The 142,989-nt window shown below is 40.0% G+C and overlaps 12 protein-coding genes across 18 annotated transcripts; 4 read left to right on the top strand and 8 right to left on the bottom strand.

Annotated features, from left to right (window-relative positions):
* Positions 1-9,001: 9,001 nt before the first annotated feature.
* LOC104431010 (disease resistance protein SUMM2-like) lies at positions 9,002-14,509 on the bottom strand. The gene is made up of 8 exons (XM_039310005.1): positions 11,914-14,509; positions 11,715-11,803; positions 11,606-11,656; positions 10,984-11,111; positions 10,198-10,273; positions 9,421-9,480; positions 9,219-9,344; positions 9,002-9,049 (listed from the first exon to the last, which is right to left on the bottom strand). The coding sequence occupies exons 1-8, from the start codon at positions 14,507-14,509 to the stop codon at positions 9,002-9,004; spliced, it is 3,174 nt and encodes a 1,057-aa protein (XP_039165939.1).
* On the bottom strand, positions 14,370-18,371 carry LOC104451421. The gene is made up of 6 exons (XM_039310460.1): positions 18,235-18,371; positions 17,456-17,683; positions 16,750-17,338; positions 16,121-16,375; positions 15,224-15,727; positions 14,370-15,122 (listed from the first exon to the last, which is right to left on the bottom strand). Exons 2-6 carry the CDS (start codon positions 17,660-17,662, stop codon positions 14,635-14,637), a joined length of 2,043 nt encoding a protein of 680 aa, XP_039166394.1. The 5' UTR covers positions 17,663-17,683; positions 18,235-18,371; the 3' UTR covers positions 14,370-14,634.
* Positions 18,372-33,172: 14,801 nt separating this feature from the next.
* LOC120292108 (F-box protein AFR-like) lies at positions 33,173-34,494 on the top strand (the record flags this gene model as incomplete). Its single annotated transcript, XM_039310004.1, is given in 2 exon segments — positions 33,173-34,031; positions 34,034-34,494. Coding segments are annotated over 2 exon segments (1,206 nt in total), but the record flags the coding sequence as incomplete, so codon positions are not given.
* A 541-nt stretch (positions 34,495-35,035) lies between these two features.
* Positions 35,036-36,608, bottom strand: LOC104438383 (putative peptidyl-tRNA hydrolase PTRHD1). The gene is made up of 2 exons (XM_010051524.3): positions 36,237-36,608; positions 35,036-35,655 (listed from the first exon to the last, which is right to left on the bottom strand). The coding sequence occupies exons 1-2, from the start codon at positions 36,564-36,566 to the stop codon at positions 35,473-35,475; spliced, it is 513 nt and encodes a 170-aa protein (XP_010049826.2). The 5' UTR covers positions 36,567-36,608; the 3' UTR covers positions 35,036-35,472.
* Positions 36,609-45,139: 8,531 nt separating this feature from the next.
* On the bottom strand, positions 45,140-47,195 carry LOC104438384 (probable WRKY transcription factor 17). Its single transcript, XM_010051525.3, has 3 exons — positions 46,310-47,195; positions 45,615-45,740; positions 45,140-45,500 (listed from the first exon to the last, which is right to left on the bottom strand). Exons 1-3 carry the CDS (start codon positions 47,035-47,037, stop codon positions 45,323-45,325), a joined length of 1,032 nt encoding a protein of 343 aa, XP_010049827.2. The 5' UTR covers positions 47,038-47,195; the 3' UTR covers positions 45,140-45,322.
* Positions 47,196-59,887: 12,692 nt separating this feature from the next.
* On the bottom strand, positions 59,888-61,658 carry LOC104438385 (probable sarcosine oxidase). Its single transcript, XM_010051526.3, has one exon. The coding sequence runs from the start codon at positions 61,354-61,356 to the stop codon at positions 60,121-60,123; it is 1,236 nt and encodes a 411-aa protein (XP_010049828.2). The 5' UTR covers positions 61,357-61,658; the 3' UTR covers positions 59,888-60,120.
* Positions 61,659-69,189: 7,531 nt separating this feature from the next.
* On the bottom strand, positions 69,190-70,782 carry LOC104438387 (probable sarcosine oxidase). The gene is given in 2 exon segments (XM_010051529.3): positions 69,190-69,710; positions 69,713-70,782. Coding segments are annotated over 2 exon segments (1,185 nt in total). The 5' UTR covers positions 70,629-70,782; the 3' UTR covers positions 69,190-69,441.
* Positions 70,783-76,465: 5,683 nt separating this feature from the next.
* Positions 76,466-77,905, bottom strand: LOC104438386 (probable sarcosine oxidase). The gene has a single exon (XM_010051528.3). It carries the CDS (start codon positions 77,856-77,858, stop codon positions 76,671-76,673), a length of 1,188 nt encoding a protein of 395 aa, XP_010049830.2. The 5' UTR covers positions 77,859-77,905; the 3' UTR covers positions 76,466-76,670.
* Positions 77,906-81,368: 3,463 nt separating this feature from the next.
* On the top strand, positions 81,369-85,185 carry LOC104438388 (UDP-galactose/UDP-glucose transporter 7). The gene is made up of 7 exons (XM_010051530.3): positions 81,369-81,929; positions 82,471-82,576; positions 82,677-82,922; positions 83,026-83,136; positions 83,283-83,441; positions 84,075-84,218; positions 84,367-85,185. The coding sequence occupies exons 1-7, from the start codon at positions 81,889-81,891 to the stop codon at positions 84,529-84,531; spliced, it is 972 nt and encodes a 323-aa protein (XP_010049832.1). The 5' UTR covers positions 81,369-81,888; the 3' UTR covers positions 84,532-85,185.
* Positions 85,186-86,880: 1,695 nt separating this feature from the next.
* LOC104438389 (ubiquitin carboxyl-terminal hydrolase 18) lies at positions 86,881-94,969 on the bottom strand. The gene is made up of 11 exons (XM_010051531.3): positions 94,317-94,969; positions 93,249-93,393; positions 93,067-93,155; positions 92,845-92,930; positions 92,589-92,751; positions 92,330-92,453; positions 91,599-91,756; positions 91,413-91,497; positions 88,994-89,206; positions 88,529-88,590; positions 86,881-87,964 (listed from the first exon to the last, which is right to left on the bottom strand). Exons 1-11 carry the CDS (start codon positions 94,667-94,669, stop codon positions 87,358-87,360), a joined length of 2,085 nt encoding a protein of 694 aa, XP_010049833.2. The 5' UTR covers positions 94,670-94,969; the 3' UTR covers positions 86,881-87,357.
* Positions 94,970-109,514: 14,545 nt separating this feature from the next.
* Positions 109,515-118,021, top strand: LOC104438390 (histidine kinase 5). 7 transcript variants are annotated; one of them, XM_039307938.1, is made up of 14 exons: positions 109,515-109,655; positions 110,320-110,413; positions 111,534-112,417; positions 112,978-113,034; positions 113,232-113,459; positions 113,549-113,642; positions 113,740-113,946; positions 114,066-114,196; positions 114,567-114,616; positions 115,214-115,575; positions 115,702-115,805; positions 116,111-116,914; positions 117,188-117,361; positions 117,718-118,021. In XM_039307938.1, exons 3-14 carry the CDS (start codon positions 111,695-111,697, stop codon positions 117,838-117,840), a joined length of 3,057 nt encoding a protein of 1,018 aa, XP_039163872.1. In that variant the 5' UTR covers positions 109,515-109,655; positions 110,320-110,413; positions 111,534-111,694; the 3' UTR covers positions 117,841-118,021. The 7 variants fall into 7 exon arrangements, with proteins under 7 accessions (XP_039163872.1, XP_010049837.1, XP_018727192.1 ...); XM_010051535.2 differs by having other exon boundaries at positions 110,320-110,517; XM_018871647.2 differs by having other exon boundaries at positions 109,968-110,413.
* A 14,088-nt stretch (positions 118,022-132,109) lies between these two features.
* Positions 132,110-132,968, top strand: LOC104438391 (protein GLUTAMINE DUMPER 5-like). The gene has a single exon (XM_010051539.3). It carries the CDS (start codon positions 132,227-132,229, stop codon positions 132,800-132,802), a length of 576 nt encoding a protein of 191 aa, XP_010049841.2. The 5' UTR covers positions 132,110-132,226; the 3' UTR covers positions 132,803-132,968.
* Positions 132,969-142,989: the final 10,021 nt, after the last annotated feature.

Genomic DNA, 142,989 nt, shown 5'->3' with positions numbered 1-142,989 from the left:
TGAAATTCTCTGCCCTCCCATCGATATCATCCTCTTCGCAATCACATTCATATGGGTTGCTGTGACCGCTGCCATCGCAATGGAAAGATACCATCTTTGCACGTTCTAGTGCTCCATCTGATTCTGAACTACTCTCTTTCCAATCTGCCTCTTCAATGTGGTGTCGCCTGCCTGGTGAAGTTCGACTACGCCGCAACCAACGCCTTCTATGAGCACCACTAGCAACTGAATTGGTTATTCTTCGCCATCTGCGAATCAGCATGTCCTTTATCTTCTTGACTGCCCTCTTCAAGTTCCTTCGTAGAACCCACCACTTGTATGATGATGTGCCCATTGTTATACGTTTCTTCCTCCTTCAAGTAAAGCTTTTCCTTTTAATAGGCCCTGGGAGTGAGTCGAAGTTTATGCAGCGAAAGAAGAGAACGAATTGTATGGGATAGCAGGCGTCACAATAAGGGTATTTATAGGGCTCGAAGAAAACTTTCACACGAAACGAGAATTGCCCGACAAGACACTCGCCGCTTTTACTTGGTTGCGTGTCAGAAAGCAACAACCGACTGTAGTGGCAATTGCCTCGAAAGTCGCAGTGAAGTTCTAGAAAAAACCACGAATGCTACTAGTTCAGGACAATGACGTACAATCTCACGAATGACATTGACGTCACGCTTCTGGTTATGTTTGAAACGCATGTGACTTGAGGCCTCTTGCTTGGGAGCTAAGTCTCGACTCCTGATGTATTGGTTAAGCCACACAGTGTGAACTGAGCTGCATGTCCAAGTTCGTTCGAATCTCATTTACTTGGCCTTGAACGCGGCTGGCGAATCTCATCATTGTATATTCGCATACCACTTCTTTTTAGGACAGACTTACATGAAGTTGAAACTTATAGACGTTAATCAGAAAAAAAAAAAAAAAAAAAAAAAAACCCTTCTATTTGACCTGGTTGATAGATCAACCAAATACTCTTTTTGCATTCTCAATTGAAAAGCCATAAATGAAAAAAAAAAAAAAAAAAACTAAATTATTCGGGGCAGTACAACATATTTTGGGTAGATCTCTTTAGGAGAAGAAATGTGCCTGAGATGAAATATCCGTCCTTTGTGTGAATTACACAACTACTACACAAATACAACCAGTGCAGAAAGGCCCCAACATGCTAATGCCTCCAGTCCCCGTACTGCCATCCTCTAAGTTGAACCTTCTCATCCATACAAAAAGAAGTCAAAATAGGGAACTGACTGGCAAGAACTTGACAGTGTTATGAGATCAGAATTAAGAACGAGCGAGCACATGCTCATGAGGTTGCTGGTGATCATCTGCATGCGAATGTCCAGCACCAATCATGGCCGATTATATTCATGATCTGCGAAGTTAACATCAGAGAGAGTTATCCTTCAGTAACTTGTTTACTATGTCCACTACTTTTCATTTCTGTTGATACAGTTATGTTGAAGCTCCAGATGACTCCTGCATGGTTCTGTTGATCTTGGTTTTGTCGTGGATATATGCCATAGTTGAGCTCAATTGGGATATTCCAACAATTCTTACATATATCATATAAGTGACATTGAGTGTAGCCTAGTAATAGTTCATTGTAATAGAGATTTGAGAAGTCTTTGACTATCTATCCAAAGAAAAGGGGACGGCTTGAAAGTAAGACGAAGTCCTTGCTCTACGGAAATTGTAGAAAGTCTCGCGTAGCGTGTCCTCATGCCTACTGAAATAAAATCCTGCATATCAAAATAAGGGTGGGAAGAAAGCAGCTGAGTGCACCGCAACACCATACCATCCAGGGACTCTCGAAGACAATTTAAGTGTAAAATAGAAGGGCTAATGCCTGGGAAGTGCAAGTGTGAAGAGTTGAGATGGAATTTCATTCTCATTTCATGATATGATATTGCTTCTTTGAATGGGTGAAGAACAGGATCTATAAGAACAATGGAGCGAGGGAAATGCAACATTCTATAATCAATTTAATTAAGCTGATTATGTAAATGATGCCCATTGTGTCACCACCTTCGTGCATTGGAAAAGAATTCTTCTTCTGCTGCTGCTTCATTTTCTTCTTCTTCTTCTTCTTCTTCTTCTTCTTCTTCTTCTGCTCCTCCTCCTCCTTCTTCTCCTTCTCCTTCTTCTTTGCCTTTAGATCTTGGATCCGATGGTGCAGTGGAGTACAACTGTTCTTGGTAGACCAAGACCACCGACCCCATACACCGGTGCGAGCACCAGTAAAGGTGACCCTCCTCAAGTGCATCGTTAGTTCCAACCATTTTGATCTGCCCATAAAACTTTTCATCATTGAGTGAAGTGTTTTCTCGTAGGTTTAGAGCATCGAATCTGCATAAAGTCAATTTTATAGGGCCAGAAATCAACTGATCCCTTGACTTGCAATTAGAAATCCCTCAATGAAGTCAAGTGGGAATGCGTTAGGAAATAGGAACAGCACCAGCTAATAGATGTTCATCTCTGATGTCTCAGTTGGAACCGGACAACGAAGCAGCTGATGAATCCACGTTTGGTGGATACATTAATAATGCTGTGGACCATGGGATGAACCTTCTTTTGGCACTTTTCATCCTTCAATGTACATTAATAGTGCCATAGAGCACCACTTGAGATGATTAAACCAAAGCACCATCCGGCACCTCAAAAAGCGTGGTAATAGTTTTGAATCATGACAAAGCCACTCTTTTTGGGGCCATGCTCAAGGGTCTCGTTCCCTGACAATTACTTGACTGCAGTGTACGAGGGGAGATTATGACTTCTGAAGCATATCTCTATCACTCATGTGGACACCCATTTAGAGAAGTTTCGAGGAATGCACTTGACTGCATTGCTCTTGATGACTAGAGTTTTGACATTGGTCAAGCTTTCGTTGTTTTCTTTTCCTTTTCTGTGTTAGAATATAGGTGTTTAAGCTGCTAACAGACAAATAGTATGCACTATTTTTTATTGTGAACGATAGTTTTTGATAGGAGATGCCCTGAATATCCCTTGGAGAGAATTTCTCTATGATACGTTATCAATCAAACATGACGCATTTCCGCCGTATCAACTCATGAGCCCCTTTTACTATTATTCCACGGTATCCTCGCATTTGATTGACAATGACAACCTTCCTTAAACTTCTCATCTAAAATGAAGACACACACACTCAGAAACACCCCCAAGTAGTCTGCTTATTGATTAGCACTTCGGGCAGATCATGGTTAAAACATCGCAAGGGTTGAATTTATAAAGAGACCACGCTAAATACAATTCTGGACGTGAAATAGCCCCAAAGAAGCATATATTTCCATGCTAAGTCGACCCCAGAATTTTAGTCTCAGCCCTCCCATGGAAATCACATAACCACCATCATCATCATCTTCATATTCATCGCTGGGGCAATCAGTATAATAGAAAGCTAACATGGTTGTAAGTCGTTCATTCAAGTGCTTGATGTGATTCTGAACTTCTCAGGTTCCAGTCAGCAGTCTTCAGTACAGCCTTGCAAGCCCGGTGAAGTGAAGCACGCTCTCCTTTTAAAACCAGTAAGACATGAATTTGGATATGCCTGTGACAAACATTCGCTCGTTCTTCGTTCTTTTTGCTTTGCTTTTGATGGGCCAAAGAATGAACCGAAATTTATGGAAAAGAATGAGTGGCAGCTGAGAGCATCTTAATCGTGTGTTTATTCATAGGGCGGGTACAGCACCTGAGATTACTAAAGAATTAGGGGAAAATTACTAAAAAAGTCCTAAACCAATTTTAATTGTGTCAATTTAGTCCTAAATTTATTTTTTTAGTTAATTGACCCATAAACCTTTTGAAATTGTGCTAGTTCAGTCCCTCTGGCCAAAATTGGCCGACTGGCATTGACTGGCCACCAATGACAATTTTTTTAATAACTTTTATTTTGATTTTTTATTATTTTTTTTATCTTTTTTATCTTTCTTTTTTCCTCCTCCCTCCTCCTTCTTTTGGCACCAACAACCGACCAAAGGGGAGGGCTAGCTAATCGCCAAATTGGCTAAACAAACTTGCCTTCGCCATCGTTGGGTCTGGCGAGGCAAGTCCTCACTAGATCTAGCGAGGGCTAGCAGGGGCTAGTGAGGGCTTACCTTGCCAATGGCTCTAGCTAGCTACTAGCCAGCCCTCCCCTCTGGTCAATCATCGGAGCCAAAGGAAGAAGGGGGACGAGGAAGGAGGAAGGAAGAGAAAAAAAGGAAGAGAAAGATAAAAATTAATAAAATAATTGAAAAAATAAACTATTATTAAAAATTGTCGCCAACACCGGTTGGTCAATTTTGATCGGAGGAACTAATCTGGCACAATTTCAAAAAGTTTAGAACTCAATTGGACAAGAAATTAAATTTAAAATTAAATTTGTATAATTACAATAAGTTTAAAAAAAATTTGGTAATTTTCTCGAAGAATAAAATTAAAAACAAATAAGCAGGCGACAAAGTCAAATCATCAGCAATATTGAGTGTTTTTCTTCGTCTCTAGTTATCTTGCTTCCTCGTAATGATTCATTCGAAAGAAAGAAGTTTCGGAAATGGTAGTGGAGTTGGCAAAAGGAAAAGAAATAAACATGTGTCGAAGTTTCGTGTTTTGATCAATCTTTTGGTTTCTCTTGATTACCTATAAAGCCTTGGCCCTTTGGCAAGTAACTCAATTGGGCTTTGGATGCAGACTTCAATAAATTTGATTGAACCTTATCAACAATTTGACACTGTTGCTGAGCGCAGTGTGATGTCGTTTTTCTTATAGTAGCATTTTTAATGCAATGACGATCTTCATAATTCTTGAAGAAAATGGAAGCGTATCCAACGCTGTAAAAATCTAGGAGATCTGCATTTAACGTGTCACTACCAATACCTTCTTTGATACGAATAGGCCTCTTTATCTTCATTCACTACATTCATCGACATGACTTATAGTAGTTTAACTATGGGCTCTCTATCAGGATGCTTCAGACTCAAAACTCAAAAGAAGGAAAAAATGTAAATTAGTCTCAATGTTGATTGTCAAAAACATCAACTTTACCAAAAAAAAAAAAAAAAAACATCAAGATTCGAATATGCAGAAGCCATAAAATTAAAGAGGAGCACAACCAATCCTGTCTTTTCAACTTAAGAGAAACTTTTCCGTCGTGAGTAGTGTAGCTCCAAAGAAACCTGCCTTTCCATCTGAAGTTGACGCCGGAAATTTGCAGTGAAATTCTCCGCCTTCCCATCGACATCGTCCCCTTCGCAATCATTTCCATATGCATCATTTGTGACCGATACCATCACAAGGGAAAGATACCATTGTCACACGTTCTCGTGCTCCATCTGATTCTGAACTACTCTCATTTCGATTTGCCCCTTTAATGGGGTGTCGCAAGCCCAATGAAGTACGACTACGCCACAACCATCGCCTTTTATGGGTTCCGCTAACAACTGGAGCGGTTACTCTTCGTCATCTGCGAATTAGCATGTCCTTTATCGTCTTCACCGCACTCGTCAAGTTCCTTCGTAGCATCCACCACTTGGATGATGATGATTTGCCCATCATATGTTCCTTCCTCTTTCAAGTAAAGGTTTTGCAATTTGATAGGCCCCCTGAAATGAATCAAAGTTCATGCAGCGAAAGAAGAGAATGAATAGTAGGGGAGAGCAGGTGTCGTGTGGGCCTTTACATGGCTTGGAGATCACTTCACAGGAAACGAAAATTGCCCAACAAGACACTCGCTTCTTTACTTGGTTGCGTATCAGCAACAGTAACAGCGTTTAGACTTTCCAGCGATACCCGTGTGGTGGCAATTGCCTTGCAGTCTCAGTGAAATTCTGGACAAACCATGAATGCTACAAGTTCGGGCCCATTAGTTAATTCATTAAAAAGAAACTGCCAAAGGACCTTACCATTTGGTATACCCATGACATCATGCATTCAAACTTGACCAGATTATTATTATTATTATTATTATTATTATTATTATCCAGCTGCTTTATATGCTCAAATTGAGCTGTCAATCTCACGAATGACATTGACGTCCCGCTCCTGGTTTTGTTATACATGCACTTGCCTTGAGGCCTCTTCCTCGGGAGCTAAGTCTTGATGTCTTGGATAAGCCAAACAATCAGGGTAAGCTGAGCTGCATACCCGACTTAATGTGCAACATTTTAGTGAAAGTTAAAAATCAGTATATTTTGACGAGGAAAAACTACATGAATGTACACTAATAGAGTTTCAAAAGTGCACACAATCACTTCCTATTCTCTCTCAATTTTTTGCATTGTCAATGCACTAAATCCTAGTTGCATGAACTTATACATGTACTTGTTATTTGGCATCCACATAAAAATATTTAGGAGCAATGCATAATATGCTAAATTCGTGTTTTCCCAATCATGAGACTCGTTTCATATGTAGTTTGGATCTTTAGATCAAAAGAAAAGAAATTGTCACAAGAATGATTTAAGCACTATAATAACTCAGTAATTTTTAAGTTAAATTACTGTTATGAGTTTAAAGATTTCAGTTGCATCTTCATAAAAATTAACAATAAAAAACACCGATAATTTAACCCATAATAAAATCCATTTGTAATCTAACATTCTAGTGATTGCACTACTCCTAATAAGGGCGTAATTCTTGTGAACTAATCTATTACACAACCCGACTCTGAATTTCCCTAGGTGAATTTAAATGGGAATTCTTATGAGAGTTTTGGATGTGCCCGCTTTTCGAAGTAAAGTCCTTTCCGTTCCCTCCTCCTGGTTGGCTGAAAGGAGGCCACTTTCAACACGACGTTCCTTTGTGTGTGAATGAAGGAAATTAGCAGTGTGAAAACACACAAAAGGAACAGTAAGGGGGAGCTGGAAATGGTCGAATTCTAGGTCAAAAGTGGGTCAAAAAGGACACGGCAGCGGAGAAAAATCCAGCACATACTCATAGTTTCTTTTCCTCAATTTTTATGACCGAGTCTTGAAAACCAATGAGTTCTTGCCTGAGTTTTTATTTAGGGTTAATACCTTGAAAAATTTCAAATCAATACACATATGACAATTTCCCTGAATTAATTTTTTAACCACTAAAACCCCAAACTGATATATTTTTGACAAATTTATCCTCTATTAATTTCCGTTAAATTTTATTATCAAATTGCTAAGTTTGATGACACGCCAGTTTAGGATTTGCTCTTTGTATGTCACAATTGTATAATTTTTGTGATTTTTTGTGGTATTAATCTAATTTAATAAAAGATATATTTGTTTGGGGTTTTTGACGATCCAACAAATTAGTTTAAGGTAAATTTATGATAAATGTACCAGTTTGAGGTTTTTGTGATCATTTGGGAACATTTGTCATATATGTACTATTTTAAGATTTTCATGATAAAAAAAATTAGTTTATGGTAAATTTGTTATATATGTATCAGTTTGAGGTTTTTCTGAGTATTAACCCAAATGATTTTTTTCTTGCCACGTTGGTGCAGCTCCTATTAAACAAGAATAGTTAGTTAATTGATGACTGAGCTTAGGGAACTTGATGGGTCGATGATGGTGCTCAATAATGCTACACTTTGGAAAACCAAACACTAATAGTCTTCATTAAGGGTTTGGGCAGAGAACACAAAAAGAAGAAGAAAACAAGCAGGAAAAGAAGAGCGAGTTGTACGAAAGAAAATGGGGAGGGATAAAGGACAAAAGAGAAAAGGCGCCTTAAGGTTAGGACGTTGGTTGAAAATTGAGGAAAAAAACAAAAGAAAATGAAAACGAAGAGAGAATCCAATGCAGCAAAGAGACATCGCCCGGTCTGAGTTGCGGCCCCGACTTTGCAAAATTTCTAGGAGTTTCTTTTTCTGCTACACTTTATATCATTCACGTCATATATTTTCGATAAGCATTAGGGTGGAGGAATCACTTTAATAAAAAAAAAAAAAAAAAAGTATGTTTACTCTGCATTTCACGTAGAAATTACTATTTGCACATAAGAGAAAGTCCGACCTAAAAATTTTGAACAAGTGAAGGTAAATTATATACATATAAGGCCCATTAAGATCTCGTGAACGAATGGTAAGAGATAATTTTTAACAAATTTCATCAGCTATTTGCATTGTATAGACACAATATGCAAAATCATTCTAAAGATGTTCCAGGAAATGACAACCCTAAGGGGAAAATCCGGCAAACTTGCAACATCACTTGGGAGCATCAGGGAAAAGACTTTTCCCTACTGCCCTAACAAGAGCACAATCGCAACAATCAACGTCGATTCTCCTTTCGGAAGTCGCAAATCTTGGATCATCATCATTTACATTAGCAGGAAGACACGCAATGGCTCTTCTTGATTCACCGGAACTTGGTGATGGTGATGAGAAATCTCATGTATTTGTTGAGATTAATGACATTCTTGAAGGATGAATCAAGAGCCCCCAATGCCCATAACTTTTATACTTCTCCAATCACTTCCCCACTCCTAAAGATATTGCAAGTTTGCCGAACCTGCCAATGTTCCTTCCACCAAGCCGACGGAGTATTTGCTTCCAAAATTATTTCAGGAATTTTGATGCACTATCACTTCGATTTTCTTTTTCTTTTTTCCTTGGGTTTTCTTGCTTTTGTTTTGTTGATCTGTTACTTATTTGGAGCCATCAATACCATTCAATTTTGATGAATAAATGTACTTCGCAAAATGTTTATGATAAGAATGCACTCCGTAGTAAAACGTTAAGATTAAGCAACACTGTCAAATTGCCTAGATCGTAGGACGGTCAAACCATGCGAGAGGAACATGCATCTGATTTCATTGATGTACATGTACTTCATCACATCTACGGACCTTGTGATCCTTCTGGTTTAGTAAATATGGAACTTTACAGAACAACATCCATTTGCAACAAGGTATGGCAATTGAATAACTTCAAATTTGCAGGAAAGCATGCTCAAGTAGCATAGCTGCTAAAGGCCTCTCGGTAGGCTGTCTTCGAAAGCAGCACTGCAGTAAATCCTTTCCCTCAGCAGATAATGTCTTAGGTATTGCTAAAGAACTTCGCTATCACCTTAAATATAGCTTGAGCCTGCATTAATGATTCAACCTTAAACAGAAACTCATGACACTGATCATTACCAAATGGTAATACGCATAGTCCCAAACTTCCAAAAGAAAATGGTGACAATGATTTGGTTGGAAGCGTATTCCTTGGAAGGACCAACAGAGAAAATGATAACGCGATGCAGTGGACTTACCTGCTCACACTCACTCCAAGGAGGTTTCCCAGTTATCATTTTGGTAATAGTATGTCCCAAACTCCACATGTCAGCAGTACGATCGAGATCCGTGCTGTAATTATTCGCCACCAAGGACTGTATGAGCTGCAGGATATATTATTCCATCATTCCGCCATGACAAAAAAAGAATGTAGCATTAACGTTCACAAAAGTAGAGTACCTCTGGAGCCATCCAATTTAGACTTCCCTTCAAAGAGCAGTAAGCTGCTTGTCCAGTTAGCTAAGAAATGGTACAGCATTAGTAAAGCGGAAGACTATTTGGTATGTTCATGGAACACTGGATAAAATAGCAACATTTTTTTATAGACAAAGATACATCAGATCGATAACTGAATCAACCACTTTCAACTTATGTTAGCTCATTACTGAGAAAAAAAGACCATGAAGCAATCAACAACATGATTTCAGCAAATGCTTGAGAACTCAAAAAGAGAGCAACGATACCTTGGCTACAGTCCAGAATTCCATTCTGTGGACCAATATACTTTTATTTATAGCCCATGTTAGGAAGGAGGCCCTTCTTTACTCTAACTAAATTCGATCAATCTTTTGGAATGCAGAGGAGCAGCAAAAACAACACCGCAAATTTTCGCCAAAGGTATTGCATTCTATTTGACTACCACTCTGAGTAACTTTTTAGAAACCAGTAAAAAAGGAAAGAACTCTCATTAAGTTCTGGCATCTATTTACAGCAAGAAATCTTTTCCTGTTTGCAACATAGTAACTTTAACCGAAACAATGGGAAAAAAAGTGAAGAAAATTACTCAATAACATTTTATCCTCTGTAATAGTTTTTGCACAGATAAAATGCCACAAACCAATAATGAGAAGTGCACAGTCACCCAGGGTCCCTGACTTCACATTCGAATGCACCACAGATCAGCAAGGAATTTCTACATGCACTCAGTAGTCTTGCAGTGAAGAGGTGGAAACTCACATGTTTAGCAATCCCAAAGTCAGCAAGTTTGAATATCCCAGATGCATCCACAAATAAATTAGCTCCCTTTAGTTCCCTACGCAAACCAAAGAGTTTTGACAGGTCTATAGGCACAAAAAAGAAGGTCCAGTCGTCCTAATCCAATATGCAAGTCATCTCATGATGCTTGATCAATGGTTTAGAATTACCCTATATGGAGTTGTTAACATGCAGTGAAGCCAATCCAGTCACAATATGGCAGGTAAAAGTGTGGACAACCGATTCTGTCAGGATCCCAAGATGCTCCTGGGTATACTTGTCCATCGAACCGTGATGTGCATATTCTGGATATATGTTAATCCAATCCTCAACCCGAGTATGTATGAATATGTTGAAATTTTGGTGAGTCAAATTACGGATGCCCGTTGAGCTAGGATGTGTAGATGCCGTGGAAAGTTGACTCACAATTTCACTGCCACAATATTGCAGAATGTTCGGATGTCTAAGCTGGCTAAGTACCTGAATTTCCTGTAGTAGCAAAGCAATCGATCACCTGGAACTGATCAAAGAAAATTTCCCCAGCATATTTGGATCAAATGGAGGATAGATTGGATCCCAAAGCATAACAAAAATACTACCTGCTATAACTGCCTCATGCACTCAGCTGAAGTTGGATCATTAGGCAATGGCTCAAACTCCTTTAATGCACATAGACATCTGGTTTCTTTGTCACTTAAAATGTCAAAGTTTAGCTGACTGGATATCTAAAAAAATGGAACATGTCGAAGTTTCCCAGAGCTAACTTACTGGTTGCTTGTAATGTAAACACTTCCGAAAGTGCCACGTCCAATAAGCTGGCCTTTTTGCCATTGACTTGCCAGTGGTAACTGCTCTGATCTTTCAGCAACTTGAGCTGAAGCTGTAGAGTTCTCCATCTATCCATGACTATGAGGCGTCAAAAGAGGGGCAATAGCTGTGCAATTCTTTCTTCTTCATCTTTTTACACATTTAACTCAAACTAGGGCTGAGGTGAATTTTGACAACAAAGGGCGAAAAGAAAACTTCCCAGCCTACATTTCCAGATATGATACAACTACTAAGCAGATCAATATTCTATTCCTGAAAGTTTAATGTCAAAACAGTTTAATCTGGGTCATGTTGCTCTGATCCAAAAGAGCAAAGCCGCGTATGTGGCACAACATTTTCGATCAACAAGTTAGAGCAAATATCATATATGAAATTCTTTCTAAACGCAAAAAGATTAAAGTTAGTGCTGCCCAAAATTCTCTCTTTTCTTAGAAGGCTAATATTCCAGGAAGATCAATCCATAATAATAAATTGTCCTTTCAGTTATAAGACAAGATAGGAAACAGACTCTGCTAGTCCCTTGGCTTCCCAAATATTCAGATCCATTGTTTTTTGGACTAACCTGAAATGTCGACCAGATCGACTCATTTCCAGTAGTCAATAAAACATGCGACTGCATTCAAAATACACAAAGCATGGCCACACGAAAAAAGTCAAATTCATATGGAAACTTGAGTCAACTTTGCAGGAAAGCATGGCCGAGCAGCAGGGCTTTCTTCAAGAGCAGAGTCATGGGATAACCTTTCTCTGGCGTCCAATTCTGCAAAAAGGCCATGTTAGAGCTGCATGACTATAGAGACAGAAAAGCTACACCTTTATGAGGACTTTTAAGAAGTGAAGCAATTGTATATCAATTTTAAACTCATTAACCTATAGCATTTGGAGGACTCGTCCCCTCCCACCAAAAAGGATATTTAGCATGTTTCCCATTTCGGAGATAAGGTTGAAGAATAGCCTGAGCATTCGGATGATCCCACATTAGCGTCTTCCACTTTTCCTCATGTTCCACATAAACATGCGGAAGCTCCTCAATTCCACACAATTGCAGTCGCAAAGGAATCTCCTTCAGTTCTGGACAATCGTCAACTACCAATTCTTTCATGGAATCGCAGCTTATTGGGACTTTGCATATGCTCTTCAGCTGGGGTAGAATGTATAGCTCCAACCGCTCCAGCTTCGGGAGAGAAATTGAAGGCTGGAAGGATGAAGGGATGTTGTTTACAGGAGTCATTGTGCTTCCTTCTTGGCCTTGTCCCGCTCCGCTTATCATCTCCACCATTCCTACACACCATGTAACCTCAATACTTTGAAGATTTCGAAGATGGAGCAGCCACTCATGTGAAAACAGCTTTCTCATGTTATCACATTCATCTACGTCAAGAAATTTGAGAGAAATCTCTTCAACTGGCAAGCATGGGGGAGGATCTCCGATTATCTCCTCCATCTTGCCACAACCAAGTACTTTAATTATTCTCAGATTAGGGAAGTGGGGCATCCACTCGGATTCCACCACTCTCTTCATTTTATCACAGCAGTCAACAGAAATCTCTTCCAGACTTGGGAAAAATGGGAGCAGATGTGGTGGTGGGGATGTAACTGCTGCTATTATCCCCACCATTTCCTCACAATCAGATATTTCAATCTTTTGTAGATGCGGAAGGTTGGATTTAGAATCGTGCACAAAGAGATACTTCAGTTTCGGACATTCTTCTATTTTCAAAACCCTAAGGCTTGAGAAGAAGAGAGGGGTAGGGGCTGTGGCAGGGGAGTCATGGATGTCGATTACTTCATCAGGTCCTCCACGGAGCACCACTAAGTTCATCCGTTCTCCTATTTCTGGCCCCTCAAGGTATTCAAGCCGACCCATGCCGGGCAAATTTGTTATACCGTTGCATTTTGTCATTGTCATTGTCTGCACATCTCGGGGAATCAAAATAAAAATGCCGGTGTATTCCCCTCCCACGCTCACAATAGCATGACCCCACTCCTCAATTTTGACACTCCTCTCCAGATTCCCAAATCGAGCATCATCACTTACTTCCGCAACAAACTCTGAGATTCCTAGATTCACGATGAGGTTGTAATAGCGAGGGTTATCACTCTGCTCAATAACCCTCACACACTTGTTGAAATCATCCGCATTTTGAGGGTAGCATCCGACTGTCTCCAATGCCCCCAATTTTGTAATGTCTTCTTCATTTACCGCTGAAACTTCAAGACATTGCAAGTTTAGCAAATGGTCCAGTGTTCCTTTGGGCAATCTCTCAATACTTGTTTCGGTAAGGTCAAGGTATCTCAAGTTCACCAACATTTCCAAGCCCTCGAGCACTTCCAGACTCTCACAGCCACTAGCGTCCAACTTTCTTAAAGACGTGAGCTTCCCTAGATAAGGAATACGGCGCAATTCCCTACAATCTCTTAGCAATAGTGCTCTCAAGTTTACCAAGTCTGACATGGAATTTGGAAGTTCCGACATATTATATCCACTCAAATTTAGAACCTTCAGCCCCCATAATTTTTCAAAGAAACAATCAGGGATGACCGAATCACGTGACAAGCCATAATCCAATAGAAGTGTTGATAGCTTAGGGCAACTTGGTGAGAAGTTCAATGGAAATTCTCTAATGTTATTTTCCATTAGAGAAACTTTCTCCAAAACATCCGTCCAATATTCCTCAGGCGGAATTCTCCTCAACCACTTTCCTGCTTTTACAATGGAAGTCGCACTCATGATGAGTAATGCCATGTCTCTAATTAAATCGTGCATCTTCACCTGCCCCCAATGATTTTCCAATAAGCAAACATTTTCTAGTTCGTTCAAGATGGAGAGGCCTCTATCATATTGTTCCTTCCTCGTACTCAATCCACCAATCAATCCTTGGTCAATAAATAATTCTACTAACTTGAACTTGTTGATCAACTTATCTTCAGGATAAAGCGCACAAGATAAGAAACACTGTTGGACATCAGGCTTACCAAGCCGATCATAACTGAATTTCAGCTTCATTAACACCCTGTTCTGCATATCGGTTTGCCCTATACTTGAATCTCTCAATTTCACCAAGGAATCACTCCATTCAGACACTTCGGTCACTTCTCGCATGCTTCTTGCCATCGTGATTACTCCAATCGGCAAGCCTGCACATTCTTTAACAATGGACTTTACAATTGCTTCAATTTCCAAATTAAGTGTCACTTCGGATCCAAGCTCCTTCAAAAATAAACCCTCGGCTTCTTTTTCAGATAGAGGTTCGATTTTTATCTTCTGTTGACATAGCATCTGGCGGCACACATTAAAGGATCGAGTGGTTAAGACCAACTTAAATCCATCTGCTCTCACAGGGATTCCCACCTCTTCAAGATCAAGACGCTCCCACACATCATCAAGAATCAATACACAATTCTTCTTTCTTTTTAAACGCTCGGACAACTTCGCTGCTCGTTTCTTCTCATGCTCATCCTTCATAAAGCCAAAATTTAGTGCTTTCCAAATATCACTCTGCAATTTATAAATGCTGAAATCTTGGGACACAGTGATAAAAGCCACACCATCAAAGGTTGCATCTTTGAGAAGTCTATTATGTATGTGCATCATAATAGTTGTCTTCCAACACCACCCATTCCACAAATACCTAATTTGCATGCATGATTCTTCTTCAGATGGCCCCAAATCAACTCAATGTTCCTATGAATCGCTTCACCTGTTAACTCTCGTTCCAAAAATGTGTCTACTTTGGCATCTCTCTCCTCTATGAGTAGTGTTTGTGGAAGCGTTTTCCCTATGAGTTCTTCCACTTCTCTCGTCACTGTCTCCACCTGTTCCTTTGGTGGCAATTCCGCATTGGCTTGGCCAATTATTTGGAAATTATTTCTTGCTCTTTCTGTCTCTTTCAGCCATCTCTCAACCAATATCCTCGGCTTCTTCCAAACTGAGGAAGCAGCAGACTCTATCTCCATCTGCTCCTTTATGACAGCTTCTTTGTTGTCGAGTTCTTCCACTTTTCTTTTCAGGTTTCTTATCTCTTCATCGTTGGCACGGATGCTCCCTACGTTCATGATTGGAGAACCCCTGTTCATATCTAATTTATAAAAAACATATGTTAGATTTCGATAAAATAATTTAGGGATTGCTAAAGATCTAGTGGAACCATAGTAACAATGAAGATTAATCCAGATACACCTTGTGATGACAATGGGCCTCTTGTATTTGTTGCTGCCTCTAGAACTCGCGGATCAACCGTTGAGGGATCTATGTCCATTGGAGTTGGTGAGGGAACATGGGTATCATTCCCATCTTCCTTATCACACCTTGAGTGAAGGTGATCATAATGCTGGACAGCATCGGTCGGATTTGTATTGCCAAGTAAAGGAACCTCTTCCACTACACACGGTTGACTACAATCCTGCAAACAATTCGTACTGTCCACATCAAAGGATAAATCATTTTGCAATGACGATCCCACTGTTGGATTATGTTCATTCGTTTGTATTTCCTCAGGAGCATTTACAATTACCCTAAGAGATTCAACAAGATTCTCTAGCAGAGAGTCATGAAGATCGGGTTGCCGGGTGGTATCTTGATTATCCAGAGGCATGGTTGCATTCTGCTGCATATCTCTTGTCTCATGATTAATTGATTGATGTAGAACACATTGATGTTGAGGGGACAACAAAGCTGGTTGCACTAAAATATTCAAGCATAAGGTCAATCAACAATGGGAAATCAAGCCATGGGTACAGGTAAAATGAACATCTAGAACTCATATCCCCAGGAAAAAAAATCTACAACAAAAATCACCTTGCTCATAAGTTAAATATTTTGATGAAATAAACCATGCAGTAAAAAGATAGTGATATCAGACATATATAATGTGCAATGATACCACTGTAATTTGGAATAGATGAAATATGAATATAGATGAATTTGAGTAATTCTAGAGAGAGTTAATAATACGAAAAATATAATGATGTTTTTTTCTCCATGCCTAGATGAATGTATAGAAACTTCACATGAACATACCATGGCTATTTTGCACTAGTGAGAGCATTGTTAAGCTCTGATGAAATTGACGCTTACCTTGTTGATCAGAGGTGTAGTTTTCCATGAGCGGTGCCAAAAGTTCCTCAGTAACGTGAGAGTCGATTGTATGCTGTGATGCAATTGAGGGATCTGAGTGCATCAGAATTTGCAATTGAGAGTGCTGATTACCATCCTGCAAGCAATTTAAATTACCTACAGCAGGTAATTGATCATACTGGGATGCTGATTCCCCTGCTGGAGTCTGCTGGTCATTCATTGGCATTTGAGATCGAATGGAACATTGTGGTTGACCTAGCAAATAAAGAATATATGATTGTACTTCTGCTTCCCCTAAAGCCATCATTGAACATGATGAGCTTTCACCTGTGTGTTGTTCATCAAAATTAGGATGTGGTTGATTGGAACACGAGAGAATGCCTACTATAGTTAGTTTACTGGATCCAGTGGGTCCAGTGGACACATGCAACACATTCGATGCACTATTATTGAGGAATAGGTTATCAACTCTCTTCACATTTGAAAAGAAGTGTGGGAAAAGCATGTTTATCGGAGATATTTAAAAGTCCCCACTTTATTAAAAAACTCGACGTGTTTGTGTTGAAAAATATAATGAATGTTTTTTCTCCCCGTCTAGACAAATGTATAGAAACTTCACATGAACATACCATGGCTACTTTGCACCGATAACGGCTCTGTTGAAATCGGATGAAGCTGACGCTCTACTTGTGATTGTTGGTCAGAGTTTACTCCAATGTCGGTCACTGTCATAAACTGTGGTACCATTTGTTCGAGGGGATCTTGTGAGAAGAGATCTGGTGATGATAGAGGCGTCTGTAGTGGTTCAATGAAAGATTGACTGTTGGCATCTCTGCTCTCTTCTTCAGCCACCTCAACTTGAGTCGACATCTCACATGATTGTGGTACCATGGAGGATTCACCATTGGCCTCTCCGCTCTCATCTTCAGCCACCTCAGCTTGAGCAGGCATGCCACGTGATTGTGGCTCCAGGGAGGATTGACTGTTGGCTCCTCTGCTCCCTTCTTCAGCCACCTCATCAAGTAAGGACCGCATTAGCGTTCCTGCGTGGTCCGGCACTTCTGTGCAAATGGAAATTCCTTCATTTGGTACTTTAAGCAAGTGACCTTTCACTCCTCTAAGGTCTCCAGAGAATTCTACACTACAGTAATGACATCGCCATTTGTTGTCCTCCACTCTATCAACAAATTTCCAGGCTATATCCTCTTTATTATGAACCTGCAAGCAAATAGAGCACACCCCATCATACATTATCCCTATTTTCCATACATCTTCTTAGCAGGCATAGCATCATTCTCAAGCAGATAATGTAGCCACCACAAGTACTAAAGTTACCTCATGATTGAGTAACAATTCCATTAGCGTGCATATGTGCTCTGGCACTTTTGTGCAAGAGGCAATCCCTTCTTTTGGTTGTTTAAGAAAGTGACCTTTCACTCTTGTGACTGATCCAGAGGACACTTTATGGCAGTAAGGACAACACCATCTCTTGCCGTCCAGTCTAACCACGAATTTCCAGGCTATATCTTCAGGTCGCGGCATCTTGTTGTCTTGATTATCAACCTGCAGGCAAAGAGAGCGCACCCAACTATATAACCTACCGATCTTGTGTATATTTTCCTAGCGCGCAAAGCATTATTCTCAAGAAAACACAAGCATCCGCAAGTACTAAAGCGGGAAAGCCAAACTGCGCATTAATATCCAACAGACCCAAGAATAATTTGCTGTTTTTGAGACGAGAAACACCCGATCTAACTCAAAGACACCTTGGGAATTGCGGACTCCCTTCTCATGAAAATAATTAATTCTACAATTACGAGATTGGACAGGTCGCCGCCCCGAAAAGAGGCTTAGCCAAGAAGTCAGGCGGCACACACTGTTCACCTGCGGCGCAGAGAGGAGGACTTGGAGAGTTCGTTGCTCTGGAATCTAACTCCAACTAGAACTCTGTGAAATCCCTATAGACTCAAGGAGATGTGGGTAATCAAAATATGATTGGATTTTGGCGGCCGACGCGTTGCCGGTGAAGCAAAAACCCTACGTAGATCCGGATATTAAACTTTTAAAAAAACGAAAATCCCTAACTCGTGAGAAATAGAGGTAAAATCTCTTGCCTGGTGCTCGGAAATGGAGATTTCAGGCGTCGCGCTCGACCCTTTCTTTCGACGGGCTGCAATCCACCGTCGTCGCTCTTCCCGTCTCTCTCTCTCTCTCTTCTCGCCCCCTTCTCTCTCTATTCCTCCGTCTCTCTCCGTGCTGTGAGTTCGAGTGTGGCATCCTTCGGGGCCATTTTATAAGAAAGAAGCCGCGTCACTTCTGACAAAACTTTCGTGACTTCGTATAAAACATTTAAACGTTTTATACAAGTCAGGAATTTAAACGTTTCATACCAAGTAAGGACAAAAAACGTTTTATAAGAAGCCACATCACTATTTATAAAGCTCTCCTAACCAGCACTTTTTCTTGCGAAAATGCCTTTTCAAAGGAGACGATTAGACCCCTTAATAACGTGCCGGGTCCGTTCGTTTTGTGGAAAATGACTTCTGAGAAAAAAATTTCCGGATTTTCAGGACGTTCGTTTAACCGAAAAATCCAAGCTGTCGAAAAATATTCTTCATCATTGGAAAACAACCTTAAAGTGAGGAAACGTTTTCCATGACCCCTCTTACTTCTTTTATCAATACATTTTCGTTTTATTTTTATGCTTTCTTTTTCTCTTTTTTTTTTAAATTGAGTTTTTAATTTCTTTCTTTCCTTGTCATCTTTTTCTTTGGCGGTGGGGCGACCGGCCACGGTGGTGTCCGCAACCGGCCGCAAGCCAGTGGCCGCGAGGCGAAGCTCTAGCCGGCACGGGCTAGCTCGCGGCTCGCCGATCCGACGAGCCAGGCGGGGCTCGGGCCTCGCCCAGCTTGCCGCTGAAGCCGGGCTCTAGCGAGCCACGAGCTCGCCGGATTTAGCGCGAAGCTCGGGCTCGCCGGATCGAGCCCGAGCTCCACCGCAGATCCGGCGAGCTCGCGGCTCGCCGAGCCAGGCGAAAGCTCGAGGTGAGCTCGGGCGAGATCAGTGAGCCTCGAGCTCGGGCGAGATCGGTCGAGCCTCTAGCCCGTCGGATTGGCCTGTGACAGGCCATGGTCAAGTAGGAAAGAGGCGGCGGGGAAGGAGGAGGAGGAAGGAGGCGGCGGAGGAAGGAGGAGGAAGAAGGAAGAGAAAGGAGGAAGGAAAAGAAAACGAAAAAAGAAAAAGAAAGAAATAATAAAAATTTCGATTTTTTAAAAATATAAATAATTAAAAATTCATTTTTTTAAAATATAAAAAAATTTAATTTTTGGTCAATTAAAAATATTAAAATTCAATTTTTGATAATTTTCTCAAACAATTATATGAGTTAACGAATAGTGGAAAATATTTTCCACTCAAATTTTAGGTTTTAGTAGAACACCGGAAAATAGAGTCATTTTCCTAGAAAATGACTTGGAAAATGTTTTCCGGAAGCTTGTGATATTTTCCACAAAACGAACAGGCCTTAGTTCGAATCTCATTTACATGGCCTTTTATATTCATATACCACTTCTTTTAGGACAGACTTTTTTTTGGGGTGGGGGTCGGAAGGATAGATTTATTTGAAGTTGAAACTTATCGAAAAAGAATCCTTCTATATGACCCGATTGATAGATCAACCAAACACAGGAATAATACACTAGAAGTGTAAAAATTGTGTACGTCGTTCACTGTACAAAAAAGTTTCCGTTAAATCACTTAAGTGCCAAATCTAAGGAAAAATGATCACTTTAGTATCACTAGCAGAGATTCGACCAAATTGATTACGTGACTTCTATATATTTAAAAAAAAAAAGGGTTGATGTGGCTTTTAAACAACATTGTTTTCCATCCTTCTTAAAAGACAATGTCATTATGCCATCATACGTGGATGGGATTATAAAAACGATGTTGCATAATTCACATAGGAATTGAAATTAGGGTTCTTTGTCCACATACGAAGTACGATCCTCACGACGCTAACGTAGCTCGCTCGCCCATTGTTGCTCACCTACCATCACTTGGCCATTGTTGTAGTTGCTCAACCAGGTGAGTGACAACGAGGTCGTTCATGGTGTGCATGCCCTACCTATATAGGGCCCATCCTCTGCAGCACGAACTGGTCCTTGGAGTCACTATTTCTGGGCTTGGCCCACCACGAGAAGGTGGGGAATGACCATAATGATGGAGGTGCGCGGTCATTCTGGAGCTTAGGAGCGAGGAGAGGCTGAGGTCAGATTTATTTGAAGTTGAAACTTATCGGAAAAGAATCCTTCTATATGACCTGATTGATAGATCAACCAAATACAGGAATAATACACTAGAAGTGTAAAAATTGTGTACGTCGCTCACTTTGGTACAAAAAGTTTCCGTTGAATCACTTAAGTGCCAAATCTAAGGAAAAATGATCACTTTAGTATCACTAGCAAGAGATTAGGCCAAATTGATTACGTGATTTTTATATATTTAAAAAAAGGGTTGATGTGGCTTTTAAACAACATTGTATTCCATCCTTCTTAAAAGACAATGTCATTATGCCATCATATGTGGATGGGCTTATAAAAACGATGTTGCATAATTCACATAGGAATTGAAATTAGGGTTCTTTGTCCACATACGAAGTACGATCCTCACTCGACGCTAACTGTAGCTCGCTCGCCCATTGTTGCTCACCTGCCATCGCTTGGCCATTGTTGTAGTTGCTCAACCAGGTGAGTGACAACGAGGTCGTTCATGGTGTGCATGCCCTACCTATATAGGGCCCATCCTCTGCAGCACGAACTGGTCCTTGGAGTCACTATTTCGGGCTTGGCCCACCGGGGAGAAGGTGGGGAATGACCATAATGATGGAGGTGCGCGGTCATTCTGGAGCTTAGGAGCGAGGAGAGGCTGAGGTCAGATTTATTTGAAGTTGAAACTTATCGGAAAAGAATCCTTCTATATCACATGATTGATAGATCAACCAAATACTGGAAAAATACACTAGAAGTGCTAAAAATTGTGTACGTCGCTCACTTTGGTACAAAAAGTTTCCGTTGAATCACTTAAGTGCCAAATCTAAGGAAAAATGATCACTTTAGTATCACTAGCAAGAGATTCCGGCCAAATTGATTACGTGACTTTTATATATTTAAAAAAAAAGGGTTTGTCACGCCCCGAACCTCGAGCGTGCACACATCCCACAGCGGTCGATCAAATATGCGACATCCCAGGATATGTCGCCGACCCATTCATTTATTTACGCATGCGGAAGCGAAACAAATCCATTGACAACATTTAACTTGGGATAGAAAAGCAGGAAATCAATCACAATACCAAACACTCATTTACAACACATAGGTTTAAATACAACTCTAGACTGTCTACAAGATAGACCAGCTCGACAAAAGGGGAACTATCCTAAAACCAATTAGCAGGACACGTTCACCGATACTTCAATCTCCACCTTTCCAGACTTAGGGCTTTAGGCCCTCCACGACCGCCGTCTAGGGACCTGAAATTTTAATCCCACAACCGGGATGAGACGATGTCTCAGCAAGTTCAACCCCCTAAACCCCTATTAGAAAGAAAATACGACCCAGGTGACCTAGCCACATCACACAGAAGACTTACCTCGCATTAGTCTTCATCTGCATTGTTAGCACAGTTTATATAATTCAACCACGTGCAATTATAATAACCAAACAACTGCAGCACAATCAAATCATCAAAACAATTCAACCACTTGGATCGTCTCAGCGATCAATCGACTTGGTCGATTACATGTCATTCTAGCAAATCAATCATTGCTCTTAATTACGGTCCTATAGGAAGATTTAACAACCAGTGGCAATCACGGCCACACTCGGCACGACCTTAGTTAGGTGGTCCATCACGGCCTGTTGGGCACGACCTCTCATAGGTGGTCCATCACGGCCACTTTGCACGACCTCTCATAGGTGGTCCATCACGGCTTCACCGGGGGCACGACCTCTCATAGGTGGTCCATCACGGCCTCAGGCGACCACCTCTAATAGGTGGTCAATCACGGCCCCATTAGGCACGACCTCTCTTAGGTGGTTCATCGCGGCCCTATTAGGCACGACCTCTCATAGGTGGTTCATCACGGCCTCACTAGGCACGACCTCCAATCGGTGGTTAATCACGGCCTCACTAGGCACGACCTCTAATAGGTGGTTAATCACGGCCAATCTCCCATCAATTCCCACACTTAGGTTTTCTAAAGAATCCTCATAAATCGCAATCACACTCAATTCGCCACAACCAATCATCAAATTCAACTTCTAAATACGCAGCCGATCGGTACGAAATTCGAGAGTTTACGGTCCAAATGAAATTTTCCAATTTTAATAAATAATTAAATTTATTCCAAAAATTAATTAAACAATAATATTCATATTTTTTTTGGTAAAGAATAATATTCATATTTTTTGCAATCCACATTCAATTTATAATATCCGACCATCAATTTCAAAATCCGAATACTGGCGGCGATCGGCACGAAATTATGAGAATTTAGGATCCCGACAAAATTTTCGGAATTTAATAAATATTTAAATTTATTCCGAAAATAATTAAATAATAATATTTTAATAATTTCGAATAATGATATATTATTAAATTATTAAATAATTTCGAAAATTTTAAATAAATCAAAAGTAAATTCATTTATGTCACATCAAGGCTTATATTAATATAAACCTTCATTTAGCCTTAAATTAAACTTACTTTAAGTTAATCAAGCACATTAATCTAATCTACACTTAAATAAATTAAACTAACCACCTAATAGCACTTAACATAAACTAAACACACCTAAAGCATCATTAACCCTCTAAGCGAGGTTTAGTGAGTTAAACTCACCGAATTAGCGAGCCAAGCGGACCGAAACGACGGGGACGCCAAGGAAAACAACTTTCCTCAAAGCGGGCCGAGCATCCGGGCTCGGGAAGATGGCCAAAACGGGCCAAACGTCCGCTGCATACCCATTTTTCGCACCGCTGGTCACGGGCGGAAGAGGGCCAAACGGCGGTTCGGGTCGGAATGGGCGGAGGAACGGCGAGGAGTTGAACCGGACTTAGGCGGGGCTTCATGGTAGCCGGAGGTGAGCCGGGACGGCTCCGGTGGAGCTCCACCGGATCTGAAATCGCTCGCGCTGGACTCGCGGAACAAAGCGGGACGACGGTGAGAGGAAGACGGAGGCAGGCGGAGCCGTGGCGGTGCACGAGACGGCGAGCTGGCTAGGCAGCTCGGCCCGAGTCCTGTCTGGCTCCAACGGTGGCCGGCCCATCTTGCACGACGGCTTGACGCAGCGAGATCCAGCGGAGTAGCGACCGGACGAGCCGGGAGGCGCACGGCAGCCAGGCTCGGTTCCCGCCGGCTTCCACGAGCGAGCGACGGCGAGGATGGCGACGGGCGGCGCCGCTGTTCCAAGCGACGAGCAGCTTCTCCTCTGCGATTTCTGGGGCTTGAAGAAGAAGATGAAGACCATGGAGGAATCGCACGGAGGAGAGAGGAAGAAGAGAGGGAGGAGAGAGAAGAAGAGAGAGAGAGATGGGACCATTTTTCTTTTCTCTTTTCTATTTCTTTAATCCCACACAATGGCCCACCATGACATCATCAAATGATGTCATATCCCACTATCTCCAAACCTCCCACAACATTTTCCAATGGTTGCAATTTCATTTTCCGCCAAGATTAATTCTTGTACACTAATTTCTCCAATTCCATTCAATTCTCTTCCAATTGAGTCCAATTGAAGTTCATAAAATTAATCCAATGTCATCACACTTCAATTCACATCTTCACTTGTCCATAAAACCCACTTAAGTCCCAAAGCGCGATTAAAAGCGGCCTACTAATTTCTCAAGCTAAAATAGCCATTCTCGGATTTAATTTGCCAAAGAACTCGATTGCATGAAAAATCTTCCAATGATGAGTTAATATTCCTAAAATGATTTGTGACACACCAGACTTCCAATTTCTGAATTCGATCTCAATTCCACGGTTAGTTTCACTTTGGCACGATACTAGTGCGGCCCAACCTACCGGGTAGCCTTTAGAAATTTTCATGCATTTGACATGTGGTTGATCATCTCAAGCCACAATGTACATTTTTGAAACATTGGCGACTTTCGGTTGTCGGATAATCTCAAGGTTTCAAATACGAACACAAGTACCCAATCGATAGAAAAGTCGGTCCAAGATCGGTCGACAAGGATTATGCGATCCGATGGAATCACCCACACTCTATCACATGCCATTGTCAAGTCGACCTATATCCGGTCTCTAATCGATTTTTATTTGTGCCATAATGACTTGACAAGATTAGCTTGGCCGAAAAGGTCGCTTCGGCCAAATTCTCGAGTCTACGATGCATTAGAATTTCTTAACGACTTTACCCGATAGACTAGGTTTCTCATGAGTGGCCGACTCAAGGAAAAGAACTATATGCGTGCCAACGAAATGCCCGTCTCAATTTATTGAAAATAGAATCGGAAAATCGGGATGTCACAAGGTTGATGTGGCTTTTAAACAACATTGTATTCCATCCTTCTTAAAAGACAATGTCATTATGCCATCATACGTGGATGGGCTTATAAAAACGATGTTGCATAATTCACATAGGAATTGAAATTAGGGTTCTTTGTCCACATACGAAGTACGATCCTCACTCGACGCTAATCGTAGCTTGCTCGCCCATTGTTGCTCACCTGCCATCGCTTGGCCATTGTTGTAGTTGCTCAACCAGGTGAGTGACAACGAGGTCGTTCATGGTGTGCATGCCCTACCTATATAGGGCCCATCCTCTGCAGCACGAACTGGTGCTTGGAGTCACTATTTCTAGGCTTGGCCCACCAAGAGAAGGTGGGGAATGACCATAATGATGGAGGTGCGCGGTCATTCTGGAGCTTAGGAGCGAGGAGAGGCTGAGGTCAGATTTATTTGAAGTTGAAACTTATCGGAAAAGAATCCTTCTATATGACCTGATTGATAGATCAACCAAATACAGGAAAAATACACTAGAAGTGCTAAAAATTATGTACGTCGCTCACTTTGGTACAAAAAGTTTCCGTTGAATCACTTAAGTGCCAAATCTAAGGAAAAATTATCACTTTAGTATCACTAGCAAGAGATTCCGGCCAAATTGATTACGTGACTTTTATATATTTAAAAAAAAAGGGTTGATGTGGCTTTTAAACAACATTGTATTCCATCCTTCTTAAAAGACAATGTCATTATGCCATCATACGTGGATGGGCTTATAAAAACGATGTTGCATAATTCACATAGGAATTGAAATTAGGTTCTTTGTCCACATACGAAGTACGATCCTCACTGACGCTAATCGTAGCTTGCTCGCCCATTGTTGCTCACCTGCCATCGCTTGGCCATTGTTGTAGTTGCTCAACCGCAGGTGAGTGACAACGAGGTCGTTCATGGTGTGCATGCCCTACCTATATAGGGCCCATCCTCTGCAGCACGAACTGGTGCTTGGAGTCACTATTTCTAGGCTTGGCCCACCAGGAGAAGGTGGGGAATGACCATAATGATGGAGGTGCGCGGTCATTCTGGAGCTTAGGAGCGAGGAGAGGCTAAGGTTGATGCTTAGGCAAGAAGCGGCGGGAAGAATAAAAGGTGAGGGTGGAGGAGGAGGAGGAAGAAGTGGGTCGAAGGTGGAGAGAACGAAGACGAGAAGTGCAAGGGAGACAAGGAGGGTGCAGATGGAAATGGTGGACTGAGCTCTGCTTAGGAGGCAGTCGGTCCTTTTGAAGGAGGAAGGAGAATGAGGAGGAGGACAAGAGCTTAGGCTTGTCGACAATGTCAAACGAACCGGAGGCGAAGCGATGCTAGTGCTAGTGCTGTTCTTCGAGGAAGAAGATGAGGAGGAAGCCCTTGCCTAAGGAGTTCTAATTGCTGCTCTTGCCCATGCTCGTCACTAGTTTGCCCATTTGCTCACCTTCTACCCCCTTTCTCAATTTAGAGATTTAGGGTTATTACTCGGGGGAAAGACACCAAATAACATCATTTTGTTATTTGAATGCTAGCTGTACTCTTCGGCAAGCCACATCAGCTTCAAAAATTAATAAAAAAGGTGTCGCATTGGATTTCCAGTCAATCAGATCGGTGTTAGCACATAAATGATCGTTTTTCAAACTTTTTGGCCCTTAAATGAGTCAAAATAAACTTTTGACACCAAAATGAATGTTGTACATAACTTTTGACACTATACTTACCCCCACCAAATACTATTCTTTTCTTATTTCCATTTATATTAAAAGTCTGTGATCCCAATTAAATCTATGTGTTTTCAAGAAGATGCCAAATTATTCAGGGGCAGTACAACGTATTCTCAAGTAGATCTCTTTGGGGGAGATACGTCTGAGATGATATATCCATCAACTGCGTGAATTGCCAAAAAAATGTTCACAAATACAACCAGTGCACAAAGGCTCCGACATCCTAAAGCCCCCACTCCATGTCTTGCCATCCTCTAAGTTGAAACCTTATCATCCATGCAAAAAGAAGCAAAAAGGGAAACTGACTAGCAAGATCTTGACAGTGTTACGATTAAAATTAAGAGTGAGCAACCACATGCTCATGAGGTTGCTGGTGATCATCCAAATGCAAATGTCCATCACCAATCATGGCAGAGTATTTTTATATGATCTGCAAAATGAAACATTGGAGAGAGTTATCCTCTGGTAATCTTATACCATGTTTATTACTTTCCACTTCTATTGATATTGTTAAGTTGAAGCTCCAAATGTTTCCTGCATGGTTCTGTTGATCTTTGGTTTGTCGTGGATATGTCCATAATTGTACGCGTACTCAATTGGGGTGGATTCGAACAATTCTTGGATAGATCATAAAAATTGACAGAATTGTTCACCATTATCAAGACTTGAGAACTCTTTGACTATCTATCTAAAGAAGAGAGAATGGCGTGGAACCACCATGAAGTCCTCACGCTACAGAAGATGCAGAAAGTCTCGTGTAGGGCATGTCCTCATGTCTACTGAAATCAAATCACGCATATCAGAAAAAGGGTGGAAAGAAGGAGCTGAATGACCGCAACACCGTTGCATCTGGAGATTCTTAAAGACAAGTCAAATGAAAATTAGAATTAGAAGGGCAAATGCCTATGATGTGTAAGTGTGGAAAATCAAGATAAAACTTCACTCGCATGTCATGGTATGACATTGTTTCTTTGGACGAGGTGGAGATAAATAATGTAGTTATTCACATGAACAATTTCAAAGTGAAGACCAGGCTCTGTTACAACACCGAGGTGAGGAAAACACAGCATTCCACAATCACTTCTATTGTGGCGATTGTGGGAATGATGGCCATCACGTCATCACCTTCGAACTCCGGAAATGAATTCTTCTGCTGCTGATGTTTCTTCTCCTTCTTCTCCATCTCCTTCTCCTTCTTCTTTGCTTTTAGATCTTGAATCAAGCAGTGCAGTGGAGATTGACTGTTCTTATTAGACCAAAACCGCCAACGCCTTTCATTGTTGCAAGCACCAGTAGAGTGACCTTTCTCAAGGGCCTTGTTAGCCCCAACCATTTTAATCCGCTCTTAAATTTTTTCTTCATCGAGTCAAGCGTTTTCTCTTAGGTTAGAGCATCAAATCTACATAAGTCTAATTTTATAGGTCCAAAAGTCTACTGATCTGTTGACTCGGAATGAGAAATTTCCCCACGGGGACAAGCAAGGGACAGTGAACAGCAGCAGCTAAGTTTTTTTCTTTCACCTCTGATGTCTCAGTTGGAACTGGACAAAGAAGCAAGCTTAGTAAACCACGCCCTGTGGAAACGTCAAAACTGCTGTGGACAATGGGATGACCTTCTTTTGGCGCTTTACATCCGTCTAGCTTTTTTGTTTGTTAACAAGTGCCATCGACTACTAGTTAAGCTGCTCTCCGGTCAATTCAGACGCTTAAACCAAAAACACCATAGTGCACCATGAAAAAGCTCAGTCTTGGCTTCGACTCCTGACAAACATAATCATTTTGAGGCCACGCACAATGGTCTCATTCCCCGTGATGAGGGGATATTATGACTTCCAAAGCATACTCCTATCACTCATGTAGACAAAACATCTGGAGAAATTTCCGTTTATGCACTCGACCTAGAGCATTGCTCTTTTGATGACCAAAGTTTTGATATGGGTTAAGCTCTTTTCTTCATTTCTTGTTAGAATATAGGTGTTGAGCTGCTGCTGACAAGACATATGAATGCGTTGTCTTTTACTGGGAACAATAGTTTTTGATGGGGATGGCCTGAATATCCCCCCAGAGAATTTCTCCATGATATATTATCAATCAAAACGGTGCATTTCCACCTTACCCACTTATGAGCTTCCTTTACTGTTATTCTGTGGTATCGTCACATTTGATTGACAACAACCTTTCTTTTAACTACTCATCTAAAGTTAAGACTCACAAACAAATACCCCAGCGTGCGTGCTTATGCATTAGCACGTCGGGCTGGACGTGGTTAAAATATTGAAAGGTTGAAATTAAAAAGAGAGCCCGCTAAATGTGATTCCTTGGAGGGTACTGAAAACAGCTCCAAAGAATCCTATCTTTCCATGCCAAGTCGACCTCAAAATTTTGCAATAAAATATCTGCCCCACCCTGTATATCAGAGCTGCCAGCGCAATCAGTATAATAGAAAGCTCACATATTTGTAAGTTTCTACTCGAGTGCTCGATCTGATTCTGAACTGCTCAGGTTCTAGTCTGCATGTTTCCAGTACAGCCGTGCACGCCCAGGAAGTGAAGTCCGCTGTCTCATTCAAAACCAGTGAACATGAATTTGGATATTCCTATAACAAACATCACTTCATTCTTCAAGGGCCTTCTTCTGGCCATTATGTTTTTCCTCCCCCTTCGAAGTGAAGCTTTGTGTTTTTTTCTTTTTCCCCCTTAACTTTTGATGGAACTTAGGATGAGAAGAAGTTTATGGAAAAGAATGAGTGGCAGCTGAGAGCATCTTAATGGTATAGAACCAGAGATAACTGAAAAAAGAAAACTGTAAACAAATGAACAAGTGACGCAAGGCCGAATTGTCAGCAACAGTGAGTTTTTTCTTCATCTGTAGTCATCTTGCTTCCTTGTTATGATTCCTTTGAAAGAAAGAAGTTTCGGAAATGGTGGCGAAAACAGAAAACATATGCGTCCTCGTTTTATGTTTAGATCAATCTTTTGAAGTCAATTGATCATTAACACAGCCTTGGCCCTTAGGCAAATAAGTCAGTTGGGCTATGGATGCAGACTTCAGTGAATTTGATTTGACCTTATTAACAATTTGACACTGTTGATGAGCGCAGCCTGACGTCGTTTCTCCCGTAATAGCGCATTATGGAATGAAGATTTTCCTAATCCTTGAGGAAAATGAAAGCGTTTTTACACCATAAAAGTCTAGGAGATGCATTTCACTATCAACAGCTTCTTTGACATGAATATTCCTCTGTATCTTCATTCAATACATACATCAACGCAACTATAGTAGCTTCATTATGGCCTCTCCACAGGATGATTTGAACTCTAAACCTGATGCAAATTGTCATAACAGTAAGTGTCAAATATGGATAGAAGTACAGCGCAAGTGCCAAAACTCAACACGAGTAAATATTTAAGTGCTAAAAATTACAAAAGGTACACATAAGTGCTACTTCTTTTGAAAATTGAGACATTTCAATGCCAACTTTAACGAAGGATCCCGGAAATCCTACATGATATTTTTTTTAATAATCCTACGTGACTCATTAGAAAGCTGAGTAGGCAAAAAGAGCCAAAACGAAGTTTTTTTGCTTCTTATTTGAATGTTTAATATAAATATTACTTTAATTAAATTTAAAAACAAAAAAAAAAGGAATTAGAAGATTGCATGAGGTTTCATTGAGAATTGTGTGCAAACTCTCATTGTCACCTCCCCACTTTGTCAGCCCTTCCGCCGATGGTGGGGGAAGATCGCCGAGTTCGTCGGCCTCGTCGTGCTCTAGCCAAGGGCTAACAACCCTGATCGACTGGCGATGAGGACTTGCAAGCCTTCACCCAGATTTGACAAGGGTTGTTGCCCACTAGGGCAACCACTCGGCTAGGGGCTACCCTTGGCCTAGCTAGGTGAGGGTCAATGACATTAGCTGGATCTGAGAGAGTGCCATGAGCTTTGTTGAAGAGTTATGCAATCTCTCTCTCTCTCTCTCTCTCTCTCTCTCTCTCTCTGTTAAATTTAGTTTTAAATTTAATTTAATTAATATTTATATGAATATTCAAAACCGAGGCAAAACAACGTTGTTTCAGCTTATCTAGCCATGTCAGTATCTTGTCTTGCCGGAAAAGTAGCACGTTGACTTTTTGGCTAGAATTTTTTATTATTGGCACTTAAATTGTCCATTTTATTTTATTTTTTTCTGATTTTGGCAATTGTCGAATTTTTGGCACTTTATCTCTTATGTCAAGTTTTGATACTCTAGGTGTGAACACCTCCTTAAAATGCTGAAACCATAAAATTAAAGAGGAGCATAACCAGTCATGTCTTTCCAACTCAACAACAAAAATTCCGTTCTGACTGTAGCTCCAAGGAAACTTGCCTTCTCATCTGAAGTCGACGCCGGAAATTCGCGATAAAATTCTCCGCCCTCCCATTGATATCATCCCCTTGGCAATCATATCCATATGCATCATTACTGATCGATACCATCATTACGGAAAGATAACATTGTAATACGTTCTAGTGCTCCATCTGATTCTGAACTAGCCTCATTACCATCTGCCTCTTCGGTGGGGTGCTGCAAGCCAAGTACAGCACAGCTACGCCGCCACCAACGCCTTTTATGAGCACCAGTAACAACTGAATTGGTTATTCTTCGCCATCTGCGAATAAGCATGTCCCTTATCTTCTTCACTGCACTCCCACCGCTTGGATGATGATGATGTGTCCATTATACGTCCTTCAAATAAAGCTTTTGCTATTCAATTGGTCCTTGAAATGAATCAAAATTTATGCAGAGCGAAAGAAGAGAATGAATCGTAGGGAAGGGGCAGGTGTCATTTAGGTAATTTACAGGGCCGAGAGATATAACTTCACACGAAACGAGAATTGCCCAACAAGACTCGCTTTTTTTACTTGGTTGCGTGTCAGCAGCAGTAACAGCGTTCGGACTTGAAAAGCTAGGCAGCAATTGCCTTGAAGTCTAAGTGAAACAACGCCAGACAATACTGCGAGTACGGGCCGGCCGCATTAGTTAAACTTCCAAAAAATAAAAAGGCGAAAAACCGTCCAAAAAACCAAAACATTTCATATACCCATGACGTGTGATGCAGTCGAACTTGGCCAGAGATTATCATTGTCATTCACCTGCTTTATGTGCTCCAATGGAGCTGTCAACCTCACGAACGAGATTGATGCCGCGCTCCTGGTTTTGTCAGAAACGCACGTGAGTCGAGGCCTTTTCCTAGGCGACTAAGTCTTGATGTATTAGTTAAGCTAGACAGACGGCATGAGCTGAGCTGCATGTCCAAGTAGGTTTGAATCTCATTTACTCGGCCTTAGAAGGCCGGTGAATCTCGTCATCGTGCATTTGCATACCACGCAATGTTAGGACAGACTTGTATGAAGCTGAAACTTAATGAAGTTTATCAGAAAATGACCCTTACTGTTTGACCGTGGTTGATAGATCACCCACGCACACGTTCTCAACAAAGACGCAAAATTCTTTGGGGAAGTACAACTAACTTTTGGGTATGTCTCTTTCGGGGAGATACCAAACCAAATTGCTTATGAGGTTGTCGGTGATCATCCACATGTGAATATCCATCGCCAAAAGACTTGTTAAACCATAAACAGGTTTACAATTTACTTAAATTCAATCTACTTTTGTCTTATTCATAAATCTCTCTTCATTCGCTCTCGCTTGCTTGCTCCGCATTCTCTCCTCGTCAAGATATAAATTTTTGTAGATTAGGTTCAGTATGAAATTGTTTTAACAACAAGAATCAATTCAAGCGTGTATCACTAGATTTGTATTACTTGAAAATTGATCAAAACCGAATTAAATGAATCTATTTGAATTTGAACATTTTGTATTCAACCCAAACCCGATTCGACCCAATTATATGATAGGTCTAATCACAATAGATTTGCCCTTTGAATTCCCTACAAAGCTTTACACAACACTCTACTCGATCACACTAGAGCCCGATTGATAAGCCGTATGATCCCGTTGTCTCGGAACATAAAAGATAAACCTTTCATTCCGATAGGGAACGGCCTGCAGCGTTTCATCTGAGGCCCATGTTTCACCAATTACCATGGTCACAAAGATTGCCCCTCCGTATGAGCTTTTTGTCCCTACAAAGAATATTTGATAACTGGAATCGAAATGACCACAAATTACTCAACAACTTGACATTTGGGGTACTTTATTGATGTCCGATTGATAATTGTTCACATGGTGGGTCCCAGTGCGTGATGGAAGTTACGCCCTTGATTGACTGGTGTTTTCGCTGTCGTTGGTCCGCCCCCCATCCCTGAAAAGACAACCACCAAGAGTCCCTTTCGCATGAAATGGAGGGGCCCTCCCCTCCCCTCCTCCTCCTCCTCCTACTTTCAATTATTAAAGGTAGGAAAAGCAAGTGCGTATCCAGATCGAATTAACCTTTTCCATCCCCCACGCACTCCCTCGAGATCAGATCTCTTCCTAGTTCCTATCGCCTCCCTTCTGCTTTTCTGGGTACGGCGTGGGGTTGTCTCGTTTGGTGTCTTCTGCGCCAGTCTTTGTGGCTTCGCATCGTCGCTTTACTCGGCGGCTCCTCGAATTCCTCGGATCGCAACCTGCTCTGCTCTGCTTCTTTTCTCCAGCAAATCAAATCAATCCGTTCCCCTCTTCCCCCAAAAATTCCGGCTTCTAGATTCACATACCCCACAAACCCCAAACCCCACATTAAACAATTCCCACGCCTTTTTTGACACCTTTTACCCGATCGCCCCGAGCTATATAAAATCCATCGCCGCCTGCTCGGCTCGGCTCATCATTCTCATTCGCTCTCTCTGTTTTCGTCCTCAAGAATGCCGATCCTGACGCCCCATCAACCGGCTGCAAATTCCCCAGATCCCAAGGCTCTCATCCCGGGGCTCCCGACGACGTAGCGGAGCTCTGCCTCGTTCACCTACCCTACCCATATCAGGCTCTGGCCCGCTCCGTGTCCTCTTCCTGGAACAGAGTCCTCCGAGACCCCGGCTTCCTCCTCTCCAGGACGTCCCTCTCCCTCTCCCTCCCTTTCCTCTTCGTCTTCGCCTTCCACGAGACCACCTCCAGGATCCAGTGGCAAGCCCTCGACCCCCGCTCGGGTCGCTGGTTCGTCCTGCCCCCCATGCCCTGCCCCAAGTCCGCCTTCCCGCCCGCCTTCGCCTGCGCCGCCATGCCCCGCCAGGGCAAGCTGTTCGTCCTCGGCGGCATGCGCTCCGACACCGAGTCCCCCATGCGGACCGCCGTCGTCTACCAGGCCTCCACCAACCAGTGGTCCACCCTGCCCCCGATGCGGAACCCGCGGGCGTTCTTCGCGACCGGGGTCGTCGGCGAGGGCGGCGGCGGCGGGGGGAGGATCGTGGTCGCCGGCGGGAGCGGCCCGGACCTGTCCAGCTCGACGGCGGCCGTGGAGTGCTACGACCCGAGGGAGGACGCGTGGCGGGAGGCGGCGGGGATGGTGGGGAAGGGGATGGTGAGGTACGACTCGGCGGTGGTGGCGGGGAGGATGTACGTGACGGAGGGGTGGACGTGGCCGTTCATGTTCACGCCGAGGGGGTCGGCGTACGACGCGGAGGGGGACAGGTGGCGGGAGATGGGGGTGGGGATGAGGGACGGTGGACGGGGCTGAGCGTGGTGGTCGGAGAGCGGCTGTTCGTGATATCGGAGCACGGGGACCACCAGCTGAAGGTGTACGACCCCGAGGAGGACACGTGGAGGTACGTGGGAGGGGATAAATTCCCCTGCGAGAAGGTGCACAAGCCTTTCGCTGCGAGCGCCGTGGAGGAGAAAGAGGAGGCGCTGGAAGGGGTGATCTACGTGGTGGGGAGCGGGCTCCACGTGGGGGTCGGCCGGGTTCGGGTCGGCGAGGACGGCGGGTTTTGGGTGGAGTGGCGAGTGCTGGCTGCTCCCGAAGCTTTTCAGGATCTGTCTCCTTGTAATTGTCAGGTGCTTTACGCCTGAACCCCAAGATGATTCTAAAATGAATAAAGTTGGTTTAAATTATATTATGTTGCGTGTCGCTACTCTGTGATCAATAATTTAAAGCCAGGTGGATACCTCCTCTTTGTTTTTCTACTTCTTTTCTAGTTTATAGAAGTATAGAAGTAGAGCAATGCACACGGCTCTTCCTCCTACTAAAGCACAAGGCCCAGAATCCCACAAGCAAACAAAAGAGAAGATGACTCGATGTGTATATGTGTTCTCCGCCGACTGCTTGAATGTATATAGCAACCATAGGAGATAAAATAAATTCATGCAAAGATCTGTCCTGAAATCCTTCAAATACAAGGAAGAGCTACAATGGTAAGATCCTGGTTCTCTGCCGACAACTTTCCAACGCATGTACTATTAGTTATCATCAAATCAACGTTCAGCGGTTGTGCTTTCGTACTGTCCTCATGGCTCATCAGAAAATCTGGCTATCGGCATCCATAGAGGCAAAACATAACTACAAATGCAAGCAGAGGGAGTGATGTGCTATAGGGGTATGATGTGCATTGCGCTCGGTGTTGGGTGTGTCACCTGATGATTATGGAAGGGTGATGTTGAGAAAGCTAGAACACACCAATGTACCGTCTATAAAGCAAAGACAATGCAGGTTGTGCTTTCCGCTCGGTTGGTCTAGAACCAAGAAGATGAGGAGGCACACCTGCGGCAGGTGCTCCAGATCTCTTGGGCATTAAACAACCTAAAACCATGAAGACTATAGATCTCCAAGGTAGAAGTAGCCAGCTTGTAGCAGCACAAATAGACAGAGCGACAGAGCGAACGAATATGACAGTTTCTCTGGTAATAAATTGCATGATACAAGGGAAGGGATATAAACATCCCACCATGACGCCGACGAGACGTTACAAGTTACAAATCTTTGGCACGTAGTTATCAGATCAATGCCTACATATCCCGGCTAAAGTTCAAACGCTAATCTTAAGGGGGACAAGTAACAAGATTCCCAGCGATCCTCTACAGCAGTGCCTTTATGTCCCCCAAAAATTTGCTTAATAAGGGGAACAAGAAAGAATCTGTCAGGCTTTGAGAAAATGCAACTCCCACTCACTTGCAAAGCTTCAACTTCTTAAAGTACGAAGATATAACAGATTTGGGGTAAGGCTTTGTGGCAAGGCAGGTAGGGATGTTCTCAGGTTGTTCTATCCAAAGCTTATGCGCAATGTCGCCAGCTTTGAGCTTCTCTGCCAAATTCAAGATCTGGGGTTCTCCCTTCACCTCAAGAGTTACCTACAAGTAAAAGCAATTACACAACTTAGGGGAAAATAATTTGAATGAGCGCAAAGGAATTTTGCTTGAATGCCATTCCTTGTATTGCAGAATCCTATAAGACAACTAGGTGGCAGCTAAAAGTGAGAACGGGCATAGCGGAGAAGCATTTCATCGAGCAGTTGGTGCTTCTTCCTGTCATCAGTAACACCTAACTTGACAGGCAACAACAGATCGAGCTTCAAAAACAAACGACGAGAAAAGCAGAACACGCAATTCCTCGAACAGGACAGCTCCCATCTAGTAGGACAAATAAATCCAATCGGCATCATCACAGCTGGGAAGATCAGCATTACATTAGTCTGTGTAGTCACGATGATAAGAACAAAAAGAATTCTCGTTGGTTAAATTCAGGCATGGGGACTAAACAAAATACAAACTTGGATCGATTATTGCCTTTGATTCCTGAAAAGTCGTCGGCTTTGCATTCATTCTCGAAACTCACGATCACCCATCAATCAATAAGTTGCCTTTTTTGTGCGAAGACGGAGCGAATCATTACGGAAAACACGAAAGGCGAAGGAAGAGGAGAGATTGAAGACCTTGTGCATGTAATCAAGATTATCGGGGCTGCAGTACTGCAGAGTGATGGGGTCGTCCCGGTGAGACCAGATGGCGGCGACGGAGGCATGGCAGCCCTGGGTCACCACGCTCCCCAGCGGCCACGCGTCGATGAGGTCCCTCCTGAGCACCACGTACTGCACCATCACATCCTCGGCGGCGGCGGAGGCGGCGGCGGAATCCGACGGCGCCTGACTCATGGAGAAACGACGGAGTCGACTCCCGGTGGCGACGGCGAATCCGATACGGCGAGGCGTGGGGAGGAAGCTGAAACGACAGGGGGAAAGAAGAGCTACGGCAGGGGATGCCATCTCTCCCTCTCGGCTCGACCACCCCTGGGAAGTGAATTCGGCCTTCCATTTTTGGGCCATGATGCATCTTTGAACTGAAGGTGTTTTAGATGGGCCTTGGACTTGGGATGGGCTGCAACTGTAGCTAAAGCGCCTCATCATTCCTCCTCCTCCATCTTCTTTCTTCCAAACAAGCCAAGAAACCCAATGACCCAAACCCTCTCTTCTCTTCAACTTCTCCAGAGCAAAAAGAGGCGAGGAACACCATTCCTCTCTAAGTTGTCCTGCGCCATCCTCTAAGATGATCCCCACCAATACCACCACCATTTCCCTGTGACAACGAAATGATCGCTACCCATGCATACATACATTGTGTTTGTGTAACCTTCATTTTCCCCTGCAATGAGAACAGGGAGATTTATCATGGGCTAAGAGCATTGTGTCACCGGTGGATAGTTCTTTAACCGTGGAATAATCTGTGCAGCCTCTAGTGAGCAGAATTCACCAAACCAGCCTTTGTTCAATTATTGTTCCAAATAGCAATAGTACGAAGTCATATCATGCCCAGCATAACTTGAGCATTGGTCCATCAAGCAAGACAATAGATTATTTAAGCTCTACAACCGATTTCAGCCTACCATGGCCTCATCAGGGTAGCGGTATTGGTTTCTAATCAGTTTGTGTATGGAAGGCCAACTTCACCTTCAGAACTCCTACGTAATATAATCTTTGTATCCTAAAACTCCTAACACCAACTGTCTTGGTGCCTAGGAGTGTCAATGATGCAAGCCGAGGGGAGGCTTTCTCAAACAATAGGATCGGGAGAGTGACTCGCACGCGGAAACAGGACAAACAGGAATTTCAGTACTGCGCGAGCTCAGGAGAACAGTCGTATCTTTATCAATACAGATCGGATCGACCTGATTCAAAAGCCAAATGAACAAAGACTTCTGGATCTACAATTTCTTTGTTTTGGGTTTTCTGAAATAAGCACTGTAGGATAGTCGAAATTGGGTTGGAAGTAACGAACAGAACAGGAAAAGACAGAGACTCCGTTGGTTGCTCTTCTAGGCCTGCAAGGAAGTTGAGGGGGCACCAATTCTTCTAGATCGATGACTGCGACTCTTCAAGGATGCAGATTTTGAAAGCTCCGACTCTTCAAGGATGGAGTGAAAACTCTTCTAGGTTTTCAAGGATATGAACTCTACAAGGTTCACGATACTTGCTTCAAAGCAAAGTTTTTCATTTATCAAAAGCCATCTGTCTTCTACAAGAAATTGGGCTTATATCATCAAAGAAATAAAGATAGAGCATTGAAATTAGGAGAAATAAAGGAGCATTGAAACTAGGAGATATAGTAAAGGGCATGGAAACTATAAACTAGTAAAAGCGTCACGCGAGCTTCCAAGGTGTCTTTCAAGCTTCCGGATGGACTCAAGATGTCGATGACTTCTCGGTTTCGTCGAGCTTGAATGCGGGCCGATCTTTTTGGTCGAGAGAGCTGGTCTTTAATGCGGGCTGCATCATCCTCCCCATCTTTAAAAGAATTCGTCCTCGAATTCTCGCCATCATCATCGAAGAATCTCCCACCCTACTAGGTGCCAACGTAATCTTCTTGCCTCCAAATTCAAAAAGAATATGTATTTGATAACCATCATGCATAGTCCTCTTATCGAATTGCCATGGTCGACCAAGAATAATGTGACTAGCATCCATCGGTAGAACATCACACCATATCTTGTCATTATAAAAGAACCAATGGACAGATTAACAAGACATCGTTTTGAAAGCTTGATTACCTCAGCACCTATCTTCAACCACAACATTTTATAAGGCGTAGGGTGCGTTTTTAATTCCAACTTCAGCTTGCCGCTACTTGAAATTATATTTTCACAACAACGAGTCAATAATTAATTGACACACCTTTCCCATGATTGTGCAAGCAGAATGAAAAATATTGATACGCAGCCACCTATCTCCAGTGTCGTCTCAAGAGTAAGAAAAATTTTCCTCACCATAAGAAGTTCGCCAGTGTCAGCATGCACTATTTGTTCATCATCCGCAGCTTCTTCATCATTGTTCAACTCATCTTCAAGTGGATGCTCAGCATTCTCATCAGAATCATTATCCACCGATTCTTATTGATTTGACAATTGCTAGCACGATGACCCAACTCCCCACAAGAATAGCAACGTATTTCGGACGTAGCAGGTTGCTTCGAAACATGGGGCTGAGTAGAAGGCTTACTAGTAGATTGCTGTCTCCGAGAACGAGAGCGCTCTATTTTGAGTGCCCATTGGTGTGCATCTCCTTAAGTCCCAAATGTCGAGGACTTCCAAGGCGTCTTGAATGTAAAATTGAAGACCGTTCAAGTATTTGTTCACAAGCACATCCTCCGGATCCCGGGATATCTTTATTCGAATCACCAACTCATTGAATTCATTGGTGTATTGGTCCACCGTTCGCATACCTTGTTTTAGATTTTGGTACCGTTGGTAGAGCTCTCTCTTATATCTTTTGGGAAGAAAATATTTTTGAATCTTGCCCTCCATCTTTCTCCACGAAGTGACTGGTGCTTTGCCAACGGCTTGGCGGAGTTTGTTTTTCACGTCTCCACCAAGCAATCGCCTTGCCTCGGAATTGCATAGCAATGATCCCAACTCAACGATTCTCCGAACATTTCGATGCTCAAACACCTCATTCACAAGTGTTAGCCAATCAATAATTTCATCAGGAGACTCATTACTTGTAAATTTCGGGAACATCTTTCTTGACTTCCTTTTCCCAATCTGGCTCACGAATATGTTGTAAACGATGTGAACATGCGTCCGACCGTGAATAGATTGAACACTCTCCGAAGGAAGAGTCACCATGGGAATCTTCAGTCCTGGCCGGGTGGAGAATTATTTGCTTCAGCCCCTCAAACGCTGAACTTCTTGCGTCAATTCATCAATTTGTTGTTTGCATATTCTCGGCGAGTGTGTGCAATTCATTGAGGAAGGGTTCTGCCACCACGATGCCTAGCTTGTCTTGGAGGCATTTTCCTCTCCTCCAAAGCTCTGATACCAAATGATGCAAGCCGAGGGAGGCTTTCTCAAACAATAGGATCAGGAGAAAGTAACTCACACGGAAACAGGACAAACAGGAATTTCACTCGCGGAGCTCAGGAGAACAGTCGTATCTTTGTCAATACAGATCGGATTGACCTGATTCAAAAGCCAAATGAACAAAGACTTCTGGATCTACAATTTCTCTTTTTTGGGTTTTCTGAAATAAGCACTGTAGGATAGTCGAAATTGGGTTGGAAGTAACGAACAGAACAGGAAAAGACAGAGACTCCGTTGGTTGCTCTTCTAGGCCAAATAAAAATCGACTCTTTGAAAAGTTTGAATCGATTCTCATTCAACTCAATTTTCATTAAAAATCGAAATTTTTTTAACTTATTTGATTTTTATTGATTTCACACGAGCTTCCAAGGTGTCTTTAACCAAAGCCAACCGATAAAATCTTCAAGAGCCAAACAAAAAATCAAAAAAAATCATTTTATTTTCTAAAAATCTTTTTTATGATCGATTTTTTTCTTTCTACAAAAATCATTTTATATTTTTCTTTTTTATGATTTTTTCTTTATTTTTCTTCTTCTTCATTGGCCAATTATTGATTGCAGTGGCGGCTAGTGATGACCGGCCAAGGCAAGGCTGGAGCCTCGCCACATGTCGACGAGGCTCAAGCTCGCTCGATTCTAACAAAGTTGAGCCTCATCGGCCCTATGGCGAGGTCGAGCTCGCTTGACGTTGGCAAGCTCGAGCATCGCCAAATCCAACCACCTAAGTGAGGCTTGAGCCTCACTGAAGGTCGCTAGATGTTGGCAAGGCTCGACCACCTTCGGTGAGGCTCAAACATTGCCCAACTCATCGGATCTAGCGAGCTCAAGCTCGCCGATGTCCCAAGCTCAACCTTGGGTGATGTGAGGCTCCAACTCGCCTATGGCCGATCGGTCGGCCGCCACCATGATTGGCGACTAGCCAATGAAGAAGGAAAAAAATTAAAAAGATTTTGATTTTTTTGAAAAGGATGCATGTAGGGAAAAAAATCGAAAACCGTAAAAATGGAACGGAAAAATTTCGGTTCGGTTCGGTTTCAGTTTAGATCGAGTTTTGGTTTAATTTAATAAATTTTCTTATCGATTCAATTTGGTTTGGTTTTCAAAAAAACTAAACTAGACTGAACCATTTACATTCTTATTGATGCCACTTTCATAGCTAATTGTGTTCATCCTTTTTGTATCCTCACTTTTCATTCGATAACTCTATGCTCCACTCATAAGTGTCACAAGTACATGAGGATTCATGAATTGTGACACTTATCTGTCATTTCAGGGAGAACCCTTTTAGATTTAGGATTTTACGAGTCCGGAGTTGGTATTTTTCTGACTTTGATTATTGACTTTTCAGCGCGTCAGGTAGATTTGGACACCACGTTGGTAATCGGAGGGAGATAGCACGCTTCTTTCTTGTCTTGAAACTAATTTAAGTACATGTGATTGACAAATCTCTCTGACTTTTCTCCCCCTCTGTTGTTAATTATTTTCTATTTCTCCTTAATTTGTTAGCGAACGCATTTTATGATTCGCATTAAAAGTCTTACTGATCCAAATCCATGACTATGCAATGTTGGCAGCTAGACCGGTCGATCGCCCCACTTCCAAGGGATGAATTGGTAATCTTTTAGGAGTGCTTTATACCCAGAGGGTCAGCCGATCATCAGCTCACCTAGACTCAAAACAAATTTATACTAATTGGCTCCCACGAGATGCCGCGGACAAAATAAGTAAATTACTCTAACTCAATTGATGGAAACTTAGGAATTTTACAGATTATATATTGGTCCTCGAGTTGCTGAAATGACTCAGCTTTGTGGCTTTAAGATGGGAAGTTTGCCTGTAGAGTATGTGGACTTGATATAGTACCTGGGAACTTTCTGAGAAAGGCCGCAAGCCTCCGAATCTGACAGAGAGAATGTTAGTATGGTGAGGAATAGAAGTGCCAGACATCCTGCCTTTTGCTAGCAGACTTCAGCTTATCAGCTCTGTGCTTTATCATGTTATTTCATGCTGGTGCGGTGTTTTTGTTTTGTCGAAGTAGGCTATAAAGAAGATAGGGAGTTGGTGCGATGCCTTCTTGTCGACTAGTTCCGATGGCGAGGCCAAGGGAGTAAAGGCTTAAATGGATCGATGCGGCTAAAAAGAAAAGAAGGTGATTTGGGTTTAAGCTAGTCTGCCAGTGGAACAAGACTGCAATCGTGACGCTTATTTGGCTTTTGCTTGTTAACTCTGGCTCTTGGTGGATAGCTTAGTTCAGGACTCATTTGATAAAAGCAGCAATTTTTTCGGCAGTTAACTTCTTCTTCTAACTTTTCTTAAATTCTGCGAAACTTCTAAAGTTGAGGAGTGAATTCAAGCCCTTAGTTCAGTATGTTATTGGGGACGGCAGGAAAATTTTACTAATAGATCCCTAGCATCCATTGGGACCTTTGGTGGATATATTTTCCTTTCGAGTGGTTTATGATATTGGCCTCCCTCTTGATGATAAGGTGGCTGATGTAATAGAGAATGGCCCATGGCATTGGTCGGATGCTAGATCAGAAGCATTGATTCAAATTCAAGCTGCATCTTATGGAGTTGTTACTCCTAATATAGAGCAGGCAGATAAGATCCTATGGACTGCTTCTTCAGGGCAATTCACTAAACATAGTTTATGGAGTAAGATTTGAACCTCAGCTGGAAAAGTTTCTTTGGCACATGATGTTTTGGTTTTATTCTAACATCCCCAACCACAGTTTCATCAGTTGGTTGACCATCTTGAACAAACTTCCAACTAGGGAAAGATTAAAGAAGTGTAATCCTGGTTTGGCCGATGCTTGTCTCCTTTCTGGTTCATTCACTGAATCTAGAACCATTTATTTGTTAATTGGGCAATCTCATAGGAGGTACAGAGAATGATTGACAGTATATGTGGACTAAATAGAGCGCTGCAGAGCACGGATGATGAGTTGCTTTGAGTTTGCGCCACTCAAAAAGGAAGAGCTATTGCTAGTGAAGTCTTTAAGACTATTCTGGTGTGCTTCCATTCATCATATTTTGCTTGCGAGGAATGAGCAACTGCATGTGGAAGATCTCATGGTTTCTACCAGTTCCATTTTTTCTAGAACTCAGGGTAAGGTATTGTGCAGAATTGGTAGCTTGCGAACTTGCAATTATATTCCAGGATCAATGTAGAGAAACTTGTAGGAGGTGGAGAATGGTAGGCTAAATGTGGTGTTCAGTTGCTATCTGGTTTGCTGTTTGGGGCAATTGTTCCGCGAAGTCTTTGTCAATGATTCCACGGCTTGTTTTATTAATATAACTCGCTTGTTTTATAAGAGAGGTTTGCTGGGGGAAAATGAAATAAAATAAAAGGAAGAATAGAGGAGAAGTAAAAGGTAAACATGGTCAATACCTAAGTTGATCAGAAACGTAATCTTGGGTTTTGAAAGAAAGTCACCGGATCGCTTAGGTTGACAAGAAGGTTACTTGTGTTATTGCATGAAGACCTAGATCTAGATTCAGATGGCCGATATATTTGTGAGGAAGGGTCAATATTTTCTTGATAACTTATGTAACTACTTTTCTATTGATTAAGCTATAAATTAATGCGTTATATAACTTTCTAAGTGCGAATTAGCATGAGATTGCATTTTTATTTTGTACAAACACTTCAAAATTTTAAGAAGTTAACAATTGTTAATATCTAAAGTCCCTTTGAAATCCTTACAATACATTTCAATTTTTAAGTATAATTTTGCTTGTGGTAGTAATTTTTTGGTTTGATCCAAAGCGAAGCAGCATGCAAATTATTTTATGCAATAAACTTAAGGAGACGTGCTTAAAGAGAATCCCAAAAACGACATGGATTATGAAATTATGAAACAGCAGCAAACAGTTTTCTTTCAGAAAACTCTATTTTAAGGAGAAGACAAGTGAACATTTCAAAACGAAGATGAAAAGAAGTATGGACAAAAAAAAAAAACCATATAAAGTGTAACTTTACAATTTTGTTGATAAAAGCAACTAAATGATGCATTTATTTCGGAAAAATATCCATGAGAAAGGAAAATATTTTTCAAGAAATCATTTGAACAAATTATTTTCTCCCGTTTCAAGTTAAAGAATTCATCGTCCTTATTTTAGATATGCATATTTTTATTGATCATAAATGGTTTCCGTTGACTAATAATCTCTGGTAAACCAAACTCGTAAAAATTCAAGAAACCATTTTACGAAAACCTTTTTTTAGTGAGAGACGTGTGCAACCCAAAACCCTCCTTTCATCCTTTTTGTTTATACATTTCTTGACAGCCATGTGACTGTTGGGCGATAGAAGTTGGGTTCCAGCTTATTTGTCAAATCCCATCCGGTCGTGTAGGTATGTCGGCAAGAGGAGAAGAAGCCCCCACACGATCGGGATTGATCAACGGAACCCTTAAAGAAAACTGTGCCTGACGCCAATCTCCTCTTCCTCTTTTTCTAATCCTCTAAGAACCCGAAAGGGGGATCACAGGTTGGGAACTGTTTCTAGTGATATCCATCACGTATCCATCGAAACTGATAGGGTTACCACGTGGAATCGCGATCTTTGGATCTTTAAGAATTTTCCTGGATCGGAAGATATGGAGCAGACGACATAACGTAGCTCGATCTGGAGAGATACTTCACCTTGGTTTTTGCCCAAGTTAATAACCCCATTATTCGCTCGCATCTCAATTTCTCTCATTTCCGGACCATCATTCAGGCCGAATGACACCCACCATCGGCTCGTGCCTTCGGTTGCAATCGTGACCATGTCGAAGCGCTCAATGGCTTTCGGCTTTGTCTTTGTCTTTTGTTGTCTCATCGCACCGATCCAATCCATGTCTTGCTCTTCTTCTCTAATCTCATTTAGTCAGATCGCATGTTACTCTTTATATCCTACTAGATTATATATACCTACGTGGCGATTCAAGTCCATTATTTTTCCCTCCCTCTTATCGTTAGAGCTACTGAAACCTAATGCTTTTGAGCCGCACAAAGTCATCACCTCCATCTCTCTCTGAATTGCTTTTCCACCGCATGCTTCATCTCGCTCCCGAGACAAACGCCAGAGGAGGAAAGCCACAGCAATCCACGTTAGACTAGATTTGTCAGTTCCCCCAATTTCCATCGTGCATTCCATCCAAAGTAGACCCCGTTTGTCAAAATTGGTTTTACCAATTTTGCTTGGCTGGAGCAAAGAGTCCGATCCAAGGTTCCAACTCCCTCCTCGGTTTCGTGACGTCGACAGCTACCCAACTTCAATATATAGAATATACATAGAATGCCATTATGAGCTTAGTTTAATGGCATTAGATTGATGCCCTTCATTATAAATGTTCTATTGATAATACAAGACTAAAGCTCCCCCACTAACCACACCTTTGACTAAACATCCTAGAGATTATCGCCCATTGTCTCATCCTACTCATCCCGCATTAAAAATCAACACGGAAGTGGCAGACAACGACGAATCTCTCTCGGACCCTTGAAAGTAAACGAATTTAAGATTAAATTAAATATGGGGAACCCAGCTAGCTAGTCAAGTTTGAAAATGTTGTGCCAATTTCTGTTTCTTTAATACAAAGTTGGGGAAAACAAAATTTACATCCGCTCAAATTTGAGGTAAAAAAAAACCCTATCTCCTCCGGCTTTGACTTGTCAGCCGCCCTCAGGTTGACTTGAATACCAGGTTCATCGCACCGGCGGGCACAATCTCCTGCGACGCGGGCTGGGAGTGACGATGCTCCCCCTCGTACGTCACGATCAGCATCGTTGGATCGTCGGGGGCCCTCTCCACGTGTTTCCTCGCGGGGCACCCTCTCATTGTACTGCACTTGTAGTAACCTCTGCACCCGCACAAAAGAAAAAAAAAGTCAAAATAGGTAAAAACATGGCTGCGTAAAATCCGGGGCCGTGCGATTGGTCAAAAATCAACGGCAGGCAGGGGACGGAGGAGTTACCGTGGGAAGGGAGACCCTTTGATCGGCTTCTGTCCGTACTTCCTCCACGAGAACTCGTCGGCCGGGATGTCCGCGATCTTGTTGCTGATCGCCGGCACTCTCGTCACCTTCTTCACTCGGTTTTTCCTGTGGAGAACAAAAGAATCGCCACGTTTATCATCCGGATAAGGACAAACAAAAAGCAAAGCAGAAACCTGCGGTTGCAGGAGAAAATTCCACTTTTTCCCTCGCTGTTGCATAATTAATGCCCACTACACAACGCGACAAATTCTACTGCTTGGCAAAGCGTGAACCTTGGATGCCCAAATTTGACTAAAACCGCACCGACTGGTGGAAAAAACTTCGACGGTTTTTTAAAAATTTAATGTTATTTGTCCTTGTCACGCGTGCTGGCTGGGCTTGGCTGTGTGAGGGGTAAGGCGACCAGCTCCATTAATGGCCAACTGTTCCTCCCCCAAGTCGCCTCGTTGACCCTCTAGAAACCATGAACAGTGCATTCATTGAACCGGGTCAACTCGGACGAATCGGCATCATCTTTCCTCAGATGAGCGTGCGAGATGAATAGTTTGCAGGCATACCCAATTGCCCGTTTTCAACCAGATCGGTTTCGACTCGTGTAATTAACTTAATAAGGGCTAGAAATCGGCCAGCTAACGCAGAACTCGGGGCTTAATTGGGATAGAACCGCCTCGTACCTTCTTTTGGAGCAGTGGCACTTGCCGCTGCCGGAGCCGGAGTGCTTGCCGGAGATGTTATCGGAGGGGTCGTGCTCGTGGCACCGCTTCTTGTACGGCACGCTCGAGATCGGTGGCTTTCCGGCGGACGAAGCCGGGCCGGACGCCGGAGCTATGAACATCGACGTCCCCAGCTTCCCGTTCGAAACGCTTCCGTCGCCGGTGATCGCCGAAGACATGAAGGAAGAGTTGGACGACACGCTGAAGCTGTCCTTCGCGAACTCGATCTCGGAAACGCCTTTGGAGTTGGGGCCCAGGATGCTCGGCCGGGTGAAGTCGAGGGTCAAGCTCTGCTTGGGCTGCGCGTGGAGGAAGCTGGCCGGAGACGGCTGCGAGCTCGTCGGGGCCTGGATGGGCGTCGGCGCTAGAGGCTGGCTCCGAGACTGAACCGCCGGGGGGACAGGGGAAGCGACGGGGGCAGACTTGGAGGAGGAAGAGGAGGAGGAGGGGAGCGGGGCCCGCCGGAAGCGGGCGTGGCCGGTGCGGTCCAGGAGGGAGATGACCTTCCTGAACTTGGAGACGGTCCGGTCGGTGAGGTCGGTGCAGTCGACGGCGCCGGGGTGGTGGAGGTTCTGGCGGGAGAGGACGCCGATCAGGTGCTCCATGGTCTTCAGCCCCTGAGACGCGGCCTCCTGTATCGCCGTGTGATCCTCCATCTTGGAGAAGCCAAGATGCAGCTCGATCGCCATCGGACGGCCCGAGAGAGAGGAGGCGGCCGGGGAGGAGGAGGGGTGAGATGGGTTCTGCGGCGGCGGACGACGGTGGCGAGCTCTCTCGATCTCAAGCTTTCATGGAGGACTCCGGAAAAAATTTGTGTGGATGAAGGGGAGAGGAATGGCAGAGAAGAGACTGAGGCAACGGGGGTTGATATAGGGGGAACGAGTGACCGGTTTACCCGGTAACGGCTCAAGGAGAAAAACAGCGTGGTCAAAGGAGGTTACTCTGATGGACGGTCGAGATGGACCATGAGATTTCTGGAGGGATGACGTGGGGGTGTGCAGTGCCAGTAACGAGGTAAAGGAAAATTGGCGGGCCCCGGGGGTTGAGGAAGTGGAACAGCTCGGAGGGTGAGGGGGAAAGCTGGTCAAAGTCAAAACTGTGGAGTTCTCGCCCTTTGAATTTTCGAGGAGAGTGGAATATTAGGATAAATTTTGGGGGTTGGTTGACCGGTCCACATCTTGGCCAAAAAAAGAGAGATGCAAAATGGAACCCGATGTCGCATTTTGGTTCCTCCTGTCATGACCCGCAATTCCATATATTCGGTTGCTCATTTCCCTACTTTGCAAATTATCTGTGGATATTTTCGGTCACTCCATTATTACATAAATAGGGCATTATTAATATAATAATTTTTAAGTTATTAAAAGAATAACAACTTCTTATAAATCATAAATTATTGAAAAAGTGAATCCTGTAATAATTTATAATTATTTACTATTTTATTTTTTATGATTTAAAGCAGTTATTATTCTCACAAATTAGATCAAAGACTGCCATCCAATCATTTTCCATAAAAGAGTGATGCCATAAATATTAATTCCAATGCATAAAAATCGAAGTGAAAAATGAAGTAATTGAAATTTAAAAAAGGCTGTTCAAATGACGAATGCACATTAGTGTTCCTCAATCATTTCAACCAATGAAATTACATGAGGGTTTTGATGCATTACCTTGAGATAAAATAAATAAATAAAAGGCCCCCAACTTAGATTACATTCCTAAAGTTCACGCGCACCATTTGCTATGAAAAAAGAGCATAAATTTCTTTTATCACATCACCATCAATGTGTCTATTCTAAACAAACCCAAAACCCAAGTCTAGCACATTCGGAATGTGCTTAAAATACCTTTCCAAAGCCATGCATCTTAGTCATCAAATCACACACGCATTCTCGTGGACATAGAAAGACATTTACTTGAACCCCAAGGCCAACATGCTCGGGGCATGACTGAAATGCCTTTCTCATGCCATGCATTTGAGTCATCAAATCACACAAACATTATGGCAGACGTAAAAAGACATTTACTCGAAAGGCAAGACGATCTCCATAATTACGAATGGTTTGTTCGCTTACTTCAGCCGAGAGTCATTCCCTCCGTCATCTTTATAAACTAAGATTTGACATTCGAAACACTCGCTTCCGCTAGTGGAAATATTAAAATTGTGAAAATTCGTCCCTCCGTTGGGTGCTCCAAATCATTTCTAGGAATCCCCATGATCCCAAGGCCGTTGACTTCCCCCCGGTTGACTTTTTGCAAATGAGCACTGCCCCAGCCAGCACGCCATCCTCCTTCCCGGCAATGGAACTTTGTATTCAAAGCATCCATTTCCTTAGAAACACATCCGTTCTAGAAACCCCACCTCGCCAAATTAGATTAAAAAAAAAAAATCGATTCCACTTCCAGCAGAAACATTATAAAAAGAAACGAGATAAATTAAGGGGAGACGTCAGAATTCATCGCCAGTGAACGCGAACCCGAGGATTATTTTAAGGAACATTGCTGACTATGCGACAGCAGACACGTACTCCAATCGAAAGCTGACTTCCGGGAGGGCATCACATGGAGTTCCCTTTTTTAAAAGCTTGCAACTGTTGACCCACTTCTCAATGGATTCCCCGCTGGCCCTCCCTCCGACCGTTGGATCGGTCTCGGTCGATCCGAGGGCTGATATGCTCCCGAGGGAGGCCGAGAGAGGGGTTGACTATGCATTTACTTTTCTTTTCTTTTTAATATAAAGTTTTGTTTATCTCGAAATACGCCCGGACAAGCAATGACAGCCTTGGTTGTTGTCGACGTATACGATGAGCATACGATTATGATGCTTTGGCGCTATTCCACCTTTTCGGTGATACCTTTAGCCATGGAATTAAGTGGATACAACTCGGCTTTAGCTTAATGATTTGTTTTTCCATGGAAAGGAGTGCCTTGATTGGCATTTGGAATGTTAAGCTTTTAGTGCTAGAAATATCGACATACCATTTTTTTTTTTAATCTTCAGAATAACGTCTCCTCTTACGTCAATGATTAGATATTTTGCCGACAAGTGAAAAATCAATGCATCATCTCTAATTAATAAAAAATGTTTATATAACCGTCTTTAATCAATGGTGAGAATAGCAACTTATTTTTATTTATAAAAAACAAATAATTAGAAATCATTATAGGATCCACTCCTCCAAAAATTTAGGGCTTATATAATATTTTGTTATTCTAATAATTGCTCAAAGATTGTTATCCTTGTAAAGCTATTGATTTATATATCATATTTGAAGAACTCACTAAAAAAAGTTTTAAATCTATTGCAATTATAACAATTCATTCCTAAATTTTTTAATTTAGCCAATTTAATCTCAAACATTTTGATGATTTGCTATTTTAATTATTATAATCAATTTTAATCGAAAATGCTAACATGAACGTGAGTCATCTTACGTGGTATGGCATGTACTAACATTAACAACTTTCATAATTTATATTAAAATCTAAATGTATTATAATTCTTTATTTTATTTTTTCTTCTCTATTTTTTTTTTTTTTTTCTTTAAAGCCCCACAAGGGTCGACTAGCTCTTGTCAGTCACAAACAAGGGCTGGGTGTTGCTGGTCACAATCAGTGAATGACCCTCACCTAGACCTAGTGAGGGTCACGAATCCATATTGGCTATAGGTGAGGGTTGCAGTCGTCATCGAGTGGCCATCTAGGCAAGGGTTGTGACTATTGCCCATTACCGGCGAGGACTAGGACCCTCACCCTTTGGCTGTTGAGGGTTGCTGGCTCTCGCCTGTAATCGATGAGGGTTGATTGGTGACCCTCCCTAGACTTCATAGGAAAAAGAAGAAGAATGAAATATAAAAATTTCTAAAAAATTGTTCATGTTGGCAATCGACTATTCTACGTGACATTACTAGCATTTACATTAGTGATTTCTGATTAATTATTTTAAATGAACATGGCAGTGGCACTCATTAATTTAAAGTTTGTCCGTTTGCTGCCTTGATTTTGGAAGATATTTAATGGCATACTAAAATTGTCTTTCATACCAAATTAGAGGGGAAAGAATCACGAAACATGTATTTTCATTTCTTCTTAACTTTGTAATTATCTATTGTATTGCTATTACAAAATTAAGATTAACTTAGCGGCAGGAAGCATATCGCTCATGTAAAAGAGCCTGTAGTGATGACACAAGCTACAGTTATTACACGGTGAGAAAAAAAAATTATATACTCCTATATATTTGTTGATTTTAGAAAAGCCCGATAGAAAGTATTATGTAAGAAAAAAGCAATTTAGACAGGATTTATTAACAATAATATTAATGAACTTATAATCTTTTCTAACATTTGGTTTGTACAAGTCTATCGCACAAAATTATGCAAAGCAAACTCAAGTACTCTTGTTAAAAATACAGAAAATAACACAAATGGTTGAACTTTGGTCCAATATGTAATGTCATCGATATACTTTTAATATGTTCAATTTAGTCCTTGAACTTTTGGTATATATTCAATTTAGCAATTGAATTATATCAAAGTATTCAACGTAATCTTTTTTTATTAATAATTGAAATTGTTAAAAATATGACCCAATAGGCCAACTTTATAGAAAGAGAGTGGTTTGGCCCTAAGTACAATTTTGAAGTGCTTCGTCTAAGACTTCATGCAAACCTCAGCATCCTTTAGATGTTAAGTAAGCAGTGGGTACATCAGGGTACATGGCGCGAAAAAGATATTGTACCAACGAGGGGAGTAAAGCATGTAAGTACCAACACATTAAAATAAGATTGATTTTACAGCCCACCACATTTGTAGAGGATCACAGACAGCTCCAATTGTTGGAAACGACCAATATTGATTGAAAGGTTTAAAAGTAAACCGTGAGATTCATGACAGGCATAAAAATTGTGTCAAGATTGTTGTATTGATATGGAAGATTTCTGGTTGGAATAAATAAAGAAATTGAAAAAGTATGTGACGAGAGGGACTGATTCATCTGTCTCGCAAGGGATGAATGGTTGTTTAGATTCCTAGCCCTTCTTAACTCTAAGTGAACAAGAAGAGGAGGTCACCCCCGCAAACACAAGCGCCCAATTCGTCATTTCGCATCTCTCTCTTTTCTTTGTTTTTTTGTTGTGGCCTTAAGAGGGTTCGTGACATTTGTTTTACTTAGAGCATATCTTTCGTATGGCAAGAACAAGGAAAGTGTCCATTCCGTACAAAAAATAAAACGAAGAAAGACAGAAGCTGGTCTCACATGCTTAACGTGTCGACCGGGGCTGCGAATTCAAAAACTTCGACAGCCAACGCACGAGCTTCGAGCTGAAGACCGTGTGGTCCGACGCTCTCGATGGGTTTGATCCAGAGTGGTGGACTAGGACTGGAACGACATTCAGAGGGCGATGCGAAGGAATCAACGGTTTGAATCGGTCGTTCCGGGTCTCGATGCCGTTCCTTTTCCTCAAGGACTTGGTAAAAGGTCGCGCGTTTGTGATAATGGGGGATGGCTCTCTTGGCGACTTGTGGGATTTCACCACCACAAGGCTCACTGAGATGAGAGCATGCACGTTGAACAGGTCTCTGGACGCGTGGCGGTCTTTCTTCTTGCTTTGAAACGCGTATTAGCGGGGAGACTGTGTTAAGTGGATTTCTACCTTTCTCAAACTAGTAAGACTTCCATACAAATTAGGAATATCCAAAATGAATCGCTCGAATCAGGAACTATCCGAATTGGACCAAACTGGCCGGTTTAGTCCGGTTCTCCAGAATGTCAATCTGAGTTCCCGATTTCTAAGTGAAATTGGTGTTTAGGTAGTTCGATTCCTAAAACATTATTTCAGTCCGATTTTTAAGTAATAGGAAGAAATAAGTAATTGGTTCCGTTGGAGTATACTAAACCAATAGTGCAATTCGGTTCTAAATCCCAAGACCAACTGGTCCGATCCCTGGTTCCAATTTTTGAGAATCGGATCGGACTGGGAACCAATCACCCTTATTACAAATGCAAAGATAAGATTTTTTTTTCTTTTTAGTTGTAAAGATAAGATTACTAGTAAAAATTTGAGATTTTGTATGAAGGTGGGGTGTTTCAAGTCTCAAATTATTATCTTTGTGCTAATGAGTGAAATACTCCCCTAAGCTTAAGCTTTTATACAAAGGCGGGAGTGTTTCAAGTCTCAGGTTGCTCTCTTTATGCTATTGAGTGATTTATTATTTAAATATTACAATACTCCCCTAAGTTTAAGCTTTCGTATTAAGTTCTAATACTCCCCTCACGCATAGGCTAGATGAAGGTGTGATATCATGTAAGATTGTGAGACCACTACCAATTATTCTAAAAACTTAAATGGTTAAATGCAGTGTGGTTTAAAATTTTAAAAATATTTTACCACTCCATCAGGTGAGAGCACCAATCTCTTGAAAATGCCTACTTATATGCCAAGCAATTGTGAGGTTCGATATAAGACGGGTCAAAGTAGACAACATAATCTAAGGTTGCGCAACATGATATTAGAGCGGGACCCCTTCCAAAAGGTGTGTGATGTAGTGATGAACCATGCGGACTCCCGGCACAGTTCTAGAAAGGTGAATGGGGCATGAATAAATCAAATTGCACACTAAACAAGGGCAGAGCATATATATAAAATTGGCATTGACTTACCAGAGACAATGGACAAAGCCTAAGAACAAAACCGTGATACTCAATATGAGATGACTGAAATGGATAATATTTCGAGTGAATTAATCTAGGAGTATTATAGTCGAGCTTTCAAATTTCAGCAAGCAAGCTCGACAACTCCTCTTCTACATATGCAATTGTGATTGCAAGTGAAGTTTTATCGTTTAAATGTGCCAGAAGAATATGAAGATAATGCTTAGATTTGGAAACATAAAGGTAGTGTTCATCCAAAAAAGATGAAGTTGAAAATGCTATTTTAAATACAATAATTAAACCATGTTTGATCTTGCTCGAGCATATTTAATAATTACATCTACATCTGGAAACATTGGTCATCTGAAGTTGATGAAGATGAACAGTACTAAGGAAAGAAAAAAAACAGAAAATTAGAAAAACAATATTGTTTTGTCTGAAATTGTCCATGTCAGATAGCTAGCTATACCACGAGGATTACTGCCAATGACTATATGCTACGTTGGCAATTTCTTTTAGGTCAAACTTATTGACCAAATCAAAAAATTTAGGATTCCACTTGTGGTTTATACATTAGATTTATGACTTTTTAGGTCATTTCTCCCTTACATTTACTAGTTGTTGTATGATTTACCAAAAATTATTTGCATAACTTACTAACTTCTTTCCAGTTAAATTATCAACTAATTTTTTTATTACCAACTCTAATTCAAGTTATCTTCCAATAATATTTACCTATTTTTATCTATCTTTACAATTCCCTTAAATTGATCAATTCTGATATGAATTACCAATTCTTATTTGTGTGATTTACAAGCTTTTTTTTTTTTACAGTAGCTTACCAGCTATTTTTGAATTACAAAGTCTCATTTAGTTGTCTATATGATGCTTATATGTTTTTCTTTTTTCCCTAAACTTTTCTATTCAACTCCTATATGAAAATACCAACCTTCGGTGAGGGACTTACAAACTTTTCTCCAATTAAGTTACTAATTGATTTTGTGGCACCAACTATCATTTGAATTGCTTATGAACATTACCTATTTTAATTCACCGACTTTTCTATAGACTTATCAGTTTTATTTGCCTTACTTTTAGACTCGTAAAATTTAGTAACTGTTTTTAGAATTTACCAACCTCAATTATAGTGATTACTAACCTTTCTTCAATTAAATAACCAACAGTTTTGTGTTATTATTATTATTATTATTTTTGCAAACTCTCTTATTTCCAATGAAAATGAATTTTTCTTTTCGTCTACCAACTTTTGTGTCTTGTCAAATAAAAGCTTGTAAATTGAATAAACGTCCATAAGTAACTCAAATAAAATTGAGAACCAAAAAAGTGGTAATTTGATGGGTGAAAAAATTGAGAGTTTCACTAATTTAGATTGATAATCTTTATAAGTAATTAGTAAATAAAAGGGAATACTAATAAGAAAAAGTAAAAGTTACTAATTCCATTAGAAAGTTAATAAAATAGAAAAATAATTCCATGTTGGTAAGTAAATTAAACGACAATTGGCAACTCAAAAATAGTTGGTAATCTAATATGATAAAAATTGGTAAGTCACTCTAATTTAGATTTGGTAATTCATGTAAAAGTTAGTAAATTCGAAATGGTGCTAAGTTATGCAAATGAAAGTTGGTAAATTAGCACAAACATGTTCATTTGCCAACTATAAAAAAAAGTTGGTAATTATAGAAAAGTGTTGATAAATTACCGATAAATTACTTGAAAATAAAGTCCCCAACCATGGTCTTCCTCAAATTTCTAACACTTAACAAAATTGATTGAAATATACCAGCACCGAAAAAATATCCACATCTTTAGGTACGAAGCAATTGATACAAAGCAATAGAATAATGCTCGGTAAAGATTCCACCTAAAACGCATCAAATCCATATGTAAAACATTCACCGACTGCTATCTCGAGGTTGACCACTTGCACACACCCCCGAAAGAGAGAAAATACTAAAGAACAAACGAAAGAGAGATGGCCGATCTCCATTATTCTACTCGGTCATATCTCAAAATCAATATCTAAATCGGCAAGTATCTCAATTCAATAATGACCAAAATCCTCAATTCACACGAAAAGACATAGCTCTAGGTTAACAAATACACTCCTTTGTCTTGCCCAAATCATGAAAACCTCATCATTAACAATTTGTCATATTAGTTGACTTTCGTTTGATGGTCTATACGCGGAGTAGTTTATTGCTCGGGAGGAGATTTGGGCAGAGATTTGATTCCATCGCTCCTCTTAAAAAATACCCTGAAAGATAAGAGGGGAGGGAGAAGAAGATACGACCCAAATTCTCAAAATCATTCGGCCACCTTATCATCATCACTTTTATTAGGATTTTTGGTAGTCCGATGGAACTTTAATTAACAGCAAAACACGGTTGACCAAGAAAAGGCTTGTGGAATGGAGCTGTGGCACGCACTCTTGGAACTTGGGGTCGATTTTCGTTCACTAAATTATTGAAAAAGACAGCGAGTATGCCGATTTTTTTTATTTTGGGGCGAGGACAAAAGGTCATGTCACATGTTTGGCAGCTTTGGAGAAGATAATGTAGCGTTTTGGGTCCTCGTGCATGCGGAATCTTACATCATCAGTGCTTTAATATGCGCGCTTGGGGAGGAGGAATTTCATCTGGGTTCCGGATGAAAGCCGGATCGAATCGGGAATGGCACTGAAAAATTCCATTTCTCCCTATTTAGCTTTACTTAATATCTTGTATTCTTGTTATTACCGTCTCTGCATCTCCACTTTACAGTAGTTATTATTTATCTCGATGGTAAATAAGAGAATATTTTACTAATGTTTATCTTTTTGAGCCATAAAAATAAAGAGGAATTGGGCGATTTTCGAGTAAACCTTGGAATCGGATCGGATCAGCAAAGCATGGATTTCAAGATTTAAAAACTGAAAAATGATCTCGACAAAGTCTACCCATTTTAAATTATGAGATTGATCATTCCTAACTATGGTAAAGGCAAATAATATTTTTGTTGAGTTGAAAGTGGCCAGCTAATCAACCACTTGGGGGATAGTGGTAACTTTTCTCTTTTTGACCGCCTCGAGGATAGTGATGATTGATCCTTTTCCTTATTCTATACAAAAGAAGAAGAAGAAGAAGATAAATTCAGTTATTGGGCAAAAGTCGATCCTCTGTTAATGGAGTTCCTAACAGGACGATTTACGATGCTAGCTTTCATGTACTATAAAGACGGGCATGTCCTCCAATCATGAATTATATCATTTGTAGCTGGTCTTTCAATCTTCCTTAACTCTCCCCCTTTCCAAAGTAGACTTCTTTCAGTCTAAAATACAACTAGTCAACATTTTTCGGTATCTCTTTTTGGAGCTGCAGCCCTTTGAGAAGTTTTTAAACTTCCCCACCATTTGAAGAGAGTGTACAAAACAGAATACCCAAATTGGGAACTACCCTAACCGGCAGACTGAACTGGCCAATTTGATCTAGTTCCCCATACTGTTGGTCCAGATCAGACTAGACTGATTATATATACATTTTATCATTATTTCTTAAAAAAATAAATGTAACCACCTTGTTTTATTGTTATTTCTCCATTACATATATTATCAAGTTTCCAGTCTGATCTCGATTCTCGATTTCACCTTGGAATTGAGAACCAATCACTACTAATCATATATATTTCACTTTCTGTTTTGTTTGTACACAAGTTTAATCCTTGTTTGAAAACTAGCAAAATCAAGGAGAAAGAGAGGAAAATTATAGCACACGCAATCAATACACAATTTTTTTTTTCCATAAATAGCCTTATTTACCATTGATATGAGAGGTCCCACTCAGAACCATCAAATATATGGCAAAATAAGGCCTTCCATGAAAATTTTCTTCACACCAGCGATGTTGATCATATATAGTTACCCGAAGAAAAAGAAACCCTCGTCCAGATTAGAGCACAAATCGGCGAATGCGAATGGTTGGGTGCGCTTGGCTATTGGAACACTAGCTATCGGATTAACTTTCTTATAGAGGAAATTAACGGGGCAATACTTCATTCGGGGTTCTATCAATTTAGGGGAATATTGAGAGAGTTAATTCGCTTGAGATTAAGCTCCATTAGACCGCGATTATCCCATATTTTAGTGTGATAAATCATAATATGTGACCAAAAAAAGCGAACCGACTTCAATCCCACCTCAACGATATGGGCGATAAGAAGGGTTCCAAGATCATTAAATTTGAGATGCAATCAGTATAAAGTCACAGCCCATTATATGTCCACTAGATGAAATCGAATTTGGTTTTGAGGCCTGGCCCAAGGCTAATAATGCGCAAGCGCCGCCTCTTCGGGTCTTCGCCCTCGGCCTCTTTTGTTTCGAGAAGTGAGACAGCTTCATCTCCAGCATCGCGATTCGTTGGTTGGAACTGAAACTGCAAGTCAGCACGTGAGAGTGAAGACAACATCGGACCGACCGACTGGGTTCGAAGGTACAAACGTCGACTGGCGTTTCCGTTCGGTTACTTGGGTCGTTTTTGTTGCTCTGTTTCGCGCCTCAATGGGTCCTCAGCGATCGGCCCGCGGCATGCCAAAAGATGAAATTGGCTCAGTTAACGCGCTTGTTCATCTTCAAGTTGGAGAGACTGCACCAGACAGGAAGCAGCCTCTCACCTCCCTCTAGCTTTCTCGCTGGTCGGGGCAGACAAAACCCCTGTGCTATAGAGTTTTCTTGACCGGATAGATGATTTTCCAGGCGGGTTGTTCGAGTTAATCTTGTTAATATTAGTATGTTAATGGAAAATAATAGGTGGGTTCGTTTGCCTCAGTTTTGGTCTGCTGTTCGGTTTGACACTGCAAATTCCTCACCTAGTAGCGGGAAATTGAACTGGATATGTTCTAGGGATGATGACGTTTGCTGGTGGTCCGTACCCTTTTCTCAGGTCTCTGAGTGTGGATTCGATTGCCTGTTGAAATGATGCCTGGTTTAGTTTGGGCGGCGACACAACACTAAAACACAATCTATTCATCACTCCATCGAAGGCACTGCTAGAAGCGGGCAGCGCTCAAAATCAAAAGATGTAGGCATGTTGTAGTCAGACAAGGACGTCGGTCATGATCCTGTGATTGCGTTCTAATGCCTAAATGAACGCCAACATCTCAAAGTGCGGGGATGCAACATGTGCTGCATCACTTGAGTTATGACTGCATTTGTTACTCTGTGTCGAAGAGAGTCTGTGTCGCATATGGCAGGATGACAGTCTTTTACTCTTGCCTCATGCATCTAGCATATTTCAAGTGGAAATCATTAAGTTATTCTACACATTCAAACTCACAATCTGTAGAAACCTACCCTGAAGAAAGACATATAACACAAGTACATCCTGCATTCTTATTGTGGAATTATATAGTAGGGCACAACAATACAGAACATAGTTAACCTTGGTGTTGACATCTGAGCGTTCTTGGAGGAGGTCTAACTGTTGACTGCTAGTTATGGCTTGATGCTGTCAGTTCATTTATTCTGCACGTGCTTTAGTCTTTTGTCATAGTTAAAATGCAGAGTTCAAATCAGGGAGATTCCTCCATTCAGAAGTCGTCCCAGTTAGTTCTTTATAACGGGCTTTCATACTGAAAGGGTTTGATTCTTCTCCAGTTCTTCTCCCGATGCTTATGCTTTTATCAATCGGTTATGAAGAGTACGGCGGCTTCACGTGCAAATTTTGATTTTGCAGTAAGCCCTCAAATGTTACTTCATGGTGGCCATGCAGGAATCTGATGGTTGAAACAATTTGGAAACTTTTGAATGGTTTTGTTGCATAATGGAGCTTAAACCTGTTTTTTAATAAAAAGAAACCAAGAGGAGATATTTTGGATACTAAACTTCCGGAATATCCTTTGAATTATGCTGATTAAGGTTTTTTTTTTTTTTTTTTTTTTGGGTCCATAACTCACTAGCATATTCTCCGTTGGAAGAATTGTCTGGTTGTGATAAGCAATCTTTTGATTACGCTGCAAGGAATTTGCTTTATGGAAACCTAAAGCTATTGAAGATGGTCGAAAGGAGTTTAGGGGCAGAGTTGAGTAAACATCCCAAGTAATATGAGGCAGCTTGCAGCTTGGAGTAACAAGCTGTAGTTGCTGCATTCAAAGACTCAAGGTTGTTTATATCCTGAATTTTAGTTCTTCTGGCTATGAATTGTAAAAACAAGCTGAAGTGATAAAGAAGGGAAACTGGAGCAGATATCCATAGATCAGCGATGGAATTAGAAGTTGGGCTTAGATTTCTGACTGATAATCTAGGTACTAAGCTTTAATTTATTGCTTCTATGGATTTGCATCTACCCTTTTATTTATTGCGTGGTTGTTACTAATGTCAAGATATGTGATTGACACGTGAATTTCGTACTACCTGTTGATGCCAGAAACTGGGATTTGATTCAGCACTTGTGAGGAGCAGGAGCGTATATCACTCTTAAAAAAAGCAGAAGAATGAGGTTAATTTCAAGAGGCGGTGCAGCAGGCGGTCATTCACCTCAATTTTCAATCACCGTAAGTGCAATGTGCTCCACCATTTCGGCACATCTGCGTGCATATCTCAATATCGACTTATTCTTTCATACAATCATACATCAGTGATGAAGATATGTGTGAGATGCTTGACTTGCATGAGCCATTGACTTAGTTGGAAGCCAAGTCTTCTTTGGTGGTTGACTTTGCAGATCAGGTTGGTTTCAACGAAAGTCCCTACTGAATAAGCACAATAATTGTGTCCTTTCTGAGCGTTGTCCGGCGGAGGTATGCTAATGCGTGTCTAATAAGCTAGACCGTCATTTTCTTTGTACATGATGGGTGTAATGTGAAAGATTACTGACAGCTCAAATGATTCATCTCTTCAAAAGAACAAAGCATGCAGAAGAGATTTTTCTTTTCTGTTCAAAACACATAATAGATCACACATAATGGACCATGAATTGCTAGTAAATTGACACACAACTTATTCTTCTACCAATCGAAGAGCAAATGAAATCAGAACGAAGTTCCTTGTACAAATGTGCGAAGAAAAAAAAATCTAAGCTAAAGGACACATAATAGATCTCACCAGGACAGCGCCCGAAAGTGTTCACTCAGTAGGGACTTTCATTGAAACCAACCTGATCTGCAAATTCTTTTACATTCCCTTTTGGATTCTCGTCAAATCTTCCTATTCTGAAATGCTTGAGCTCCACTCCATCCGCACGCCCCGTGAGTACAAGGTCAGCCAGTATCCTCCCTATAACCGGGGACATCTTGAATCCGTGACCAGAAAACCCACCACCTATCACTACATCTTCCCCGAACTCCCCGCCCAAGAAATCCAACACAAAATCCTCGTCTGGTGTCATTGAATACATGCAGGATTGTGTGGCCGCAGGTGCGCTACAATCCAGCAATCCTAGGAACCTTCCTTCAATCCATTCTTTTAATGAATCTAGGTCCCTTCCGGGCATCCATGGCCTTTTGTCCGGGTCGCACAGGCATCCGCCGTGCACCGCAATCTTGATCAGACCCGGGAACTCCAGGGATGGGGTCCCGTATATGTAAGGCCGGCCATAACTCGCGAATGTTGGGAAATCACCTTTAATGGTGAACTTCTCCTCGTGCCCCTCCTTGATTCTCCAATACCAAACCGCAGTTTCCAGGGGTTGTATTGGCAATTCGTGGCCAGTGACCGAATGGACCAACTTTTTTGTCCAAGCCCCGGCGGTGACCACACATTTCCTACCCCAAAACTTGTCGCCCGTGGCTGTGTAAACCACCATGCCTCCTCTGACTTCATCTCTCTTAATGTCTTTCACTTCCATGTTGTCCTTCAACACTGCGCCCCTTCGAAATGCCAGCGCTTGGAACATGGACACTGCCTTAGTGGGCTTAATGACACCCCCGAGCTCGGTAAGCACTGCGATCCAATTCTCCGGTATGCTGAGCCTGCCGGAGAACTTATTGGCGACTTCATCGTGGTCGAGTATCTGAAACGAGAAGGAATTCTTTTGACAGCTTGCTATGACAGCCTTGAGACTAGCATCATTAGCTGGTCCCATATCGAGTTGGGGCGTGCTGGTGTAGACTTTGTATCCGGCCTCTGACTCGACCTCTCTCCATAGCTCGGAAGCCTCAAGGACCATGTCGGTGTAGTAATCCTCGGGGTAAGTTCCGCGTATGGTGCGAGACTCGCCATGTGAAGAGCCGAGGTGGTGCAAGAGGTCGAATTGCTCGAGTAAGAGTGTCTTGCAACCTCTTTTGGCCGTTTGGTAAGCTGTGGCGCTGCCCATGATGCCTCCACCGATTACTATCACGTCGAACTCGTCGGTGCTTGAACCCATCTCTCCGTGTGTGTTTGGGTATGCGCGAAACGACTTGGCAAGTGTCTGGTGGTTGGTTTTCGGCTAGAGCTGGATGGGGTAGCACTAGATATACAGTGGGAAGTAAGAAAAATAGCCATAAGATGACTCAGAATTGCATCAGTGCCACCTCCACAACTCAAAATGGCCACGCATCTAACTATTTTTCACTCGAGAATTGTCAGAAGCTGAAGTTCGTGTATTTTTCTCCAACCGTACATTAGATGATGCAGTTCACCACGCATCCGTGCGATAACATGGGTACTATCAGGAAATTTTACCACCTTTCGTCATGAGTTACGGCGATGCATCTTATACGATTCAACAGTAGTATCGTAGAAGCTTCCTTTGCATTATTTCCTTTTAATGTTCATCCGATCCCATGATGGTTTGAATGAAAGATCTTCACCGGTAATGAATGAATGGACTAGATCCTCAAACCCGACCTTCATTCAAGAAGTTGAACTTTCATCTTAAAAAAAAAAAGGAGATACGAAACGCCAGTGCTGACTCTCTCCATTGATACTCGAGAACTCTGTCAGGACTTTCAACTTGAGCATTCTTGGGCAATATAGCCGAGGGGGGACTACTTCCAAGTGGCATGTTATTTGACTGTCCTTTGCGTTGTCTCTCTACCACGTGATTGAGAAGAAAGCACTCTTGAGACTACGCGTCAAGTTTGAATTTGACTTGGTCTAGAAATTGAAATGGTCTTATATGCATCCACAACCATAACATTTGAGTCCATTTCATCTTAGTCATTAAATGCTGCGCCTCATGTGATTTAATGGTTGAATTAGAAATTTAGAATGAGCTGACATAAATTAGGTGCCCTAAACACTAAGCCCAACCAAAGTTATTCTCTTTCGTTAATTTCCATACCACTAAAGACCCCATACCACATTGATTTTATCATATTATCTCTTGTGGGTCCTTTTTTTTTTTTTTCCTTTTTTTTCCCTTCTTCCACTTTCTTCCTCCTTATATTAAGTTTATACAATGCTAGCACCATGAGGGCTGTAATATCATGAGGAATCAACGTGTCATTGCCAGTTATTTTTACTCGAAAACATGTATAGGACAACAATTTATTGGCACTAGCCAAGGACGGAGCTCAACACTCCACATAGGCCAAGGGGGGATGATGGGCTTGTAATATTTGTCCGGACATATTTTTATGATTTTTCTCTTCCCTTTTTCATAAAATGCTAAAGAATTCCATTGTCGATACATACTTTAGGTAAAGCTATTGAAATAATACTATAGTAAGCTATATATGTCCATGATGTGATATTCATTTATAGGTTAAGAGAATCTTTACCTCCCTTTTTTCTTAAAATGCTAAAGATTTCCGTTGAAGTCGAATATTCTCGTCATCTATTCTATTGCATATTATGGCCAAGACAGAAAGTGTCGGGGGTGGTAGGTGAAATGAAAACGAAGGCATGATTTTAAGGGGTTCTGGCACAGCTTTTTCTATGAGGAGTCCTTCGGTTTCTAAAGGGTTTTGACAAATTTCTCATAGGCGCAACATCCCGCTACGCTGCCGTCTACGGCTTCTAGGAGATGCTCCGCCAAGTTTCAAAGCACTATAGCTTAGAAAGATGTGTTAACAAACGACGTTGACTAACGATGCGACGGCAGTTGCACGCCCCCGTGTTGATTTGCACAATCAATGGCTTTAAATAGTCATTCTTGAGTTCTAATCTGGGTGGTCTGCAATCAGCAGTGTCGTTGAACCAGAAATTGCCCATGGTTCACAAAAGTTCTCTACTAGTGCATGTTTCATGTGATGGGATGGTGAGCGATGAGAATCGCGCATAACCAATGAAGAGATCCCTCGCCCTCGACTCTCAAGATATTTCCTGCTATCCCAACATCTAGTTGGTATTTGCCAAAAAAAAAGGTACTTGGTAACGTATTCATCATTAACCGTGAATAACGCTAGAAAGGGTGGTCATAGGAATCTGTCGTGGACCAAAAGTTTCCTGGCCAAGAACGGGGTCATGCGGCTCTCGGCAAGCCTATACACCAATCCAACCTTCCCTTGGTAGGTCTTACCAAGTACAGTATAGCAAGTTGCATCCTTAAAATTGATTGTAGCACGCATTTAAATCGAATTGGGACGTGCAAATCTCTTCAACACAACAATTAATTTTGGTCAGCTTTGGTTATCTTTAGTAGAAAAGCATCAACTCTCACCCAATTTGTGTATGAGATGTCAATCTCACCTTCAGAGATCTTCTAAGATAATCTCTAAGATAATGATCATTACATTCCTTTATTCTTAACAAAGACTCCTTGACACCCTGTGAATTAGTCGTATAAATCTTTCCGCATTTATTGCACTTTGCTTTGATGCAACAAAGCCCTACTATTCAGCCCCCATGAATATGGGAGAAATTGGATCATGACAAATCGCTATGGCTATCATCATGTTTAGGATTGGATTCGTTGTTATACTGATTCTTTTGAGCCACCGCTTCCATAAACCAGTCATATAAACCCTTCCGCATTTATCATACTTCGATCTAATGCCACAATGCCCCACTTTTTAGCTCCATGGGTACGGAAGAAATTGGACTGTGATAAATTGCCATGACAACATCATGTCTTCAATTGGATTCGCCGTTGTAATGATTCTTTTGACCCACCACTCCCATAAATCAATCATATAAATCCTTCCGCATCTATCACACTTCGATCCGATGCTATAGTGCCCCACTTTTCAATCCCCACGGGTATAGAAGAAATTGGACCGTGATACTCTAGCAATCATCATGTTTACGATTGGATTTGCCGTCATAATGGTTTTTTTGACCCACTAGTCTCATAAATTAGTTGTATAAATACTTCCACATTTATCACACTTCAATCAGATGCCACAATGCCCCACTTTTCAGCCCCCATGGATATGGAAGAAATTGAACCGTGATAAATTGTTGTAGCAATCATCTTGTTTGAGATTGGATTCATCGTCATAATGATGATTTGACTTAATGCGGCGTGTGAGAATAAAGATGGCCCATCTACTAATGTGATTTTACCCTATTTATGAAAAACATAAAAATGAAAAAGAATAACACGCTTAATGAAATCATTCACGTAATCATCCACGCATGAGACTAAAGAAATACATCTCAAACCCTTCGAAAGAGGTTTGATCTACGTAAGACACGCGGGGGGTTAAGAATCAGACAAGAACGCAACCACGGGAATCTCTCTCGTTCCTTTGGAAAAACGACGAATCTCTTCGATTTAAGGGGCGCGGCCGGCATTAAGAAATGCGTAATGACAATAATTGTTTGTCCTTATGAATAGCCCTCGATTTGACAGCTGCGTCAACCACGTGACTCGTTCAGGCTGCAGCACAGTTTTTGGTGCTTTTTGGAATCCGTGAATGAATATGCCTTTGTTTGATCGCCCGCCGGTCAATACTTTGCACTTTCCTCGAAGGATCGACTGAAATTTTTAAAACCCTTTTTCTTGCACGGGTTTCCATCGCCGTAAACTTCCTGGAAACATTCCAGCTCAGTAGAAGACACAAAGTTGATCATCTTCTTGATCGTTAACAGGATCCTCAGTTGTCTTACCGACTACAAAGACATATAAGTAAAGCTCATCAAGATTAGGTTGATATTGATAGGTAATATTATAATGCAAGAGATCCAATCAGTGTAGAAAAAACAAGTTAAAGAAAAGGATGTACGTAATGTATCACTAGATGTGACATGGCTCGATTATTCAGTTTTCATTTTGATGTATGCGCAGAGTGCAATCATCCTTAGACACCTTTCTTGACTAATGGAAAAAGCTTCGAATTTTCATGTCAAGTTTCTGTACTTGTAGACGTTCACATCACGTTCCTTAAAGAAAAGAACCAGGGGATCAGATCGGCATGAGAATCATGCGGGGAGACAATTAGTGGGGTTCCGAGATTTCTAAACAAGATAGTGGAGTAATGAGCTAGCATCACCATCTTTGTGGCTCTAGGTCCCGTGTTCACACAACCTTTTCAAAATGGGATGGAAAGGTATCTCCATGATGTGCTTTCGTTTCGTGTTATTAAGAGTGGACAAGTGCTCTTGGTGGCTCTATATTAGTTAAAGATGTCACCATTGATATTGCTGCATACACTTGTGAACGTCAGGGATTATATATGATTTATCAAATATTTGTTTCTTGTTTTCAGGAGTGCGAAAGACTAACATGTATCCATAGATGTGCCGATACTAAGAACCTTGCCATTAGTAACAAAAAGTTCTCTAAACGATTCCTACATATGTACATCATACTTGGTTTTTTTAGCTGTGCATGTAGCTGTGCGTGTCATCTGCAATAAGAAAACATTATGTACATATTGATAGAAGTTGGTCATTTGTCCTTGTTGATTCAATGAATTATGCTAATGTATGGATTGAGATAGTTTTAAAGTGTATTTATACTCGTCATAACAAGAGTTTGAATTGCCACGCTCTCTTTTCTTCTTGTTATCTTGCTTTTGCTTTTCTAAATGTGCCTGCCTTCACATATAAGGCGTGACTAGGTGAGAGGAAGAAAAATAATATGCTTAATATGGTTTCCAAGTTGGTTTGCACAAGCTAATTGAACTTTTGAGAGTGATGATTGTCCAAACACGTGGAATGCTCTTAATAATCTTTCGAGGTGCACCGATCTTCATCACTAGAACCTACATCAACAACGTTTCAATGCTACTCCATTCATACACTCAAACATGGCAAATGTGCAAACACTATGAAATAATGTCTTGAGTTCGAGCTCGATTGGTGAAGATACGACTTGAATTGTTGCTAGGAATTGCCTAACTTGTGTAGATTGAAAACTTGTAGAACCAAGACGGGCGTAGAGAGGATTGGATTGGATGCTTTGAAGGAGTCCGGTGGCTAGACAAGTAGGGTTAAGCATTCGGTGATGGCACTAAGCATCTAGCTAGGTCTAGTCAAGTATTTGTGCTAAGGTACTATATTTTGAGTTTGAGCCCAATTGATAAAATCGGCTTGAATTGTTGTTGGGGACGGCCCGAATTGTAAATTACAGAGTTTTAGGACCAAGTCTGGCCGCTAGACAAGCAGGGTCAGGCATTTGGTGGAGACTCTAGGCGTCCAGCTAGGTCAAGTCAAGTGCTTGTGCAAAAAAATGAAGTTCATGTTTTGAGTTCGAGCCCGATTGGTAAAGACCCAACTTCAATTGTTACTGGAGATGGCCCGAATTGTGATTGACAGAGTTATAGGAACAAGTCCGGTCACGAGACGAGTAGGGTTAGGGATTCAGTGTTGAGTCTAGGCATTTAGTTAGGTCTAGTTGAGCGCTCAGGCGGCATATGTCGAGCTCGACCAAAAAAAGAAGAAGAAAAAGGCCCGGAAAAAGAGTAGATAGAGACGTTTTCAAGATTCGATATAAAAAATCCTGATAAGATCCGATCAGCTTATTAGATTTATTCTCTTATAGATTTCTAGGTTGAACCTACTCGAGGCATTTGTCCTTTTTTTCTTTCTTTTTGGTCGATAAGTATTTCATTAATTCAAACCTAGTTTGACATAATATATCTAACAAAGATTGAAGGGAGTTGATTTTTCCTTTTAGCCTTGGCCACCCAATCAGCAGGGTTATTTGCTCCCCTTGGACAGAACTCTAGGCGAACAAAGCTCAATCGGGCCAGCAAAGCCTTCTATTCTTCAGCCCAAGGCCTAATATTCCACGGGGTTTCATCCATTCCCAGTACAGCGTTGACCACCTCTCTACAATCAGCTGCGACGGGCCTAATATTCCACGAGGCATTTTGATGTCACTGCTGCGACGGGCGTGCTTATCCTGCGTCTAGGCTCTTGGGATTCCTTACGGTCTGGACCTGGTGGCCAGTTTTTAGCGGTTCAACTAGATCTGCGCAAGCAGAAGTTTTCACATCTCAATCGTTGAGACCGAGAGCAATGTGCTACGAGTTTGTAGGAGCACGGCACAACTTGGACTTCCCTTTGTAATATATCTGCTGGTATATGGTGAAATTCATTTCACGTGATGCTACAAAACCGTCGAAACAGACGGTTGCTCGTCAGGTTCACCACTTTGCTGCAGCATGCATCTTGGCTTCTGATGCAGAAAGTCGTCTCTACTGATTGATTGTACCAATGGGACAACGGACAATGCCTCAAAACGGCTTCTTCCCAAGTTTAAATCAGGGAAATCCTTCCTCTTTGCCAAAGAGAGGCTTAAGATAGGACAGAGACTACTCCCAGAGCCATGAAAATAGAATCCAAAACATGCCTGCAATTACCAGACCACATGATTTTTTCCAGTTCTGGAATTGAATCACCACGTTGTGGAATGGTTTCAACGTTTTCCTCGCCCATAGCTGATATTTTCGGTTACTTGATTAGTTGAAATTGTGATGTTATCATTCATTTGAAAATCCCAAATCAGAAAATGGTCATGATGTTGTTTTGAACTCCATAATTCATTAGTTTCAGCACTCCGACAGAGCCTCATTGCAAGTTAATCTGATAGTTATACATTGCATTGGTAGCAAATGAAGCTCTGTTATGCTGAGGGATCTGAGAGAGATTATGCCTCATTGTGAACTCCTTAAGGCCTGCGTGGCCCACTGTCATTGGAAAACTCTATCTACATTGTTATTTGCAAATGCAACATTGTAATCATTTCCAATGATGAGCGCAGTCCATGTCGACTATGCGACTTGCTCCATAATTTTCACTTATATATGAGCCCTCCCTCTTCATCACTTGAGATCATCGCTGGAAGTAACAATCAATTGTCTTTCAGTCGCTCAATTTTGCATTTCAGCTAAGACATTCTCGATATCAACCAATAAAGCCAATGGCACCACGAGCCACGGACCTGGTTTTGTCTCTCATGACATTCTTATGGTTCCCTATCTTGCTCTTCAGAGCCTCCGCTCAGAGATATGGGATTGCTACCTTTTACACTTCACCTTACAAGCGTAAGGCATTTCGTTGTGTTTGTTTCTGCTGTTAACAGTATCTACTGTACTGATGGGAGCAGGTGTTTTTTTCTGTGTTGAGATAACGCAGCCTCTGCTTGTTATGCCTTTGAAGATCAGGGGGTGATGATAGCAGCAGCAAGCGAAGCAATTTGGAACGACAGCTCCACTTGTGGCCAACACTACCAAGTCACGTGCCTCAGCAGGATGAACCTAGGCGTCCCAAAGCCATGCCGTGGAAGCGCTTTGGTGGTTATGCAGATTGTGGACCGCTGCCCTGCCAATGCGTGCTGAGGAACTATTCATTTGTCACAAGAAGCATCTGCATCTATAGCGGTTCCAAATGCCGGAGCTATTAACATAAATTATTAGAAGTATGTGGACCTTGTTCCCGATAATTTGCGAGGCTATTATATGATTATTGCCGTGACATAAGGCGGAACTGGTTCGATTAAGATCCTGTGCTGGAGTAACTTCTGATGGAAATGGAACCATTCCCCAATTAAGGAAAACCCACTGAAGTTTAGCTTCAACTCCTTTTGAAGTTCTTTAACGTTTTCAATGCTTTTGGCAAATTTAGTAAATTATGCTTTTGCCTTGTCTTCTCCTTGAGCGAGCTATGTTTGTTAATCTGGTCATATGCTCCACATGACTTACTATCAGTCCGAACAGGAAAAGTTCAAAAGCATTGGATCTTAACCTTTCGTACTCGGTTCCAGTCATAACGTCCATTGGCACTGTCACTAACGATCTTTCGCTTTTTACCTGAAAATCGAACTGAGATACGTGATCTTTGATCTCCAACAATAATGCAATGTCGTTACAGTTGTTCAGCTGAGTAAAAGGTAGCACGATGATCAATTTTCCAGCATTAATTGTATCTGAAATTGAGTCCACTTGGCTCAGAGAAGGTGCTTGGTCATGCAAGAAAAAGAAAAGGCAGAAAGCAATGACAGATGCTGTACGCATACAACTCACGGATACATACAGCTGTTTATGTCGGTAGGACATGATTGAGACAATAGATCATTAGAAACCAAAGACCAAATCACAGATTATTAGTCGAGCATAGAGAAATGGCTTTTGCTGCTTCACTTGGGATTCTCTTCAAACCTTCCAATCCTAAAATGCTCGAGCTCCACCCCATCTGCATGCCCAGTGAGTGCGAGGTCCGCCAGTATCTTCCCTACCGCTGGAGCCATCTTGAATCCGTGACCCGAAAACCCACCACCTATCACCACATCCTCCCTGAACTCCCCTCCCAAGAAATCGATCACATAATCCTCGTCCGGTGTCATCGAGTACATACAGGTCTGCATGGACACGGGTGCGCAGCCATCCACCAGTCCCAGAAATCTCCCTTGATCCACTCTTTCAGGGAATCCAACTCCAGCTCGGGCCTCCACTGCCTTCTATCGGGATCACACTGGCATCCGTCGTGCAGTGTGATCTTGATCAGCCCCGGGAATTCCAAGGACGGCGTCCCGTATACATGCACATCTCCATAGCCGATGAACGTCGGGAAATTGCCGCCGATGGCATATTTCTCCTCGTGACCCTCCTTGATCTTCCAATAACACACTGTGGCGTGCACGGGTTGAATCGGCAATTCAAGCCCAGCGATTGAACGAACCAGCTTCCTGGTCCAAGCCCCAGCAGTGACCACACATTTCCTGCACCAGAACTTGTCGCCCCTGGTGGTACAGACCACTATGCCTCCTTTCACTTCATCTCTACTGATTTCCTTCACTTCCATGTTGTCCCTCAGCACAGCTCCCTTTTGAAATGCGAGCGCTTGGAACATGGACACCGCTTTCGTCGGCTTAATGACACCGCCAAGCTCAGTATACACCGCAATCCAATCCTCTGGTATGCTGAGCTTTCCGGAGAATTTGTCAGCGAATTGGCCATGGTCTAGAATCTGATAAGGGAATGAGTTCTTATCACAGTTCGCTATGACTGCTTTGAGGCTAGCACTCCCCCCTGGCCCCATGTCAAGATGGTCGGTGTCAGTGTAGACGCTGTAGCCCGCCTCTGACTCGGCCTCTCTCCACAGTTTCGAGGACTCCACGGCCATCTTGGTGTAGTAGTCCTTCTTGTATGTCGCGCGCATCCCGCGAGACTCGCCGTGCGAAGAGCCACGGTGGTGCAGGAAGTCGAACTGCTCGAGTAAGAGTGTCTTCTGACCTCTTTTGGCAGTTTGGTAAGCCGTGGAGCTGCCCATGACGCCTCCACCGATCACTATCACGTCGAACTCAATTCTGCAAGAAGAATCCATAGCTCTGTACTGTGTGTGCGTCTCTCTCTCTCTCTCTCTCAACCTGGTTAAGCTAAATTACGCTGGTTTGGTTTGAACATATAAGCAAAAGAAGACTGACTAGTCCTGGACTACCATGGCCTAGCGGCGGACGTGGCCTCCGAGCACCAGATTTGATACTTATACCACCAAGGAAAGCTAGACGAAATTTTTCACAGCACCATAGTCGGACTATTGCGACATGTCCCTTCAGTCACGATAAAACAAAAGCAAAATTACGACATTCGCAATGCTTTAGGCAATGCATAGTTATTTTGAAAATGAATTTGACTTGAATGATTTGTTGCCAAAACGTTTACAAAGCTTTTTTCCATTCAAGGTGAGTTGCGAGGAAAGCCGCTTCTCGACCTAAACATCCGCCTCTCTTGAATTGACATAGTCTTCTTTTTGTTATTTTTAGATTCACATAAACTTTACCTAAGTTTTAATCGGAAGAAGTATACCCCAAGTGCCAAAACTTAGCTCGGAGGAACACTTAAAGTGGCAAAAGTTAGAAAAGTGATACTTAAGTGTCATTTCCGGCGAATTCCGTCGAAAATCTTACGTGACAATTTTTTATTATTTTTCTCACCTATGTAACTCGCCGAAAAGCTGACTCAAAAAAACACAAAAACAACGTCGTTTTGCACGGATTTGAATTTTAATATAAAAATTAATTAAATTAAATTATAAAAATAATTAAATAATAATGAAATGAGAAGGAAAGGAGAAGGCGGCTGAGGGCTAAGCCCTCACCATCACCGAGAAGGGCTAGAGAAGGTGGGGGAGGGTAAGCAAGGGTTGCCGAGCCCCGGCGGCGACGAGGGCTCAACCCTCAACTGCATGCCTCTCTCTCCTTTTTAAATTTTTTTTTTAATGTTTTAAATAAATTTAATTTTAAATTTAATTTAATTAATTTTTATATTAATTATTTATCACATCATAGACAAAAACGACGTCATTTTTACATTTGTTATTTCAGCATACAAATGACGTCGTTTTTTTTAATCGGAAAATTGTTATTTTAGCATTTTAATCGGATTTTCTCACAATTAGCACTTAAGTGATCCATTTTGCTTCGATTTTAACACTTAAGTGTCACTTTTCTAACTTTTGATACTTAAGTATCACTCTGTGCCAAGTTTTAGCACTCCAAGTGTTCTGCACTCTAAGTCAATCGCCCTCTTTCATTTTTTTAAATACTTGTGTTGGTAAGCTTGCTCTTTGGGCAATGTTAATAATCCAATCGATTACATCAGTAAACAATGACAGAGGCTTGGATATGTACATGGTTATGCATTTTTAGTCAACTCAAGAGTAGCAAAGAGGGATCTTGCTTCTTCCCCGAAACGCCGGTCTAAACGAAAGTTCAGTGCTCTTTCCAAGGAAAAATGTTTTTGATTGGAAGATGATATGATGATGGATTGGGACAGAGAGTGACATGTTTGTTCAGGGAACAACAAGATATTTCCTCCAGCCCACTTGCAATAAGCTTTTTCATTGCAATTATTTTTATGCAAAAGACAACTTCTCTACATAAAGTCACAACCCTTATCATATCTTAGTACTACCCTTGGATAAGGATAATGATGCCGCCTTACATATTTATTGAGATTAATTATTAAATCCAGTGATCATGACCATTCATTTTAAAATTTGCTATCTTTTATAGTGATATTAAAGTTATCTTGAACGAACTTGCTCTTTGGGGGATTCATCATACCCTTATATAGGTTTGCTTCCTCAACCTAGTAATTTTGTATGCTTTTCAATCAAATCCTTTGATGTGATAGCTAATGCTTTTATGTCTCATTATACATCTACTTTTTGAAAGAGATCACGATGAATGATATTAGGTCTGCTTTGTTGAAAGACATTAGAAGAATGTTAAGCTCTCATTTTAAGTGTGAGCATACCTTGCGAAAAGGAAATTATGTTGCCGATTGGTTTGTCAATCTTGAAATAAAGACACACTTGGACACTATGTTCTATTCACAGCCTCCAAGAGTTTTTTTTTTTTTTTTTGGTCGAGTCCTAGAGAGAGTTGATTACACTCACTCGGACTTTTGCCCGAGTCCTAGAGAGTTGATTCATGCTTTGTTAGGTGGTGAAATAGAGACAATAAATTTTTAGATGTTATTTTTTTTTGTTTACATTTATTTACCTAAAAAAGAAAACAAGAAGTTTATTATTGTCTAAAAACAATCAACAAGCGGACTTAGCTTGCTATACCAAACCTAAAAATCTCTTCCTAGATCAACCCCATGATTAATTTTTTTTCTTGGTATTGGTGAGTTGAGCCTTTAAAGGAAATTATTTCTTAACGCTTGTCTATTTAACTCTTTAGATCAATCGGGCTAAATCGGGTTGTTAGACGAGCGTATTACTTCCTTTTACCTATGAACTTTAGCTTTGAATTAGTTCATCTAACAAGCAAAAATTCATGATCATAGTTTAGGAAGATTTTGGATCTCTACATTCACTAAATTCTAAGAGTTAGTAAGGGGAGTGCATGACAACCCAAAATTTCTGTTAGAAATAGTTTTTATGTTCGCACTTGTTTTACGGAAGAGAAATCCATTTGATAAACTTATTCGGTTTTTCATTTCCCTCGAATAGATTTCTATTCGAAATAAGTTTGGAAGAGAAATCGGAAGTTAAAATTTTATACTTCGATTTACGAAAGAGAAATCAAAAATAATTTCTCTCACTAAACCTAATTTCGGTGAGTCCTCCCTCATCTCCTCTACGTCTTTGCCTCCTCCTCTTCCTCCGCCTCTCCTCATTTTATTAAAAATAAAAATAAATGTATTCATTTTATTCATTTAAAAATAAAAATAAATTTATTAAAATAAATAAAAATAATTTATTTTTATTAAAAATAAATTTATTATTATTTACCTTGAGTGTTTTGCCAAATCAATTTTTTTTTTTTTATTTTTGTTTTTATTCATTTTAAAATAAATTTATTCATAAAATAAAATCAAATAAATAAAATAAAATAAAATTTATTTTTATATTTTTATTTTAAAATAAAATGATATTTTTATTTTATTTTTTTGTGATTTATTTTATTTTATTTTATTCATTATTTTTTTTTTTTGTCACTAAATCATTTTTTATTTTTATTTTTTTATATTAAAGGTTAAATGCGCCCGTCGCCACCGCCTCGTCCGAAAGGAAGAAATTTTGTGTCGTTATTAAACGAATTTCTATTTTTAGAGTAGAAATTTTTGTGTCGTTATCAAACAAGTTATTTTTCTTAAACTCTTACAGAAATAGAAATAGAAAAATCTATTTCATTTGAAAACAATTTACGGAATATAATAGTTGTCATGCGCACCCTTTCCCACCTAAAAGTTACCAATTTTAGTAGTTTATACTTAATCAAAGTCTTATCTATCCTGTATCAATATTTATTTAAATCCTGCTCCATAATGAAATTACCGAGATCTGTCCATCTCTTCGAAAGCAATCATGGCATTAATACCAATCTTGACTTTCCTCTGTCATGGCCTTTTTGTGGAAGTCATGAATGCGATGCTACAATTTCCCCAAAACGCAATTGCTCTCATGTTGCCGGCTGAGATCTGTCCATCTCTTCGAGAGCAATCATGGCATTAATACCAATCTTGACTTTCCTCTGTCATGGCCTTTTTGTGGAAGTCATGAATGCGATGCTACAATTTCCCCAAAACGCAATTGCTCTCATGTTGCCGGCTTCGCTAGATTCTTGGAAGCCCAAACACCCTTTGCAAAGCCAATTTCAAACGCAGCATTTATCTTGGTTTGCAATGTGATGTTCTTAATTAGCTTAATGCACCTGATTTGTTGGCTTGTGAGCGAATTCTTTGCAAATTGAATATTTATTTAGGAAGTACTCTTAACAAGTGTCTCAAGACAGCATCTTGTGGACACTTGTTAACATAACTTAAAATCCCATTTTGAATTTTATTTGCTTTATATTACAGCCATCGCTTAGAGCAGCGGAATTGGTGCCTTCAACCTTTCTATACATCTGTTTGCTTCTACTTATTCTTTTAATCTTGTCGATAGCATGTCGAGTGATGTGAGTCAGTCTGCGCATCTCATGCATGCGGTTCGATTCGAATACAGCAGCCACTACTTGCTGTAGATATATGATGATGGCGAGAGTGAGTGAAGAACTTTGGGACGACGGTGGAGCTTATGGCCAATACGATCAAGTCACTTGTGTCGGCGTGACGAAGTCAGGTGATCCAAATCAATGCATCGGAGGCGGGACGGTGGTGGCGAAGATTGCGGATGTTTGCCGGCCCATCTTGTTTCAGAGAACTATTGATATGACGCGAGAAGCATTTCACTAACACAGCAAGTCCTAACAATCTGCCTCTCAGCATAACATATAGCCCGTGGTCCTTGTTCATACATTGTGTTCATACACTAGCGGCCGTTTTTTTTCTTTTTATGTATATCTATACTTAAATTAAGTCATAGTAATTTCTTGATTGCATTCAAGGCACGTCTCTCTCTTGTTGCAATGCTAGAACAGCATTTATCACTTTGTATTCAAGGCACATCTCTCAGCCTTGAATGTTCAATATTATCATTGAATTCGAATTAATAGAATATGTTCATACAATTTAAGGATTAAATTGAGTATGAACTTTTTATAGAGCTAAAATTTAACAATCATATTGAATAAATTAAAAAATTAAAAACACATCACATATTAAATTAGAATTTATGATCGTCACAAAAGAAGCCTTTGAGATCCCAAGTGGGACACAGTCAACCAATAAAGCCAATGGCACCACGAGCCACAGACCTGGTTTTGTCTCTCATGACATTCTTACGGTTCACTATCTTGCTCTTCAGAACCTCCGCTCAGAGATATGGGATCGCTACCTTTTACACTTCACCTTACAAGCGTAAGGCATTTCGTTGTGTTTGTTTCTGCTGTTAACAGTATCTTGTTCAACTGTACTGATGGGAGAAGGTGTTTTTTTCTATGTGTCGAGATAATGCAGCCTTGCTTGTTATGGCTTTGAACATCAGGGAATGATGATAGCAGCAGCAAGCGAAGCAATTTGGAACGGCGGCGCCACTTGTGGCCAACACTACCAAGTCACGTGCCTCAGCGGGATGAACCTAGGCATCCCAAAGCCATGCCGTGGAAGCACTTTGGTGGTGATGCAGATTGTGGACCGCTGCCCTGCCAATGCGTGCCGAGGAACTATTCATTTGTCACAAGAAGCATCTGCATCTATAGCGGTTCCAAATGCCGGAGCTATTAACATAAATTATTAGAAGTATGTGGATCTTGTTCCCTGTAATTTGCGAGGCTATTGTACGATTATTGCCGTGACATAAGGCTGAACTGGTTCGATTAAGATCCTGTGCTGGAGTAACTTCTGATGGAAATGGAACCATTCCCCAAATAAGGAAAACCCACTGAAGTTTAGCATCAACTCCTTTTGAAGTTCTTTAATTTTTTTAATGCTTTTGGCAAATGTAGTAAATTATGTTTTTGCCTTGTCTTCTCCTTGAGCGAGCTATGTTTGTTAATCTGGTCATATACTCCACATGACTTACTATCAGTCCGAACAGGAAAAGCTCAAAAGCATTCGATCTTAACCTTTCGTACTCGGTTCCAGTCATAACGTCCATTGGCACTGTCACTAACGATCTTTCGCTTTTCACCTGAAAATCGAACTGAGATACGTGATCTTTGAGCTCCAACAATAATGCAATGTCGTTACAGTTGTTCAGCTGAGTAAAAGGAAGCACGATGATCGATTTTCCAGCATTAATTGTATCTGAAATTGATTCCACTTGGCTCAGAGAAGGTGCTTGGTCATGCAAGAAAAAGAAAAGGCAGAAAGCAATGACAGATGCTGTACGCATACAACTCACGGATACATACAGCTGTTAGAGACTCCAGCTGTTTATGTCGATAGGACATGATTGAGACAATAGATCATTAGAAACCGAAGACCAAATCACAGATTATTAGTCGAGCATAGAGAAGTGGCTTTTGCTGCTTCACTTGGGATTTTCTTCAAACCTTCCAATCCTAAAATGCTCGAGCTCCACCCCATCTGCATGCCCAGTGAGTGCAAGGTCCGCCAGTATCTTCCCCACCACTGGAGCCATCTTGAATCCGTGACCTGAAAACCCACCACCTATCACCACATCCTCCCTGAACTCCCCTCCCAAGAAATCGATCACATAATCCTCGTCCGGTGTCATCGAGTACATACAGGACTGCATGGACACGGGTGCGCAGCCATCCACCAGTCCCAGAAATCTCCCCTTGATCCACTCTTTCAGGGAATCCAAGTCCAGCTCGGGCCTCCACTGCCTTCTATCGGGATCGCATTGGCATCCGTGGTCCAGTATGATCTTGATCAACCCCGGGAATTCCAAGGACGGCGTCCCGTATACATGCACATCTCCATAGCTGGAGAACGTTGGGAAATCGCCTCCGATGGCATATTTCTCCTCGTGACCCTCCTTGATCTTCCAATAACACACTGTGATGTCCACGGGTTGAATCGGCAATTCAAGCCCAGCGATTGAACGAACCAGCTTCCTGGTCCAAGCCCCAGCAGTGACCACACATTTTCTGCACCAGAACTTGTCGCCCCTGGTGGTACAGACCACTATGCCTCCTTTCACTTCATCTCTCCTAATTTCCTTCACTTCCATGTTGTCCCTCAGCACAGCTCCCTTTTGAAATGCGAGCGCTTGGAACATGGACACCGCTTTTGTCGGCTTAATGACACCACCAAGCTCGGTATACACTGCAATCCAATCCTCTGGTATGCTGAGCCTTCCGGAGAATTTGTTGGCGAATTGGCCATGGTCTAGAATCTGATAAGGGAATGAGTTCTTTTCACAGCTCGCTATGACTGCTTTGAGGCTAGCACTCCCCACCGGGCCCATGTTAAGATGGTCGGTGCCGGTATAGACGCTGTAGCCCACCTCCGACTCGGCCTCCCTCCACAGTTTCGAAGACTCCACAGCCATCTTGGTGTAGAAGTCCTTCTTGTATGTGGCACGCATGGTGCGAGACTCGCCGTGCGAAGAGCCACGGTGGTGCAAGAAGTCGAACTGCTCGAGCAAGAGCGTCTTGTGACCTCTTTTGGCAGTTTGGTAAGCAGTGGAACTGCCCATGACGCCTCCACCGATCACTATCACGTCGAAATCATTGCTGCAGGAAGAATCCATAGCTCTGTACTTTGTGTGCGTCTCTCTCTCTCTCTCTCTCTCTCTTTCTCTCTCCGAAACTGGTTAAGCTAAGTTTCTCTCGCGAGTTCTGTTTGAACAAATAAGCAGAACAAGACTGGCTAGTCCTGGACCTACCACTGCCTAGCCGCCCACGTGGCCTCCAGGCACCAGATTTGATACTTCTACCACCAAGGAAAGCTAGACGAAATTTCTCATTCCATCATTGTCGGACTCTTGCGACATATCAATTAGTCACGATATAACAAGAGCAAACTTATGACATTCGCAATGCTTTAGGCAATGCATAGTAGTTTTGAAAATGAATTTGACTCAGAATGATTTGTTGCCGAGACGTAATTGACTTTTGCAAAGCTTCTTTCCATTGAAGGTGAGTTGCGAGGAAAGTTGCTTCTCCACCTAAACATCGGCCCCTCTTGAATTGACATAGTCTTCTTTTTGTTATTTTCAGATGCACATAAACTTCAACTAAGTTAATCGCCCTCTTTCATTTTTTTAAGTACTCGTGCTGGTAAGCTTGCTCTTTGGACAATCTTAATAATGTAATCGATTACATAAGTAAACAATGACAGATTGCTTCTTCCCGGAAACGCCGGTCTAAACGAAAGTTTAGTGCCAGCTAATGTAATCATTAAGAATCAGGCACTTCATTGTGCTCTTTCCAAGGAAAATGTCTTTGATTGGAAGATGATTGATTGGGATAGACAATGACATGTTTGTTTAAGGAACAACAAAATATTTCCTCCAGCCCACTTGCAGCAAGCTTTCACATTGCTATTATTTTTATGCAAAAGATGACTTCTCTACATAAAGTCACACCCTTTCTTATTATATCTTAGTACTACCCTTGGATAATGATAATGATAATGCCATACGTATTTATTGAGATTAATTTCTGAATCCAGTGATCACGACCATTCATTTTAAAATTTGCTATCCTTTATAGTGATGTTAAAGTTATCTTGAACTTGCTCACTCGCGGGGGGATTCATCATAACCTTATATAGGTTTACTTCCTCAACCAAGTAATTTTATATGCTTTTCAATCGAATCCTTTAATGCGATAGCTAATGCTTTTATGACTCATTATACATCTACTTTTATTAAAAGAGATCACAATGAATAACATTAGATCTGCTTTGTTGAAAGACATTAGAAGAATGTAGAGCTCTCATTTTAAGTTTAAGGATAAATTTTGAGAAGGAAATTGTGCTGTCAATTGGCTTGTCAATCTTGCAATAAAGAGGCGCTTGGACACTATGTTCTATTCACAACCTCCTAGAGTTTTTTTTCTTTTTCTTTTTTGGGTGAGTGCTAGAGAGTTGATTCATCCTTTGTTAGGTGGTGAAGTTGAGATAATAAATTTTAGACGTTAATTTGTTTTCTGTTTACATTTATTTACCAAAAAAGGAAAAGAAGAAGAAGAAAGTTGTTGACGCACCACTTTTTCTAAGAAGTTTATTATTGTAAAAGACTAAAACCAATCAATAATCGGGACCAAACCTGAAAATCTCTTCCCAGATCAGTTCGTGATTAATTTTTTTTCTTGGTATCGGTGATGAGCCTTAAAAGGAAATTACTTCTTGACACCTGTCTATTTAACTCCTCAGATCAATCGGGCTAAATCAGGCCATTGGGCGAAGGGTCACCTTTACTGGGGTCTTATGTGCGTATTACTTCCTTTTACCTATTAACTTTAGCTTTGAATTAGTTCATCTAACAAGCAAAAATTCATGATCATAGTTTAGGAAGATTTTGGATCTCTACATTCACTAATTTCTAAGAGTTAGTAACTTTCCCACCTCTAAGTTACCAATTTTAGTAGTTTATGCTTAATCAAAGTCTTATCCATCCCTTATCAATACTTATTTGAATCCTGCTCCAGGTGAAATTACCAACGAGAGCAATCACGGCATAAATACCAATCTTGACTTTCCTATGTCTCGGCGTTTTTGTGGAAGTCATGAATCGGAGATGCTACAATTTCCCCGAAACGCAATTGCTCTCATGTTATCGGCTTCACTAGATTCTATACTGGTTTGTATTGCAATGTGACGTTCTTAATTAGCTTAATGTACCTGATCTGTCGGCTTGTAAGCAAATACTTTGCAAATTGAATATTTCTTTACGAAGTACTCTTAACGAGTGTCTCGAGACAGCATCTCGTGGACACTTGTTAACATAACCTAAAATCCCATTTTGAATTTTATTTGCTTTATATTACAGCCATCGCTCAGAGCAGCGGAATTGGTGCCTTCAACCTTTCTATACATCTGTTTGCTTCTACTTGTTCTTTTAATCTCGTCGATAGTATGTCGAGTGATGTGAGTCAGTCTGCGCACCTCATGCATGCGGTTCGATTCAAATACAGCAGCCACTACTTGTTGCAGGTATATGGTGATAGCGAGAGTGAGTGAAGAACTTTGGGGCGACGGTGGAGCTTGTGGCCAATACGACCAAGTCATTTGTGTCGGCGTGACGAAGTCAGGTGATCCAAATCAATGCATCGGAGGCGGGACGGTGGTGGTGAAGATTGCGGATGTTTGCCCGCCCAGCTCGTTTCAGAGAACTATTGATATGACCCGAGAAGCATTTCACTAACACAGCAAGTCCTAGCAATCTGCCTCTCAGCATCAACATATAGCCCGTGGTCCTTGTTCATACATTGTGTTCATACACCAGCGGCCATTTTTTCTTTTTATGTATATCTATACTTAAAATTAAGTCATAGTAATTTCTCGAGTGCATTCAAGGCACATCTCTTTCTCTTGTTGCAATGCTAGAACAGCATTTATCACTTTGTATTGTCGACATATAATGGCAATATCAAATTGAACCATCAACCCCCACCTTAGCTTTTGCGGTTTTTTAAAAACAAGAGACCTTGTTTATCTAGATGTGATACCACTGTCAATTAATTTCAACTTGCCCATAGACCTAAGTGAGGTAGCAATAATTGACACAGCATGAGTTAATCATTCGAACATTAAATTAATTCATGGAGAAAAAATTGGAATCCGAAACTATATGACACAAGTATTCCGTAAGTTTGATACAAATCGGCATGTATTGAAGATAATAGGAAGAAGAAAAAAGAGAAAAAATGAGATGTATTGGGGCCATATGGGATGAGAGAAAAAAGAAGGGAAAAATGACATAAATAATTCATAATGTATAATGTGGTCTATAAACTGTAATCCAACGATAATGTGTAATTTGTTCAATATAATTCTTAAAATTTTGATATATGTTTAATTGATTTCTCAAATATGTAAAAATGTTCAATATTATCATTAAACTCGAATAAATAAAAATATAATATTGAATATCTTCATATAATTTAGGGATTAAATTGAATATTGACTTTTTTATTGAGTTAAAATTTAATGATTATATTGAATAAATTAAAAGTTGTAAAAATTAAATTAAAAATGTAAAGGATAGTCACAAAAGAAGCCTTTGAGATCCCAAGGGGGACAGAGAGTCAGAGAGGCCGACTCACTTTTGACAGAAGCGCACTTTTCGCTCACTGTCACTCCAGGAGACAGTCGTTTGTTTAGACAAGTCCCCTGCCGCTGCCAGTGCCAGGCTCCCCACATCTCTCTTACCTTTCAATCCGCTCCGCACGGAAAGGCCAGACCAGCTCCCGATCCAGGAGCCCTAGAAGCTTCTCTCTCCTCTCCTCTCCTCTCCTCTCCTCCCTTGTACTTCGCTCCCGCTCCCGCCTGCTTCCGTCGTAAGATTTCCTCCCCTGCGATCTCTTCTCCGCTCGACTCGATCAGACCGATCGATCCGCATCGGATCCTGCATTTTGAATTCGCCGCGGCGGCGCTTCCGCTTCCGCTTCCGCCGTTTCGCGAGAGTTGTCGATCCGTGAATCCGGGCGGCTGCGTGTTCGGCGCGCATTCCCATGGGGAATCGGCCGTGAATCGAGGCGTGAAGCTGCCTTTGATTCGTCCCGAAGGTATAAGCGCGTCGCGTGCTCCTCTCGTCTCGGGCCTCGGCCTCCGCCATGGATAACCGCGGCGACTCCGACGCATCTCCATTCTTAAGGTCGCTCTCTCTCTCGTGGATCGGATATTGCATTCGGCCGATTGATCTGCTGCGTTTTTTTTTTGGAGTGAATCGAGCCATGCCTTTGACCTCCAGATCGTCGTCTTCGCATCTGTTAAGAATTTACTCCATTCGATTCGCCCGATGCTGCGTCTGTCGTGGTGTTGCATTTTCGTGCCGTTGCCTTTTTCGCAGGGTTTTTAGAGAATCGAGCTGCGTCGGCTTTTTCGACTGTTGCCTGTTCGATGTGTTGAACTGATGCTTTCTTCGTCATTGCTTTTTTTTTTTTTTTACACTAGTTTTTAGCTGTGATAGAAATGGTTTGCCGAAATGCCTTTCTGCTTGCGTGTCCTTGTAAATCTTGTGGTTTAAGTTGGAGCGATCGTCCGGCATTGCCGATCTTCCATGATCCAATATCGTTTCCCGAGTTTGGGGGGAAAAAAATAAAAAAAGTAATTTCAGTATTTTTGTCAGCCGTCTTTGAGTTTTGGTACCTTTGAGCATTGTCTTACGTTAGCTCCTTGTGAATATGTCGTTGCAGTATTTTTGCTGCATTGTCTTATGGGATCGCTTCGATGGCCATGGTCTTCATTAACAAGGCAGTTCTGATGCAGTATTCAAACTCGATGACCCTTCTTACTTTACAGGTAATTCTCAAAAGGGAAGGAGGTTGAGCACATTTGTAATTTTCTTTTGTGATGGAGAGTGTCGTAATGTCATAACTTTCTAATTTGTGGTGTGCCTCAGCAATTGGCCACAGCATTGCTTATTCACTTCGGGAGAGTCGCAGGATACATAAAAGCACAAGGAGTGAACTGGGAAACTGCAAGAAAGCTCCTCCTGGTTTCACTATTTTACAATGCGAATGTTGCATTCGCTTTAGCAAGTTTGAAAGGAGTTAATATCCCTATGTATATTGCAATAAAGAGGCTCACACCACTTGCTGTGCTGGTAGCTGGATTTTTTCGGGGAAAGGGAACACCTACTCCACAGGTGTGGTTTTTCAGTTTTTGGCTCAAACATTTTCGTATTGGCCTTTTCAACCTATATTTAAGTGCTTTAATGCTTTAACATGGACTCTCATGTCATAATTCAGGTTACTCTCTCTGTTCTTTTGATTGCTGCTGGATGTCTCATCGCAGCCATCGGAGACTTTTCTTTTGATCTTTATGGATATAGCATGGCCTTTACTTCTGTGTTTTTTCAGGTTTGAGCTTGATTTCCACCTTTATATGGCTATTTCGATACTCTTATTTTGCTTTGAATCTCAGAATTGGAAAAAGGATAATGATCAATTTTATAAAGATGTATTTAAGATTTTGAGCCCATTAATAGCAACTTACATTAATGCAGACTATGTACCTTGTGTTAGTGGAGAGGTCTGGTGCAGAAGATGGACTTTCATCTGTCGAGATAATGTTTTACAACAGTTTTCTCTCTCTTCCAGTCCTGCTTTTTCTTATCATTGCCACAGGGGAGTTTCCAAATTCCCTATCATTGTTGATTGCAAAGGTTAGGTTCTTCCTCGTTTCTTTCTCTTTGCTTTTTTCTCTTGCCTCGATCTTTTAACTATTTACAATTTGGATTGTCGAATTCACTTTATTTTAGCAGACCATGGCTGTATCCTGAATTGGTTTAGCTACATTTAGACTCTGACAAATTAGAAGCAATCAAGGTCCCAGACACTAACTAGCCTTGTAATGTGCATAATTCACAAATCCTTAAAAGTTTACATTCAATCTCGTTCATCATGCAATGTTTTAAATTGATTTCTTAAACTATTCTGAATCTTTAAACATTCTCTCTCCACAATTTTTTTACATACGCATGCATGTGCTCTTTGGCTAGATGTGAGAAAACAAACGTGTGTAATAAAGACATTAGATAAAGCAAGATTCAAAAACATGTGGAAGGAAAATGAGGAACAAGTCTTGGAGACTTCCAAGGAAAATGAAAAGTGAAATCTTTTCCAGTGTATTCTAGATATTTTGATAAAACTAGTATTTCTCATTTCCATAATTATCACTAATGAGATGGTTATCATAGTGAGTTCATGGGAACTACCTCTACTGAGGATTGGACAGATATCTTTCAATATACCTACATGATAGCTTTGACTAATGGAACTATTTGTCTTACAAGCAGAGTAATTCACTATCCTTTTTGATGCTGCTCATTGTTTCACTAATAATGGGGATTGTTCTCAACTTCACCATGTTCTTGTGTACCATTGTCAACTCTGCCCTCACAACAACAATAGTTGGAGTCCTCAAAGGGGTTGGTTCCACGGTATGTAGAATACCTTTAGTTCCAATGCTATTATTTGATGAAAAGATATTCTTCATTTTTACACTTTCTTCCTTCCAATTTAATAGAATGCCTAACCCTGCAATAAGTTCGCTTATGCACGACATAAAAAATCTGCCCTATCATGCAGACTCTTGGTTTTGTCTTGCTGGGTGGCGTGCAAGTACATGCCCTAAATGTGACTGGCTTGATGATTAACACTGCTGGGGGTGTGTGGTACTCCTACGCAAAATATCAGCAAAAGAAGAGCAAGCAACTGAAGACGATGACAGATCTTGAGGCCCACAAAAAATAAAAATGAAGAAAAAAGAGATGTCAAGTCTGGAAGTCTGCAGCCAGAGATCGTGTCAACCGATGGATCCTTTTTCATGGTGTGCTGTATTATAGGAAGTCCAACTAGCAATTGAATCTAATTGTCACCATGCTGTTCCTTTGCAGAATCGACCCTGGGAGCTTGCACACACAACGCAGTCGGTGGCATCTATTACGGTCCGCCATTCTGCTTAGGTTCAATTCCCAGAGCACCCATGTGAGTCGGTCTAAGTTGCTGATCATTATTTTTTCTTTCTAAAATTTTCTTGATTTGCAGAGGTCTTGCTTTTGTTATTCAATATTATTGGTCTTTAAGCATAATTTTCATAGGAAATGGGATAGGGTACCCTAAGTTGAATGGACCCTTTATCTTTAGATAATTAGTTGGCTAGTGTATCTGGGTATGAAAGCTCTCCTGGAGAAGGCATGCATTACACGAGGCATGTCACGTAGCCTGTTTGTGCTTATTGGACTGATCGAGTGTAATCCAAAGATCAACGATTCTGGTCTGAGTCAAACGTTGAAGCTCAATTCATGCGCAGCTCGTCAGTCAAATTTTCCTCAGGGCAGATAATGAGCTCTGTCATTCGCTTGATGCTTAGCCGTAAGTATGTAAATGCAATGTTTAACTAGACTATGTTTTATTAGGGGTGAAGTTAATGATGTTTATGCGTCGAAAGTAGAGGCCTTAAATTTTGTTTTAGTTAAATGAGTAGAACGTTATAGCTGTTGTGGGGTAGAAGTTGAAAAAACAAATTGACAGGACAGCGGAATTATATATATTAAAAGAAAAGAGAGAGAGAGAGAGAGAGAGAGAGAGAGAGAGAAAGGCACTGTCGTGAGGCGACGCAGAAAATGGGTGATTTGTGCCCAAATTGCGTCCCGCAGACCCGTTAAACAAAGACGCCAGAAAACGAGCTAGCTCGGCCCACCAAGGCGCGAAAGGAGCAATACGGCCGAAATTCGGTCAGTTCAGACCCACTAAGGACAAAGGACAAGCAAATTTAGCCCACGCAACCGCCAAAAGCCACTTGGGCCGAAAATGGCCCAAACCATGTCCATTTAGCTCAAAGACTTGCAGTCCAGCTCACCTAAATGTGGGATTTTGGGGCCCAGATGGCTCATGTAAAAAAATATGAAGGCCCAGCTTTAGAATGCCCAAAAGCAGCACCTGCCCCAGCAAAGGGGACACGGTGTCGAGTGAGAGGGCCCGAAATGATTTCAGGAAGGCCCTATAAGCCCCAAAAGAACGCTCCCTCAGATCAATAATCCGAATTTAGCAACTTGAGCCAAAATGGGCCTGTTCAGGCCCACTAAGCCGAATGACCCAGGCCAACTAGGCTTAGGCAGTTTGGGCCTCGGTTTGGGCTCATCAAGGCCCAGGATGGAAATGATGTTGCTCGGCCTGGCCATGTAAAGCAACATCTGGGCCGACATGGGCCGAAACTTCAGCTTTGTTGGGCCCATTTTAAGCCCGAAGTTTCGACCAAAGGTCGAGTTCTCTTTGCCATGGATGGGCTGCGCTCCAATATGGGCCCATATTTGGGCTTATCTGGCCCATGTCGGAGCTTTCCTGGGCCAAACCTAAAATTTGGGCCCAATGCCACTATTTGGGCTTTAGGCCCATGTAGGTATTGAACTGGGCCCAGTGTGGGGCTTGGGAAACGGGCTGTATCTGGGCTTCTATTTGGAATGAACGTGGCTCGAACTTGGGCCCATTTAATCCATGAACTTGGGCCTAGGGTCGAGTTTCCTGTACCAAAGCTGGGCCTCAAATGGGCCCTAACATAGGCCGGGTTTTAGCCGAAGTGGGCCAGATATTGGGCCTTATTGGTCCATTTAAAGCCCAAAATGGCAAGAGTGAGTTTTTGATCCCTCGGTTGGTCGTTAAATGGGCTCTAATATGGGCCTCGGTTTAGGCATATGTGGGGGCCCTTTCTCAAGCCCAAAAGTATAAGATCAAGTCAAAGGCAATCATCTAGGCCCACGAAGACCTAAGACCATCCTCTCCCAGGCCCAAGCACGAGATATTTGGGGACAAAATGCGCTATTGTGGGCCACTAAGACGGAAAACATGCTAGCCCCCCATCAACTCCGAGAAGCAGCTAGTTGACCAAAACTGAGAAAATGTAGGCCCAATAAGACGAGAGACAATATAGCCCAACCAAAAAGGCCCAATATGCAGCGAGTTGGGCTTGAACCGTACCTCTCCGGCCCATTATGCCCAAATCCATGATGCCCAGCAAACCTATGCACTACTATAAGATATCGGGGACCTAAATGAGCTCTGATTCGCCCACAAAACCAAATGAGATGATAACCCAGGTTACCATGGGCCAAAAAGCAGCAGGCGGGCCGATATTTTACTTTACCACCGTGCCCATGGTTGATTCATACCCTGAAGGGTCCATTACAAAACTTGCTCATGGCCTCTTCAAGATGGGGCCCAACGACAAAAAACTAATGCATGACCAGATCGATACATGATACACTTGACAGACTCTGTGAATCGCAGCCACTGCAACTATACTATAACCCCAGGGGAGTGAAGAATGAATTGCCTGTGATTATCAAGCCACTAGACGATATTTCTTCCGTAAGTGAACTAAAAATGATAGTAAAAGACCCGAGATTTACGAAAATAATTAAATCCCGGAAAAGAGGAAAAAAAAAATTAAGAAAACCCAACTTCCCTTTTACCATGACGTTGGGGAGACATTACTAGCTTACAAGAGGGAACAACAAAACCTGATTTTGACGGGAACCATTGGCAATTTATTTTTTCCTTCCAATCCCTTTAGGACTGAACTCAAGCCATTTTGCCATTGCTCGTATGGTCCTCTTGGTATCTACTTATACCGCGAGAACATTCAGCTGTCAGATTATTGTCAAGATCGGCGGCGGCAGAAACTACTCGTAAATCCTTGTGTCCATTGCAATAAACCGCACCATCCTTTGCAATGGATGACCGTGACTCCAGATTTACCATATCCACGTCTCCATCTTCCCTGGTAGCATTAGAACTGTGTGCAGCAGATGGCCCGTTTTCAGAACAGGAGATCTTCGGACTGTACAAAGGTATCTTATGGCTGATCTCATCTGTCTCCTCAACATTCACGTGTGTCGCAGCTCTCACCTTCTGGCCAACCAACGAATCTATCTCACCGTTCGGAATTTTCTGTGAAACAGAATTTTTCTCAACATCGATATCCATCAGCTCTGCTCCATCATCTTGAAAATCCTTTCTAATGGATAACGCTTCACAACTAGAATGTCCAGAATCTGAATTGCCATCTACAGACACCAAACCTTCATATTGATCTTGAGTGCAACGTGCTATTTCCCTTCCTACCTTATGATGATTCTCCTCCGCAGAGATTTCAGGAGTCATCAGACATGAGGGTCGGGGAGAAACCCTGCCACGCAGACAAGACATGCAGCCCAATTTAGAGTCATATACTTAAGTCCTGGAAGATATTGTGCCTCAACTTGAATGCATGAACAGGTTCAAACACATAATCAGTTACGAAGGCTGACCAAATAGTTTGTTTCTACATGGATGACTTAATTACTTTATGTAAAAGATCATGTTTGTCTAGTGCCACCCATAAAAGAGATCAAAAGTGGACATGTGACTAACTTCTGGAAACTACAGAACAACAAACACATGAGCTTATTAGACTCAAGTTAAATCCTTAATCAACATAGGTCCCACCACTCTCATTAACACTTGTTAAACAAATGCAAGAAAGATCTCCTCAGTTGCAGCTTCCATAACGCTCTCTCTTACAAGGAGCGCTGGCCATTAGCCTATCAAGAGATGTAGCTATTCAGGAACAAATTATCAGGCCTAAACAAAAAGCGTTTCTGAGTATACTGCTCAATTAGGGTAACTGCTCAATCTAAAATAATCAACCCCGCCAGATGGTAGGCATCACTCTTATGACCAGAAAATGATTCATAGATGAAGAGAGGCCTACCGACTGTATAAGAGCATGTATGCACCCTGTGAAAGCACCTCGTCAAATCCAATGCTTGTAACCTGCCAATGTTGCAGAGTTAAAACTAAAATAAATTTGAATATAGAATCAGGAAGAGGAACTTGCAATAGGTAAATTGGCCCAAAACATGTAGACGATTTCTTTCACACATCCTCTACACAATTATATCAAGAAAGCCCAATTCATTGACCAGTATTTCACCAAGTAAATGTGTAGTAGAAGGTCAACAATTTTTAATCCATCATGTTATCAAGTCTTTAGCCATTTACTAGAACCCAAGAAATAAGCAATTTGGAACTAATATCATATCTTTGTCTAGAAAAATTTGTTGGCTTTGAACGATGAGAAAATTGAGCAGTAAACATTCCAGTAAAATTTTTAGCATGACTAAGATAAAGGGGGAGAGAAGGAGGGAGGGAGGGAGGGAGGGGGAGATGTCCCCACCTTACAGTCATCAATTCGATACCAATTTCCAGAAAAATCCTTTGTGTAGCAAATATAGTGACCAAAGAAGGATGCATTCAGCATATCCACGTGGACGACAACCGCGTAAAGCTTGTAGATATCAGTGCCATCTCCACCTTCACTCATGTAAGGGCTAAGATCTAGAGTCTCAGGGAAGTTTACTTTCTTATTGAGTTTCCCAAACCTACCACTCTGCATAAGTTAACCAACAACTTTAATACCACAGGTAAAGCTTGCAAATCTAACTAAAGAACTGGAAAGAATACTCAAATTTGAGTCACATAGGTTCTGAACAATCTTCTCAATAAAACTCCTAAAGATAAATATCCAGAAACATCATATCAAGTCCATGTAAAATCTTTAAAAACACTAAAGTGGAGCACCAAGAGAGAAGACCCGGCCTGCATCAGAATTCGCCACGTCTTGTGATTGGTCAGTTTGGTCCTACATGGGCCACATTTATAAGACACAGGCCGCAGGTCTGAATCTTCTTGGCCTCAATGTCATTTTTCTTTCTTTTAAAAAAAATAATATATATATATGCACTAGAGGTGCCTCCAGCCCTTTTTTCTTTTCTTTTTTTTGCCTTTTCATTTCCTTTTACAATATTGGTCATTTCCTATTTTCCCCAACGAACATAAGATAATGTGACCAAAAAACAGTAAGGTAATCCACTATTTCCTTATTTAATTATTTTTTGTTCTACTCTTTATTTATTAATTATACGATCTATTAAAAGAAAAATTTATCTTTCCATTTTTATTATCCTAACTTATCTTTTGGGCTAGGATTGTACTTTTGTTCTTATATATTTCCAAACAAAACTCAAGGAAATAAGATTGTCATGCTTTTCTCATGACTTAGGTAAAAGAGCTCACTACTTCAATGCTTATAACATTAATTTTTCCATAATCAATCATCAATCTTGTTCTAATGATAACTTAAATTTGCATCGCGTACATTATTTTCTTATTCTGTTGGCTGAAATAAATTATGATTTAGCCAACCTTGCTTACTATGTACAAGAATGTTAAAACCATTGGAAAATTGAAAATATGACGAGAGATGATATGTCATTTGTCTATTTTTAAGCAAACATTTTGAGGTTAGATGAAATATATGTAAACATTTTTCTTTTCCATTAATCGATATATTACTTTGGTTATTTTGTCCCGCTGCATAGTGGAGGCAGTTTTCTAGTAAATAAATAAACCCAAGCCCGTGTCATTCTGTAATGTGCAAGCGTGACCAACAAATGTTTTCTTAAAGTTCTTCAGACAAACTTATTCAACAGCATAAATCCATGAAATTTCTCTATTTTTTAGAAAATATAATGGAGACAGCGGCCTTTAAGTGCAATATGTGCTTCACTCAGGGATTTACTTAAATTTTGTCAATTGCTAAAATGAAGTTACTTGCCTTTAATTTGGGCATTTTGGTATCAAATACAAAATTCTTCACTCCCAGTAATTACATTACATAAATGCCCCTCAACTGAACTATTAAAAAAGTGAAAATTATCAAATTCTTGTATTTTCAAATTTCTCAACATATCATTACATAGATTGGTAGGTGGATGCAAATTATATGAATTTTCATAATTTTTCAACAAGTTGCACCATTACCTATTGTATGCCATTGCATATTTTAATTTTGTACTTGGTTGCAATTAGGTTCTTTAAACTCTTTTTTCATTTGGAATCCAAACCATATAACTTAAAATAGAATTTTGGTTATAACTGTAATTATTCAATCAGTTAAACTGATACATACGATTTTACAATAAGAGAGCATATGCATTCTCAAACAAGCATGCAAAAAGGATTATGCTTATCTGAAATTTTATACGATCCATTTCCAACATTAGAAGAAATTGATTTATAAAAGAATAAAATCTTTGTTTTGTTTAGCACTAAAGGAAGCAAATATAGACGAGCCTAAAGCAGAGTTAAGGCAACGAGAGTTTAAATGCTTAAAATGAAGAGTTTCAACAGATAAATCAAGCCAAGAACCATAGCATTACATGCAAGCCATTTGAAACTAGAAATGTGTTAGTGACATCCCAGACGGCACATTTCTGAGAGACTATTTGAATGCTGCATGCAAGTATGACCCTTAAAATTTTGCATATAGTGCATCATGACATGCAGAAATGTAAACTCTCTCTTCAGCTAGCCAGAAAAGAAACCTTTGAGTGTAAATTATGAGGACCAAAACAATGGCCAACTAAAAATCTGGGGTGAAAAACTATGAGAATCACTTAAAATTTTACCTAGATGTGTAATGCCCAAGGAAATCATACAAACAGGTTAGAAATTCAGGCAAGATGTCCATGTTAAACCATGTGAACATTATAAAGTCAGCTCTGCATAGTTGAACAAGAAGAAACAATACAGACCTGAAATCTTTTTAAGGCAATTGTTAGAATGTTTGGAGCATTTCGTACAGTTAGACGCTTGCATGCCTTCACATAGTCATTACATCTGCAAAATGGAGAGGAATAATCAACCAAGGAAAAGCCTCAACAGGTCTGCAAATAATTGACAAGGCATAAAGTATCAGAGAAGACGGAAAACAACCATACCCGTCACATTTATACATATTATCCCCATGAAGCCATTCTTTGGCAGTAAATTGCTCTAGGCATTCTTCCAAAGACCCAGCATCACCATGAATTTCAACAGTTAAATCCATCATATTCTCATACTGGTTTGAGACTTTATTGCAGTTTGCGCAGATAACCTGGAAATATGCAATGACAACACAGTCAAACAATCAAAAGAAAATAAAAATACAAGCCACAACAAAGGCCAAGGTAGATTTCATGAAAGCATCATGAGGAGAAAAAGTATACCAGATAGACAGTAAATGTCCCATTATTCATTCAAAACAAAAGTCTCACAACATATGCAGGTGATCTTGACTCTTACAGTGAACCATTTCCAGAAAACTAACCAGAATAACAATGGTCTCTCATGATTATTACTAGATATCATCACTTATGCCCTATAAAAAAAGCATGCACAGAACTGATTCAATCTTTCCAAAGAAACCATAATCAGACCTAAGTTATACATCAGTCTCATTTTAAGAAATATAAAGGCTTTAATTCTGTGAAAGACAGGTAGCAGGAATAAAAGCATCAGCATGCTTGGGAAGTGATGCCATTAAGATATAAGTCTTTGGCAAATAAATGGCAACATCTTAGCATGAATGAAAATATCAGCTTACTTAGGAACTGGACCAAATCAGAATATACTTACAGTACCAAGCAATAAGAAACAAAATAGCCTGGATTGGATTTAAAGGCATTACCTGAGACTGCAAGTGACCGCCAAATATATGCTGAATAATGGTTGTCTCTTGAGCACTTGGGTGGACAGCCCTTTCACCGCCAAATTCATCTAGGCAGACTAACTGCATTGTATCAATGGCATACCTGCATTGAGAGGGTAAAATTTTACCATAGCTAAGAATCAGATGTACCAATGATGCTGAGATGCAATGTGTCTCTCGTGTTCTCATTGGTTCAAACCACAAAATTAAATCAAATTAAAGTGACATAGCAGGAAACCTCATAAATTCATGAGCATCCTCCTGCCTTCCATAACCAAGATTACCACCAATATTCGGCAAACGTGACAAGATGTTGGTTGGTGAAAAAGCATGAGGACTCTGGGTGGCTCTTTCAATATGGGTCTGCAATTCGCATAGGAAGCACCAATCATTACGTCGGCCTGACAAGCAACAGCAACCGTGACATCAACAATTGACCTCAGCTAAGATACCGTAAACAGAGAATAAATCACCAATCAAATTCAAGAACCTACATTCTTTCTTGTGGCCCTTATTCAAAAGATAGGCAACAAGGGGCCGTGTGGATGCAAGACATTGTAGAACCACATTAGCATAGCAACTGCACAAGGATAGTTTTAGGATAGTTAGTATAACACAGACACAAAATAATTTTTTGTTTTACAGATGCTGGTTGGTGAAATCAATATCTTGGATTAAAAGCTCTAGCAAAATGAAATCGCGTGCCATATGTGAACCTGTTTCCACAATTTATCAGTCCACATGGAGGAAATCCTGGTTTTTCGGAGTTGTAAAGATCCACAAATTTCTCATATGGGAAGAGGATCTGAAATTAAAGAGCCAATCAGGACTATTTAGTCAAAAAGGAATAATCTTTATTGCAGAGGCATGAACTAAAAAGAATTTACCAACAATTCACCTTTTTTATCAGTTTAATTGGCTTGGGAGTTCCATTTTGGGTGACCAGGGAAGCTTCTGCAGAAACTACCTTAGATGATGACTGGAAAACTTTGCACTTTAATTTATGCTCACTTTTCCAATGAGCTGCTTGGCATGTTTGGGAGCTGCATGAAGAATGAAATCTAAACTGTTTGAATCTTCTTGATGCCATTAGTATCAAAGACCATCCAACAAACCCAGCACTAACAAATTTGGCAATAATCATATATAAAGAATAGGCATCAGAACTAACATCCATTTTAAACCTATATACACAAAGGCCCACCCATAATAATATACAAATATGGAACAAAAGCTTAGAGCGCACCAGATATGGGCATGTAGTCATTGGCTTCACCATGTACTGACTTAATGTATTTGGCCCACCCACCCATTAATCTCTTTATGATGGCAAAATAGATTAAGCTCGACATAGTCGACAAGTATCTAAAAGTAGGATGACAATTTGGAGTAAACAAGGTGAGTATCCTGAATAACAACTCCAATGGAATCTTAACAAAGAAATGAGGAAACTATCCTCACGACATGACTAGATTCTGACTACTCTGACTTGCCAAATATGCTTCCTAAACCAACAGCATGTATCCCTCACAAGACTAAAAGTTACTCCGTCTCAGAATTTGTGGGAACAAATAACCTACGATTAAAACAACGACTGGCGATCGTACTGTCATTCTACTGTTAATTCGTTGCATTTAGACATTTAAGTATAAGACTGCAGCAAAGAAAGAAAAAAGAAGAAGAAACAAACAAACAAAGACTTTGCTATGAGTATTGCCAATCTACTCCACAAATCCATCAATACCTAAAGAAAGGTACGACCTTTCTACATATGCTCATTGCAATCTCACAGCTGACATAAAAAGAACAAATTGAATCTTCACGGACAAAAATCCCTACTTAGCAGCCTTCGAATCGAATAGCGACCGCTGAAAGAGGTGGACAGTAATTGGAAACGAGCAAAACGCGAAATTCACAACAAGAAGGGCGCAATCGAAACCAAAATCGGCCGCGGAGGAGGACTCACCAGTACCGGACGGCCTTGCAGCGGGAGCACTTCTTGGGGCCGTTCTCGCCGCAGACGGCGCAGACAGGAGGTGCGGCGGCGGCGTCGGCGGGGGCGCCGGGCATGGTCTTCCCGCGGAGGCGGTGGCGGTCGGTGCTGTGGAAGCTGGGGGGTCCTCCTCCTCCTCCTCCGCCGCCCTCGAAGCTGGCCTCGACCTCGAAGTACTTGGAGGCGGTGCTCTTGAGGAGCTGGATCAGGCCGAAGGAGATGAGGAACAAGGTGAACACCAACTGGAGGAGCCAATACAGATCCAGCGTGAATCCCAAAACATGCATGCTATGCTGCGACTCTCGCCCCGTCCTTAGGGTTTTCATCGATCACGACGGCGGGGGCAGGCCGAGGAGCCGCGAGTCGAAGGAGGCCGAAAGGCCGAATTCCGCGCGACGGATTGATCGGGGGGGCGGTGCCTCGATCGGAATCGAGCTACACCTTCATGGAGAAGATGAAGAAGATGGAGATTGGAGATTGGAGGGTTAATGCGGGGGAGGAAAGAGGGGATTAGGGTTAATCGGGGGTGGGGGATGATTTTTGATTTGGGATTTTGGGGAACACAGGGGTTTTCTTCGCTATTAAAAGCAACCTCCGGGAAATTTCTATTGCAGCTGCTCTTAGCTTCCTCTGCGTTTGCGTTCGCGTTTCTTACTTCTTTTCTTTTTTTTTCTTTTTTTTTTTTTTTAAATTTGGGTTTTTCTTCGAAACGGAGTTTTATCATGGCGAGGGCCTGCCCTTTGCGGCTTTTTCTCTCCAGAAGAGGAAATAGCGTCGCGCGGGTGCTGGTTTTTTCCGCTTTCCTCTTCTTTTGGGAACTCCCTTTTTTTTTGCTTTGGTTAAATTAGGAAATTTCTCTCTTTTTTTTTAGATGATTCCACGGACGATGTTATAATGCTTTTCTTATGTTGTAAGTACTAAAAAGATATTATCATAATGAAAAGTAATATATCATTTATACGTCTTTTGGAAACGGCAAATTGTTAAAAAATAATCTTACTTTTCAATTAATAATCATTTATATGCGAAGATCAGAAAATGATAATCTAGTTTTACTTTAAGAGGAAATTGTGGACATTTACATTCACGTTGATTTTTGCTATATAAGAACATCATTTTCCTTTCTAGAAATTTCCATCCCACAAATCCTAAATTCTCTTGTTTGCTAACACATTCAAACTGGAAAAATGTTAGAATGAGTGAGGTGCGGGGCAAGGGAATTTGGTTTTTCTCGATGTGAGGTTCTATTTAGATGCTTGCGTACCTGCAAAAATAAAGTTATGTGAGTAGTTATTAGGCCAAAAGCTATAAGTAAGCAAATTGGTATGATACATTCTTAAAAGTTTACTATCACGACACAAATATTTGATTATGCCCGTACATTATGAGCTTCTTTCATATTAAGCAAGATGGGTGGTGGATCGATCCGATGTACACAAAAGCTGCCCAAATATCACTTTTATAGCTAAATTGATAAAGAATGATGCCGTAAGAACATGCAAAAGCGATAAAGAAATATGCGGTGCTTATTTTAATATTTTAGTGCCTGCAAGACTTTATCTCTATTCCTAATTTGGTACGATATATTTATTGAGTACCTTCTAAGTGTTTTATGTTCAGGGATGTCCAAATCTAAATGATCAAAACGAAATAATTTAAGGATTTACTCAAGTTCAAAATTATCACTTTCATGGCTAAAGTGATAAGGAGGGATGCCGTCTGGCCGTGCAAAAGTCAAGAGGGACTTATGCCGTGCGTGAGGTCACGAGCGAATTTATCTTGAAGGTAAGTACGATTGGACAATTGAGCAGTCGGGAAAGATGGAATTTGCCAAGTTAAAACATCATATCGCTGATGAGTGCTGTACCATCGTGTGGCTATGGTGATTTTGCTTCTTTTTCTGATGTCATCATTAAGACTAGGAAAAGGTTTAAGAGACGAAATTACCTTCTTCTTTTTTCTTTTTTTTTTGGCCTTTTCGACGTTAACCTGTCGAGCTCATGATTACCTGGTAGAATCGAGAGCTTGGCGTTGCCGAGGAGCATGTCCGGAATCGTGCGGAATGGAGCAAGCATCGGATAGCAATTTTAAGGTGAGGAGGGAGCCGTGGAAGGTGGCGGTGGTGGTGATGTTGGTGGGGTACGGGGAATAACGAAGGGCATATTATTTGCTTCTGAACTCTTCCCACTCTCCTTTTTCCTACCGAATGTTTGCGCATTGATGGTGCGATCTATTGATTTGACGGGTAAATTTTTACCAATGGAAGGAACGAGCGACCAGAAGAATCACACGAGGGATTTTTATTTATTTATTTATGTAACATTCCCTTAATATTGAACATATTAAAATATACTCTATGACTAATTTTCACGGAGAAAAATTACTAGAAAAGTCCTGAATATATATTGTATTTGTATTAATTCAGCCACCCAGAGCATCGGTTAGACCGAGTCTGGCCTAGTCATTTCCCTATAAAGCGTCTGGAATGTTTCACCCAGCGGCTTCATCGCGGGGATCTTAGGTGGGTCCCTAACCCCTTGCGGGGCTTGGCCGGGATACCCAATGGGGATGTTATCCCATACTACTTCCTCTCACTTGCCTTTAAATGGCTTGTGAGGGGAAGTCCTCCCGGGATATCCAATTTCAGGAGGGAGCAGTTTAAGGACCTGCTCAGGTCCAACATATTAAAATATACTCTATGACTAATTTTCACGGAGAAAAATTACTAGAAAAGTCCCGAATATATATTGTATTTGTATTAATTCAGTCTTGATCTTTCGATTATTTATCAATTTAGTTATAAAACTTTTTTGTTGTACCAATTTAATCTTAAATATTTTGATAATTTGTCAATTTAATAATTTCAACCAACTTTGATTGGAAATTACTGATATGATGGTTTATAGTCAACTCTAACCATTGTAGGTGGCAAGTCCATTATTAATGTGAATAATTTTTCAATTTTTAACTATTTTCTAAATTTGTTTATTCTTTTATTCTTTTCTTTTTTCATTAACCCAAGACCAGTGACTCTTGCCTGGTTGATGTTGTAATGCTTGCCCAAACTGGGCGAGTGGTTTAAAAAAGGAAAAGAAATAAAAATAAAAATCTTTTAAAAATGTCTATGTTAGTTTCGGACATATCACATTGACACTAGACATTGACTAAACTACAGTGTGTATAATTTCCGATCAGAATTGTCTAGAATGACCAAATTAATAAATTATCAAAATATTTAGAACTAAAATGAAAAATCGTTAAAAGTTTTAGGACTAAATTAGTATAATTGAAATGTCCATGACTAAATTAACAAATCGTTAAAATATTGAAAACTAATTTGTCGTGATGAAAAGATTAATATTCTGAATTGACGTAAGTATAATATGTTTTAGACTTTGTAGTCATTTTCTCAATTTTCGTGAGATTATGTCATTGAATTCAATCACAACAAAAACCGTTTTCTCATTTTCTATGGCTTTGGTTGGATTCAATAAGACTTTTTCTCTTGCGTGTTTTGGGTGGGTCTCCTGGTCGGAAACCAAACGAACCGAAATGGGAAAGTCGAATCCCGTGTATTTTAGTCAAGTCTTTTGCCGTTTATGTTTCGAGCGGCTTCGGTTTTCATTTCATTATCTGATTTCATCGCAACTTCCATCGTGTTTCTGTCGTGAAAGTAGTACTCTTCGCCAGCTCTTACGAGTTTGTTCTAGTCATGAGTTCAAGAAATTAGCAAGAAAAAGGTAGGGAAAGAATAAAAAGGGGAAAACTGTCTTAGGTTGAATTGGAATTGACTAAATTAGGAATTGACTAAATTAGACAAGAATGAGTATACTTCGATTTAGTTTGATTTCACTGAAATTGTGTGTCCGGGTGATTTCCATTCACTTTATTCAGACAAATCGGTTTGATTCGGTTTGATTTTTTCATTCTTGTGTAATAATACATGGTTTGCCCATTAAATATCCAAATTCTTAACTGGGCTAGGCCCATGAAATATTTCCTTGGAGAAAGAAAACAATGGGGAGAGCGTTAATACCGTGACGTGTTAAATTGACAATAAGACATCGGCCTCTGTGGCCCAACATTAACATTAGCACAAGCCCGAGGGCCATTGTTAAGAAGCTCTTTCTGTTAGCCCAAGCCAAGATTTTAGAATCTGGAGACTGGTCCTTTCTATGGACATCATGGGCCGACATGACCGCCACTATTCGGCCGAGTTCCTTCGAGAAAGTTGTCTCGTGCGCCCGTCTCCTTCTCACATCCCGTGCCATGGATAGCTGGGGCGTCTCTCAACTTGGACGCCATAAGGCGGGCCTTGTAAATTTGTTGTGAGCTAAAGTCCTTGGCTATGATTGATCTATTGTGATTCGAGTTAATTTTTTGGTAGGTCCCATATGGAACCGCACAACTTATGATTCAAATCGCTCAATCTATGGTAGATCAAGTCTAGGCAAAAACAAGCCATTTAGTTAGGCAAAGAAAGGAAAATTTACATATTTTTCTTACTATCGACTTCAAATTTATATATATGTGCTATAAACTTGTTAGTACAGTCGCTATGAATTTGAATAAGTGAGGCACAACCATTATAAATGCTTAGAAATTATTGGATTTCATTCACATGATGAATACCTTTGAAATAAGCTTTCAATACAAACTTTTTTCTCATTGCCATGATCATTAAGCACTATTCTTAACTTACATGTGTCTTATTGTGGAAAAAAGTATGCCATGGTGTGCATCTTTTCAAGTTCATTATTATTTGGTACTCTTTACCTAATTATTTCTTTTAGAGGAAAATGCCACAACTTTATTTCGAGTCCCCCCAATCTTTTGTATGTTCAAAGCACTTGGAAAGGCAAAAGTCGCATCCCACTCTCACTTCTTTCTTCACATGCTCAGCCCTTATACTATAAGTTCAGACATCATGTCTGTACTGCTCATTAAAAGCAGCTAACCCACAAAGCTAACTGTCCATACCCATCTGTAAAGCGAATTGCAGAGCAATCAGCTTTTCCTCGAGTGGATTCATATGACTTTCTAATGTGGGTGTCGACGGTTCATTCGCAAACATCATTGCCTCGCCTTTTATGGATCATTATTTGTCCCAGGTAAGGAAGAATCTATCGGACCGAACGGCACATGCTCTCTCCCAATAGGCTTTTTCCCCTTCTTCTTCCCCACCCAAGTTCCTTTCTAAACAAATCAATGGGTGCATCATCCCTTGCTCTACGCTTCTCCTCTCTGTCCTGCCCTAATTTGACAAGCAGTTGCCCACTCTCTTTAAGCAAACTTTAGCCCTATTCATCTAGCTGTGTATCGGACAACCTGAATATAGAAGGCACGGCCAGTTTTCCTTTTTGAGGAGGAAGAAAAGGCTGCCATCAATCATGATTGATTGCGATTAGATTATGCAACAATGGCATGCTGATAATTAAGATGACACTGCTGAATAATAGCGACAATGAATCACCCAATCTCTCAGTGGGATGAGCTTTTGAAGTTTCTGTTATACCTAGGGAAAGTCGCGTTACCACCCTTTGCGTGTTACTAGGAAACGAAAGCGACCCGTGGAGTGATTGAAAGTGACTTGCATCTTATTTGTCCGGATCAATAATTAGCGTACCTTGTATTATATTGACACTAACGAGTTTCCAAAATAGAGGAGGCCGAGGTGGCCAAAAGAGGTAGATGGGAATGAGCAAGAAAACACGGAGTGATGTTACCCACTTCCCTCTTTGTATATCTTTTCTTTCTCGTCCCTTTCCGAAACAAGAACTGGCCGACGATTTTACTGTTGATGGGATGTGCACCTCAAGCCAGAGAAACAAATCTGTGGACTGGTTTTGGGCAATGAATGAATCTCGTCAAACCATATTCGACATAGGGGAGTGTCAAGGAGAATTGGTCAGTGGACCCTTATCTTATCCTACTATTAAACGGAATGCTGTTCGTATTTATGTAAGAGTAATGCAAATGAGATTTTGATTTACAGAATACATGAGGCCGGACCTAGATTCATTTTACTACGGTCGTGTACATGGTGGCGAAAAAGGGTATCGAACTCTAAAGTTTGAAACACTAGTCTTCCTGTCACGTGGTTGATTTGGAAGCTCGTGATGAAATTGCACGAACAACAAACCGTATGATCGAAGAAGGCAAAGGGAGATCATACTGCTTGGCATGTAGAACGTTGCAAGAAGGTAGGAGCGGGGTTAGCGAGGTTCTAGTGGACCAAGCAAGATCAAGAAGGATCTTCAACCCTAAGGAAATGGGAACGAGGTGCATACTACCGCGAACGAGTAAGTGCAGAAGGCGGCCAATCACCGATTCATCGTGAGTAGGCGAGAAGCTGACATTAGAATGCACAGTCGAAGGCACTAATTAAAACCTACGTCGAGAAGAGAGATGGAGAGGACTCGAGTGGGGGCGATGTTGGGTCCATTCGCATTTTGTCACCAAGCTGTCCCTTTGGTGCTTCCGGTGTTTCTGGCAGTGATGTTGGGTCTTTGATTTTTGTGGGTTAAATCAATCCTCCGATCTAAGTGTCTCTCTTCAGTGCATCTATGCGTGTACGGAACGTTTCCTTGGTTCCACTTTAGCAACAGGATTGTCCAACCATGGCGAATCAATAGTATATTAAAGGAACTTTTGGCTATTTTTCCCTCCATCAGCACTTGGTACATGGTGGCTATATGTACAAAACCTAACTTAAAGGAAAGCTCTAAAGAGCATAAGTATATTGATGAATCCCATTTTCCAATTTGTACCGTCTGGGCAAATTGCGATAAGGGTTCTTGTATAAATTATGATGTATAGATGAAGCTAAAACATAGCTATTCTTTCTAAATATGGTTTGTGGTCTACATGCTAGATGGAGATCTTGATCCATCTTATCTAGTATGGGAAGATGTAAGCAGAAACATACATTTGGTCTCCCTTTATTATAGTACCTTGCGAAAACGCACTTATTACGACAAAGAGTAGCTAATCACGTAAAAGGGTATACACAAACATGTCTCAGCGGCACATTATTTAATCTAACATATGTTAAATACTGTGCCGATCCCTTTCCACCTACTTACTGCTTTTGAGAAAGCTATCCCAGATAAGAGGAAACTCATCCAACCATGTTATTATCATCCTTTTTCACATTTTGAGAAGTCAAGGGATTAATTGCCGACGCACACCTGCTTATAAATCAGTATTTACTTCTTAACAAAAGAAAAAAAAGTTGTATTTATAAAATTAGCTTATGAATGCATAAAACTGGTATTTGAACACCCAAGAATTAGAATTTCCCATGTCACTTGTGGCCAGTTAACCACGAAGAAAAGAAAACAGGAATAAATCGTACCATGTGCAGTCCACTTCCATATCTCGTAAAAATGGCCACAGGGGCGGGTCCAAAAAAAGAGTTTCAAAAAAGAAAGAGAAAAGAGAGCCAATGAAAAGATCAATCATAATTCTGGACCTGGTCACGCTTTACTACTCTCTCATCATGAAAGCACGTAGTCCTTTTGTTGACCACATGAGAAATGATGAATAATATACCTCATTACAAATACACTGATTCGTTTCGTTGACCTCCATATATTACAATAAATGTGGATATATATAGGTTGTCCATTGAAATAAGAAGATTTCTTTTTCTTTTTCTTTTTTAAATTTGTAATGCATAGTTTTCTTGTTTTATAGTATCAACTATCAACTAAGGATTTATTTGATATAAGTGAATTTTAATTGCTAAAAAATCGAGCGTTGAGTTTTAAACGTAGAAAATAGAGGAATCAAATTATTTGATGACAATTGAATAGTAACAGCTAAATTTCATTGATTTCCTACCAAAGATATTAACGATAATCATCGGTAGGTTTTAGCGGCTTTGAAAATCGAAATAATTCTTCACGGGACATTTTTCTATTCTTGAAAAGTGAAAGGGGAAAAAGGAAGTAATTACAACATTCCCATGCATTGAGTTTGGGTTTTGATGATTGAAGGATGATGATTGGAATGAGCTGTCCCAAGAAAGGCGCCAAGCGATGGTGGCGCAATCTGGACCCACCATCAAATTCTGCCCCCGCCGACCCGGAAATTTCTTTCCTATTCGTGTCATATATAGCCAGCGTCTTTGGACACTCCCTAACCCAACTTCTTACATCAATCTAAAGGAGAATCCAATATCATTAGCAAAACAAGTTAGATTTTAACATATTTAGAATTAACTTTTGAGATGAGAGAAGCCTAATATCACTCAATATATAATATAAGAGTTGGAAACTTTGAATTTAAATCTTATTAGACTCCATTTGCTTTCTTAATTAAATATATTCAATACTTAGTACTGGACAAAAAAATCAAATTAAATGTGAGTGAGAGTATTAGAATAATAATAAATCACGTTTTCATTTGACAGTTTAAACTTTTAGAATAATTAATAGTGATTTTAAACAATCTTACATTTAATTTGACTTAGGTAATATTTCTTTATCGAAATCACGTATGAGGATTTAGTCATTGTCGTTTCCATTGGTTGTTTAGGCAAAATGCTACTCTTGGATGCTGCAAATTTAGCCCATAGATTCACCAGCGCATCGCGTCATCTCGATGAATCATTTGATGCCAAGTGCGGGGAATTGCATCCGAAATAAGAAATAGGGACGCTTGGTTGATAGTGAACCGGGTACCCTCTTGGAAAAGGGACTTAAATGCACACCCATATACAAACATATGATATTATATTATATAGTTTTGGGCAATTATATGGAGTACATGTGTAGGCATAGAATAAGGAGCAATAGGGTTTGGAGACGCAGCTGTGCTCGATAGATTCCCGCCACTTAAAACTTTCGTGTGCTTTTCCAACGGAAGTAAAGAGGAGATCCCGATTCCTATATAAGCCATTTGACGCACTGTAAAGCTCAATTTGGGGCTAATTTCTTATGATGCGGTCAATTTCCTAGATCATATAGAGGGAGTCCATTGAAGCTGTCCCTATCGAACAGCTAGCGAAAAGGGGGGGCTGCATCACACTCACCGATGATACTTAAGCCCTACAAAACCGTGGATTAGGGAAAGCTGTCTGCCTAATCAGATCCACCTCTCGCCAATCGCCATCGCTGAAATTAATTAAAAGTTACCCAAGAATAAAAATTCAATTTTCTATCTGCCCATCTTTCTGTCTCTTCGATCCAAGCCATTGTTTATGTGGGGTAAGAAGGAGAGGCTTTTACTTTAAAGTGGTCACTCGAGGGTTTGCTCCATCCACCATGTGTTGGATGCGCAACGTGGGGGATAATAAAATATTAAATAAGAGTGATTAAAAGTAAAGAGCTTTCTGGTCATGAGGAATCCCAAATGCAAAGCCCGACGAAAGCGTTGCCCTTAAAATATTGCGTCTTTCTACACGATAATCTATTGTATTAAAGTTAGAGAAGTTGGTTATCATTAGGATCGGCTCTCTAATATTTTGTACTAGCCACAACTTATGTCCGCCTAATTAGCTATCTGAATTTGAAGTTATGAGCTTTTCCTAGTCTGCATCTAGAGGAAAATTGCCTTAAAAAATCGTAAACCTATCGTATTGTGACTTAGTTAATGCCAAGTTTGTTGACGATTTACCGATATAGTTATTCCAATCAAGTATGGCTAGAAATCGCCAATGTGGACGTTGGCCATCCTACGTGGCATAATTGGTATTGATGTAGATAATTTTTGTAATTTTTTTTTAAATTATCTGAATTTTTTTCCTTTCATTTTTCATTTTGCCCTATTTCCCTCCACCAGTTGCCAAAATGTCCTCATGAGGGCTAGCAAGGGTCGCCCTCACCAGATCAAGCAAGGGCAAGCCTCACCTTGGCGAAGGTGTTCTTGTCCTCGTCGAAGGTTGGTGTCCAATGGAGGCAAAAAAGGAAAAAAAAAAAGAAAAAAAGGAAAAAAATATATATACCGGCTGTGCTATATAGGATGACGATGTCAACGGGGTTGTCATATTAATAATTCCAGCCAAAATTAGCCAAAAGAGCTACATTGGTAAATTATTAATAGGTTCAGGACTACATTAACAAATTGTGAAAAAGGTTTAGGATTATATCAACACAATTAAAAAGTTTAGAATTGAATTGACCACTCGTATAATATATTTAATGATTTTTTGTATAATTATCCCCGATATTTGTACAAATGGATGCCAAATATAGGGAAGACAATATGAAAAAACAAGAATTCAGATTACACGTCAATTTTTGGTGAGTTGTGTGGTCTACCTTCACATGACATAATTGCATAATTGTGATCAGTTGTAGCATTGAAAGAGCATTGGGTTTAGGCCATGTTTGGTAATTAGCCAAATAGTACCAAATTCTATTTTTTTTATTCCTTGAAAAAAAAATCCGTTTGGTAACTTTTTTATTCTCAGGAGTAGATTTGGAACATGATCAAGAAATTAAAAAAAAAAGAAGAAGTTATTTCTTTATTCCCGAGAACAACTTTAGAATTAAATCTATTTTTTCCCTCTTTTCTATTCTTCTTTTCCAAAGGAAGAAGGAGAAGAAGAAAATGAAAAAGAAGAAAATAATAAAATTATTAAAAAAATAAAAAAATTCTAAATTGTAAAAGAATTTGAGATCTTACCAAACACATTTCTATCATGAGAATATAAATTTTGGACAGTTCCAAATGTCTTCAAATACTCATAGACTTATCTAGGAAATAGAATAAAAAAATCATTTCTAAATATAAATTGTTCTTGAAAATAAAATAATTACTAAATAATCTCTTTGTCTCCAACTAAAGTCAAGCCTCATTGATGTGAGCCGTCACATTTGACCTATCGTGCAACTCGCTTCTAGTGTACAAAAGACGGCCTTGCTAGCTATGAGATGACATCGTCTAGTCGGCCTTTCCTTCGTTTGGCAACATTGATGTATACTAACCATTAGCATCAATGCAACATATGCAGTCCCCATCTCTTTCATTAAACAAAATGGTTACGATACCCTTATCCTCGATTTGCGTTTATATGTCAATTTAGTCTCTTTCCTTAGAGTTGACCCCATTCATGTCGATTGTTGAAGCATCAGAAAAATAACATTGTCTGAGCCAAACGTACTTCCTATTATTTTCCATGTTTTTTTAAATCTTATTTATGCACGATGAATACGTTTACGAGGACAATTAGAAGCGTGGTACATACATACAGAAGTTCAGTCTGTTACTTCTCAATGATTGGTGCTTCTCGATGGTTGTTTGAACATCTATGTCATTTAAAAAACAGTAGAATTTCATCGAGAACGGCTGATCGGGACCTGTCCAACTCGTGCTGCTTTGCCACGTCAATTCTCGAGTGTTTAGTGCGTCTCCATCATAAGGGCGGGTCTTCTAAAAAAATCCATACCTACGTGTGAGCTCAATTCACATGCACTATCGGATCTGGTGAATTTCATATGAAGTCCACTTGTTATAATGGGATGTGTGAATTAGATTCACATGCACGGAGAACATTCAAGAATTTATCCTCCTCTATTGCATTGCCTTACAAGTTCTTTCCATGCAGTGTGCTGTTCAGCCAACCTACTTCAATTGGTCAAATATGTAAATGTAGCAATTAAATATACCACAGAGTACTTTCTTCACAGGTTTACATGCCATTGAATACATAATTCATTCACCGCAACTTATTTGACTTGTAATATCTCTAATCCCATTCAGTTGGGTTTAGTATGCTAAATCAATGAGGGTCATGCGACATAGACATTCGGCTAACTTTAGACATAAGTTGACAATTAGACACATTGATAATAGTAAGTATTGACGATTGAGAAATGACACGAATTGAAAGTACATTATTAGGTTGCATCTCACATCATTAAATTGACATCTTTTAAGAAGATGATTTTTTTTAGGCCTTTGTTTGAAATTTTCCCTTAATAATATTGGGTCACAACTCTTATCATTAAATTGGCATTGTCATTTTTAATTTAATTTTCTTTTTGAATAATTATACTTATGGAATCTCTTTGTGGCTTATAATTCTTTTTCTTAAGGACATACCGCCAATAACTTAATCACAAAAGAACTCTGTATAATCATATTGTAAATTATGTTTGCACCTTTTATTGGTATATACATAGATGATTGACTCGTGATACATTCGTGATATATATTAAGTTCACATCTCTAGCTTTCAAGCTACTTGCCCACTAAACTAGTTCCACTTGTGTACTAGTCAACTTCCTAGCTTCAATGCCAAGTTAGAGCTTGATTGAGTTGTTTAACCTCACGTTTGCAAAGTAGATTTAAATAATCCACTCTAGTTCGATTTAAGTAAATGCATGTACAAGCTACATATGGTCGGTGGAGAACTATAAATTTGAAGCGTGAGACAATACTTTAATTCTATTATTATAATTCTTTCAAGCATATTAGTTTGTTCAAAAAAATTCTAGTGAATGCCGAAGAAAACTTTGGAACCTAAGGTAGGCGGCATGTTAAATAGTTTGTGAGATTGTGGAACTTAAGCATATATTAATCCGTGCTTTGATGTAATGGTTTAAATTTCTAGGACAATTAACAGCAATCTCACAAATTATACATAGGATTAAATTTAGAGGTTTAGAGTTCAAATCTTTTTTGTACCTTTTGTTTGCCTCCTATATATATATTTTATGTGTTAGTCTTAGGTCAAAATCCAGTTTACATGTGAGGGAAAGCGTTAAAATATTTACATATTAAACAACACTTTAATCCAATAGATTAAATTCCTAGAATAGTTAGCTGTGATCCAACATAATTTTACTCGAGATCATGGGGAGTCCCTGGGTCATGTGTTGCACATATAATATATTCAAGTTTTATATTGGGTGGAGCTTAAGTCAATTATTGATCGTTGATAAGTTGTCCCGTCAGGTTGAGTTTGAATTGCCATTAAATAATGGTCCTAGTACGAATTCAAACAAAGATAAGTTTCCAATGATTACTTGGAATGGTTTAGTTAGCATTAAATAATGAAAACGTACGAACTACCACGACTTAAGTCAACTAACCCATATCATCTTATTAAGCAAAGGAATATGACACATATCATTCTCTCGATTTTTCTCATCCATTGCAATTGCATCTTCTTAAATGTTATTTCGGTCCTCTTAATTTTGGAATCGGCTCCTTTTCCTCTTAACCTTCACTATTAAACTCTATCTACCCTAAGTTTTGTCACTATCAAAAAATTTCACCTCGTTTAAACATCTATCTTTTGTAAAAAAAAAATGTATTTTAAATTCTATTTTCGAGTTTGTTAGTTGTATATAAAATGAAAAATGCTGTAAAGTGTCTCTAGAATACTCATTAAACCTTATTTATAGGTTCATATTTTTCTCGTAACAAACATGCAACTTAACTAATTCTATTGAAAGTCATTCTTCTAAGAATTACAATATATATATAGACATTAATTATATGAACTTATTTCATGTCAATAGGCTACAAGTAACTGATTCCGCTAGATTTTGGCATGTCTTTGATCCCACATCACTCGAATTTGATTTTTGCATTGGTAGATAAGTATAGCACAGCTTCAAGTAGCATCATGTGTTTTCAAACCGTCCAAGCACTAATGAACTGCGACCAAAGAGAATAATATCATAGTCATAACAAAAGCCCAATCTTGATTGCATGCTCTCAGCGCCAAGCAACACTAATATCGACACGCGATATGACACGATACGATACGACACGACATATTAATATGTCGTTTGTCAAAATAGAAAATTATGATATGTTGGGACGTGTTATATATTAAATGTATTTTTATATATACATGATAAATTATCATTTTAATGATTATTTTAATCAAATTAATTTAATTCAAATTCATAATAAATAATAAAAAAGAGCCTAGAATGAATTTACATTAAAAAATTAATCCATAATTTGTTAATATTATCAATTGTTTCAATTTGACAAATTCAGCTTCATTCTAATTATTCATAAAACTTGGAACAAAAAAAAGACAAGCAATTTACATTTTGAACTCTCATGTCAGAGTGTGTCAAACAAGAAGAAAAAAATAAATTTGGAGGTGAATTGTGTGTCATGGAAAGTGAGAGTTGGTAAAGAAGAGCAAGTTAGTTTTTTTTTCTCCATTTATTATTTTTAATTTTCTTACATATTTACATTTTGACTTTTTATATATTGAAATTTTTAAAGATTGACCTTGTGTGTGTCATAATCACATGTCAGAATTTTGAACTTGCATATCAAAATTGCTGAAATGTATATTAGAGAGTGTTGAGAGAGTTGACTAGGTATTGAATCTTTTAACAAGTATTAATCGAGTATCAAAGAGTATTGAAGAGTGTTGGAGAGTGTCAGATACAACATGAAAGCTCTTGAAGAGTGTCAGTGTAGAGTAGACCTGTCAAAAGGGTAAGTTGGGTAGGATCGAAAATGGTCTGACCAAAATAGATCTATTTTACTCACTTTGATCCGTTTTTTCATGTAATTCAAATTTAGTGACTTGACTTGACTTGTACTCATTCCATACCTTATCTTATTCATATTATTAAAATACTTTCATTTCTAACCCAATCTAGCATAACTCATGTTGAAACTATGGTGAGAGTGTGAAGTGAGTAAGTGCAAGATCAAGTAAAGGCAAGAGAAAACAAAGAGAAAATCTTAGAAGTGGATTAGGCTTAAATAGCTAGTAAACTTATTTATGACAATTTAACACCCATATTATATTTGAACTCACTTATCACCTGTTTTATGAATATGACTAACTCATATATTAACTCAGTTCATCATGTATAAGTTACAAAATGGCTTTGTGACCCATTTTGATAAATCTACCTCAGCAATATTATGGGTAAAGTAGGGAGGTTGTGTTTTAGATATATTTCTGATGACACATCGTCCGAATCTAAACAACCGCTGCTGGTAGTTTATCAACTGTCATACCACGTCATTCACCATTTTCCCAATTACATCTTGCTTAACCATGGTCCATGATTAACTCAAGCTCAACCAGCAGTTAAAGTAATTACCTTTTTTTTTTTTTTTTTTATATCTGTTTTTTTGGCTAAAGGTCACCTAAAATTTAATTCATGTTCACGGCTAGTCGCCTATAAATAAGATCCTTTCACCACCTTTCCGCTGCTTTCCTCAAATGTAGGATTCACTCCTCCCACGAAACTCTCTCCAAAAAGCAAAAACAAAAGAAAACAAGGTGCAGAGAATCAGCACAGCAGCAGTGTCAACCTCACTCGTCCACCCCCGCGCCGTTCGCGTACGCGCCGCCCCAACACGTCCGCCTTGGTAATGGCGGAGGGGCTTCTTTAAATAACACTCCTCAATAACTCTCTCTCTCTCTCTCTCTCTCTCTCCGCGTCTCTGCCGCTCTCTGTCTATCCCTGCATCATCAAGAAACAAAGAAAGAAAAAAGAGGAAAAATCTGAGTGACCGGGGCGGTTGAATCCTGTTCTCGTTAGAACTGAAATCAAGAAAAACAGAGTGTTTGCGAATGAAGGAACATGGGGGAGGCTACGTCAATCTGTGTGGGTGGAGATTTTGAAGTTGCCTCTCATTTTATTTATTTATTTATTTTGTTTCTTTTATTGCTGGTAACAGAAGAAAGCTGAGACGAAACGAACCAAGAGACGCCAAAGAGGTGTAGCGAAGGAACGTGATTTAAAATATAAAGCTTGACCCTGTTTTTATTATGGAAGCTTGGTAACAAGAACCGTCCAAGAATTCTCTAATATTTTTGACCTCCGAGCGCACATGGCTTCTTGGGCTTCCCCTCTCTCTGCTTTCATTGTTTTTTCCCCTCCTCTTCTGGTTTTCTTTTTTCCCCTCACATGCTCTCCTCCTCCTTCCATCTCTCTCTCTCTCTCTCTCTCTAAAAGTTCATTGCTCCACTCATAATTTTAGTTATTCATTTTCGATGCATTTGATTATTCTTGAACTGGGCACGTTTCAGATCTAAGGTGCAAGGCTTTTTCGCTGATTCCAACCTCAATTCTCACTTGGGAGGCGGTTTCTTTGGCGGAAGGCTCAAACTCCATTGCGGAAAGGTCCGCTTCTTGATACGCCCTCCTGCTGCATTCTGTCATTTTCTCATTTCTGAATTTTGGGGAGCAAGTCATGATGCTGAATCAAGCAATGATGGAGCCGGTTGGTGAGTAGTGACCCATTTGACTTTTGCCCATCTTTTCAGTCGTTTGGCAGATCAATGTCAGCTTGATTTCGCCCTCAGTTTGTCAATTTGCATGATCTGGTTTAAGTTCGTTACTTGTCAATGAATTTGCTCAGCATATTGCTTCTGTCAGTATCTTCCTTTAGTCAGCATAAGGGATGGGATCAAAAGATGAATTCCTTTTCAAGCCGTGTCTAAACAAGATTACTCTTCTGTTGGTGTAAAAATTACATAACGTGCTTCCTCGTTTATTTTCCCAGGCACAAGTCTGATTTTGCTCGAACAGGCCATTTTTGACAATCTGTTTGTGTCATTATTGAAATCCAAATATCTGTAGCTCAGTCATCAAGTAATAACAGACAAGGCATCTGGTGTTGGTGCCAGTATCCTTCATCTCTGTAGTTCCGGGAAACTTTTTAGATATAACCATATATATTCCTTGCCTGATATGCTGCCATGAAGAGAACAGAAGAAAATTATGAACAGGGTTTGCCTTCAAAAAAATTGTGGATTGGGTCTCATTTGATTTTACAGATTCCTACTGTGCATCATGCGAAGCAGTCCTACGGCACTGCTTTTCTCAAGGAAATTTGGCTGTGTATCGGGAGCTTCAGTACTGGATAATTCTATCTATTCATCCAGGGGTTCTCAATGAGAATGTTCAGACAGAAGAGACTATGTCGGGCTCTAAGCTTTTCGAAGTAGGATAAAATGACATGCTTTTTATCCCACAATGAGGAAACAGAAGCTTTTATAGTGTTCACCACCTTGTCGCGCATGAATTTGTCTTGGACCTCGGAGTAGATATGTCAAGGTTGATATTAGGACCGGGAGAGCTATTGTCAAATATAAGATACCAGTTTTGAACTAAGATTAGTTCTGCATAATGTTCTCTTTTTGTATTTCCCTATCAGAATATAACATAGTTTCCTTTAGTTTTTTGCTATTCTAGAGCCAAATTCGTCACTTATATTTTTCAACTCATGCTTGTCTTGCAGGTCAATTGACCCTTCTTTGCCCCTTACCCTGGTTTTAAATTTATTCAACAATATTGCTGACCTAGTTAAATGTAAAAGCTGCATTGAACTGGATGCATAGACTGAAGCAAGGTATTCAAGCTCAAATGTCGGTGACATTTTGAACTCACACGTGAAGAGCCATGATGGTGTGTGAGATGGAAAAAGATCCTATTGAAGATATGGACATCGAAGCTCTGCCTTCGATGTGGCCTGAAGATATTGATAATGATGCTGGAAAGCAGTTCAACATCGAAAATCCTGGAGGAGATGAAGATATGTTGAAGGAGGTCACGATTCCAGAGGAGCCGAACATAGTTGATATTAAGCGGCTTTTAGAGCTAACCAACTATACAGACCAGGGTGCTTCTCAGTTGGCGTACCTTGTAAAGCACTGGGAGTACAGGCAGGCCAATGCAGTACGCCTTCTAAAAGAGGAACTTGACATCCTGAGCAGACAGAGGCAGGAGGTTGAGCTGAAGAAATTGGAGATACTTGAGGAGCATCGTTTTGAGGGAGAACGATATGGTGGTGACAAGCGCCCAATATCTATACTCGATGATGCCTTCGATATTTGGCAAGATGTTCCTCGAAGGAAAAGTGATGTAGTTATCCAAAATAAGAGGGTTGAGATTGATGCTGAGTACGATACTGTCATTTACTGGAAGCAGCGCGCCATGCACTTAGAGAAATTGTTGGAGGCAAGTATCCACAGAGAGCAGGCGCTCATGGAAAAATTGCAGGAAAGCATAAACAATCTGGAAAAGCAGTCCTCTCCTGTGGAAGAGCTGTCTCAGATCCTAAAAAGAGCTGACAACTTTTTGCATTTTATACTTCAGAATGCACCTGTTGTGATTGGACACCAGGTGAGAAAAGAATTGCTTCTGCTTCATGACTCACAAAGATGCCTTTGTGCTGGAATTGTGCTACATCCTCAGGCTAGAGTTTGTTTCTTGTTTTGCTAGGCAAAGAATACAAGCACCAAGAGCGCATGGGTTATGCTTGAATTATATTACATCCTCAAGTAGATTGTTCACAGAAGCTAGTGGTGTTAGCCATGAATACTTAAAGCTAGAGTAGTAGCTGTGTAGTTTTGTATCCTCATTCTTTAACCAAGCTGGCATATTTCTTCAGTGCATTTTAGGAATGGACTGGTGCTTGTTTGACTAATTGTAGCATGAAAATATGCACGAGTGATGAAGAGATATCTTACACCCACATATATGCAAGGAGAAAGAATATCAAGATCTCACATTCCAAAAAAACCTGAGACTGTTTTATCTTTTTAAGATGGGTCAATTTGTAAAGAAGTTTAGTGTATTCTGCTTGTTTTGCTTCCATTTTTTTTCCATTAACTTCAGTTGGTTACTCACGAAGGATGTTCCAGGATACTTAGTCTCTGTCTCTGCTTTGCCTTTCTTTCCAGGACAAGGAGCTGCGATATCGCTTCATCTACAATCCTTATCCTACTTTGAATGAGGAGGTGAGATCATTTCAATGAAGTACTTATTTCATTAAATTGCAGCAAATTTCTCTCTTTGCAAGTATCTGGTATCGGTTAATCTATGTAACTGACTAGTCAAGAATTTAGTACTTGCAATCTATTTTTCTGTACTTCTTATCATTTCATTGATTTCCGAAGAGCAAACAAGAAGTCTCAAGTTGTCAGATGTATTTCAGGACGTTATAGGGAAAACAGACATCGATATCTTCACTGGTGCTGGTGTGAAGGAGTCTCAAGAATTTAAGAGGGAAGTGCTGGAGAAAGGTTTACCTGCAAAGAGAGAAATCACATTCGATACAGAATTATTTGGTGCAAAGACGTTTCTGATACACGTCGCACCTGTCTTTAGCAAGACTGGGGAAACAATTGGAATTAACTACATGGGAATGGATGTCACTGATCAGGTGAGTTAGGTAGGGTTTCCTCATTGATTTATAATAGGTCTTTTTACAATCAATAGGAAATGGTGAGAGTGCTTCTGATTTTTTGTTAGGTAAGAATAAGAGAGAAAATGGCAAAACTTCGAGAAGAGATGGCGGTACGGAATGCCAAGGAAACCGAGATGAATAAAACCATGTATATAACAGGTTAAATTACTTTATTCACTTCTGATTGTTTCAGGCGGTTTTAAATAGCTTCGGCATTATCCATGTTCCAATACTTCTGAACCCGTTAATCTTGCAGAGGAGACGATGCGAGCGAAACAAATGCTAGCAACAATGTCACATGAGATAAGGTCTCCCCTTGCTGGGGTTGTTAGCATGGCCGAGATTCTTGCACAAACTAGACTTGATCATGAGCAGCGGCAATTGTTAGATGTCATGCTTTCTTCGGGAGATTTGGTCCTTCAACTAATAAATGACATTCTTGACCTTTCGAAGGTTGAGTCAGGTATGGCATCAATCTTGTATATGTAAAGGAATAGTAGTGTTTCATTCTCACCATCGTCAGACTTTCCTCCTCATAGCTGAAAGAAGCCATACAAACATGTTCCGTTCATTCTTGCATAGGGGTAATGAAGCTGGAAGCTACAAAATTCCGGCCGAGGGAGGTAGTAAAGCACGTGCTGCAGACTGCTGCGGCATCATTACGGAAGATATTAACATTGGAAGGACATGTAGCAGATGATGTTCCTATTGAGGTCAGTCTGTTAAAATCATAATATATTGTCTTCCTCCATTCTGTTTCTCTCTTGCTTATGTTTGGATGCTACATCTCTCCCGACACTTCACATAATTTGTTTATTTCTGCTTGACCATAATCTAAGTTCTTTGGTCCTATTTAACTTGTTCGATAGGTGAAATCTGTCATTTGATTCTTTTCATACCGTGTCAATGTGGGTTATCATTTCTGGATGCTAGATGAGCTGTTCGTTGAAGTCATTGTGATGGTTCAGTTGATGGAAAGATTTGCATTTTTTTTCTTAAACTAATGTTGCTGAAGAATGGGGTCATCACTAATTCATACTGGCTGTCAAATTGATTAATCCAAGTATTCTCCAACTTTTTCAGGTCATCGGAGATGTTCTAAGAATTAGACAAATTCTCACCAACTTGATCAGGTACCAGTTGTACTGTCTTGCTACTGTTATTCTAGATAGGTAGCTCTATTTTTCTGGTAAAAGCAATATTATGTAAATAGTGTGAAGGCCTAGAGGAAATGTAGGTTAGAGAGGTGGATTACCAATCATTCTAGCATACTGTCAAGGCATTCTTTCTTGTTAAGCATTTTCCTGAAGTTCCATCTCCCATGACTGCATATCTAAAGAAACTTCTCTAAGGCAGTGAGCTCTTTCAGCTTATTTTTTTTGCTCGGCATGTTGTATCCCTATTATATTTCAGCACTCATGATAGATTTGATGATTGGGAGACAAGTTCCAGAGAGTCACATGCCAAGCAGCACATGTTGATACGATTCATTAAATATTCAGAGCTCAATTCTGTACATTGTATCTGAAGAAGATTTCACTTAGCACGCATTCAAAGAAATGACTTGGTTAGAAGGGAGGTGTGACTGCCATTGTGAAAAATGGGATGATCCCAGTAAACTTGGAGATGATGTCAAAGACTTTGATTTTAATATGTGCTGCATAGATGCTTAAAATAAATATAGTTTATGCAATTTATAGCGGCCTTACACTTTCCATTATCTGCTACAGCAATGCCATCAAATTTACACATGAAGGGAAGGTTGGCATAAATCTATATGTGGTTCCAGAACCATCTGTCGAGAAAACAGAAGAATGTCCTCAGAAGTCACAAGCAGATCAGTCAACCCCACGGGAGAACAGGGGGAAGGAAGAGAAAAGCTCTTTAGTGTGTCAAGCAAGTTGTGACCAACAACCTGTTCAAGTGAAGAGCCAGAATGGCCATTTATGCCAAAATCATGCTCTGCATGATAATACTCGAATCATGTGTGAAAGCGAAGAATCTGCAGATAGAGATAAGGTGGAAGAGCACACCCCCGAGACAACAGTATGGATCTGCTGTGATGTGTATGACACAGGAATTGGAATCCCAGGTTCCTGTTGAGCTGATTTATATTTCTAGCTTCTGTTATTATCAAATGCTTCAGGAATATCACTGATGTTCTATTTTATTCCTTTAACAAGTAATGCTGATCATAGCCTCTATTATCGTCTAACAGAGAATGCTTTGCCTACTTTATTTAAAAAGTACATGCAAGTCAGTGCTGATCATGCTCGAAAGTATGGTGGGACGGGACTTGGCCTAGCCATATGCAAACAACTGGTGAGTCCCTGAGCTATGCTTTTTTTTTTTTTAAATTAACTTTTGTGAAGATCCACAACTTGCTACAGAACAAAGAAAAACAGCTATCCCTGGTTTCTGCTTTTAGAAAATATAAAACATTTACCTTTCTGTCTGATGGAGAACCTCTAAAGGTATTTCAATCACTCCTTTTCATGAATTGCAACCAGTTACTGAGTAATATCTTCTAGCTAAATACCAGATTTCACTCAAATCTTGAGTTCAATCCCTCTTGCTACTGCTAGCTCCATAAGACCTCTCTCACAGGTTTCTTTGCATTTGCACAGGTTGAGTTAATGGGAGGCCGTCTCACTGTGTCTAGTCGGGAGCATGTTGGATCTACATTCACATTTGTGCTACCTTACAAGGTCTCACCAATATGTGATAACTCCGATGATTCCGACGATCTTGCAATTATGGCTAATCATGATTCTGCAGTTGACGACATCACCGATGGCTTTTTCCAATTCCAGCCACCCACTCTGGGTTCTCTCTTCTCCTCAAATGGTTCCAGCAGGACACAGAAACTATCATCACATAATGTTGGATACACTAGTATAAATAATCTCAATCGGGTTGCAGAGGATTCTTATGCATTTCCAACTAACAACCTCCGACTTAAAGAGTTAGCTTCACCTGAGGATGCCTGTTCTGCAGTTGATGCTGCTGAGACCTCGTCAGAAACAGCATGCTCAGTAAGTCCCAGTGTACATTATGAGTGCAAGGTTGATGTGAAGAACGGCAAAGTGAATCAACTGGGTACAGAATGTAGATCACAAATTTCAAGTTCAAATGTGTCTTGTCTTGAAGTGGAAAAAGGACAAGTAGATAAGCTTACCATAAGTGAACTCCCAAGGTCATGTCCCGAGTTGGAGAAATCTTGTGCAAGTTCAGAGAGCACGTCCAGCAGCATTGTGGAAGAACCAAAACCCAAACCAAAGCCTAAGATCCTTCTGGTGGAAGATAATAAGATCAATGTCATGGTGACCCAATCCATGATGAAGCAACTAGGTCATAGTATGGATGTTGTGAACAATGGAGTCGAAGCTGTGCATGCTGTTCAGCAAAGTACTTATGATCTCATTCTGATGGTAATACACAGATATTTGAACGTACCTTTTCTTTTGTGGCCTTAGCTTTCTACTGATGTTCATAATTTCTACTCATTTTCATTTCTGTGCTAAGACAAAAACATGCTCAGCTGATCACTTGGCATTCTGTATTTTGTCTACATGTGATCTACATTAGCTTTCTATTGCATCTCAACTTTTCCTGCTTATTCATAAAATGAGTCCATAACATGTCACTTGGTACTTGTTTTGTGATTTTGATCATGTCCTGGCAAATTCATACTTCTTTTTCAGGATGTCTGCATGCCTGTCATGAATGGCCTTCAAGCAACCAGAATAATCCGATCCTTTGAGGAGATGGGAAACTGGGATGCTGCAGTAAATGCTGGGATAGAGCTAGTCTCTTCAGACTTATCATGCAATGGTCACAGTTCTAGAGAATCAAAAGAACGAGTTCCCATTATTGCGGTTAGCACTTGCATCAGAGTTGCACTCGTGCATTTATTAGTGTCCTCCTGCTTTCCCTTTATATGATGCTTAATAATAGTGATATCAAAGCTCATCTAGATAGTACTCTTTTAACGGTTCCAATTAGAGGCATCGACTTGACTTAACTGCTAAAATGAGAGTTGATGAGCCCGCGAAAATCCTTCAATGATTTCTTGTGAAAAACTAGCTGAAAGTCTGCTATCTAAAGTGACAAATTGTATAAGTTATGAGAACATAACCAGTTCAGTACCAGATAACAGTATATCAAAGATATAGTGCAATTTGGGTTGATTTTGCTTGCTTCGCTGATTATGCAACTTTTTTTACATTGGCAGATGACAGCGAATGCATTGTCAGAGAGCGCAGATGAGTGTTTTGCAAATGGTATGGACTCATTTGTGTCAAAACCTGTCACTTTTCAGAAACTAAAACAGTGTCTCGAGCAGTACTTGATGTAATTCCCCTGTATAGTATCCCTCTGAATGTATGACTCACATGTAGGAAAGTTTTGTAATCAATGTAAATTATTCCTCGGCCAATTGTAGAGTAGAATCATTCCTTTCTTTTTTTTTTTCCCATTCCAAGAAAGATGGACAAGGGAACACATAGAACCATAAGTCCCATACTAGTCCATAATGAAGCCGGAGCATAGTGATTCGCAGTACACCTGAGAGAGAGAGAGAGAAAGAGAGAGAGAGGACGAAAATCTTTATTGATCATGGTGAACCAATATACTTTGTTGATCATGGTGAGCCAATATAATCTCTAGGAGCAGCATCGATAAACTTTCCTAGAAAAGGGTTTTGTATCCATCTTCCTCGAAGAACAGATAAGCATGCATTTTCTCCACTGGTTCATCAAATTGCGTTTGCACTGTGCAGCCCACTAGAGGATATTCCCACTATAAGTGCCAAAACCAAAACATGCATAGGTTTGAGGAAGAAGTAGAGGGTTCTCACGTAAATTGGAAGTGAAATATACCTGTTTCAACCTTCAAGTTACTGGAATTGATTCAAGGATATTAGCACTGAACAAAGAGAATATCAAAATTTCTTCATAAGACGAGATTTTGACAATATGATGAGACAAAGATGGCCTCTTCTAATTAACTATAGTGGGAAAACTGCTATTCAAGCAGGAGTTACTACGAGAAACACTAGCCATCTCCGCAATACTCTACAACGCTCCACACTCGGGGAAGGCTTTCAAGTAAAATTTCTTTCCTTCTCTTGATCAAGATATTTTTCTCCCACACGATTATCCTTCATTCATCTCTCAAGGCAGTGTCCTATCCACATCCAATGAAGCATTCCTAGTGCTCCACATTGCAACCGTAAAGCTCAACAATCAATACTGTCATCCAGTCCTTCGTTCCTCATTACTTGAAAGGTATAAAAAAGACAAAATAAGAGAGAAGTGATGCTGGAAAAATCACAAGGGTGGTGCATATTAAGTACTTATCCATATTCATATTGGTGAGAAGCACAGGCATTTCCAGACACTTGAAGTGAAAATTGTTCGATTTTTTAGCCAATTGGTACTTCAACCCTTGAAAAACTTAATACCCTCGTGCACAACTTTTGACAAGTCCTCCATCATGACAGTTAGCTGTTTATCCTAGAGTAAGACGAGACTATAATCAAATTGAAAGAGTTAGATGCTGCAGACGCAAGGATACGTTAGAACCTGCTACTTCTTAACACATTCATCTTTAACTACTGTAGTCTGAGTTGCCTTGCACAGCCTGTTTTAGGATAGGATGTCTGATTAGTCAGAGTAGGTGCACTATTAATTTCTATATGATGTATAGACACATTTTTTTCTCCATGTTCGTGAAGTCTTGTCCCTTCAAAGCTTCTTAGGCCATAAGGATTTATGAACTGCATCAAAGGCTAACGGGAAATGCGAGTGTTGTACTTAATTAGTACGTCCATGGGGTGCGATGAGAATGCACCATTTTGATTTGATATGCTATGATGGAAAGACACCATTTGAAAGGGTATGAGGGAGTCATATAAAAGACTCCTGAAGACAACCGTTGAAAAGGGTGGGCAAAATGTACGCTTAGAAATTCCTCTTCTTTTCTTGTCCCATTTCCATCAAATAAAAAGAAGGCATTCCATTTCTTCTTTACAAGAACAATTGGCATTTACGTTGTGAAAATCGGATGTTTTCCTTATGACTACATTCAGACCAACGTGAAGTAATATTGTTTGTGATTTATCCGCAATTCAACGTTCGTTCCTGGGTATATTGTTAACTGCGCATCGGAAACAAGTAAGTCGTCTTTTGCTGACTTTCTTCCTACATTGGTATCAGAGCCCGATTGTGATTTATGCCTTATTTTTTATCGAATTTTATCGTTTACCATTTTATATTGAGATCAAGAGAATGGAATATACACTATTTGGATGTTTATTGCTCGAAATTGCAATCTAAATCGACGAAAACGAACCAAAGCGAAGAATGGGTTTGGGGCTGCGTACACCCATACGGTTTTGGCCATTTTTCAGAATATTTTTTCGGCCAAAATAAATTTTCAAATATACAAGATGAAAGTACTCGTCGAGATAAGTTTGATGATGGGTCGAGCATTGTTGGAGGATAGCAGACGCGCCCACATGCGTGGCCAGAAGTCGCTACGTGTGGGCGCCACACGCCTGACATGCTGGGCATGCTAGCGTGTGAGCATCACGCGTGCGTCGGCGAATCGAAGCGTGCTGATGTCATCGATGAAGTCACCACCGGCGGCAGTTGGCCGGCCGGTGACCTAACGCGAGGCTTGACCCATGGCTTGACCCGACCCGAACTCGACTCGACTGTTGATCGGTCAGACTGGCCAGGATCCTTTGAGGATTGCTGGCACATGCACCACACGTGCCACACACTCAGGTGGCACGTGTGGGCGTGTGAGAGCTCTGATTGGATCATGGTCGGTGGCGTTTGGTTTGTATGGATGTGCTCTATATTGTGGTAAAATTATTTTTATTTTTGAGTTTTTTAAAGGTATAAAAATGTGTAGGGAACCCTAAGTACGCGCATTTTTGGGGTTTAAATGTACTGTTTATTCTTTTTGGCTTGTATTTTCTTGTGGTTTTGGAAATACAATAGCTTGCCTATATGAAAATGGTATTATATATTTTGTATAGAGCTTGATTTGATGATAGCATGTACATAGTTTAATATATTTACAATTTTCTAGTTCCAAGAAAATTCAAACAATGGTAGGAAATCTTTATTTTTCCATTACATGTTGAATTGCTGTTTTGATTGTAGTTGCAGCATAATTGTTTTTTGTACGTTAGTTCACATTATGCTTTACTTTTGTGTTAATGGAAAAATGTAAAAATTACATGAGGTCATGTAATTATTTTTCTAGTAGGAGTACGTAGGTTAGTAGAATTTGAAGGAGTTCTCACATAGAACTTAAAATTTGCGCAAATTAAAATAACTAATGATAATAAAACAATCGTATATAGGAACTGGTTTGGAACATAGTGAACTTTCATTTCTGTGTCTTTTGTTGAATTATCATTAATTTAGTTTGTCTTTGCTGCAAATTAAATATATATGTTATTCTGAAAAGCATGCTAGTATTGATTCTGCGTTTATTATATCAATGTGTCATAGCAATTGATTATGACTTTAGCATCCAAAATTATTGTGACTAACCTCAATAAGGGTGAGAAGCTGAATAGTGACAATTATGACATTTGGCACTGAAAGGTTCTGTACATCTTTGAGAAGCAAGAGGTTTTGGAAACCCTCAACCACACTATAAATGAACTTGAGCATGGAACTTCAGCTTAACACAAGAGAGATCTAGAAGCTTATCAAGCTTGGAAGAAGAAAAATAGCATTGCATGTATCACGTTGCTGAGTTGTATGCAAGATGATATCATGTGTGAGTTTGAAAGTTATGATAAAGCTCAAGTAATGTGGATTGCCTTGAAAGATAAGTTTGGGGTACATCCGCCACTAAGTTGAGGAGACTCACCATAAAGTTTGACACATACCGAAAGTACCCAAATGTAACAATGAGGTAACATCTTTGGAAAATGTCAAACATGATTCATGAGCTGAAGTCGGCAGGTCACTCTCTAATTGATGAACAACAAGTTCGGACTGTTATAAGGTTTCTTCTTGATAATTTGGAACATATGAAGATCGTATAATGAGAATATTGTCACTTTTGATGATATAGCGCGTTATTTGAAATTAGAGGATGAGCGCTTAGAGGTTGCAAGATCCTCTACTTATGCTTATGTTGTTAAATCGAGTTCGCGCAAAATTTTGGGCTTAAAACGCAAAATGAATTATCAATTCAACAACAAAGGGATGAAAACTGATTAGGCACCTAAGAGGGCTAAGACCTTGCAACGCAAGAAGCGTGGTGGGAAGAATGACAAGGCTAAGATGAAGTGTTACAATTATGACAAGATGGGTTACTTTGCTCATGAATATATTGAGCTGAAAGAGATACTATATTACTCAATTACTTTAAATAATGCTTTTGTTTCTAGCACTGTAATACATGTTGAATCTCATCTAATGTGGACTGTAGATTTAGGAGTAACGGACCACGTAACTAGAGATCGAGAAGCATTTGTGCAGTATCGTCGAAAACAGCTTGGACGAAGATAGATATATGCTGGGAATAACTTAAAAATTGAAATAAAGGGTATCGGCACATGTAAATTAATTTTACATGATAGTCGAAGCCTATTCTTACATGATATCCTCTATGCTCCAGATATTTGACGAAACTTAGTCTCCATAGTTGTTATTCTTAGCCTAGGTTAAGTATTGAATTTACATGGTGATTGTGTTGACATTTTGTTTGAAACAGTTTATTATGGTTCGGGTCATGTATTGAATGTTTTTAGAATGTTAGACATTGACTATGATTAGTACAATGTTAATATCGATTGTTGTTTTTCTTTAATTGCATCTTCTAGTAATATTGAGATTGATGCAAGTAGTTGGCATGCTAGATTAGATCACATTAGGTTACAAATAATGCAAAGATTAGTTAGAGAAGGCCTTTTAGTGTCACTCACTAATGTTAATCTACCCGTATGTGAACATTGTTTAGCGGGAAAAACAACTAGAAAACCATTTGGTAAAGGAACTAGAGCTGAATTTCTATTACAACTTATACATTCTGACATTTGTGGTCCTTTGAATATAAGGGCGAGGCATGGAGCCTCATATTTAATTACTTTCATAGATGATTTCACACGTTTTGGTTATGTCTTTCTGATTTCCAATAAGTCAGAAGCATTAAACTGCTTTAGACGATATATAACGATGGTAGAGAATCAGTTGAACAAAATAATAAATGCATTGAGAACCGAGCATGGACGTGAATATCTATCGGAGTAATTTAAGACTCTTTGTGATGAAAATGGAATTGTACGACAATTGATTATTCCTAGTACTCCATAATAAAATGGAGTAGCTAAGATGAGGAATATAACCTTCTTAAAAATGGTTAGGTTTATGATGGCGCAAACAAATTTACATATCTCCTATTGGGGAGATGCGTTATTAACTGTTGCTTATGTACTTAACTGAGTGCCCTCAAAATCGGTCATTTTCACCCCTTATGAACTGTGTACTGGTAGGAAACCAAACTTAAGTATCCTACGTCCATGGGGATGTGCAGCATATGTTCATGATTATTCCCATAAATATGACAAATTAGGTCATATAAGGAAAAAATATATCTTTATAAAATATTCTGAACACTTTAAATGGCGTGTTCATAGGTGAATAAGCTGATAGAAGTATGACTAAAATGGAGTCACAAGATGTCACGTTCTTGGAGAACGATTTTCCTAGTAGATGTGAGACTGATAAGAACTTCCAATATATGAAATGAAAGATTCTAATAACACACTCATTAATGTTGTAGAGGGAAATGAAGATTTATGTCAACATACAAGACCTAGTGGGAGTATTACATCGCTCAGTGAACTGAATTCAAGTGAAATCCAATTACGTAAAAGTAATTGTAAAAGTATTCCTCATCTTCATTTTGAGATTGAAGGAGAAGTATTTATGGTTGTTTAGAAAAATGATACCGAGTCTAAGATTGTTCAAGAGATTCTCTCATCCTTTGATAAAGAAGAAAGGAGAAAAGTTTTGGAAGATAAGATTGAGTCAACGAGAGCAAATCATGTCTGAGAATAGGTTGATTTACCACCCAATCGCAAGGCCATTGGAAACAAATGGGTTTTTAAGATTAAGCGAAGGGCGAATGAATCAATTGAAAAGTATATGACTCGTCTTGTGGCGAAATGTCATATTTAACAAGAGGGTATAGATTATGAGGAAACATTTTCACTAGTTGTAAGGTTTGCCTTAATACCCTTTATTCTAACCATTGTTACACATTTGGACCTTAAATTACATCAAATGAATGTAAAGATGACATTTTTCAATGGAGAACTAGATGGAGATATCTATATGAAGTAGCCAATAGGTTTCATAGCTAAAGGTTAAGAGCGTAAAGTTTGTAAGTTTCATCACTCAATATATAGCTTTAAGTAATTATTTAGACAGTGGTATCTTCGTTTTCATCGAGCTATAACAATTTTTGGTTTCATAATGATCGAAGAAGATCACTGTGTATATGTCAAGCGGTCTGAAGATAAATTTGTGATTTTATCACTTTATGTGGACGATATTCTATTGGTTAGAAATGACAAGGTTTTGGTTATTACCATAAAAAAATTGTTGTCCTCTAATTTTGAAATGAAGGACATGGGAGAAGCTGTTTATATATTAGAAGTTAAGATTGAAAGAGATTGATGAATGAAACTCCTTACTTTATCACAAGAGTCTTATATAATGAAGATTCTTAAACATTTCAATATGCAACACTGTAATCCCATTGATACCCCTATCATGTAGGGTGAAGGCTTAATTACCAAAATGTGTCCTGAGACTTCATAAGAAAATAAAAATTGTTTATTATGTTAGTACGGTCGAAAGTTTGATGTATGTTATGATGTGTACTTGATCCAACACATGTTATGCCGTGAGATTGATGAGCCAATATTAATCAAATCTCAGTCAAGTACACTGGAAAGTAGTGAAGAGAATCCTGAGATACTTAAAATGCACTATAGACTATCGACTTTGTTACCAATAGAATGATTTACGCTTATTAGGCTATTCAGATGTTAATTAGGGTGAAGACTAAGATGAGCGTAAATCGACTTCTAAATATGCGTTTCTTGCTCAATGGAGGTGCAATTTCTTAGAATAGCAACATATATGCACGGCCTTATCTACAATGGAGGCAAAATTTATTGCATGTTCTGCCGCAGTGCAAGAAACAGTATGGCTAAAACGTTTTTTTGGAAAATTTAGCCATTGTCACTAAGGTTCCAAAACCGGTGACAGTTTATTACGATAGTCAAGCAGCTATTACCTATGTGAAATATCCCAAATATCATGGAAGGACGAAGCATATTGACATAAAGAACAACTTTATAAGAAATATAATAGTGCAAAAAGAAATGATCCTACAATACATTTCAACCAATAGAATGGTTGCTGATCCATTTATAAAAGCTACTCCTAGAGATGTATTCTTGACCCATAGGATGTCACTAGGATTATGCAAAATGTTATATGTGTTATTGTAGAGGATCATTGGTTTATGTATATGTGGACATATGTATTTTACTTATTTGTTTATTAGTGACTTTGCTGTTTATCAATAAATACAAATCAATTATAAGACTAGCACATACACACATATATTATTGAAAAGTATATCAATAGGCAATGATTGGCTCATTCACATGAGCAATCACCTCAAGTGCTATAGTTAGCATATTGAATGCTGAAGAGCAAATTTAGTACATAAAATAATATGTTGCCTTGATTGGAGTCAAGATGAGGTCTTTGATTTATTTTTTTAATAAGACCGAACATGATAGTTCCACAATCACATATGCCTAAAAGACGCCGGATGCGAGTACTCAATTGAGTGCTATAGAAAGCAAGCTGATATAGCACTCGAGCTAAACATGAGTATGTGAGAAGCACGTAACTATGTTTAGGCTAAGATCCGTATAGTAGATATATTTAATAAATAGTATACGCTCTTATAGAAGGAGAAGTCCACTATAGCATGTTATTCATACTACATGTGCATTATACGACCAATAAGGGAAGGTAAGTGAAATTATCCTTATTTACTCATCGTGTAAGCCTTTGAGGTAATTTATAATTTACCTTAATTTGTGCCCTATATTACTTCTGACTATGTTCTCGAAGTGAAAGATCAATGTTGTTACTTTAGCATGTTACCGGCGGTCATGAATAGATATGGTTTTATGGAACGTGTTTAGAAAAGTAGTTGTTTTGAAATGGAGAGAGACATGAGTGCAAATGAAGATTATTGTTGTTTTACATCTATCACATGTATTTACTGGTCGACCAATTATATTGCTTTATATGGTTGCGAATATAATTGTAAATATATGGCGTTTTTTAGAATAGTCAAGTATAGCCTTTAAAAGATATGTATACTTAAATTGATGTAACAAAATATGTCTAGGGCATTGTGAGACATCAATTGTTTTTTTTTTTTTTTTTTTTTTAGGGTTGTAACCATATATCATCCTTAACAAGTGCATAATTTGAGCTTCCAAGTGCAGGTGTACTCACTGGTCACATGGCTTACTTACTAGTATGAATTGTTTTATAAAGTTGATGAATATTGAATGCCTTATATTCTTGATAGAGCGCTATCAAGCTCATCATGTCTGAGTGGGAGATGTTGTACTTAATTAGTACGTCTATGATGGAGTGTGATGAGAACGCACTGTTTCGACTTGATATGCTATGATGGAAAGACACCATTTGAAAGGATATGAGGAAGTCATATAAAAGACTCTTGAAGACAACCATTGAAAAGTGGGGGCAGAACGTATGCTCAGAAATTCCTTTTCTTTTCTTGTCCCATTTCCATCAAAGAAAAAGAAGACGTTCTATTTCTCCTTTAAAAGAATAATTGGCATTTATGCTGTGAAAATCGGATATTTTCCTCGTAACTATATTCAGACCAACGTGAAGTAATATTGTTCAGGATTTATCCGCAATTCAACGTTTGTTCCTGGTTATATTGTTATTGCACATCAGAAACAAGTAAGTCGTCTTCTGCTGACTTTCTTCCTACAGCGAGAAACATGACAACTGCACTAAAGGCCTTCTACAACTTATGTATTCATCTCCATTTCTCGCCTATGACGTAAAACGTCAAATACTAAACATATAAGGACATTTTCTTTTGCATATGCAAAGAGTTACTACTTACGTCGATGACGCCTAAGATAAATGCATTATCCAAATAGTCAAATGATGAAGAGATCTTCGTGGCTACATATGCATCAGTAGCAACATCAACAACAAGCTTTCGAGTAGCAATGGCAACCGGTCTTATTCTGCAAGTCTAGAGGAGAAAAAGAATCTATCTATCACGTTCTAAACGAAAAACCTGGGATTACCTGCTTGGATTCGGAGGTAATCAATATCCAAAGATTCAAAACCAAAAACTTCCAAAAGGAAAATGTTAATAGGTTCCTAAAAATTAGAGTACGGTGGATAGAGTGGACTTGATTAAAAAATTTGACTTCTATATTATGTGGAATTATAGTCTCTCTCTTCATTATCCAACATTAGAACTCAAAGCCATCATCATGAACCCTTCTTTCTTTATTTTTTATTTTTATTGACAGGACCACCATGAACCTTCTTTATCTTCACAATTCATTTGGTAAAATAATCATCATAGGGACTCGAACTTAGCTCTCTTGCCAGGACGAGGAGACTTGTGTTGTCTCCATTACGACCGGAACGATTCTTCTAAAAAAAGTTTCCCAAGTTCTCTTTGTTGAGCCTCCTTAACTCCTGACTTTGGTAATCTGTCGCAGCTCTGCTAGTTCACGACCCCGAACATTTGGATCTCTAATCACCTCGGTAACTTCTTGGGAAAAGCTACAGTTGCATCTGTAACATCATAGTGCTTCTCAAATCTCAAACCTTCCCCAGAGAACAACACTTCCACAGATTTCCCTGATTCTCCTATCTTTAACAAGTCCTATCACCAATAAAAGAAACCATCAACTAGATCTCTCAATTGCAACCAATTGATTAGTGGGGTCTGCGGTGTGTCCCAACTTATAAACCTATGGCGATTCCACGAAGTAGACCTCTTTTCAAGGATTTGGGTTATCTGGCTTTTGTACGATCCTCTACTGATTGAGAAATTTAATACACGCACACTCAACTAAACTAGTTAATTGTGATTGTGCGTGCCTCAAGTGCTACAATAGTGGAAGAGCTTATACAAGAATAGGAAAAGGGGCGAGGGAACAGAAGCTCTCTCTTTATATCATGCATTGTGACACGAGATTCCAGCACCCATCTGATTGTTTATTAGAAATGGATTTGGCCAGGCCTGAGTGCTATATCCACTATTGGTTCTTTTTTCACGTCTCTTCCATAATTTACCTTCTCTGTGATTGAAATGCGTGATTTTGCCATCAGATCGAACAATCCCATAGCGATGCAACTAAGATATTATTCCTTCTCTTTTTTTCCCATGAACAAAGTGGCTTTCACTTTAATTTATCTTGCTCCTCCCTTTGTCGCCTCCCCCCTCTCACAGAAGCACATTGGATTCTTGCCATAAAATTATAAAGGGTCAAGCATATAAGTGAGAGGATAATTTACAAAGTTCCATTTATCTATATTTTTTTTTTTTTTATAAAAGAAATGATAAATTTTAGGTGGGGTATCTATTTAATTATAGCAGAAACGCACCTAACTTTCGATGTTACAATCTGCGGGACGACGCCGCGAATTGTGAGGACCATCTCATCAACCGGGCATCTAGTTCTTTGTTTTTTTTTTTAAAAATGTTTTTTAATTTTTTTTAATTTAATTTAATTTAATTTAATTTATTTTTTTGCAGATAAGAAACCGAAAACCTCAACTTAGGTGAACTTCTTTTGCATAATCTCTTAGAAAACTAGCATTCTATAGTCTTATAATGACTTGACAATGATGAGAGGGCCATTACCCGGAAAACAATTTGCGGAAATTGGATTGGATATATGGGGCAAAACCACCCTGATAAAAAATCTAATTGAAAGAAGATTGATGGGACCTATTTAAAATCAAAGAGGCGAGGAAGAATTTCAGCTCCAAGTGGCTCCAAGGGCCTACGCAAAGTGAAGGAGAACAGTGTTGACACTAGCAAACTTCAATCAGCATCTAAATCTTAATGGACGTAAAGGTCCAGCACAGCACAGTTCTCTTCATGATTGAAGCAACCTTTGGGTGCTCATATCTATAAAGCGACAAGCAACAGCATCACGCCCTTTAAGAAAAAAAAAGAAAAACAAAGATTAGATGAGGGGAAAAAAGATTTGTTTTGTTTTTTGAGAGAAAGGATCGATTTTGGGTGCATATCAACTCGTGAATAGAAGCACAAAGTGTGAACCAATGCGTTGAGGAGTAAAATAACAAAAGAAAAGAGATGGAAGGAACCGGAACCGTAAGTGCAAATGGTCTCAGCTCGAGGGACATCCGTGACAGACCAATGTTAGACCACGTAGGCAGCACGAAAGGTAATGTAAGAGTATCGAATAATGACGTTGGGCGCAACATAGGAAGGATATAGCGCATTAACGTTAGTGTTTTTCTTAGTCACGACCCACGACTGCTTGTTGCCAAAAGATCTCTCTCTCTCTCTCTCTCTCTCTCTCCCCGCCCCCTCTCTCTCACGTGGATGTGTGTGTGTGTATGCATAATATACTCACGTGGATGTGTGTGTGTATGCATAATATAAATCTTGCTAGAAAGCTCATTGGTAGTACAATCGTCCGTGATGGACGATATCTGGATGGAGGCTGATGAAATGTTTTGGAACTCGCTATGTGGAAGCAATCTCTAAGAAGAGAGAATATTATATTGTTTGGATGCAAAGAGCACTTATTTGAAAGTTAAGCACTTATTTGAAAGTTATGTGTCAAGTAAAAGAAAAATATATATAAAATGGATAATTGGGTGTAGTTGGTTGAGTTAAGGTATCGAATGATTTTGGGTCTTGTAGAGGTAGCAATTGGCGATTGCCACTGATTGGTGATCTTGGGTCTTCTAGACTCATTGTGTCGGGTTAAAAAAAAAATCTACAGGACCTACTATATTGGACGGCCTTTGACAACGCAATTTCTCGTGTGATGGGATTTGATAGTTCTATTTACTGCATCAATATCGGAATGATTCGTACTCATGTTTTGGTGCGCGCTTTCATTTTCTGTGACGTGAGTTTCCAAGAATGGGAGGGGGGACCCAAGCAGTCTAAATTGCCGCATGCAATGGTGCAAATACGGTGGCAAAAAGGTGGCGGCAAACCGATGATGCAGAACCCAATTTGTTCACTTGACCCACCACGAGCCATTGTCGAAATGTGATTGATCTATATGTTCAGACATGTAAAATATTTGTAGATTAAGACAGCACATAAGGATAAATGGTCGATTTTTAAATATTCACAATGAAAGAGGGCGAGAGTTATCTGACTGGGGATATATATGACTGCATACACATGCTCTTGATATAATGAAGAATGACTTGGAAGCGAGGTCAGATGTCGCAGCAGTTGAAATATACGTGAGACTTCTTCATGTAAGGCTCAAATACATTTTCAGTGTGCACTATTCAAAGCTTTTGCAATTTGTGGTTGAGCTTCAATTCATTTGAATGTGAATCCGCAATCCCCTAGATTCGCACGAGTTGCGGAAAGCTCCTAACGTCTTGGCATCTAACCCAATATTCATCAAACCCTATTTTATGTACAGTAAAGGTATTAAATATGTACATCTTCCGATCATGTATACACCGCACTTTCCTTCGAAAGTTTGTTAGAAGAGAGAGGACAATGAGAACACATCCAGAACAAGGAATGTAAGAGTCTTTCTTAACAAGCTCGACCAAAGTCAACATCAGATTCTTCGTCCATTTGGACGATTTGGGTCGGAATAATAATACGGCTCTTGACATCGCTCAAGAGATACCGCGAATACATGCGCCGAGCAGGCTGAGAATCCAAGCTTCACCAGATGGATTCTCGCAAGCGAGTTGTTGCGTCGATTCTAAGGCGTAAGTGAAAAAAACCCTATTTCCAACTCTGGTCTTGTTCGGTTCTTGACTCTTGCATGGTTGGGTATTTAATCAATCAAGAATCTATATCAACCAAACTGGGGTTCCTCGTTCACATCAAATTAGAGACATTACGAAAAAACTGAGGTGAGAAAAGCATAAATCCGCATATTCCTGAGGTTATTATGGGATGACGCAGGAAGGGAATACCTTGAGGGTTAAAATCAAAAGGACTAATGATGAAGTTGCAACGAAAGATGGAACGCGTTGTTCCCTCCTTTACTTGAAATGCTGTTCCTTCCGTTTTGAGGCTTCACTTGCGAGTGGCGATGGTGTCATTCTCCTTGCGGGTGCTAGTGCGCCATAGCTGATAGGCCAAGTGCTGCCTCCCCCAAGAATATTTTTGCTCTTTTTGATAGAGCTTTTAACGTCTGAAGAGAGAGAATCGCCGTAGATCTTGAAATTCCCTGCTTAGATGGGTACACTCATTGGTGCAATGGATCACGAAGCACCAAATCCTCGTTTGGTTGATTTGATCCCACCATTGTGTGTGCATCTCAACTGGGATAGGCATCAACTCTAAATCCATCAGCTCTCTGTTGCTTTTACACCCGTAGGTCCACATCATCTCAAGCTTGTTCTAGTATGAGAATATCTCACAAATATCTTAATCAACAAGCTATGCCCACAATCTAATCTAAATGAGGTCCAAGGATTGCAGCTATATTTAGTAACTGACCGTGTCTCAATCGTCTATTTAGTTTAGATTAGGATATTCTTGATTACTTTGTCTATTTGTCACGTTGGCGTGTCACCATAGAGTAGTTATTTGTAAGTATCATCACAGTCACCCATCTATTTTGCAAGGGGAGATGTTTAGGGGGGTAATGATCCAATTGCCCTCTTCGACCTGCTAAGAGATTTTGGATGGACTTGAATTCAATATAGTGAAGGTCAGCTAGGCGAGATGTATGATCGGAAGGAAAATTTTGTAAGTTTGGATAACCTATTAAAATATCGAAACTGTTTAAGCATGTTCATCTTTATTGTTCATGATCTAGTTTGTAAAATATATAGTTTGTGGGTTTTTTTTTTTCGGATTCACCCTCCAGAACTACTGACCTGTGCACTCTAATTTTTCTCTATTGCACATGAGATAGGAGACTATCACATCTATTTGGAATATAGTTCGATGCCTTCATCGCTATGACAAGGGAAAAGACTTGCATCTCTTGATTGTCAACGATGGATCATTATTTGAGGGTAAATTCCAAAGCCTTCGAGGATTCACATGTCCATATTCCACCGGGGCAAGCAGTGCAAAAATGATAAAAGCAAAGGGGCTATCTGAAAAACCAAGGGAAGATTCTCAGTGCCGATGTCGTCATGATGTTGTTCAGCTCGCAACCTTTCCATAAAGGAACCGCAACCAACCAAACCTGTGACCCCACTCACGTTAAAGCGTATACAATTGCAGAATACCTCTCTCTCTCTCTCTCTCTCTCCTCCTCCTCCGCTATATATACCAGGGGCACGCAGTTGGCACTCTGCATTCCTCAAAGTTCACGTTCCTTACCTCTTCTCCTCCTACCTCACACCCACCACCGCAAGATCACAAACTTCAAACCTGAAAAAAGGACCGAAAACGCAAGAGACATGAGAATCCTCGCAGACACAACGTACGCGCCCCTATCAGTGGCGACGGTCTCGACGCCGCCTGCAGTGCCGATGGCGATGCAGCGGTCACCGTGGCACTCCCCTGTGCCGTACCTGTTCGGGGGTCTGGCGGCGATGCTGGGGCTCATAGGGTTCGCTCTCTTGATCCTGGCCTGCTCCTACTGGAGGCTATCGGGCAGTTCGAGCAGCGCCCAGGGAGACGAAGAGAACGGGGGCGAAGCAAAGACGGTCGACGGGGAAGGGTACAGCAAGGCCGTGAAGGTGTACGAGGAGAAGATAGTGGTGATCATGGCCGGTGACGAGAAGCCCAGATTCCTCGCCACGCCCGTGTGCAGCAGAGGCCCTTCGTTTGGCGATTCCCAAGGGAAGAGTAAAGGCGATGGCGAGAGCTTCGATGCGAAGAAGGACGAGGATGAGAACATCGACAAGACTACGGAGGCTAACAACGTTAACATTAATGACGTTGGTGGCCATGTTGTTCATGGTCATAACTCTGCAGCCGATGAAGAAAACAGAGGAGAAGCAGCAGAAGATCAAACCCAGCAACAGAATTAGCGAGGAGTCTCTGATGGCTTCTGAGGAGAGCGAGAAAAACCAAGTTTTGAAGCTTCTTTTTGTTTTCCGCTTTTCTTCCCTTTTTATGGCTAGTCGGGAAATGTAAATGTAAATCTTTTTTGGAGAGGAATTGAGATGAGAATGAGTTCTCTTCATTTCCAGATAATCGATTAAATTACCACCGAGCCTTGAACCGCCATCAGACCTAATCAATTTGTCAGCTAAAAACCATGTGGGCATCGAATGGCCAGTTGATCAAAATGCAAATCAAAGTGGAGGGAGGAATCGTTTTCGTTGCTTCGTAGATTGAAAAAAAGAAAAGGAAAGGAAAGAGCAGAATCGAAGCAGGAAAGAAGCCACATTAGTGCCAGCGACCTTTTTTGCGCAACAAGACATTGTTAATTCAGTTTTGAGTGGAGAATAAAGCAGAAAAGTTGATGGATGGATGGATCACATATTCGCCCACCCAAATTCTCCACCGGCGGCGGCGGCCGGGGAAATCTCGCCGCCGCCGGAGACTGTGTTGTCGTGGGGCCTCTTTATCCGGAGCTAATCGGATTTCGACAGGTTGTTCAGAGCCACGTGGAAAACATCTGCAGTAGGGTTGTCCGCCTCGCGCGGCGACTCGAAGCGGCCTTTGTTTTGTTTTGTTTTTTATTTGTTTGCTTTTTTTTAATCTTTGAAAAAGAGAGAGAACAAAGTGGGGTCACAACTCACGATGGGGGCAGCTTTGTAATTGACGTTGGAACAGGAACAGCTTTCGCTTGCCACTCTTGTACAATGTCGTACACACGTAGTACCACAATGCCTAGCAAAACTGTCGACTCGATTGATGAGCTAACCTCAGTCGAACTACTTAATTCATAATAGCTACAGTCGCTTTCACTTCTCATTACTACCGAGTATAATAGTAAATATAGACATAAATATTCTTAAACAATAACAAGTTCGTGATTTTTTTTTTTATTGTTCATGAGTACAAAAAACCAAACCGCTGTGAACCCCCATAAGAAAAAAAGTTTCAATTTTTATGTTATGTTGTTCTTGGTACTTGTCAAAAAACTTCATGGTAATTTAATTTATATGTTAGCAAAAATAATTCAATTTCAAGATATTTTGTTTAAGGTTAAGATGGATTAACATAAATGCTTTTGAATAGTCACAAGAGATAAAACTTTAATTTTATGATGACTTAATCATAGTAATGACATGTCGTCCCAAATCTTTGTAAATCATTACAAGAAAAAAGAAACAATATTACGACGTTTTATTATTAGTTACCATTTCACTGGTTTTGACTCTTGTGAACAATCTTTCACCAAACGTTACGTTTTGGTTTTACTATAAGAGATTTCGGTTTTGCGTTGAGTTTGGACAGAGAATGTCAAATGCAAAAGGGAATTTTGTTCTCAACTTTTATATATAACTTTGACAATTGATATTTGGATGGCTTAAAGGCTAATTGCTTTTGAGTACAAATTACACCGGAATCTAATCAATGATGTAATCTGGACACAAGTAGCTATATAACCTATGCTTTGAACTCAAATTATGCCGGAATTTAATTTATGACACAGCTTGTTTTGGGCGTAAAGCTGGAATCTAAACAATAGTAATACTCTTGGATAGAAAACACAACGTCGGAATTTAATCGACGACGTTGGACTTTGTGGAACAACACCAAAATTTAATCGACGATGCTAGACTGGATAGAGATATATGCTGGAATTTAATTGATGACGGGAATCTTGAAAACTATAATTAAAATACGATAAAGTAAAGATAAAATAAAGATGGTTGATGTGTTGTGTGGGGGGCTTCTTCCTTGGATGGGATGTGGTATTTATAGAGCAAACTGGTAGCCATCAGTCAGTTACCTCTCCTTGGGGGCTACTCTTCACATTTCTAGTGTTTTTCATTTCTCTTTAGTGCTTTTATCTATAAACAACTGTTTCCTGACTTGTTGACAATGATCGCGCGGCTTGCTCATCAAGTAAACAACAGCTCCCTATTTTTATGAACAGTTTGCGCAGCGGCTCTCTCACCTAGATTCCAATGTTAATTTAACTTGAACTCTAAATCTGATGCGATATTCTCGTAGCTTGAAACGTGGTAATCAATTTCCCTGCCATCGACTCTTGAACTTATGTCTAGAATTCCAACGAGGCTTAGCTCTAGTCCCCTTTGCAAATGCTGGCTGTCCTTGACTTTATGAGCAAAATGGGGGGCATTTCGCTTTTAACAATCCCTCGTGGCCAGCACGTGACATCAAGGGTAGTTTTGAGTGTTAAAATATGCCTCATTTTAAAAGAAATAAATTTGAATTTATTTCTTTTAAAGAAATATCTCGTCTTCGCGCGAAGGTGATCATATCCTTTTGACTTACATCTTTTTCCTGATACAGATTTTTGTTCCCTGTATTATTTCGACACGTTTCTTCTAATTTCGTAGATGATTATTTCATTTTCCTTCAACTGTCGTCTTCTACTAGTATCCCCTTGAGGATTCCATTATCGCATTTCATCTTCTTTCCCTATTTCCAGATTTTCCTTCGCAATCTCTTTCATGTACACTTCGTCATCTGCCATGGCATCAAAGAAAACCTCCTCATATGACTCAGCAAACTACATCACTAATTTGGTCACTTTCCAAAAAGGGTAACATGTCAAAGATTGTCGTTTTAATTTGTTGGATAATGTTGAAGACGTAATAGGTTGCTTTCTTCTAGGTCCCACTATCACTGACCACAATAAAATTCCTCCATTGCTCAAAACTTGCTTTCCTATGAAGTGTGAGACTCTGGCCTTCCGACATAGCTCCTTCCGAGATATCTGGTCCTCAACTTCTCCTCAATTTCGTGAGTTTTCTTCATTTGAGGCAGACTTTCATAGATGGTATCTTTGATTAAGAATGATGAACCAACTCGACTTGCTCGGATGAATGCTGGGATTGAGAAGACGCTTGCAATTAGTATGTCCTCCTATGACATAAACCAGGGATCGATAGGGTCTACAGTAAGCTTTTGGTCCCCTTTGATTAATTGTTTCCTTTTTCCCTGGGGACCCAAGACTGTTACCCTACTAGACATGCATATTATAGCAGGTTTTCAACTATTTGGTCGTTCCGTCAAGCAGTTGCCTACGATTGAGATCTCTTTTCTCATCTCAAACGGAATTCTTGCACATGGTAAGTTCCTTGAATGATTTGGTTGAGTGACCGGTCCTGTCAATGAAAAGGAACGCATCACTTTTGTTAAGACTACAGTAAATAGCAGCAGCTTAGCCACTAATAATGCCATCAAGAACAGGAGGAGGAAAGCATATGAGGAAGAAGCAGAATATATAAATGCTGCTGAGAAGTGTACAGGATGAAGAACCACTGTTAAAAACAGAGAAAGAAAAGAAGATAAAGATAAGGGTGATGCTACGGATTGTATTGTTGCATATGAATAATCTGCGAAGCTTGTAAAGCCAAGAGCTCTCTCTCTCTCTCTCTCTCTCTCTCTCTCTCTCTCTCTCTCTCTGAGCTAGAGCTCTCTGTTTAGCACTATGTTCTTGTACTCTGTTTCTTCTTTGTTTTTCTGGTAATTAGTTAGTTTTTCTCTTCAGTTAGGTAGTTGTATCTTCTTCAACTGTTCAATACCTATAGAATAGATTCTTGAGAGAGAGCTAATGTAGATATAAAAGGAAAAATCTCATGATGTAGATTTCGTGAAGTTGAAATAACAGAAGAAGCATTTTCATCTCTGTTTTCTCTCATTTTCTCTCTATCACTTCCTGCTCATAAACTTCTTCATGGTATCATAGCCGTGCATGCTGAAGAAGTCATCTCGATGCTGCATAAAAATGGATGAATCTATAGCAGATTGAAGTCAGATTCAAAGCTTCGTTGATCTATGAGACATCTATATCTTCCAACAGATCTGTGAGTTGGTATTTCTCATCTACATCTAAATCTTCATCATCAGAATTATACTCGTAGCAACATAATGCAAAACTAGTAGAGTTTGTGTTTGCAACTAAAGTTGTTCGAAGATCTGGAAGAGTAGAATGGTAGCAAGAAGTTTGAGATATCCATTTCCTATTCATGTCAATATCTCGAATTTTGTTACCATCAAATTAGTTGAGGATAATTTCCTTCTGTGGCAAGCCCAATTTCATAGGTTCTTAAGAAGTCAAGACCTATTTGGTTTTGTTAATGGAGAAGTTCCACCACCTGCTAAAACATTGCAGGTCGAAGAAGGAGGTCAAACTAGTGAGGTTTCTAATCCTGATTATAATGATTGGATCAAGACAAATTAGCTTGTATCCTCTTGGATTAGTGGTGCTGTTTCAGAAAACATACTCAGTTTGATAATTGGCTTAAACACTGCATATGAAGTTTCGCAGATTTTGCTCAATCGGTTTACACAAAAATCTGTGGCAAAGGAGTTTGAGTAAAGGGGAAAACTGCAGGCTTGTCAGAAGCGTGATAGAACATTATCAACATATCTCAGAGAGTATAAATCAATATGTGATCAATTGAATGCAATAGGGAAATCAGTGGATGAAATAACAAAACTGTTTGGTGTTTTGAAAGGTATGGGGTCTGAGTATGAGAGCTTTAAAACAACAATTTATTGTTTAAAGCCTCAACCGGAATATGACGAAGTAATCTCACATTTAGAAAGATTTGAAACAAAGCTACAAAACTATTCTTTGAATCAGTTCAGTCCAAATCTAGCCTACTATGGCCAGAGGAAGACTGAAGCTATACACAAAGAGGAGTTTAACAGAGATTTTGTACAACATAATAATAGCCTTGGAAGTTCAAGAGGGAATAGTCATGGAGGAAGAAATTATGGAAGAGGAAGGTCATTCAATAACAGATATAGAAACTTTGGATATCCTGGAAGAAGTATGAGTTACAGAAATAATAGTTTGAACTATGAACAGGGAAGTCAGCAGCTTAAGCAGTTTAATACCTCCTCTGCTTTAGGTTCTGGTCAGGGATTCAAACCATATAATGGCTCAGCACAAAGTTATTCAGATACCAAGACCTATCCATCTTCAAATTTAACTCTTCATAAAGATATGCAAGTGGAGAAAACAACAGAAAACACTCGACTGGAGTGTCAAATCTGTAGAAGACCTGATCATGATGCATTACACTGTTGGTATTGATTTGATAATTCCTATCAAGCTGAGGAGATACCAACAACTTTATTAGCACTACATATTGAGGAAGCAAATGGTAATGAATGGTATCCAGACACTAGAGCAACAACTCACATTACTGCTAATGTTGGTATTCTTCATAACTTTTCTAAGAATGCTGGTACTGTTATAGTCATGATTGGCAATGGTTCATGCTTATATGTTAAATACATTGGTAATGCATTGCTGAATACTACTACTGATGTCTTACCTCTAAATGATGTGTTGATTGTTCCAGAAATTAAGAAAAACCTTCTTCAAGTGGAAGATTGTTATAGATGAAGCCAAATATTTGTTTTAGGGACTTTTTTGTCTTTTCTATTAGATTTCCTTTTAGGTTAAAAGTGGCATCTTTATATTAGCAATGGCAAGACCCAAGAGCCCTGAAAAAGGAAATAGAGAGGCAAGAAAAAGAGAGAAGAAAAAAGTGAGTTTTTTCTTGATGGGGGTTCTCAATCTCTTTGTGCCCTGATCTTGAGAGAAGATCGTCGTTATATTCCAACTTTTTTTTTAAGTCTAGTGGATTCGCAGAGTGCCTCTGCATGGAGACGTGGCCCAGGTTTGGGTGAATTTCGATAACAAATTTTCTAGCGTGTTTATCTGATTCTATTATTTTATTATTATATTCTGCTTGGTGAATTGTTTGTAAATGTTTTTTTTTTTTTTTTCTGGAATCGACGTACGATTTCGTAACAAAACTTTTCATCAACTTAAAGCTTTGTCGAGTCAACTTGATGATAATAGTAATGAGATGAGTGCAAACCTTCCTCGAGAGCTTAGAGAGAAATTTCAAAAGTTCTTTGAGAACTATCACGATATCTTTAACAAATATCATTACCATTTGGATCAAGTGGAGAAACTGATTTTTCCTGAGGATAGTGATGCGGAGTCTAATGATACCTTGGCAGAGCTTAGTCAGAGTGTGTTGGAGGGCAGCAAATCTCTTGAGGCAAAAATGGGCAAGATAACTGAACTTAATGAAGAAGAAGCTTGGCTTATGAAAGCACTTCAAAACATCCGTCAAAAAAGGGAGATCAAGCTTAAAGAACAAAACGAGATGGAGACCAGGTTGAACTCCCAGGTGTTGATGCTCCAAGACTTAAAGAAGAGGGAACATTTCGGAGTGATGGACCGGGAAATGGAGCATAGAAATCACAAGAATGAGCATCTTTTGCGGATGAACGGTCTTGATTCTAGAATATTCCGCTTTCAAAATGATGTGAAATATTTTTTGTATCTCAAGAAACAAACCAATAAATAAATGAGTTTTTCCTTTTTACTTCCCCACTTCTACATGAAACTCGCGCCATTCGTGTTAAACGGGTTCCTATTTCCATACTCCCACGTTTGCATGACTTTCCTTGAAACAAGGCAGATGGTTATTTGGCTAGGCCTATTTATACCTGGCCACTATACGCTGATGCTCACGACACTACTGTTCATTATGGCTAATGCTTGTTCCTCCAAAATCAATGGCCATGCTGCTCTTCATATACACCGTTTCGAGAGTCTTCAACCATATGAGGCTCGGGCGGCTTTTTCTTTTGTCCACACTTTAAATTGATGTCTCCACCATATACCTTTACCGAGTACTTTCCTTGTCACTATAAAGAGGTTCTTCCCATCAACCAAACATAGATTTGTATGCATGCTTGGTCGTCGCCCAACGCTCGTTTCAATTCATATCCCTCCTTTGATAAGCATTTCTCCAAGTGGTACAAGAGATTGAAGCAGGAGATGTCAGGTATATAAAAAGCAGCTAAAATTGGAGAGAAGTTTTCCTTCAATTGTATGTCAATTGACCCAATTGAGTATGGGCTGATAGGTGGCCTTTGTTGATTTTGGTCACTTTCGACCAACTGTTTCTTCTTACCCACCGGTCCGGTAACCATCACTCTACTTGTTATTTGGTCATTGACTTCAAAAGACATCTGGGATTTGAATAGATAAACTGGTTAGGGTTGTAAATATAGTATACATTTAAATAATAGCACCGCCTTTTCCTTAGTGTGTCATTGGCTTCCTTGCATTTCCTATATGATTGAGTAGTATCTCTTCAAGAATTTTCCATTAATTATCCGCGGCAATTCTTTGCCATTGACTTCCATCAAATGATAAGCATTTCCACCAAAATTTTTAGTAATAACATATGATCCTTCCCAAGTTGGTGACCATTTGCCAAATTTCTCATTATCCATACTTGTTGGCAAAATAGTCTTCCATACTATGTCGCAAATGTCAAATCTTTTCTCTTTTACATGCTTCTTATAAGCTTTTGCAACTCTATTCTTTTGAAGGACCAACTTTTCCAAGGCAATAGCCCTACTTTCGCCCAATTCATCAATATTGCTATACATGTGTTCATCATATTCTTCTTTGGCTAATTCTCTCTGAAGTCTTACCCTTAATGATTGGACTAGCCATACGTCAACATATATGAGCTAACCCCAGTTATAGATCTTTTAGACGTTCGATATGCCCATAAGACCGACGATAACAAAGAATCCCATTCCTTTGGGTTGTCCTCCAAATGCTTCTGAATTAAATTAATAATTACCTTATTAGAAGCTTATGCCTGATCGTTAGCCTGAGTGTAACAAGGCATCGAATGGACCATTTTAATCCCTATTGACTTAGTAAAATCCAACACTTCATCACTGGTGAATACTGGCCCTTGATTTGCAGTTATTAACTCCGGAATTCCAAATCTATGAATAATATGTTTCTCAATGAACTCTTTCACCATCTTTTGTGTGATATTTTTATATGATGCCGCCTCAACCTAATTTGTGAAATAGCCCATAGCCACTAATATAAAACTATGCTTTTTAGATGAGGGTGGATATATTTTCCCAATTATATCCATTGCCCATTCTCTAAATAACCAAAGTTTAATTATGGGCTTCATTACCAAAGCTGGCACATGTTGAATAGGGCCATGCTTTTGACATGTGTCACATCCTTTAGCATAGTCGATGTAATCCTAGGTCATGGTTGGCCAAAAGTAACCATGTCAACATAATAGCCATTTTATTTTGACCCCGGCTTGATGTGCACCGCATATGCCTTCATGTACCTCTACCGTTATGAGCATAAACTCGTGCTTCCCTAAACAATACAGTAACTGACTGTCTATAGTCTTTCGGTATAGATCATAGCCAATTAACAAATATTTAATTGTTTTTCTTTTAGAATTTTTATCATTGGCAATTTGATTTTTCAAATACTCAATAAATGGATTTCTCCAATCTTGGCTCGCTGTATCATTGCTTGGAACCTTTGTATCTTGAATCAACATGATCCTATAGTCAATCAAAGGCAATGTCCACACCTGGGAAATAATATGGTTTACCCATTTATTTAGATATTTTGAAACCAAATGCCATTTAAGCTAACTCATTGGCTTCCGCATTTTGATTTTTTTTTTTACATGAACCAATTCGTAACTGACAAAGTGGTCCAAGAGGCGCTTGGCTAACACATGACGGGAAATAATATTTTCATTAAGTTATTGGTATTCTCTAGACAACTATTTTATAAACAATTGGGAGTTGCTGATTACCTTGATAAATCGTGCCTTCATGTCAGCCAAAATCTTTAGGCCAACGATTAATGCTTCTTATTCAGCTTGAATATTTGAAAATTAAAGTCGAGCTTAAATATCATTTTGGACCTATATTCGTGGAGAGAAACTATCAAAATTCCAGCTCCTGCTGACCCAGCTACACTTGATCATCAAAATACAAGGTCCAAAGGGCTACCTAGACACACCCCTCTCCTCAACTCGAATGCCCGGATACTCTATGATAAAATCTGCCCCTGCCTGTCCTTTACCACCTTAAGTGGGACGTAGACTAGGTTAATTTCTAAGAGCGTGAATGCCCATTTGGCAATTCAATCCCTTATTATTGGTCGAGTTAGCTTGTACTTGATTACGTCTGTCTTATATATTACATGTACCGTGGTAGGTAGTATATAATGATGTAATTTAGTACAAGCATCATCCATTGACAAGCATAGTTTCACAATAGTTGTGTATCTTATCTTTGCATCGTTCAACATTCGACTCAAATAGTAAATTGCTTGCTCTTTTCCCTCGTCATTTTCCTTTACTAGCATGCATCCGATTGTAGTATCGGTGGCCAACAAATATAGTTTAAATGGCCTATCTACCTTGGGTGGCATTAAAACTAAAGAGTTGCTGAGATACTCTTTTATTCGGTTGAACACCTGTTGATACTTGTCTTTCCACATGAACTCCTCTTGATTTTTAAGCTTTAATAATGGGGAAAAGACTTCGATCTTTCCTAACAAAGCAACAAATCGACGCAAGAAATTTATCTTCCCTAGTATTATTTGAAGCTGCTTTTTCGTAGTTTGTGGTGTTAATTCCATAATTGCCATAGCCTTATTTTTATCTATTTCGATTCCCCTTTGATTAACTAGAAATCCTAAGAAATTATCAGCTTTAACTCCAAAAGCACATTCAAAGGATTCATCTTTAGTTTATACTTTTGCATCCTAACAAAGGCTTGTTCTAAGTAAATCAGATGACTTACTCGGTTTGAATTGATGATGACATCATCAATGTAAACCTCTATGAAGTCACCAATCATGTCATGGAAAATGAAATTCATTGTCCTCTAATATGTCAAGCCTGCATTCTTTAGCCCAAAAGGCATGACTAACCACTCGAAGGTACCGATTGCTTATGGACATCTAAATGTAGTCTTATGGACATCCCCTTCCGCTATGAATATTTGATTACAGCCTGAATAACCGTCCATAAGTGACATAATTTTGTTACCAGAAGCTGAGTTGAAGAGCATATCATCTATTGGCACGTGGTATTCATCCTTGGGTATTGTTGCATTTAAATTGCGGAAGTCTATGCATACCCTAAGTTTCCCATTCTTCTTTTTCACTGGGACAATATTTGACAACCACTCGATATACCATGTCATTCTTAAAAAGCCTGCCGTGAGTAACCCT

Source organism: Eucalyptus grandis, chromosome 3, assembly GCF_016545825.1.
Source record: "Eucalyptus grandis isolate ANBG69807.140 chromosome 3, ASM1654582v1, whole genome shotgun sequence".
In the NCBI taxonomy this organism is placed as follows: domain Eukaryota; kingdom Viridiplantae; phylum Streptophyta; class Magnoliopsida; order Myrtales; family Myrtaceae; genus Eucalyptus; species Eucalyptus grandis.
Note: the sequence above shows the minus strand (reverse complement) of the source record. Positions and strands in the feature narration are given on the sequence as shown.

Excerpts from the sequence above, each read along its gene's own strand:
- LOC104438383 (XM_010051524.3), bottom strand. The coding sequence starts at position 36,566 with ATGGCATCCCCTGCCGTAGCTCTTCTTTCCCCCTGTCGTTTCAGCTTC. Across the intron at positions 35,656-36,236 it reads ATCTTGATTACATGCACAAG|GTAACTCTTGAGGTGAAGGG; the intron begins GTCTTCAATCTC and ends TTTTACTTGTAG.
- LOC104438386 (XM_010051528.3), bottom strand. The coding sequence starts at position 77,858 with ATGGATTCTTCCTGCAGCAATGATTTCGACGTGATAGTGATCGGTGGA.
- LOC104451421 (XM_039310460.1), bottom strand. The coding sequence starts at position 17,662 with ATGCCGCGACCTGAAGATATAGCCTGGAAATTCGTGGTTAGACTGGAC. Across the intron at positions 16,376-16,749 it reads ATCGGTGCAAAGTAGCCATG|GTCAACCACAATGTTCCATT; the intron begins GTATGTTCATGT and ends TTTATTTGCTAG. Across the intron at positions 15,728-16,120 it reads CTACACCTCTGATCAACAAG|TGCAACCAGCTTTGTTGTCC; the intron begins GTAAGCGTCAAT and ends TGAATATTTTAG.
- LOC104438385 (XM_010051526.3), bottom strand. The coding sequence starts at position 61,356 with ATGGGTTCAAGCACCGACGAGTTCGACGTGATAGTAATCGGTGGAGGC.
- LOC104438388 (XM_010051530.3), top strand. The coding sequence starts at position 81,889 with ATGGATAACCGCGGCGACTCCGACGCATCTCCATTCTTAAG. Across the intron at positions 83,137-83,282 it reads TTACTTCTGTGTTTTTTCAG|ACTATGTACCTTGTGTTAGT; the intron begins GTTTGAGCTTGA and ends ACATTAATGCAG. Across the intron at positions 84,219-84,366 it reads TCAAAGGGGTTGGTTCCACG|ACTCTTGGTTTTGTCTTGCT; the intron begins GTATGTAGAATA and ends CCTATCATGCAG.
- LOC104438391 (XM_010051539.3), top strand. The coding sequence starts at position 132,227 with ATGAGAATCCTCGCAGACACAACGTACGCGCCCCTATCAGTGGCGACG.
- LOC104438389 (XM_010051531.3), bottom strand. The coding sequence starts at position 94,669 with ATGAAAACCCTAAGGACGGGGCGAGAGTCGCAGCATAGCATGCATGTT. Across the intron at positions 92,752-92,844 it reads TAAGGGCCACAAGAAAGAAT|GCCGACGTAATGATTGGTGC; the intron begins GTAGGTTCTTGA and ends GTTGCTTGTCAG. Across the intron at positions 89,207-91,412 it reads TTGCCTTAAAAAGATTTCAG|AGTGGTAGGTTTGGGAAACT; the intron begins GTCTGTATTGTT and ends TAACTTATGCAG.
- LOC104438390 (XM_039307938.1), top strand. The coding sequence starts at position 111,695 with ATGATGGTGTGTGAGATGGAAAAAGATCCTATTGAAGATATGGACATC. Across the intron at positions 113,460-113,548 it reads GAATGGATGTCACTGATCAG|GTAAGAATAAGAGAGAAAAT; the intron begins GTGAGTTAGGTA and ends ATTTTTTGTTAG. Across the intron at positions 116,915-117,187 it reads CTTATGATCTCATTCTGATG|GATGTCTGCATGCCTGTCAT; the intron begins GTAATACACAGA and ends CTTCTTTTTCAG.
- LOC104438384 (XM_010051525.3), bottom strand. The coding sequence starts at position 47,037 with ATGGCGATCGAGCTGCATCTTGGCTTCTCCAAGATGGAGGATCACACG. Across the intron at positions 45,741-46,309 it reads TGCCACTGCTCCAAAAGAAG|GAAAAACCGAGTGAAGAAGG; the intron begins GTACGAGGCGGT and ends TGTTCTCCACAG. Across the intron at positions 45,501-45,614 it reads AAAGGGTCTCCCTTCCCACG|AGGTTACTACAAGTGCAGTA; the intron begins GTAACTCCTCCG and ends GTGCGGGTGCAG.
- LOC104431010 (XM_039310005.1), bottom strand. The coding sequence starts at position 14,509 with ATGAAGGATGAGCATGAGAAGAAACGAGCAGCGAAGTTGTCCGAGCGT. Across the intron at positions 11,112-11,605 it reads CGATCTGGTCGACATTTCAG|ATGGAGAACTCTACAGCTTC; the intron begins GTTAGTCCAAAA and ends AGTCATGGATAG. Across the intron at positions 9,050-9,218 it reads CTTGGAGTGAGTGTGAGCAG|GCTCAAGCTATATTTAAGGT; the intron begins GTAAGTCCACTG and ends TCATTAATGCAG.